The sequence below is a fragment of the Peromyscus californicus genome, unplaced genomic scaffold (genome assembly GCF_007827085.1).
Source record: "Peromyscus californicus insignis strain IS unplaced genomic scaffold, ASM782708v3 Scaffold_7__1_contigs__length_154581171, whole genome shotgun sequence".
In the NCBI taxonomy this organism is placed as follows: domain Eukaryota; kingdom Metazoa; phylum Chordata; class Mammalia; order Rodentia; family Cricetidae; genus Peromyscus; species Peromyscus californicus.
Genome location: NW_026294595.1, coordinates 130,245,025 through 130,380,003, shown reverse-complemented (window position 1 = coordinate 130,380,003; position 134,979 = coordinate 130,245,025). Strand labels below are relative to the sequence as shown.

The 134,979-nt window shown below is 45.6% G+C and overlaps 2 protein-coding genes across 3 annotated transcripts; both read left to right on the top strand.

Moving 5' to 3' along the window:
* Nucleotides 1-14,531: 14,531 nt before the first annotated feature.
* Gdf5 (growth differentiation factor 5) lies at nt 14,532-18,997 on the top strand. The gene is made up of 2 exons (XM_052723898.1): nt 14,532-15,574; nt 17,571-18,997. The coding sequence occupies exons 1-2, from the start codon at nt 14,962-14,964 to the stop codon at nt 18,443-18,445; spliced, it is 1,488 nt and encodes a 495-aa protein (XP_052579858.1). The 5' UTR covers nt 14,532-14,961; the 3' UTR covers nt 18,446-18,997.
* Nucleotides 18,998-31,035: 12,038 nt separating this feature from the next.
* LOC128100791 (ubiquinol-cytochrome-c reductase complex assembly factor 1) lies at nt 31,036-126,131 on the top strand. Of its 2 annotated transcripts, XM_052723423.1 has the most exons (10): nt 31,036-31,314; nt 40,091-40,195; nt 50,770-50,865; nt 51,924-52,031; nt 58,022-58,094; nt 66,666-66,723; nt 83,494-83,602; nt 113,740-113,817; nt 121,590-121,703; nt 124,528-126,131. In XM_052723423.1, the coding sequence occupies exons 1-10, from the start codon at nt 31,291-31,293 to the stop codon at nt 124,660-124,662; spliced, it is 900 nt and encodes a 299-aa protein (XP_052579383.1). In that variant the 5' UTR covers nt 31,036-31,290; the 3' UTR covers nt 124,663-126,131. The 2 variants fall into 2 exon arrangements, with proteins under 2 accessions (XP_052579383.1, XP_052579384.1); XM_052723424.1 differs by lacking the exons at nt 31,036-31,314; nt 40,091-40,195 and having other exon boundaries at nt 51,921-52,031.
* The last annotated feature ends 8,848 nt before the right edge of the window (nt 126,132-134,979 follow it).

Sequence of the window (134,979 nt, the reverse complement as noted above, 5' to 3'; positions counted from 1 at the left end):
CTCCACGCGGCCTCAGGCAACAAAACATCCACAAACAACTTAGTGTCCTTTGGAATACTCGGTACTCCACAAACCTTTGCACAGTATTACTTTTTGAATGCTTTACATGCCAGGAGGGCTACAGTTTGTCCAGTTCTGACTACCTCTATACGACTACTTTCCGCTGTAAAAGGGGAGTTATTTTCATAATATATTGTACATATATTATTAACGCTTTTTTTAAAGTTTTTTAAAGATTTGTTTTGTTTCTGAGTACTCGATCTGCATGTACACCTTTATACCAGAAGAGGGCATCAGATCCCATTGGAGATGGTTGTGAGCCACCTTGTGGTTGCTGGGAATTGAACTCAGGACCTCTGGAAGAGCAGCCAGTGCTCTTAACCTCTGAGCCATCTCTCCAGCCCTTAACACATTTTCTTAGCGTTGAAATTCCATTTGTCTGACTCTGGTGTCTGGTTATCTCTAGTTTTAGCAGAGACAGAGGACAAACAAACAAAACAACAACAAAGAAATGGAACTTAGATTCCATCCCTGAAGATTCCGTACACCAAGCATGAAGCCAGGAATCTCATTATTGCAAATACCCCCAGATGATTTTGCTTTGTGGATATTACATGAGACTAAGCTCCTTGAGGATACAGGGAACTTCTTGAACATCTCTGACTCTAGCACCCGGTACAAGGGCTGGTACAAAACAGATACCCAGCCAGGGCTGAGTGAACCAGTGTATAGGTTGTGTGTACACAAGAGAACCAATCAGCTGGGTCATGATGGCACATGCTTAACCTCAACACTCAAGAGGCAGAGGCAGAGGTAGGCAGATCTCTGAGTTGGAGGCCAGCCTGGTCTACAGAGTGAGTTCCAGGACAGCCAGGGCTACACAGAGAAAGCCTGTCTTAAAAAACAGAGAGAGTGGGGAGGAGAAAGAGTTAGGACACAAAGGGAATTTGGGAATGGAGCACTTTATTAAGTACCTCACAGCTTTTTATGGGATCGGAGTGATTGGATCTGAACTAAGGTCCGTGCTTGGGGAGCAAGCATTCTTATCCTCTGAGCTATCTATTTAGATCTCTTATATAAAAACCTTTTTGTTTGTTTGTTTTTTGTCTTTCTGGGTAGCCCTGGCTGTCCTGAAACTCACCCTGTAGTCCAGGCTGGCCTCAAACTCTGGGACCCACCTGCCTCTGCCTCCTGAATACTGGGATTAAAGGTGTGTGCTCACACTGCCCAGCTCAGCCTGATTTATTACATTAAATTAAAACACACACACACACACACACACACACACACACACACACACACACACACACCTCTTTTGTGTGTATATGTGTGTGAATGCACACATGTGAAGGCCAGAGACGACATTGCAGGAGTTGGTTCTCTCCTTTCAGTCTGTGGGTTCCAGAGAGCAAGCTGAGGTCACCCGGCTCTGCGGCAAATGCCTTGCTCTGCTGGTCCGCTACCTTGCAGGTCCTTTAATGGTTACTTTGGGGGGTGAGGTGGAGTAGCAAAAAAAGTGAGTGGTTCTGAAAAAGAAGCTATCTAGAGCAGGAGGAAGAAACACCTCCAGACCCTAGAGAAAGAGCTGCAAAGAATCAGTGGTGAGGACTCAGCCCAGGAAAACAATTCCACAAGCTCTGTGCAAGATTGTTCTCTGTTTCTCTGTTACTGTATTTGGAGCAAAGAAAAACAAACCAACCTAAAAGTCAGACACCCCATCTTTTCTGCCTCTAGGCCTTTTTACATATTTTGCCCTCTTCCTAAACTGCTCTCTTACCTTTCTTTTAGCTGTTGGCTTACCTGGTATTATTTGTTTATGTTTTTAGACAGGATTTTACTATGTAGCCCTGGATGTCCTGGAACTCTAGCTATAGACCAGGCTGGCCTCGAACTCACAGAGTCCACCTGCCTCTGCTGGGATTAAAGGTCATCTCAATCTCTGAAGGTTCCCTCAGCATGCTTTCTACAGTGAAACTCCAGCAACTGAGATGTGTTGTTAGGGGTTTTTGGTCTTTTGGGGGACCCACCACCCAGCTCCCAAATAAATTCACTCCCGGAGGCTTATTATTACTTGTGAATGCCCGGCCTTAGCTTGGCTTACTTTCTAGCCAGCTTTCCTTATCTTAAATTATCCCGTCTATCCATTGCCTCTGGGCTTTTCCCGTTCTCTTCTGTAAGTCTTACTCTTCCTCCGTGGCTTGCTGGTTGTGTAGCTGGGTGCCTGGCCCCTGATGTCCTCCCCTTCTCTGGCTCCTCCTCGCTCCACTTTTCTCCTTCTATATATTCTCTCTGCCTGCCAGCCCCGCCTAGCCTTTCTCCTGCCTTGCTATTGGCCGTTCAGTTCTTTATTAGTCCATCAGGTGTTTTAGACAGGCACAGTAACACAGCTTCACAGAGTTAAACAAATGCAACATAAACAAAAGTAACACACCCTAAAATAACATTCCCCAACAGAGATAGGTAAAAGTGCAAGCCTGTGCAAGCCTGAACACCCGTGTTAGATCCCAGCAGCCTCTGGTAGAAGAAGGGAACTGACTCCCAAAAGTTGCCTTCTGACCTCTGCACATACGCCAAGGCACATGTACACCTGCACATGCATGAACACACACACACACACACACACACACACACACACACACACACACACACACAAACTCTAATAAAGTAATTTTTGAAATTTGAGATTTGCTCTATGTTTCCCCATCATGATTCTGTTTCTTTTATAGTAATTCTACTTTTTATTTGCTGATTTACTATTTTCATACTTTCCCCTATGAGATTTAAGGTTCATGAAGTTATGAGAGTGAGTTATTCTGAGTGTTTCTTTTATAGTCTGACAAGTGTCTAATAAGTATCCATCAAATTGAATAAGTCAAATCGTCCTCCGGGTTAAAAAAGGGTATAAAAACCCATGAGCAGGGGCTGGGAGTGTGGCACAGTTTAGTGTATTTGCCTAGTATTCGTGAAGCCCTGGGTCTGGTAGAAGTAGGCGTGGTGGACAGGCCAGTAACCCCAGCATTTGTGAGGTGGAGACAAGAATATCAGAAGTTCAAAGTCATTCTCAGTTACATAAAGAGTTTCTAAGTCAGCCTGGACAGTATGAGACCCTGTCTCAAAAACCAAAAATTAAAACAGAAGATCTATCAGCAAACTACTTTAGGAAGTGGATGTAGGTTTTAGATTATCAAAATATACCAATAAAGGGGTCAATGAAGTAGGAGATCAATACAGTAATCGATGACCTTTGTAAAGGGGGAGCCGTTCATATCCTCGCTAATTTATCCATTTATCAGGCAGTTGTTTGTTTTCCTATCAGATAATAACACAGTGTTAGCAACCTGTTGGAAATTCAGTGAAAATGTAATGAAGTGATACCACTGGGAACTACCTGGGCCAAAGCAGAATGTGAAGTTCCTGATGTGGAAAAGCAGGTGACATTGTCCCCTAGAGATTGTCTAGGCACACTGTGGTTACCTCGGCCTTTGGGCATCTTGCAAAGTGCAAGGAACATTCGGGACATCAAATAAAATTAATCTGGACATAGAGTCACAGTAGCCAGACTAGGGAGGAGGAAGGAGAGGAGAGAGAAAGAGAGAAATGAATGAGTTAGAGGAAAACTGACACCAGGCCCCTCAGGTAAACTGCATGTCTTCCTTGACATCCTAAATTGAATCTTGGGGAATTTGCATTCTGTGCAGGTCCAATAGTGACCCTGCACTCACCCAACCTTGCTTCTTTCTTTCTTTCTTTTTCTTTCTTTCTTTTTTCTTTCTTTCTTTCTTTTTCTTTTCTTTTCTTTTTTTTTTTTTTTTGGCTTTTCAAGACAGGATTTCTCTGTGTAGCCCTGGCTGGCCTCGAACTCACAGAGATCCGCTTGCCTCTGCCTCCCAAGTGCCGGGGTTAAAGACATGCACCACCATCGGCTGGCCAAGTCTACCTTTGAATATGTATTAGCCGCTTTTGTATAAAGTTTGTTGCTATCAGGGGTCTTGCTTCACTTGCCCAGTCTTTTCTGCAATGGTGGCTGTGCAAGGCTAAGGACAAGTAGCTCAGTGGCAGTGTGGCTTAGCAGGAGGGCACTAGTTCAACCTCAGCACCACAAAGACGAAGTGAGGCATATTCATAGAAGAGCAACTGGAGTCAGCTTGTTGGAAACATCTGAGCACTTTTTACTGAGTTCTGTGGGGAATTTTTTCCTCTGGGGCTGGCTCAGCAGTTAAGAGTACTGGTCCAGAGGGAGTGGGTTCAATTCCCGGCACCCACATGACAGCTCACAACTATCTGTAAATCCAGTTCCAGGGGATCGGATACTCTCACACAGACATACATGTGACAAAACACCAGACCATGTAAAATAGAAATAAATAAATCTCTTTTTTTTGGTTTTTCGAGACAGGGTTTCTCTGTGTAGCTTTGCGCCTTTCCTGGAACTCACTTGGTAGCCCAGGCTGGCCTCGAACTCACAGAGATCCGCCTGGCTCTGCCTCCCGAGTGCTGGGATTAAAGGCGTGCGCCACCACTGCCCGGCTAGAAATAAATAAATCTTTAAAAAAGATTGTTTTCTGCCGGGCGGTGGTGGCGCATGCCTTTAATCCCAGCACTCGGGAGGCAGAGCCAGGCGGATCTCTGTGAGTTCGAGGCCAGCCTGGGCTACCAAGTGAGTTCCAGGAAAGGCACAAAGCTACACAGAGAAACCCTGTCTCGAAAAACCAAAAAAAAAAAAAAAAGATTGTTTTCAAATGTGCATGTGTGTGTGTGTGTGTGTGTGTGTATGTGTGCTGGTGTGTGAGCACAGCTTTGTACCACAGCATGGGTGTGGCAGTCAGAGGACAACCTTGGGTGTCAGTTTATTCTCTGTGCTCTGTGGCGGGGGTCTCTTGCTCACCACTACATAAGCCAGGCTAGCTGGCCTGCAAGCTTCTGGGGAGTCTCCTGTTGCCTCCCGCCCCCCTCCCCCCCCCCCCGCCCTGTCTCTGCCTCTCATTTTTCTGTAGATGCTTTTGGATTACCAGTTGTGCTGCCACATCTGGCTTTATGTAAATTCTTGTTAACCAAACTACTGTCTTATGCTTGTGTGACAAGTTTGCTGTCTACTGAGCCATCTCCCCAGCCTAGGAAATCACCTTGTGCTTAAAAAAAATTTTTGAGATCGAATCTCAGTATATAGCCCTGGCTGTCCTGGATCTCACTCTGTAGACCAGGCTGCCCTCGAACTCACAGAGATCTGCCTGGCTCTGCCTCCCGAGTGCTGGGATTAAAGGCGTGCACCACCACCGCCCGGCTAATAAAGTTCTTAAACTTCTTATCTGTTACATATCAACAGGGATTCTTGGGGTTTGGAGTTTGTTTTGCTTTGCTTTATGTTTTGTTTTACATTTATTTATTTATTGACAATTTTCAGAAGTTAGTTCTCTCCTTTTATGTGGGTCCCAGGAATTGAACTCAGGATGTCAAGCTTGACAGCAACTGCCTTTACCTGTGAGCCATCTTGCTGCTCTCTCCTGGGGTTCTTGTTTTTTTTTGTTTGTTTGTTTGTTTTGGCTTGGTATTTTTATGTTTGTTTCTCCTAAGGTTCTTTTTTTCTTTTCTTTTTAATGTATACAGTATTCTGCCTGCAGGTATGACTGCATGCCAGAGGAGAGCACCAGATCTCATTATAGATGGTTGTGAGCCACCATGTGGGTGCTGGGAATTGAACTCAGGACCTCTGGAAGAGCAGCCAGTGCTCTTAACCTCTGAGCCATTTCTCCAGCCCCTCTACTAGGGTTTTTATATGCAATGTGGAAGGTAGAATTTACCTCCTTGTTATTTGTAAATTATTTATTTGTGCACTTGTGTGCAGGAATGAAAGTGTGGGCACATTGTGGTGCTTGTTTAGAGGTCGGAACACAACTTTTCTGGAGCCCATTCTCTCATTCTTGCTGAGACAGAGTCTCTCATGTTTCTGCTGCGGTGCTGTGTTTTGTAGGCTGCTGGCTGGGAGCTTGTCAGTGATTCCCCTGTCTCCGCCTCCTGTCTTTCTGCTGGAGTGCTGGGATTACATACCCCAGCCACTGCATCCAGCTTTTTGTGGGTTCCGAGGATTGAATTTAATCCTCATCATGCTAAGTGGCATGCACTTTTATTCATGAGCCATCTCACCAGCCCGTTTGTTTTATGTGTTAGACAAAGTCTTAGTATGTAGTCCAAGCTGACCTTAAACTCATGATCCTCCTGCCTCAGCTTCCTGAGTGCTGGGATTACAGGCTTACATCACTATGCCTGATTTGGGAGATTGAATCATTAAAAGCCCAGACCATACAGTGCTCCGGCTGTGCCTATCTACAGCACTCTCTGTCTCTATCCTCATGGTTGGTTCTGGGATCCCTGCTGGAGAGCCCGTCTGTGAGTCTATAAACTGACTCGCCAGGTGCCCCGATTCCAAGAGTCTGACTGGTACCATTCTCACCTCCCCAAGGAAGTTCACAGACTGGGTTGCCAGGGCTACCAGTGGTGACACGTACCCTGACCTGTACACGGGGTACCCCTCAACTAGATGTCCTCCTCCCCACTTCCCTATCTTCTTCTCTCGCATGCCACCTAGCAATCACAGACATGGCAGCTGCCAGCTCCTGCTATGGAACCTTCTCCTTTCCTCTGAGACCTATGAGAAGGGACTCCCCCACTCTGTATAGTGCGCCTGAGCTCTCCTTAGAGCCCCTGCTATCGGTCCATGGCGTTGATAACTCCTCTATTGTGTCTTACTCCCAAAGGACAATCACCTCAGTGTTCTCCTTGGAAGGAGGATGGTAGAAATGGAAGGTAGGAATGGAATATCCAGCAAGGATTTGAGGTTTCTGAGCTCGAGAATGGCAAGAAGCTGAGTATGGTGGCCTTGCCATTAATCCCAGCAGTAAGGGTAGCATGATAACCTGTTCAAGACCAGCCAGGACTCTGAGGCCAGCCTGGGATACACAATATCCTTTCTCAAAAGACAACCGCTAGAAAGTTTCCAGGTCCCTAAACTGTTACCTCTGAGGTAAGAGCTTCGAGTGGGGGGTTGGAGGGTAGGATTTTCTGTCTTTCTTTTAGACATTGTGTCAACTATATAGACTCACCTCCAGCTTGGGATCCTCTTGTGTCACACCACTATGCCAGGACAACTTGATTTTTTTTGTTTCTTTTTTTAATGTGTGTGTGTGTGTGTGTGTGTGTGTGTGTGTGTGTGTGTGTGTGTGTGTGTGAGAGAGAGAGAGAGAGAGAGAGAGAGAGAGAGAGAGAGAGAGAGAGAGTCTATGTATATGTACTACCTCATGCAGTGCCCTTGATAGCCAGAAGAGGGCACCAGATCTCTTTGAGAAGTAGTTAAGAGAAGGTTGGAGCTGGGTGGCGGTGGCACACACCTTTAATCCCAGCACTCGGGAGGCAGAGACAGGTGTATCTTTGTGAGTTCAAGGCCAGCCTGATCTATAAAGCGAGCTCCAGGACAGTCAGAGCTGTTACACAAAGAAACCCTGTCTCAAAAAAAAAAAATAGAAAAGAAAAGAAAGAAAGAAAAAGAAAAAGCCCAAGAACCTAAAAACACCTGGTCCAGATGTTACAGGCATGCACCTCCATACCACACACCACACCTCTTTCTTTTTTTCTTCCTTCTATCCTTCTTTCCTTTATTATTTTGCTTTTGTTTTTGAGACAGATTTTCTCTGTGTAGCCCTGACTGTCATGGTACTTGATCTGTAGACCAGGCTAGCCTTGAACTCAGAGACCCACCTGCCTCTGCCTCCTGAGTGCTGGGATTAAAGGAATATATCACCATGTTCAGCCATACTTCATTTTTAAAAATACTTATTTTATTTATAAGTGTGTGTATGTGTGTGTGTGTGTGTATGTGTGTGGTGTGTCCATGTTTAAATTAACGTGCCTGAGGAGTCAACAAAAGGGTGTCAGATCCTCTGGAGCTGGAGTTATAGGTACTTGTGAGCCACTCATGTGGTTACTGGGAACTGAACTCAGGTCCTTTGGGAGAACAGTACCTATTCTTTTTTGTTCTTGTTCGTTTTGTTTTGTTTTTTTGGAGACAGAGTTTCTCTTTGTAGTTTTGGTGCCTGTCCTGGATCTCACTCTGTAGACCAGGCTGATCTCGAACTCGCAGAGATCTACCTGACTCTGTCTCCCCAGTGGTGGGATTAAAGGCGTGTGCCACCACTGCCCGGCAGTACCTATTCTTAACCACTGAGCCATTTCTCCAGCCCCCAAAAGATTTTATTATCATCATCATCATCATCGTCATCATTATCATTGTCATATAATATTACTAAACTGAGGTACAATGAGATTAAATAATTTGAGGGCTGGAGAGATGGCTCAGAGGTTAAGAGCACTGGCTGTTCTTCCAGAGGACCTGGTTCAATTCCCAGCAAGCACATGGTGGCTCACAACAATCTAGAATGAGGTCTGGTGCCCTCTTCTGGTGTGCAGACATATATGCAGGCGGAACACTGCATACATAATAAATAAATACATCCTAAACAAAAAGGGCTAAAAAAAAAATAGTTTAATTGAGATCACACAGTTGGTGAATTGAGGCGCTGGGGTTTATTTGAAGGTTGGTAGTTTCATATTTGTAATCCTATGCTTGATTCTCCAATGCACTACAAATAAAACTGAACTCACTGTTCATGGCTTACGAAGCCACACTGATAGAGTTCTGACATGTCTGCCTTGATCTCCCATGTGACTCACAGTCATCTCTACCCCCGCCCTGGCTCCCTCTGCTTTAGCAACACCAGCTTTCCTTGGTTTCTCATTTGTGTTCAGCACATTCCTACCTTGGGGCCTTGGCATTTGCTGCGCCCTCCATCTGGAGTGATCATCCCCCCCCCCCCAGACCTCAGTAGGCCTCCTGGCATCTCAGTCTCTGCTGAAACACCACCCTTCAGTGAGACACTCCTTACTCGAATAGATACTATATAAAGTGTTTCGTCTCCTACACAGCACTTGGAATTCCCTCGAATTGTGCATTTATTTGTCTCTTTCATCAGAATTTGAACACAGACTTTGGTGTCTTGGTCATTGCTATATAGCCAGTGCTCATAATTAAGCAAATAATGCATGAATACTCAAGGCCAGTCAACTGGCAAGTGGCCGAGCCGGGACACAAACTGTGCTGTTCCATCCCTGAGTCCGTCTCTCGGCTACTGTGCTGTGCTGGTCTGACTTGAGATCTCAGGAGGCTGAGAGAACATAAGGAATATGAAATGCCTTTGAAACTTCCTAAGTGCTTGAATAAAACAAGGGATTATATTATTCTGCAGTTCACCCTTTGCTTGTCTAGTAAGACTTGGGCTCACTGGCTTTATAAGGATGTTTTGTGAGGTGCCAATGAGATAATGGATGGGGAAATATTTAAAGAAGTTAAAGACTTTACATAGTGGAAGGGCCTGCAAAGATTATTTCCATGCCAGTGGCTTCCCAAGGCTCCCATCCTCTACCTTGGGTTTGACATTAATATTGCTGACAGGAATGGGGGAGGGAAGGAGCCACAGGGGACCCAGAGACTCTGTGTCCCAGTAATTAAACATGTCGGGACTGAAGCGTAGCCAGCAGCAGCATCTGGTTGCAATTACCAGAGGGGACCAAAGTGATTAGTCACCTTTATAGTAAGAGCCAGGCAGGAACTCTGGGCTCCTCCCTGGAGAGGGCCTTCCATCCAGATTCAGAGGAGTTTTTTTCCTTGCTCCTACCCAACTCCTGGGAGTCTCCTGGTCCTCAGACAATAGGCCCTGTCTGAGACTCCTCCAGGTCCTCCAAGTTCCAGACCATTGGGTGAGTCCTTGACTGAAAGTTAAATTCCCTAATGTCCACGCCACACCACCTTGTCATTTATGGTCACATTCTAGAGCAAGATTCTTGGTATAACATGTTGAAAAGGACCGTTGAGGTGCCTCAGTAGATAAAGATGCTTCTGCCAACCTGATGATCTGAGTTTGATCCTGGAGACCCATGTGGTAGAAGAAGAGAACCAGCTTCCCCCATTGTCCTCTGACCTCCTTGTGCCACTATATGCAAATAGAAATAAAATTTAAGCTAGACCTTGATCCCAGTACCCAGGAGGCAGAGGCAGGTGGATCTTTGTGAGTTGGAGGCTAGCCTGGTCTACATAGTGAGTTCCAGGACAAGCCAGAGCTACATAGTTGAGATCTGCTCTAAAAAAAAGAGAGAGAGAGAAAGAGAAAGAAAGAAAGAACAAAAAGAAAAGAAAAGAGAGAAATAAAAATTTTAAATGTAATTTTATTGGGAAAAGGATGGTTGTGGTAGTACACACCTGCAATCCCAGCATGCAGGGAGTAGAGGAAGGAGAATCAAGAGTTCAGTTTTGCCAGGTGGTGGTCAAGGCACCCACCTTTAATCCCAGCACTCCAGAGGTAGAGGCAGGCTGATCTCTGAGTTCGAAGCCAGCCTGGTCTACAAAATGAGTTCCAAGACAGCCAGGGCTACAGAGAAACCACGTCTTGAAAAAATAAAACAAAAACAATAAACAAATGGAAAAGGAGGAACTAGACTTCAAAAGTAACTTGGGGTAGTGAAACGCTTGGGGGGTGAAGGTGCTTGCCACTAAGGTTCAATCCTGAACCCCAGGAAAGGCCAAAGGAGAAAACGGACTCCACAAAGGTGTTCGCTGACTCCCCTTGTGCGTGGTAGGGCTCACTCGCCCATGCATGCACATACATAATAACAATAAATAAGTTTTTAAGCTGGGCTGGAGAGATGGCTCAGCAGCTAAGAGTACTTCCTGCTTTTGGAGAGTACTGAGTTCAGTCCTCAGCACTCACATCAGTCCCACAATTGCCTACACCTTGAGCTCCAGGGGATTCATTGACCTCTTCTGGCCTCCAAGGGCACCAAACACACATATTCACACACACATACACAGACACACACAATACAAAGAAATAATTTTAAAGAGTAGCTTAAACTGTTAATTTAGCTTAACCTGTTAATTTATCTGTAAAGCAAAGGAAGGAGGTTAAAATATTGTTCAGAGTGGGGCATGGTTGTGAAGTAAGGTTTAACAGTAATGGAAGACAAAGCCAGTGTCTGATGAAGAAAATGTCCTCAGAAGGGGTAGTTGTTATTAACATTGGTCAGAGTTTTTAAAAAGTACACTATATTCTGCATGTAGGTGTGCATGTGCTCAGAGAGGTGGGGAACTCAGCCGCTTCTGAGAGTTGGTTCTGTTTTCTCGTCTCTTTTGTGGGATCTGGGCATCAAACTCAGGTGGTCAGACTAGGTGGCAGTCACCTTTAACCCACCGACCCATCTCTCCAGCCATCTTCTCAGGTTTTTAATAATCCATTCCACTGAATACCCACAGAGCTTTTTGTGGGACAGTACTGTCCTCACACCTAATCAGAGCTGCAGAGTGGTGGGAAGGCTTTCCGAGATCACATAATGTGTAACTAGCAGAACCACCATGATTCAGATCCAGGTCTGTCTACAGAACCCTCGATCTTTATCACACCACGTATTGGATGTCTGTATCAACTCCTTCATAGCTTTGTTTATTCAGTTGACAGAGCTTCGAAAATACTTAGTCAGTAGCAAGACACCAGCTCTCCCTTTTAGGGACTCGAAGTCCAGTAGAAAAGGTAGGATATGTTAAGAATGATGGCTTTTCAGACTTAGCAAGACAAATAGCACAGGCCTTCTCTTATATTAGCATCTAGATTTATATATATGGCCTGAAAGTAGAAGAGGGACCAGTGGCTACTAGGAGGATGAAGGGACCGATGGGGAGACGTGGGAACAGGAAGCTAACGGGTCGGGGGAGGGACATGAACATCACATTACTTCCTTTCATATGCAGAAATTGTATATTTAAGTGTATAGAGATATAACAGGAGAATAGAAAGGGTACTTGGGTGGAAGAAGGAGTCTGGGTTGTGGGAGGTGATAGGAGAGTGAATATGACCACAGTGTAATAATATGCATGCATGAAAATATCATAATGAAACCCATTATTTATTCTAATTTTTAAAAAGAAATGATAAAAAAGAAAATGCTGGTGTTTCTTTAAAAGGGCCAGTTTGAGAGTCATTCATACGACACACACTGAGAATCTGCTGTGTGCTGGGCTCTGTGCCAAGCCCTGGGAATAATTGAAAGACAAATATGGTACAGTGTAGTTATAATCTAATGGGATAGACAGATATGTACATAAATTATGATAGGCATAAGGAATTCAGCTAAACTAAAACTATGAAAAAAGCGCACAGACTGGAAAGCCTGACCCGTGTTGGCGAGGGGGGCAGAGGCTGAGGCTGAGTGGATTTGAACTCAGAGCAGAAAGAAGCCCAGCAGGGGAGTGGTGGCTGTCTGGAAGCTTGGTGCTTTTCCTGGGGAGTAAGGGTTGGCTTTGTGTAGCAGTCGGCACATGGGTCAGCTCTCATTCAGGGGCAGGATTGGGACTGAGAGATCCTGGAGGCCAAGAAGTCAGTTCTAAAGGAATTAATTGTAGCAGGTAAAAGGGTGAGGAGGACAGGGACAGAGTCTGTAGGAGGAAGATGCCAGAGAGGACCTTAAAAGAAGACAAGCCAGAAGTAAAGACAAGAGGTATGGACCTGGATGACCTGCGAGGCTGTAAGGAGTCAAGCCATCCTCCAAACTCCCTGAAGAAAGCAGGTGATGCCTTGGTCCTTTGAGGTGGGCCCCTCGGAGCTATCAGTGAAGCTTGGAGTGGCTGAGTCAGTGAACCAGGAGCAACATTATGGAAAAAGAGTGCTTTCTGCTCTTGGGAAGGACAGCATTCTGCTCCCAGCACCCAAGTCAGGGTGGCTCACATCTGCCAGTCACTGCAGCTCCAGCGGACTTAATACCCTTTTCTGGTCTCCTCCAGCACTCTCTTTCTACACATACACATAAACAAATCAAATATTTAAAAAAAGAAAGAAAGAAAATGAAAAAAGACTTGCAGCCACTTAGCTTTCCAGAGCGAGGACTTTGTTTGGTGTTGTCTTGGTGAGGGCTTTGTGCGTGCTAACCATGCACTGGACTCCTGAGTTACATGCCTCGTCTCCAGCAGAGAGTTTCTAGAAACCAGCTTTAGCGTATGAATGGATCTGTAGGTCAGCTCCAAGAGTGGAGGATTAATAAGGAAGGCTAGAGTAGGTGGTACAGTTCTGTAATCCCCTCTGTAACCACGGAAGTGGAGGTAGGAGGATCAGGCCTTCGAGGACAGCCTCAGCTAACACTGCAAGTCCAACACCAGCTTTTGCTACAGGAGACTCTCTCTCAAGAAAAGGAAAGGAAGAGAATTTGGACTAGGGGTGAAGCTCTGGGGCGGATAGTTTGCCTACTATGCTCGAGGGAGGCCTGGGGTTTCATCCCCATCACCACCACATGAAGCTATTCCACGTGAAGCTCCTCCCCCTTCTCCATGACCCTGAGTAAGTTGCCTCTGGCTCTCTAACACGGTTCTCCACAGGGAGAGTGTTTAAGTACTTTAGCAAGGCACTTTACAGAAACCCCTGAAGTTAGGTGGTGGCCCATGCCTGTAATCTCAGGGTCTGGTAGGTGTAGGATCAGGAGTTCAAGGCCAGCCTTGGGTACATGGTGAGTTTGAGGCCAGCTTGGGTTACATGAGACCTTCTCTAAAAAAGAAGAAAAGGAAGGAGAGGGGCACTCTTGAGTTGAGCAGAAATTCAGTTTTCTTCACCAGCTAATGGAAAAGCAGCCCATGAGAACTTGCTCTCCCAACCTCCTGCAGGGGTCGCTGCTGCCTTAGGCTGGAGCTCCTGCCTCTGGCCTCAGCCAGTTTCTTCTAAGAAAACTGGCGGTCTTTGCCTGGATAGTGGCTGAGTACAACACCCTGAACCTGTTTTCAACCAAGGGGCTACAGGATGGCAGTACTTAGCCAATGGCATTTGGTGGGGGTGGTATAGTGGGCACTGTTTTTTTTTTTTTTTTTCTGTTTCTGGGTCACAAGTTTATTAAAATAAAAGAAACTATGGGTAAATGCTGCCATCTGTGCTGCCCCCCAACAACACACACACACACACACACACACACACACACACACACACACACACACACCAGGTCCCAGACTAGACAGAGGGATTGAAACTGCTTTATAGACAATCCCAGGACTTCACTGAAAACTTAGCTCGTATGCTTAGTGCCTGCAGATTCCCTGCAACACACTCCTCAGCATCTCCGTTCAGGGTGGTGGGCTGGGCTGCTGCACGAGGTGGAGGTGAAGACCCCTGAGTCTGCTCTGGGATGGGGAGGCCCCCTAAGCCTGAGTCCCGCTGTGGGGCTCTGAGCCAAGAGCCCCCGTGAGCCATGGCCTCCAAAGGGCAGCGGTGATTTTTTTCACATAAATATATCGCACTTAAATGAATTTAGACAGCATGACATCAGAGAGTAATTAAATTGGTTTGGGTTGGAATTCCGTTTCCAATTCCTGAGTTCAGGTTTGTAAAAGATTTTTCTGAGCACCTGCAGGTTTGTGTGTGTGTGTGTGTGTGTGTGTGTGTGTGTGTGTGTGCAAGTATTTTCACTGGAAAGGATTCAAAATTAGAGGGAAAAAAAAACTGGAGCGCACAGGCAGCATTACGCCATTCTTCCTTCTTGGAAAAATCCCTCAGCCTTATACAAGCCTCCTTCAAGCCCTCAGTCAGTTGTGCGGGAGAAAGGGGGCGGTCGGCTTTCTCCTTTCAAGAACGAGTTATTTTCAGCTGCTGACTGGAGACGGTGCACGTCTGGACACGGGAGCGTTTCCACTATGGGACTGGATACAGACACACGCCCGGCGGACTTCAAGACGCTCAGACTGAGGAGAAAGCCCTGCCTGCTGCCGCTCCTGCTGCTGCCGCCCCCGCTGCTCCTGAAGACCCACTCCTTTCATGGTTTTTCCTGCCAAGCCAGAGACACCTTCGCTGCCGCTGCCTTTCTCCGTGGTGTCAGTCAGCGGCTGGCCAGAGGATGAGACTCCCCAAACTCCTCACTTTTTTGCTTTGGCACCTGGCTTGGCTGGACCTGGAACTCATCTGCACTGTGTTGGGTGCCCCCGACTTAGGTCAGAGACCCCCAGGGGCCAGGCCAGGGTTGGCCAAAGCAGAGGCCAAGGAGAGGCCACCCCTGGCCCGGAACATCTTTAGGCCAGGGGGTCACAGCTATGGTGGGGGGACCACCAATGCCAGGGCAAAGGGAAGCTCTGGGCAGACACAGCCCAAGAAGGATGAACCCAGAAAGATGCCCCCCAGATCTGGTGGGCCTGAAACCAAGCCAGGACCCCCTCCCCAAACTAGGCAGGCTGCAGCACGGACTGTAACCCCAAAAGGACAGCTTCCTGGGGGCAAAGCATCCTCAAAAGCAGGATCTGCCCCCAGTTCCTTCCTGCTGAAGAAGACCAGGGAGCCTGGGACCCCTCGAGAGCCCAAGGAGCCGTTCCGCCCACCCCCCATCACACCCCATGAATACATGCTCTCGCTGTACAGGACGCTGTCCGATGCTGACAGAAAGGGACGCAACAGCAGCGTGAAGTTGGAGGCTGGCCTGGCCAACACCATCACCAGCTTTATTGACAAAGGGCAAGGTGAGGGGGTGGGGTGGCAGGGAGGGGCGTTTGCACAGACCCAGGAGTTCCAAAGTCCTGGAGTGTGCAGGTGGGGGACAGTGCGTGTATCCAGCCTAGGGTGGGAGTCTGGAACTTATCTCATACATACCAAGTCCAGTACTAGGGGCACCTAGGGATCACCAAGCCCAACTTCTGCAAGGTGCAGAATGGGCACCAAAGGAGCTAAGATGTGCCAGCTGGATACTAGAATCCAAGATCCACTCTTGAGTACTGGGTCATACCTTTGCGTGGGTTGCAACGCTAACATTTCTACGCCCTAGGTTTCCCTCAGAGAGCAGAGAGAAAGCAACCTTAGGTCCCTGTGGGTCTTCCACTTTACCCTCAGAGAGGGGGCAAAGGGGTAGGATCTGTGAAGACCGAAAGCGTGTCATCTTGGAGTCACAGCGGACCCAGGGTCTAACTCACACTGTAACCCTGGAAAGCTCCTTTCCCCTGGGGTATGTTTTCCTGTATGTATGCTACACGGGCATTGGACTGGGTGATGTCCAAGAGCTTCAAACATGAACGCCTCTCGTCCTCTCCTAATACACGCCGTTTTCATCAGTAACTGGGAGAATACTGGCTTGCTTCTCGGGAGGTCTGCCCACCTAGTGTTACTGGCTCAACTCTTCCTCTCGACATGCTGTGTGTTCTCAGCAAATCCCTTCCTTTCTCAGAGCCTCAGGTTCGCCACAGTGCGGAGCTAGCTGGGCAGCTGGTGAGGTGCCTTGAAGTTCACAGGCTCTGGTTCTGAGTCTTGGGACTTTGGCTGGCAGGGTGGGGGAGGGGCCAGAGAGTGGGAGAGGCTCCTCATTAGAGCTGGTCTGTAGGGGAATGACAGGGGGTGGGGGAGGTACAGAGGCAGCAGGTCTGGCAGAGGTGGGGGAGGTGGCCTGGCTGCCTGCCCAGCCAGGGAAAGCTGTGACCCCTCTAGGGCTCATAAAATAAGTCCTTGTGTCCCCCCAGCACTAAGGGAGCTTGGGGAGGGGGAGATGGAGAGTTTAAAGGCCTAATTAGTTACCTTCTAGAGCAATATTTGAATATTCCCTGATGGCATGTTGGCATTTAGGAAGGAGGGCATGCTGATTCAGAGATACCACTGAGTTTCACACACACACACACACACACACACACACACACACAAAACCTTATATTTTATACATATGGTTAATGAATCACATATATGCACACACACACACACACACACAGCATCATTTTTCAAGTATTCATAGAATCCCAACTGTACTTACATATGCCAATAGCATATATATTACCTTATACTCAACCATGAACCCAATTGCACATACACACACTCACACACACACACACACACACACACACACACACACACAAACTGGAACACTCATGTACACAAAATTGTTAGACTGGGAACTAGGGAAGTTGAGTTACAGACTTGCTTTGTTATTAATTTGCTGTATTACCTAAATCATTTACTTCCCAACTCTGTGCCTTGCCCGAAACAAGAACGCTGAGATTCTTAAGGCGGAAGAAGCTCAGAAAGGAGTATTAAAGTTCTAGGTTACGGTTCTATTTCTCTTTTCCCCTAGCTAGATGACAGGGAATGAATCCCCGAATTTACTCTGGGGTTGTTTCCTCCTCTGGAAAAGTGGGTAATTTAAATGCACATACCACCTGTCTTACATATGGGAGGTAATCATGCTGGACCATGGATAGGATGTCCATGGTTGTCCATAGAACACCAGAAGGCAGTTATAAGGCTGATGTACATATCCTCAACACGAGCCGCGGGAGCACTCAGATCCTACGAAGTGGCACACCTACCTTCATTTGGAAAAGGGATCTTGGTGGTTTGGGTGTTGACTTCCTCCATAGTGGGGAAAAGGTTAGAGAAATCTCTTTTGAGTGGGAGAGAGCTAGGTCCTCCCTGGAGGCCCAGAGGTGGCAGGCTGCAGTGGTGAGGTGACAGGAATTGACGTCTGGCTATTTTCTCCAGATGACCGAGGCCCTGTGGTCAGGAAGCAGAGGTACGTGTTTGACATCAGTGCTCTGGAGAAGGATGGGCTGTTGGGGGCTGAACTGCGGATCTTGCGGAAGAAGCCCTTGGACATGGCCAAGCCAGCCGTCCCCAGTAGCGGGCGGGTTGCCCAGCTGAAGCTGTCCAGCTGCCCCAGCGGTCGGCAGCCGGCAGCCTTGCTGGATGTGCGCTCCGTGCCAGGCCTGGATGGGTCTGGCTGGGAGGTGTTCGACATCTGGAAACTCTTCCGAAATTTTAAGAACTCAGCGCAGCTGTGCCTGGAGCTGGAGGCCTGGGAACGGGGCCGTGCTGTGGACCTCCGCGGCCTGGGCTTTGAACGCGCTGCCCGACAGGTCCACGAGAAGGCCCTGTTCCTGGTGTTTGGTCGTACTAAGAAACGGGACCTGTTCTTTAACGAGATCAAGGCCCGCTCTGGCCAGGATGACAAGACTGTGTATGAATACCTGTTCAGCCAGAGGCGGAAACGGCGGGCCCCACTGGCCAATCGCCAGGGCAAGCGACCCAGCAAGAACCTCAAGGCTCGCTGCAGTCGCAAGGCTTTGCATGTCAACTTCAAGGACATGGGCTGGGACGACTGGATCATTGCACCCCTTGAGTATGAAGCCTTCCACTGCGAAGGACTATGCGAGTTCCCCTTGCGCTCCCACTTGGAGCCCACAAACCATGCAGTCATCCAGACCCTGATGAATTCTATGGACCCTGAATCCACACCACCCACCTGTTGTGTGCCCACACGGCTGAGCCCCATTAGCATCCTCTTCATTGACTCTGCCAACAACGTGGTGTACAAACAGTACGAGGACATGGTCGTGGAATCTTGTGGCTGCAGGTAGCAGCACTGGCCCTCTGTCTTCCAGGCTGGCACATCCAGAGAGAACCCCTCCACACGCTCCTGGAATCACAGAGGGGTTGGGAAGCGGCGGCCGGAAGTATCCCGACAGCCTGCAGGAAAGGAGAGTTCAGCAGGCATACACTCTGGGTGTGATCTGGAATAATGAGTCCCCCATCTGAAGGTCCCTGCCCTTCTGCTCCTCTGACAGGCAGCGACAGGCCCAAAGAACAGACTCTTGAGTGGGACTGAGACCCAGGAGAGGAGTTCCTGAATGAGACTCAGTTCACCACCTCTCCTGCCCGGGGCTTCCTCATTTTCAGACTCTCCGCAGGAGCTGGTGCTATCCTAAGTACTTCATGGGACAGCCACAGTGCCATCCCCTCTTTGAGTCACCTTTGTGCCTGGTGACTTTCCACCCCTAGGGCAGATGAGATGCTCATTGCCTGGGCTGGTTGAGAAGGGGAAAGGACTTGGGTAGGGGGTGAAGAGTATGAGCCCATTAGACTGTTAGACTAAAATGTACATTGATGAGATAAAAAGCTGAATCTTCATGCCTAAAGTTGTGGCAGATTTCTTGTTTACTCCAGGGGACCTAGACCCCTTAAAGAATTGCTGACCCTGAGAGAGAAGGTAGGTTGCTTCAGGTATAAACTGTTTCTCAGGCTTGGACCCCACCCCCACTCCTGGGAACTGAAGCAGAAAGGCAGTCAGGGCCAGGGCTCACCTCTAACCCCATTCCCGATCCTTCCAAAGGCCTATTGGTCCCCAGCTCCTTCTGCTCCATTGGGGCCTAGCAAAGAGCTAGAGTTTTACATTCCTTAACTTAGTTCATTGTCTCCAAAATGAAGCCTTAAGAGAGGGGAGGAGGCTTGATTTCCTTTCAAATCATCTCCACTTCCTTTCCCAGCGTTTGCCCAATCTTGAGTTCCCCACTCTTCCATAATCATAGAGTTGACTGAGCCTCACTGAAGGGGCCATCTGCTTTTTTCCACTGAGGAATTTGGGCTGCCAAGGGTCTCTTCATCCCCATGGTGGCACCTCATTTCTGCCACTAACCATTGATCTGGCATGATCTGGCCTGGGACCCCATGGCTGCTGTGTGATCACAGCACCTCACTGTCCACTCAGCTCCAGAGTCAGAAGTGGAGTCCTCTCTTTACATTTCACATTGTATAAGTACATAGTTACACACGAATCACCCATCTCCCTGCTGACTTCAGACAGACAGAAAATGCCAGGCGCATCCTCACAGTGCTTCCTGATTGGAATTTGGCCCACAGTAAATGCTCACTTCGTTTTCTTCTAGAATCTTTGGGGAGGTATGGGACATGAACTTTTGGAGAAGACAGTCCTCTGGTGGGGAAATTTAGGCACCTGGATCCCAGAGTGGAGCTCAAGGCCAGATTCTACCTGGCTAAGGAGAGACACAAGAACCAGGAGAAGTCCAACTCTCTGGTTCTTACCCAGAGGGCCTCAAAATTTTCCCCACCTCTCTCCAGCTGGGTCTTTGATTCCCAGGGCTCCCAGCCAAAGCTGTCTCAAGAGTAGGGATCCCTGCCCAACAATGGGCAGGTCTTGTGTCCTTCCCCTTTGGGTTGTCAGAACCTGAAGCAAGAGCCCAGTGCAGGAGGCAACCTCCTTTTGAGCTGCCTCCTTGGTTTGGAGGCCATTACCTGTCCCAGAGGGGCCAGACTGAGTCTGGAACTGAGTTCTCTCTGGCTTGGCTTCGTTGTGTTTGGCTAGTAGTGAGGCTGGGAGCTCTGGAAGTAAACAAAAGAGCTGCCACAGCAGACAGAGGCCGGGTGTGTGAGTGGAGAAGGAGCCCAGAGGAAGGTGCTGGTGAGGCCAAGGAGACAGCTATGGATACAGAGAGAGCAGTGTAGGAACAAGCCGGCTAGAGACCCACAGGCAGAGTGACAGCACCCAGGGGTCACAGGTGGCATTGGCTGCCCCGAGGACTTATTTCCTGGGTTGGGTATCTCTTGTTTCTTGGAAAGTTCTTCTTGCCTTAGTGCCAGTGGAGGATCACCTGAGCCACAGAGCTCTTCCTGTTGAAGGGCTAGGCTTTGAGTGAATGGTCATAGCTCTGGCTAGACAGCCCTGAAGCTTTCTTTCCCACCCCAGCCTGCCCTGGAGCTCTTTTTCTCAAAGGAACAACCCAGACTTTACAGCCCCTTCATCCAACTCTAAGGATCCAATCTGACCCCCGGGAGTGGTAACAGACCTTCCACCCCAACCTTCAGATCAGGGCAATGGCCTCTTTGGAGAACTCTCCTCTCCAGCACCACGGCTGGCCACAGTCATAGGAAGCTGCATATTTACGTACTACATTCTTGCTCAAAGAGAAGAGAACATTTTGGGGCTTTGGAGATGACTCATTGGTAATGTACTTAGCACACAAGCGTGAGGACCTGAGTTTTGATCCCCAGCACCCACATAAATATCAGAGTACAGCAGTACCTGACTGTGATCCCAGTGCTGGTGAGGGAGAGCTTGGCAGATCCCTGGAGCTTGCTGGGCGGCCGGCCTAGCTGAATCTTTGAGTTCCAGGTTCAGTGAGAGAGACCCTGTCTCAAAACATAAGGTGGAGAGAGAGACAGAGGAAGACACCAGACATCAACCTGTGGCCTCTACATGAATACACACAACACACATGTACCCACAGCACATGTGTATGTTTGCATTTGGATGCTCATGTGCACACAAAGACATACCCCTCCAACACACACACACACACAAACAACCCAGGGTTTCTATTCTTTTCCATAGTTCATACTCTCCTCTCCAGAGTCCCCAGCTCTGAAGGATTTAAAGGCTGTGTAGTTTCAGACTTCAGTTTTGTCTTCTGTCAGTTATAGGCCTTGGGGGCTGCAGAAAGAGCTCAGCCGTTTAGAGTGCTTGCTGCCCTTGCAGAGGACCCGAGTTCAGTTCCCAGCACCCACGTCAGGTGGTAACAAGCACCTATGATTCCAGCTCCAGGGCATCTGAACCCCTCTTCTGGCTTCTGTGGATACCCGTACACATATGTGAATACATATATATAAGTGTGCATGCACACACATATACATATAAACAAAAATAAATCTTAAGAAAAAGTTACAGCCTTAAACAAGAAGTAGGTACTGTCATGTGGCCAGGCTGCCCTACGACTCACCATGTACCCGAGGTTAGTCCTCAGCGTTTTAGGACTGAGGTGTGTACCACTTGGTTCAGCTCAGTTCCTCATTTGAGACAGAAGGGAAGTAAATGAAGGACAGAAGGAAATAAAAAAGAACAGTGGCGGGGGAAACAACATATGAATTGCCTATTTTATAAAGCGAGCTGCGAGATTTCAAAAGACACTCAACCTAGTAGAGTGAGTGGTACAAAGAAGGCACTCAGCAGACATTAGCTATTGTCATTATTGTGCCTCAAATTGTCCTAAGAATAGGCAATGTGAGGACTATTGGTGTGTGTGTGGGGGGGCTTTTTTCCCCAGTGTGTGTGTGTGTGTGTGTGTGTGTGTGTGTGTGTGTGTGTGTGTGTGTGTGTTCCTCACAGTGTAGCACTGGCTGTCCTGGAACACTCAGTGTAGACCAGGCTGGCCTTGAGCTCACTGAGATCCACCTGCCTCTGCCTCCCTAGTACTAGGATTAAAGGTGTGTGCCACCATGTCCCGCTCCTAAGACTTCTGTTGTTTTTTACTCACAGGAGTGGCAGAGTGGTAACCACAAGTCTCCTGCAGATCTCCTCATTCTTATACCCACTCTCTGGGCCCCTGAGTCCACTGACCCCTGTCTTGGCTAGCAATGGAGTCACCTCCCTGGCTTGGCTCCCTGGCCCCAAAACCATCTCCTTAGGGACACACCATGCTGTTAGTTCCTTGGGAAAAATAGCAGAGCAGAGTTTAGGGCAGGAAACATGAGAGGCCCAGAGGGGAGGAAAGAAGGGAAGCTTTCAGCACTCCGCTCCTCATTGCTGGGCCCCGTCCACATCCTGTGTCCCAGGGTCACAACAGAAGGAGCAACTTGTCCAGGGCTGGGACACACAACCTTGGGAAGCCTTACAGCTTTCATTCTGACTCCACTGGCCCTCTTGATTTGAACACACATGTGAGGAAGCACAGAAGGGAGAAGCCAGTCACACAAGTGGGAGTTGCGGAGTTCCAGCCCTGGTTCTACCACTTTCCAGCTAAGTGGCCTCAGTTTCCTTGTCTGTAAAAAATGGGTAATATGCTGGCCAGGGGTGGCACATGCCTTTAATCCTAGCACTCGGGAGTCAGAGCCAGACAGATCTCTGTGAGTTCGAGGCCAGCCTGGTCTACAGAGCGAGATCCAGGACAGGCTCCAAAACTGCACAGAGAAACCCTGTCTCGAAAAAACAACAACAAAAAGATAATATAAAAGTTATAAATCTGGGGCTTGAGAAATGGTTCAGCTGTTAAAAGCATTTGCTGTTCTTGCAGAAGGCCTGTTTGGCTCCCAGTACCCACATAGCAGCTCACAACCATCTGTAACTCCAGTTCCAGAGGATCCAGTATACTTTTCTGGTCTCTGTAGACACCATCCATACATGTGCTGCACATACCTACACATGGGGAAACACTCATACACATGAAATAAAAATACATAAATCGAGCCGGGCGGTGGTGGCACACGCCTTTAATCCCAGCACTCGGGAGGCAGAGCCAGGCGGATCCCTGTGAGTTTGAGGCCAGCCTGGGCTACCAAGTGAGTTCCAGGAAAGGCGCAAAGCTACACAGAGAAACCCTGTCTCGAAAAACCAAAAAAAAAAAAAAAAAGTTTGAAAAATACATAAATCGTTGGGCAGTAGTGGCACATGCCTTTAATCCCAGTACTCAGGAGGCAGAGGCAAGCAGATCTCTGTGAGTTCGAGGCCAGCCTTGTCTACAGAGTGAGTTCCAGGTCAGCCAGGGCTGTTACACAGAGAAGCTCTACCTTGAACATATATATATATATGTGTGTGTGTGTGTGTGTGTATAATATATATATATATATGTCTTGTAAAATTATAAATCCTTAGATTCCATATATGAGGGCATTCATTCACTTTACCAATGAATAAATCTTTGATCTAGTCATTGATTGATTGATTAATGAATAATCACTGAAGGTCTAGTCAGGCACAGACACTGCACTGAATGTCAGGATAATGATAGTCAGAAATACTGCACATGTTTACCAAAGGCTTGCCATGTGCTAGATTCTTGTACTTAGCACTCTAGGGGAAGTTTCATACTTATAATGTTCTTAAGGTTCATGCTTAAATGGAAAAGAAAATGAAGAACCTAACGCATGTTGGGATAAGGAAGGCTGGATGAGCGTAGAAAAAATAGAACAGGAAGAAAACCCCTACCCATTTAAATCCATGAAACCAACTCCATAAGTAAGTATGGGATATGAAAAATGTGGTTTCACCAACTTCGGATTGGAAGAGTATGATGTTGTAGGTGGCTGTGAAGCCCATGGAGCTAATGGAATGTCATATGGCTGCCTGAACGCTACAACAAGTGTAGTTCAAGAGCTTTAGGACTGGGACAACAGTTCACAGTTCAGAGGTATATAGCCTTGCCTAGCATGTACAAGACTCTGGGACTGAACCCTAACCCTGCAAGAAGAAAGTAAGAAATAAAAATGGACAAAAGTGCTCATTATGTGAGTATGTCACCCTATGGCTTTGTTTTAGACATTTTTCTGACTTTTTTTGGAGACAGGGTCTCACTGTGTACCTTAGGCTGACCTGGAACTCACTATATAGATCAGGAGCTCTTCAAATTCACAGATATCTGCTTGCTTCTATGTTGTGAGATATTTTGATCACATTCTGACAATAAAGCTAGCTTTGAATCAGAGGGTGGAGCTAGCTACCAGCTGACCAAAATTAATCATAGAGGTTTCAGAGGACTGAGGACAGATAGAGAGATAGGAAGTAGTAAGGCAAGGTTTGGAGAGGATCTCAGTCTTTTGGGATGGAGGGACAGAAGAGATAGGAGGTCACTGGTTGCTTCTCCTCCACTTCTCTGATCATTCAGGTTTTTTTTTTTTTTTTTGGTTTTTCGAGACAGGGTTTCTCTGTGTAGCTTTGTGCCCTTCCTGGAACTCACTTGGTAGCCCAGGCTGGCCTCGAACTCACAGTGATCCACCTGGCTCTGCCTCCCGAGTGCTGGGATTAAAGGCGTGCGCCACCACTGCCTGGCTCATTCAGGTTTTTAACCTGATATCTGACTCCAGATTTTTTATTGATAAAGAATAATTAGATAAATGCAACATCTGGTACCCAACATGGGGCTCAAACCCATGACCCTCAGATTAAGAGTCTCATGCTCTACTTACTGAGCTACCTAACCTTTCTTTTTAATTAGACAAAAGGGGGAAATACTGTAGCATAATCCTTTTGTATACTGTGAATATGTGTTGCTCTCATTGGTTTAAATAAAGGGCTAATTGGCCAATAGCTAGGCAGGAAGAGGTTAGGTGGGAGAGCCAGACTGAGAGAATGTTGGAAAGAAGAAGGGCAGAGTAGCCAGGAGATGTGGGGGAGAAGATGAACATGCCATGCTGAAGAAGGTACACCACATGTTAGAACATAGATAAGAAATATGGATTAGCCTGGTGGTGGTGGCACACACCTTTAATCCCAGCACTCGGGAGGCAGAGCCAGGTGGATCTCTGTGGGTTTGAGGCCAGCCTGGTCTACAGAGTGAGATACAGGACAGGCACCAAAATAACACAGAGAAACCTGTCTTGAAAAACAAAAAAAAAAAAAAAAGAAAGAAAGAAATATGGATTAATTTAAGATGTAAGAGCTAGTTAGTAACAAGCCTAAGCTATCAGCCAAGCATTTATAATTAATAAGAAGTCTCCATGTAGTTACTTGAGAGCTGGCTGGCAGGACAGAGCTAAACTGGCAGAAGACAGAATATTTCATCTACACTTCTGCCTCCTCCTGAGTGCTGGGATTAAAGGTATGTACCACTATGCCTGGCTGATTTTCTAACTTCTTGATCTAAACCATTACAGGATGAACAGAGGAGGATGTGGTAGTGAGAAGTCTAGAAATAATGTCTTAAGATATTTAGCTGAAGAAACTAGAGCTATAATGCTGTGGGATGGTCTGTATGGCAAATGTGTTGCTCTGATTAGTCAAAAAATAAAACACTGATTGGCCATTGGCTAGGCAGGAAGTGTAGGCGGGACAAGGAGGAGAATAAAGCTGGGAAGTGGAAGGCTGAGTCAGAGAGACACTGCCAGCTGCCATGATGAGAAACAGCATGTGAAGATGCCGGTAAGCCACGAGTTACGTGGCAAGGTATAGATTAATGGAAATGGATTAATTTAAGCTGTAAGAACAGTTAGCAAGAAGCCTGCCACAGCCATACAGTTTGTAAGCAATATAAGTCTCTGTGTTTACTTGGTTGGGTCTGAGAGGCTGTGGGACTGGCAGGTGATAGAGATTTGTCCTGACTGTGGGCCAGGCAGGAAAACTCTAGCTACACTATAATGTAATCAGACGTTTCCCATCCTGACTGCCCAGTCCCAAATAAACATGCAGAGGCTTATATATGAATATAAATACCCGGCCAATAGCTCAGGCTTATTATTAACTAGCTCTTACATTTAAATTAACCCATTTCTATTAATCTATGTATTGCCACGTGGCTTGTGGCTTTACTTGTCCTCTAGCATCTTACTTCCCCAGTGGCTGGCTGGTATTTGTCCTGGCTCCCTTCTCCTTCCCATCATTTTCAGTGTGGCTTTCCCACCTAACTTCCTGCTCAGCTACCAGCATATCAGGTTTTCATTAACCAATGAGAGTAATACATATTCATAGTGTAGAAAAGGATTGTTCAGCATTTTCCCTTTTTTGTGTAATTAAAAGGAAAGGTTTTAGCCTTAATATAGTAAAACTATATATGACAAAAAGTTATTGAGCAAGAATTACAGTAACAATATCCAATCCATTTACATTTGGCAAAATTAGAGAAAATACTTAATTATCTATATTATCTTGGTGAGTCTAAAGTTTGGTATTTAATTTACTTTTTTTTTTCAAACATTTATTTTATTTATTATGTATACAATGTTCTGCCTGCACACCAGAAGAGGGCACCAGATCTTATTATTGATGGTTGTGAGCCACCATGTGGTTGCTGGGAATTGAACTCAGGACCTCTGGAAGAACAGCCAGTGCTCTTAACCTCTGAGCCATCTCTCCATCCCCCTAATTTACTTTCTATCATAACTAAGGAAAACTATAATTATAACTATTTAGTCTTCAACTCCATCAAAGACCCCAGAAGGATGAAATGTTACCTAATGACAGGGACATCAGGCTGCCTGGACAGTCACCCCAAGTTCCTCTGTAATGTTGGGGAATCCAGCTCTGGCCTACAGGCCTAGCATATCTGACAGACTTTCCTGTGAAGTAGGGAATTTTGAAGGACTGTTTTACTTTGTCTTGACAAAGTTTGGCAGTCACCTTTCTTGTGTACTGTTGGTCCAGTTTGGACAGTAACTGTCAGCAGTTGAGGCAAGGGCAGTTTCTTTGCCTACATGGCTAGTTTTTGCCATAAAGAAAACTCCATATGGAGTTTCTTCAGTGCCCTCATCCTCTTTGAAGTAATTGGTACTGCCAGGAGCAGATGTGTCTCACTGTCAAGAAAAGTCTAAGTTATTAAAACATTTTAAATGCTATATTCTGTAGGTCTGTGAAGTGTTTGATGATTGCCTATCTATCTGAAGCATATCTCTGTGTGACCTTGAAAACATACCTAACATGACTATAAGTTTGCTATTATAGATGACTATTATTCTGTATTTCTTAATTATATATTACCTTTTCTAAATGAGCTGTATAAGCATGATATCCTAAACAAGAGTAGAAATATACATGCAGCATAACAGAAATAACTTTAAATTTGTATCAATAAGCTAAAATCCATAGCAATGTAAAATATCCTGAGATGAATAGCTGTTTTTTGGATTAAAGTAAATTCAATAATCTATCCTTTTATCTTATTTCTATATCCCCCTTTTTCTTTTTAGAATGAGATCCCTGAATCTAATCTCCTTTGTTTAGCTTTTTTTCCTGACTATTACCAATAACAACTTGTAACCAACCCCCCTAAACAATGACAAACATTTATAACCAATATTTTGGGAATGTGGGCATAGTTTTCTAGACTACTTCCTGCTGATTGGGGGCACTGGTAATCTTTGGGGACCCTGAGTTCTGGGATTACAGAAGAGTGACAGTCATACCTGGCTCCAACATATATAAACACACACACATACATATGTTTAAATTTTCATTATTTTAAACTCTGTGAGTGTGTGTATATGTGCTTGTGCTCATGTGCATGTGTGCACATATATGCATACAGGTGCCCATGGAAACCAGAAGCATCAAATCTCCTTGGATCTGGAGTTGTAAGTGACTGAGCCACCCCATGTGGGTGTTGGGAGTAGAACTTGGTGCTTCAGAAAAGCAGTATTTACTCTTAAACACTGGGCCATCTCTCCAGCTCCAACAGTAGTTTATTATTACTACTATTATTAATTTTTTAGAGAGAATCTCACTGTATAGTCATAGCTATCCTGGAACTCTCTGTGTAGACTAGGCTGGCCTCTGCCTGCCAAATGCTGAGATTAACGGCATGTACCATCATGCCCAAAGCCCAGGAGGTTTTTTGTTGTTGTTGGTTTTTTTTTTTTTTTTTTTTTTTTTTTTTTTTTTTGGTTTTTCGAGACAGGGTTTCTCTGTGTAGCTTTGCGCCTTTCCTGGAACTCACTTGGTAGCCCAGGCTGGCCTCGAACTCACAGCGATCCGCCTGGCTCTGCCTCCCGAGTGCTGGGATTAAAGGCGTGCGCCACCACCGCCCGGCTTGTTGTTGGTTTTTTTGAGACAGGGTTTCTCTGTGTAGCTTTGGAGCCTGTCCTGGAACTTGCTCTGTAGACCAGGCTGGCCTTGAACTCACAAAGATCCACCTGCCTCTGCCTCCCCAGTGCTGGGATTAAACAGTGAGCTACCAAGTCCCAATCCCAGTCGTTTGTTTGTTTAATTATCTCCAAAGTATGGAAACAACAAAACCAAAAACAAGACAATTGTAACTACTTCAAACTAGAAAAAGACAATTATTAGAATGAAGAGACACCTATGGAATGGGGAAAAGTATTTGCAAATCATATATCTATCATGATGTTAATATCCAAAATATATAAAGACTTTACCCAGCTTAACGGCAACAAAATTATCTGATTAAAAACTAGGTAAAGGGTAGCTCATTAATAGAGTTCTTGCTCCATTCCCGCTATGTGCAATGCTCTGGGTTTGATCCCTAACACCTCAAAACTGACATCTGCTGGTGTGGTGGTGCACACCTTTAAACCCAGACCCCAAACAATGGGCAAAGGATTTTTGAGAATAGTCATTTCTCCCCAAAAGACATGTAATTGGCCATAGGCATATGGGAAAAGTGCTTCATCATTAATCATCACGGAAGTGCAAATTGAAACCACAATGAGATACCATTTCTATGAGACTAGCTATTATAACCGTGTTGATGGGGAAGTGGAGAAAAGGGAACACTTGCAATACCACAGGCAGGAATACAGGTTAGAATAGCCACTGAGGAGACAAAATGGAAGACCCCCATGCAAACTTTTTAAGTTTTTGAGACAGAGTTTCTCTGTGTAGCCTTGGCTGTCCTTGAGCTCTCTAGACTAGGCTGGCCTCAAACTCACAGAGATCCCCCTGCCTCTGCCTCCCAAGCATTGGGACTAAAAGTATGCACCACGACTCCCGGCTTGCATTATATTTTTGAATACCACTTAGAGTATTTTTCAACCTAAAAAAAGTGAATTAGTGTATATATATATAATTAACTTGTTACAGGGAGCCCACCAGAGATGAACACTCAGACACAGTTTATAGGCAATTGAAAGTATTCCAGTCAGCCGGGACTACACTCAAGTATTCTTTGCACCCTAAGTGTAGCACCAAGTGTTTGGAGCTCGGGGGTTTTGGAAGCCAGAAACCACGTCCTGGCCTCACCCTCGGAAGCTGCGGGGGCTTCACGTAAGCAAGCAATTTTACAGATGCTAAGTGGTTAGCTGGAGGGGGAGGTTTGCACAAGTGACAGTTTAACAGAAGCTAGAATAGGCTAACTAGGGCATCTTGACCTTGGGTTCCTAGAATAGAGTTGGGTAATTTTCCACGGGATTCTCCATCAAGGAGATCAAATTCTAGTTAAATCTGAAATGGCCTCAGCAAGAATACAAGATGGAATGCTGGGTGTGGTGGCACATGCCTTTAATTCCAGTGCTTAGGAGGCAGAGGCAGGGGGATCTCTGTGAGTTTGAGGCCCGTCTGGTCTACAGAGTGAGTTCCAAGATAGCCAGGGTTGTTACACAGAGAAACCCTGTCTCAAAACAAAAACAAAAACAAACAAACAAACAAAAAAACAAGATGGAGGTACCTTTGCACTGTCTTGCCCTGTCATAAGCTTAATTTAGTCATTCTATATGTAAACATTCAAAAACCAGAAACTCAATAAATACACAGAATTTTGCCAGATGTGGTGGCAGTCGGGAGGCAGAGGTAGTTGGTTCCCAGTTTCAGGCCTGCCACACCTACACAGTGAGACCTGCTCAAAAAACCAAAACAAAATCGTTGAGTCTGGGTGTAGTGCCACAGCCTGTAATCCCAGAATTTGGGAGATCAGGCAGGGAAGGATCAGAACTTCAAGCCCAGCCTCGGGTACATAGAGCCTGAGGTCAGCCTGGGCTACAAGAAATTTTGTTTAAAAGAAAAAAAAAGTATCACCCTGGAAGTGACCTTATATGTCACTTTCTCAGGCTTTATTTGGCTAAGCTGACCAAGCAGTTGTCCATATTATGGTTCTTATTAGCTATTTATTGGTGCCTTCATGTCAGTTTTTATTTTTCTCCCGAGTTGTCTGGACAAACCTGCCTGTACTTTCCCCAACCAGTTCATGAGTTCTACCAGGTTACCAGGCACCGGACGGTGTCCAGTACATATGGAATACTCAGTGGGTCTTTGTTGAGTGGGTAGAGAGGAAGTACTTCAATTGCTAATTCTTCGACTTCCTGTCAGTCCCCAAAACAGCAATATTTTCTTTTTTATACTTCTCCTGGGACAGGCAACTCCTTTCATCCTTCTTTTTCCTCATTTACTAATTATTTTTTTCAAGGCAGGGTTTCTCTGAGTAGCCTCTATGTAGACCGGGCTGGCCCCGAACTCAGAGATCTGCCTGCGTCTGCCTCAGGAGTGCTGGGATGAAAGGCGTGTGCCACCACCACCAGGCTGTAATTCTTTCCTATCAGTATTCAAAGATGCTCCCATTAACCAGCCAACCACAGGCCTCAAGTTCCTCTTTTGCCAGGCGTCAGGTCTGGCAAGTGACCACCTTCCTTCTTGGCTTTCCAGCAGCGTGCTCGTAGGTTCTCATACTCCCCGGGCTCTTTTTAAACTCTCGGGACACCCGAGGTCCTGCTCGCTTCCGCCCCGTCGTCTCCTGGGGGTGGAGTCACGAAAGGAACGGCTGTCAAGGGGTTACCGAAGGGTGAGTGGGATGTGAGAGGCCGGGGTCCCGGAGGCGGTGTGGGGGAAGAACGTGGACCCTTGTGACGCACAGCCGGGACGGACTCTCGCGCCCTGGAACCCCATCCAGATCCACAGCGGGGAAAGCGCGGGTGCGCAGTGCGACATCGACGCCTGCGCTGCCGGAGCCCGACTCCCTTTAGCAAGAGGGCAGCGTCCAGAGGGGGTGGTGAGAACCGGGATCCCGGAAGCCCACCCTTCACCCGGAAATGATCGTGGAGGAACATGGCGTTGCTGGTGCGAGTCCTTGTGAGTGCAGGAACACTTTTCTATAGACGCACGCGCGTCTCCAGGTTGGGATTGGAGAGGGCGGGGCGGGGGAGCAGGGGAGAAGTCGGGGAGCCTGTGCCACAGCTCGGTTGCGTGGCCGCCTTTCCACAGGGAAACCGGGACAGCTTCCCACTTCTCCTTACCCCTCATTTGGCCTTGGCTTCTCCGCCTTTTAGAAGATAGTGACCTCGGATCTTTATGTGATGAGGATCGCTCTCTGAGAGAAGAGCTCGGGAAGCACTGACTGGAGTCGGGGTGGAATTGGGGGGGCGTCTGCTGCACGTCTGTCACAGTGTGACCTTGAGTCAGATACTGGGGGTTCCAGGTCCATGTGAAAAATGAGGACATACCTCCTTGCAGTCCCTTTGGATTCTGAGGTTTCTTTAGTTTGTTTCAGAGACTTTAAATGAATTCTTGTATAGTTCAGTGGGATGTATAGGTTATCAGAGTAAAAGCGTTAGGCGAAACGGCCCTATGGCTTTCACTGCCCAGCACTGTATTTGGCACAACCTAACACTTGTTGAATGAATGAAGGAAAAGAAAGACTTCTAGATTATTTCTAATCTTCTTGGGGAGCCCTGCCCACGTCCCTCGTGAGATTTGGCCTTAAATCTCTTGAGAGTCACTCCTGACCTCTAGGAAGGGTTAAGAAAATGACAGTGGAGTTCCTAGTCACAAAGGCATGGGGCAGTTTGTAAATTTTAGTCAGGTATTTGCAAAACTTGGTCAAGAGCACTCTTTGATGTAGCAGACACTATTCATGCCTCTGGCTAGCTTTTGGATTGTTATTTTATGCGTTTTTAATAATTTTATATGTGAGTAACTACATTCTCTACTTACGTTCCTTGTTACCCTAGCAAAGTACAGAACTCTCAATTGCTGCTCAGGATATTTTGTTTGAGGTGTCTTCCTGTTGCCTAGAGAAGGATTCATTTGCTGAAGTAATTACAGATGCTAAGGCAGAAGTTGAATTAAAATCTGAGGATGGCTGGGTAAATGGTAACTGGTCTATTGTAAATTATGTGTGTGTGTGTGTGTGTGTGTGTGTGTGTGTGTGTGTGTGTGTGTGTGTGTGTGTTGAGGGTTAAACCCAGGGCCTCATACATGCTAGATAAGGAATTTACTGCTGAGCCCTAAATTAGTTTTTGAGACAGATAATTTGGGGGAAATAGAAAACAAAAGTTTATTGGGCTGCAGACCTGAAATGAACAGCTTGATTTGCTTTGCAGATTTGTGCCCAGCTCTCTTAAATTTCTTGTTCCTGGGTTGGGGATTTAGCTCAGTGGCAGAGCGCAAGGCCCTGGGTTCGAATCTCAGCTCCAAAAAAAAAAAAAAATTTCTTGTTCCTGAGCATAGGGATTATTACAGGTTCATTTCTTCTTATTAGTAGCATCTATAAAACCCACCTCATCTGCCCTCTGTCAGTTGTGCCTATTTCTCTATTTCCTGTTTATCTTTCTTGGCACAAAAATGCAAGGTTAGATAAAGAAAATCTCCCCAGGTCTTCTAATACACTGTAACAGAGCTTGATGAAGCTATGGTAAATCTCCTAGGGCTAATTCAAAGTGGAAATCAGTAGTAGGTGTTTATTGCTCACCTGCTTGGGAGGGGGATTTGGACTGGGCACTGCACCTTGCAAGACCTTCACAAATACACAAAGTGAACCTCTCTAGGATCTGGAAAGTCATGGGGATCTTGGTTCCACCACCTGCTGTAGGGGGGATCTTGAATAAGCATCTGACTTTTCTGAGCCTCAGATTTTCTTTCTTTCTTGTTTTTTTTAGATGGTGTGTGTGTGTGTGTGTGTGTGTGTGTGTGTGTGTGTGTGTGTGTGTGTGTGTGTGTGTGTGTATAGTTTTGGCTATCCTGGAACTTGCTCTGTAGACCAGGCTAGCCTTGAACTCAGATATCCTCCTGCCTCTGCCTCCCAAATGCTGGGATTAAAGGAGTGTGCTACCACTGCCTGGCACCTCAGACTTTCTTTTTTCTCTCTTTCTTTCTTTCTCTCTTTCTTTCTTTCTTTCTTTCTTTCTTTCTTTCTTTCTTTCTTTCTTTCTCTCTCTCTCTCTCTCTCTCTCTCTCTCTCTCTCTCTCTCTTTCTCTCTCTCTCTTTCTTTCTCTTCCTTTTTTGGTTTTTCAAGACATGGTTTCCTCTGTGTAGCTTTGGCTGTCTTGCAACTTGCCCTGTAGACCAGGTTAACCTTGAACTCAGAACTCTGATTTATTTATGTGTGTGCATGTGCACACGCCTGGGCACATATGCTACACTGAGTGTGGAGGTCAGATGACAACTTGAGGTTCTTCTCTCCAACCATGTGAGTCCTGGTGATAAAATTCAGGCCATCTGGTTGCCTTTTCCCAGTGAGCCATCTCACTGACCCCAGATAAATCAGTGACGTTGTTAGGTTTGATCAGAGAATCAACTAATAAAAACTTTGTTTCTGTGGTGATGATTTCTGCCTCTTCTCTTTGAGACAGTGTCTCAAGTATCCCAGACTGGACTTGAACTTGGGTATGAGATCCTCCTTCACCTCTCCAGTGCTGGAATTACAAGCATGCTCCATGATGTCTGATTTATGTGGTGCTGGGAGTGGAACCGGGGCTTTGTGCATGCAAGCACTCTACCAACAGGATTACATCCCTGTGTTTAATTTTTTTTTTAAATTTGTCTTTAAGACTGTGTGTGTGTGTGTGTGTGCGCGCGCGCGCGCTCGTGGAGCTGGAGTTCTGAGTGGTCATGAGCTACGTGATATGGATGCTGGAAACTGGACAGCTGATGTGCTGTTTTACATTTGCACCACCAATATTCAAAAAATTTCAGTTTCTCTGCAGCTTAGTTTTTGTTTGTTTATTTTGTTTTTGGATAATAGTCATTCTAATGGGTATGAGATAATATATACTTTTTTAAAATTTGCATTTCCCCAGTGACAAGTGGTGTTGAACTTCTATATTGGTCATTTATATATCTTTGGAGAAATGACCAAGCTGTTTGCTTGGGGTGAGGGGGTGGGAGGTCTCACTTTGTAGCTCTGGCTGACCTTGAACTTGCATTGATCCTCTTGTCTCTGCCTTTTTTTTTAAAGATAGGTTCTCTCTACATAGCCCTGGCTGTCCTGGAACTCATGTACTTTAGGTTGGCTTCAAGATTACAAGGATCTGCCTACCTCTGCCTTCCAATGCTGGGATTAAAGACCACTCTGCCTGATCTGTTTGTTTTTTTGAGACTGTCTCAAGAAGGTCAGTCTGACCTTAAATGCCTTGCTATGCTAGGCAGATGTACGCCACTCAGCTATAAGACCTACCCATGGTAAAAGGTTTTATGGTATTTTTTTTGGGGGGGGGGATAGTTTTTGTGATTATACTGGAAATAAAATTAGCACCCTAATTTTTTATTTTTATTTATTTATATTGTTTTTGGGTTTTTTTTTTTTTTTTTGGTTTTTCGAGACAGGGTTTCTCTGTGTAGCTTTGCGCCTTTCCTGGAACTCGCTTTGGAGACCAGGCTGGCCTTGAACTCACAGAGATCCTCCTGCCTCTGCCTCCCGAGTGCTGGGATTAAAGGCGTGCGCCACCACCGCCCAGCCGGTTTTTTTTTTTTTTTGAGACAGGGTTTCTCCGTGTAGTTTTTTGGTGCCTGTCCTGGATCTCTGTAGACCAGGCTAGCCTCACAGAGATCCGCCTGGTTCTGCCTCCTGAGTGCTGGCATTAAAGGCATGTGCCACCACTGCCGGACCTGCACCCTAATTTATTCCAATTTAATTTAAATTGGTACCAATTTGATTTCAGAGATATAAGAACTATGCTTCTATAAAGCTCTATTCTAGTTCCTGTGTTTTATGATTTCACTGTCATTCAGATCACAGCTTTCTATATGTATATCAACAGGCTTATAATTGTCTTTTATAATTAACTTTAAGTTAAAAAATTGAGACCTAAAGCCAGGTGGTGGTCATCAGCAGTACAGGCCTTTAGTCTTAGTGCCAGCACTTGAGAGTCAGGCAGGCAGATCTCTGAGTTTAAGGCCAGCCTGGTCTACAGAGCAAGTTCCAGGACAGCCAGGGCTACTCAGAGAAACCCTGTCTCAAAAACCCCCATGCCCCACCCCAGAAAAAAACCTCAGAGACCTAAAAATTAAAAAAAAAATCTATTTTTATTTACTTAAGTAGTTACCTTTGCCAATGTATTTTATTTCCTCATGTAGATTTGAATTACTGTCTAGCATCCTCTTTTTATTATTTTATGATTTTATGTGCATATTTTGCCTGCATGTATATATGTGCACCATGTGCATGCTTTGTACCCACTGAGCTCAGAAGAAGGTGTTGGATCCCCTGAGACCAGAATTACAGCCAGCCATGAGCTGCCATGTGGGTGTTGGGAACTGAACCCAGGTTCTCTGCAAGAGCAACAAGTGCTTTTAACCATTGAGCCAACTTGTCAGCCCATCTAGTGCCCTTTCATTTCATTCGGAAGGAATATTTTTTTTGAGGTTCTGTTTGCTGTCTACACATTCTCTCTGTTTTTGTTTATCTGGGAAGTTTTGTTTTACCTTCCATTTTACTTTTGAGTGATAGTTTTGCTGGATATAGAAATTTTACTTTTTTTTTTTTTTTTTTTTTTTTTTAAGGCATGGTCTCACGATGTAACTTAGACTAGCCTCAGACTTGCTGGTATTCTTCTTCCTCAGGCGCTTGAGTGCTGGCATTACAGGTTATGTCCTAACATGCTCGGGCTGTGACAGTCTTTCTCATTTAACATTTTGAGGATTTCTTCCCATAGTTTTTCAGCTGCTGCAGTTTCTGGGGATAAATCAGTTCAGCATTTCTGAGGGCCCTTGTGTATGATGAGTCGCAGCAGTCAACACTGTTTTTTTCTCTCTGTGTTTCCTCTTCCTCTTTTGACAGTTTGATTATGATGTATCTTTTTTATTTATCCTACTTGAAGCTAGTTGAATTTCTTAGGTTGTAGAACAAATTTGGGAGTATTTTCTGCTGTGTGTGTGTAGATTTTATTTACTTTTATTTTATGTATGTGAATGTTCACCTGAATGTGTGCCTATGGATCATATGTGTGCAGTGCCTGTGGAGGCCAGAAAAGAGTGTTGGATCCCTTAGAACTGGAATTATGGGTGGTTGTGAGCTGTCATATAGGTGCTGGGAATAAACCCAGGTCCTCGGGAAAAGCAGCCAGTGCTCTTAACTGCTGAGACATCTCTCCAGCCCCTCCCTGATGCTTTCTGTTAGTTTGTTTTTGTTTCAAGTCTTTTTCCTGTCCCTTTATTTCCTTTTCTTCTAAGCTTCCTGACAGTGTACATATTTGTTGGTTTGATGGTACCCCATTGGTGTCTTTCTGTCCCCTTGACTGGAGAATCTCAACTGAGGTGTCTTCAGGGTCCTCAGGTCTTCATGCTCATGTCTGCTGTTGAGCTACACCCCTTTTCATTTTGGTTATTGCATTTCAATTCCAGATTAAAATTTTTTAAAATGATTCTTTTAGACACCCTCCTCTAGCTCAGGGTCGTCTAAACCCACTAGGTAGACAAGAATGACCTTGAATTTGACTCTCCTGCTTCTGTGCACCACTGTGCTTAGTTTCATGTGGGTGTCCTGGGCATCAAACCCAAGGCTTTGTGCCTGATAGGCAAGGCACTGTACCAACTGAGCCACGCCCCCAGCCCTAGAGTTTCTTATTTATCTTTCTTTATTTTTTTTACTCCCATTCAGTGGTGCTGGGGATCAAACTCTTACACAAGAACTTTACTACTGAGCACCATTTGTATATGTATTTATACATGTTCAGGTGTGTGCAGATGAGTGTGCATGTGTGGAGGTCAGAAGTCGATGTCCCGTGTTTTCCTTGAGCACTTGTCACCTTGAAAACAGGGATTCTCATGCCTTTAATGCCAGTACTTGGGAGGCAGAGGCAAGCTGATCTCTGTGAGTTCAAGGCCAGCCTGGGCTACAGAGTGAGTTCCAGGAAAGATGCAAAGCTGTACAGAGAAACCCTGTCTCCAAAAAACAAAACAAAACAAACAAACAAACAAACAAAGAACAGGGATTCTCACTGAACCTGGAGCTTGCTGATTGGCTAGACTGTTGGCCAATGAGCTCTCGAAGCTCCCCCTGTTTCTTCTCCCCGGTGGTAGGATTACAGGTATGCACTGCCAGCTTTTTATGAGGGTGCTGCCGAACGGAGCTAATCCTTTACACACCAAGAGCTTTATAGACTGAGCCATCTCTCTAGCTACTAGCCCTATTTTAAAAAACAAGTTCTTTCTTTCTTTCTTTTTTTTTTTAAAGATTTTTTTTAATATGAATGAGTATTTTTCCTGCATAGATAGGTACATCACATGCATGCCTGGTGGGATGGTTCCCCTGGGCCTGGGGTTACAGACAGTTGTGAGCTGCCATGTGGGTGCTGGGAATTGAACCTGGGTCCTCTGGAAGAGCAGCCAGTGCTCTTAACTGCTGATCCATCTCTCCAGCCCAGATAGTTTCTTTATAGAAATTAATAGTCTCTATTTGGTGAGACATTGTTCTACTCGTCACTTTTTTGTTTGCTTTTTAAATTAAAAACGACCGGGTCATCTGTGTCCCAGGCTGGTCCCTCTAAAACTGAGAATGACCTTGGGTACCTATTCTTCTGCCTCCACCTCCCAGGACCAGGATTACTGGGCTGCACTGGCATGCCAGGTAGGTGCTGGGGATCGAATCCAGCCTTCATGTGTTTATGGCACCGACTGGGCTGTATTTCCAGTCTAGATTTGCATTCACTTCCACCTGTTGTCTCCCCCCACTTTTTTTTTTTTTTTTTTGGTTTTTGGTTTTTGGAGACAGGGTTTCTCTGTGTAGCCCTGGCTGTCCTGGAACTCATTCTGTAGACCAGGCTGTCCTCCAACTCACAGAAATAAAAATATTTTTAACTACTTTGTTTGAAGTGGAGTCTGTCTAGCTCAGGCTTACTTGGAACTGATGATCCCTCTGCTTCAGCCTCCCCATTAGAGAAGTCATCAAGGATGAGTGTCACCGTTGTCCAGCTGGCTTCCCTGTTTCCTTTGGAATATAAGGTTCTGTGGATGGCCTGTTAGAAATATACATAATCTGTGAACTTGTGAGACACTTCAAAAAAGTACCTGAAGATTTAAAGTTCTAATGCCTTCCCTCAGCTCACCCCTGACCCTCCTGCCATCAAGGAAATGGGGATTGAGTTCAGCTTAATAACACAAGGTACAGTTGTGGCACTGTGATCTATCCCTAATTTAGAGAGGAGATAACCAGACCTCATAGAGTTTGTTATTTTGTGTGGTTTATGACTAGAGGAGCCAAAGCTTTCTGACTCCAAGTACATGGCTCTTTCCACGATGTACTGTTTGTTATGTGTATATGTGTATGTGAGTGTAGACACATGTCAGCGTCATACATGTGTCAGGTCTTGAGAATTGGTTCTCCCCTGTCACCTTGTGGGATCTGAGGATCGAACTCTGGTCATCTGTCCACTCATTGAACCATCTTGCCGGCCCCCAATAAGCTGTTTTGTTTTATCTATCTGTCTGTCTGTCTGTCTGTCATCTCTCTCTCTGGTACTTGCTCTGTAGACCAGGCTGGTCTTGAACTCACAGAGATCCGCCTGCCTCTGTCTCCTGAGTGCTAGGATTAAAGGCATGTGCCATCAATACCTGGCTTTTTTTTTTTCTTAATTTTTAAAAAGATGACTCCAGACCTTATTACATTTATTTATTTACTTATTTATTTTCATGTTTGTGCACAGACACATGCACATGTATGCACATGTGTAGAGGTCTGAAGAATACCCGCAGGAGTTGGCTCAGCTTCCACCATATGGGTCCAGGGCAGCAAACTCAGGCGGCATGGCAGCAAGTCGTAGTGCCAGCCCCAAATACGGTTTTATTTCTTTAAGGTTTGTTTTTTCAAATATTCATGTATATGTACATGGATGAGTACAAGTGCCAGCCGAGGCCAGAAGAGGGCATCGAATCCCCTGGACCTGGAGTTACAGACTGCTGTGAGCCCCCATGTTGGTGCTGGGAATCTATCCCCAGATCTGTTTGACAATCGGTGCTCTTAACCACTGAGTTGTCTCTCCAGCACCACCCTCCCCCGCCCCAATATGCTGTTTTAATTGGTTCAAAAATCTATCAATGGTTCGGGGTAAACTGTTCTTTTTTGATCTCGTGAACGGGCATGGGTTCTGGAGGTAGCTACCTGGCTTCCAGTATTCATCCTAAAGCTGCCATCTGTTAACTCTGGGACATTGGAAGTTGTTGATACACACAAGCAGAGCAGTAACAGTACAATTAGGTTACTCTGTGGCACTCTGGCGAGTGTGAGCTTTAAGTGATTGGCTCCTTACCCAACCAGTCCTCTGTCCGTAGAGTCAAGTCTTCACATAAACTCCTAAGTTTCAAAGTGGTTGTCATGAAAGACAAAACACTCATATCTGAACCCCAGGAGGTCTAGGAGCTCTTGCCAGGAACCAGACTTGAAGGCTGAATATGTATTTCTTCTCCTCCAACCCTTTTTGAAAAAGGGTCTCACTATGTATCCCTGGCTGGCCTGGAATTCAGTATGTAGTCCAGGCTGGCCTTAAAAGATCCTCCATTTCTGCCTCCCAAATGGAGGAATTAAAGGTATTTGCCAAATATATAATTCTTACTGTTTTACAGTGTCAACAGGTACACTCTACTCTCTACATATGGACTCTGATATAGATTCCTGACAATGTTTTTCTTTTCTAGAGGAACCAGACTAGCATCTCCCAGTGGGTTCCAATATGCAGCCAACTGGTATCAGTATCTCCTACCCAAAGACAGTGGGGCAGGACTCTCTCCAGCATTTCCCAGGTAAAGTTTGTTCTTTTGGTTGGTATGAAGCCTTATTTATGTGCAAACCACATTTTGTGATGGCAAAGCCCCAGGAGAACACAGTGAGGGTCTCTGTGATGTCAGTTCAAGACGGGTTCTCTGAGTGTCCTGTCCAGGGCGTTGCTTCTAAATACCCCAGCAGTGGAACTTAGCCTGGGATACCATGTCACAGTCTGATGGTTTTTACTGTTAGGGACCTTTTCCAGATACTCATCTTAGAGTTAATGTTTCAGTTTTCTTTTTAAAATTATTTTGTGCTACTTTTCTTTGGGTGACAAAATATTTCCTTTTCTTTATGAACATAAAATCCAAGACATAATTATTTAGGGCCTTAGTTTATCATTGACCACATGGTTTATTGCGATGTCTTTAACCTTGGGTTCTTTAAAGGGTTTTAGTTTCTTATTTTTCTCTAAGTCATATAACACTTTTTGTTTGTTTGTTTGTTTGTTTGGTTTTTTTTTTTTTTTTTTGGTTTTTTGAGACAGGGTTTCTCTGTGTAGCTTTGCGCCTTTTCCTGGATCTTGCTCTGTAGACCAGGCTGGCCTCGAACTCACAAAGATCCACCTGCCTCTGCCTCCCGAGTGCTGGGATTAAAGGCGTGCGCCACCGCCGCCCGGCTGTTTGTTTTTTGAAACAGGGTTTCTCTGTGTAGCTCTGGCTGTCCTGGTCCTCACTCTGTAGACCAGACTGGCCTCAAATTCACAGGAATCCGCCTGCCTCTGCCTCCCAAGTGCTGGAATTAAAGGTGTGCACCACCACTGTCCTGCTTAGTCATATAATACTTTAGTAATAAAGGAAATGAAATCTCCCGTGACTTCAGATCTGAAAATGTCAGTATTTTCACCTCTGCTGGTCCTCTCCCCATCTTCATGGAAATGTGTACATGTTAATTTTTCCCTTAAGTACCCTGACAGGGCTGGGGTATAGCTAGCTCAGTTCCTTGTATGCATGAGGGACTGGGTTCAGTCTCCAGCACTGAAAAAAAAAGGAAATAGTTAAGTACCTTAACAAATATCAAATATATAAAATTATATATTCTGATACCTTTTCACTTACCAGAACAGACGTTATTTATGTTTAGATAGTCTTTATTTGTTACTAAAATTGTAAATTATTTCCTTTTTTGGCATTATAGGCTCTAATTTTCTTAACATTTTTCCTTCCTCTGTATAGTCTTGGCTGTCCCAGATCTAGCTCCGTAGACCAGGCTGGCCTTGAATTCAGAGCTCCTCCTGCCTCTGCCTCCCAGTACTGGGATCAAGGGGTACACCACCACACTCAGGAGATTTTTTTTTTTCTTATTTTTAATACGGAGTTTGAGCATCCTAATTGTCAAATATAAGTGTAGTCAGCTTGCTTATTTCACTTAGTTTAGGTTCTTCTGTGTTCATACTGTAGCATGTCACAGGATTTCTGCTTGTGAGGGCTGGCCTAGTGTTCTGTATGGTTCATTGGACGTTTGGATTGTGTCCATCTCTTCTTTGTCGTGAATAATGTTACAGTAGACTCTGGTGTGCAAAGATCTCTCTGAGACCCTGCTTTTGGATATATGTCCAAACTCGATTGTTTGGTTATATGCTAATTCTCTTGACAGTTCTAGACTCATAATCATTACAGTGGTATTGCCCAGTGTTGATTTCCTCTTTCTATTGGTCTTCCATTTGTTGACTGAGGATTTATTTATTGAGACAGGATCTTATTTTATAGACCAGACTAACCTTCAACTCAGAGCTCCGCCTGCCTCTGCCTCTGTAGTGCTGGGATTAGAGGCATGTGACACCACACCCAGTTTTGTAACTGCTATTTTTCTTACTATATAAGTTCATACTGCTCGAATAAATTTAATCCTCACTCTAAAGCAAAAAACAAACAAACAAACAAAACCCCCAAAACAACAAAAAAATAAACTGCCCTAACTTACCTTCCCCAAGTTGCAACCTCTCCCTTGGTTTTAGTCTCCTCATCTATGAAGTGAAAAAATTGGCCTGTGAGACCTCTGCAGTGCCTTCCAGCCCCAGAGCTGTTCTGAGTTATTTCATTCTTCAGTTCCTTTCCTCCAAGCCAAACAACTTCAGTTCATTTTAACCTTTCCACCAGGACCTTTCCATCCTCCTTTGATCAGTCTGTGGTTCTTTTTTGGACCTCCTCCAGGTTGTCCTTCTCTTTGAACAAAGTAGAAAAAAAAATCTACCTAGTTTTTATTGAGTACTGATTCCGTGCCCAGAATGGTGTTGAGCACTGGGGCGGAGAATAAAAGGAGTCTAAGTGGGCTGTGCCCTGGTGGAGCTTACAGTTTGGCTGAACTGTGAGACACACGTACCCTCAGCATTCAGTAATTGTTTGAGTCTGTCTCTGTCCCACTCCTCCTTCCCATCATGGGACCTCTTCACTTTCAAGACCCTTTAGAGGTTATTGTTTTAATTATTTACTTATTATTTGTTGACTCATATGGCCCAGGCTGGTCTTGAATTAACCATCTGGGTGAGGATGACCTTGAACTGCTCCTATGCCTGCTTCCACCTTCTCTGAGTGCTGGCATTACAGGCCCACATCACTACACCAGCTTTGTGTAGTGCTGAGGGTGGATTCCAGGGCTTCGATGCTAGCCCAGCATCCCCAGCCCTCAAGCTTTATGGAAAGGAAAAATAAGCGTGCAATTGATTTTCAAATTTCATTTATTTCATATTGTGTGTGTGAGTGCAGGGTACCTGTGCCATAGTACTCATGGGAAAGTCACAGGACAGCTCTCAGGAGTTTAGTCTTGCCGCCTTGTAGGATCTGTATTGAACTTAGCTTATCAGGCTCTGTGCAAGGTCTTCTGCCCACTGAAGCTTCCTGCCTTCCTGTTGTGTGACATCTTACACTCTTTTCTCTTCCTTCCTTCCTTCCTTCCTTCCTTCCTTCCTTCCTTCCTTCCTTCCTTTCCTTCCTTCCTTCCTTCCTTCCTTCCTTCCTTCCTTCCTTCCTTCCTTCCTTCCTTCTTTCCTTTCTGTATGTATGTATTTATTTTTGAGACAAGGTTTCGCTTTGTAGCTCTGACTGTCCTGGAACTCACCATGTAAACCAGGCTGACCTCAAATTCAGAGTTCTGCCTGTCTCTGCTTCCTGAGTGCTGGGATCAAAGGTGTGCACTCCATGCCCAGCTTCAAAATCTTAAATTCTTTTTAGCATGGGTCTAACTGCAAGAGTTTGTCATGATAGTTGTCTGGAACAGACCTATGTTTATATTATATATTATCCATTGTAGTTTGCATATCTGTAGTTAGAGTTTTCAAGCCTGGCCCACAGTCAGGACAAATCTCTCTCACCTGCCAGCCCCACAGCTGCTCAAACCCGACCAAGTAAACATAGAGACTTATATTGCTTATAAACTGTATGGCCGTGGCAGGCTTTTTGTTAACTGTTTTTATAGTTTAAATTAATTCATTTTTATTAATCTATACCTTGTTACATGACTTGTGGCTTACCGGAATCTTCACATGCTGTTTCTCATCATGGCGGCTGGCAGTGTCTCTCTGACTCAGCCTTCCACTTCCCAGCTTTATTCTCTCCTCCTTGTCCCGCCTACACTTCCTGCCTAGCCAATGGCCAATCAGTGTTTTATTTATTGACTAATCAGCAACACATTTGCCATACAGAACATCCCACAGCACTCCCCCCCCCTTTTTTTTTTCAAAAAGGAAGGTTTTAACCTTAACAAAGTAAAATTACATATAATTTGGGAATTTGGGTGTAGCTTTTTTTACTACTTTCTGTTGGAGGGGGGCTGTATCTTATGGGGACATAAAGAAAATTTTAGAATTATGGTATAGTCCATGAGGCTGTATTGTCTGAGTCAGTTGCCTTGAAACCATTTTGGATGTTGGATCATCTGGGCCATGGTGTCATCAGAGACCTTTTAGGGGGTCTTGGCTGGTCAAACTTGATGTATCTTTTTTTTTTTTGGTTTTTTGAGACAGGGTTTCTCTGTGTAGCTTTGCGCCTTTCCTGGGACTCACTTGGTAGCCCAGGCTGGCCTCGAACTCGCAGAGATCCGCCTGGCTCTGCCTCCCGAGTGCTGGGATTAAAGGCGTGCGCCACCACCGCCCGGCACCTGATGTATCTTAATCTGAAACAAATCCATAGCCTCTGGCTTTCTGTGAGAACAAAAGCAGAGTCTCCTTTCCAAAGCAACATAGCCTTATATTTAAATTTTGAAGTCAGGGTACCTTTAAAATATATATTTTGGCATAACTCAACAGCTTTTACAATCAAATGTTTTTTTGTAGTTAAAAGTCCCAAAGACAACACAATGCAGATTCTCTGTGTAATATCTATTTTTACTTGGCTTATTTTTTATATTACCTTTACTGTTTCTTTAAAGACTTTATTTTTTAAAACTATGTATTTGTTTTTATAACTCTATATATCATCTTTTTTGTTTCTTTTAAGTCTATGGATTTTTTACACACATTGCAAACTATTACATCTGAATCTGTCTTATTGTGAATCTATTGCCTTAAACTGCAGCAGCTGTGGCTGCTGGCTCCGCCCACCTTAGCTTCCCAGCATGGCGGTGGTTTACCAGGAGCTCTGGGAGCTATTGTGGGTCTATGTTTTTATTTAAGCAGCATGTAGTCCAGAAACCTCTTTTTTTGTTTTGTACCAGTAAAGGCTAAATCCACCATGCAGCTTAATGTGCCATTTGCAGAGGTCTTATTCCCGCCATACTGTAGGTCGAGTGAGCGTGCATGCCAGGAACCCGCCATAGTAAATCAAACCGGCAGCTGTCGCTCATTTGAGAGAGACAATTAGGAACTGTTTTTAGCTCCGTTTTAGAATCTTTTTTTTCAGGTTTTAGGTGGAAACTCTTGCCCCACGTTGGGCGCCATTTGTAGTTAGAGTTTTCAAGCCTGGCCCACAGTCAGGACAAATCTCTCTCACCTGCCAGCCCCACAGCTGCTCAAACCCGACCAAGTAAACACAGAGACTTATATTGCTTACAAACTGTATGGCCGTGGCAGGCTTCTTGTTAACTGTTCTTATAGTTTAAATTAATCCATTTTCATTAATCTATACCTTGTTACATGACTCGTGACTTACCGGAATCTTCACATGCTGTTTCTCATCATGGCGGCTGGCAGTGTCTCTCTGACTCAGCCTTCCACTTCCCAGGTTTATTCTCCTCCTTGTCCCGCCTACACTTCCTGCCTAGCCAATGGCCAATCAGTGTTTTATTTATTGACTAATCAGCAACACATTTGCCATACAGAACATCCCACAGCACATATCTCTTTTACATACATGATTTGGTTTTGGTTCTCAAAACATTTGTGAGGAAGCTAGAGCTTCAGCCCATGGCCCTGTGTGCGTTCTTTTTCCTGCATCAGGTTCCTCAGCTGCCCTCTCACTTCCCTGCTTTGCCCCTTTTAGGAGGGATTTTCTGGTGATTCTGGGTCATTGTTTTCTCTTTCTGATTTCGTTGTTTATTCTGCCTATTCCAAACCTAAGTAATTTTGTATATTCTTCTCGGGATATAAGATAAACGGAGGAGAAGGCACAAATCGAAAGTGTACAGCTCAGTGAATTATTAGAGAGTGAACATACCCAGCATCCAGGTCAAGAGTAGAACAAGAACTGAGGATATTCAAGTCCGCTGGTAGAGTGCCTGCCTAATGTTTATGAAACTGTGCACAGCGGCACATAAACCAGGTGTGGTGTTGCTTGCCAGTAGTCCTACACTTGGGAAGTGGAAGCAGGAGGACCAGAAGGTTATCCTCGGCTACATAGTGCATTTGAGGCTAGCCTGGGCTACATGAGACTGTGTCTCACAACAAAACACATTACCAAGATTGCAGAAGTCTCGTCGAGTAGTGGTGGCACAAATCTTTAATCCCAGCACTCAGGAGGCAAAGGTAGGCAGATCTCTGTGAGTTCGAGGACAGCCTGGTCTGCAAAGCAAGTTCTAGGACAGCTAGGACTGTTACACAGAGAAACTCTGTCTTGAAAAACAAAACAAACAAACAAACAGATTGCAGAAGTCTCTTTGATTCCCCATTAGCCACTACCCCAGCCAAGGTTAGCAGATCTTTACTTTGTATTCTGTAGATTCATTTGCCTTTTAAACATCTGTTAGGCAGTCTCTTGTGTTTGTCTGCTATCATTCAGCCTTGTTTGAGAGATTTAATAAATCTGTTCTTTGTAGTGATGGTTGACTAATTCTCACATGGTATGTACTTTTTTGATCCTGGGGCTTGAGTGCACAGTATTTTATTATATGGCTATGCCTTGATTCGTCAAGTCCTTCTGCTGATGGTTGTTTGGGTTAGGTCTCCTTGGGGCCTTACATGACACTACTACTGTGAGTGTGTGCAATGGCTTCTGTTTTGTAAGATGTAGGATTCCAAGCCTTCCTTGCTAGACATTAATCTTAACTAGATACTACCAAATACTGTTCCAAGTGGCGCTTGCACGCTGTCCTCTTCCAAGCAGTGTGTCAGCCTTCTGGATGCCCTCCATCCTTCCTGACACTGCAGTGTTTTACTTCCGCTGAGTGACATTTTCAGTGTGCTACGTGGTTCTGTTTTTTTATGTTAAATTATTTTTTTGTTTTCTTTTCTTTGTAAGACTATGAGCTCCCAGAGGACACAGATTTATTTCTATCCCAAAACCTGTATGAGGGCTGGCATATCTTGAGCATTTAATAGAGCTTGGATAAATGAAGCATGTATCTATGATGTATATGTGGTCAAAGATGGTGGGGGTGGGTAATCAAATAATTATTGTGCAAATGGAGGATTTGTTTTGTCAACAACTATTTACATGTCTTCTTTCTATCATGTATCTTTTTGACAGTGGTGATGGAAAATAAGCAACTACTTCAGTAAACATATAATTATACTTCAGTAAATATATAAATATAATGAGTACCATGGAGGAACTGAATAGGCTACTGTTAGGCAGAGAATAATGGGATGTAAAGAACCGTTTTTTGACAAGGTAGTTAGGGAAGGCCTCTTGGAGGACTGGGGTGTAGCTCAGTTGGTGCTTCTCTAGTACACACCAAGTCCTGCATTTGGTCCCCAGCACCCATGAGGTCGGGCAGTGTAGTCCAGGCCTGTTATTTCAGCACTTGGGAGGTGGAAGCTGGAAGAGTCAAGATTATCCTCAGCTACAGAGTGAGTTCAGGGAGAGGCTAGACCTCATGAGACCCTGCCTCAAAAAAAACAAAACAAAAGGAAAACCAGCAAGAAAACAAAAACCAAAAGAAGAGAGAGAAGGTCTCTTTGAAAAAGTAATATTTGAGTTATTAGGGGCAGTTTTGTTTGTTGGTGTCTCTTCAGTTTGAAAAGATGAAAAATTGAGGTGTTCAAAGACCCTTTTTGAAGGAAGCAAAGGCAGGGAGAGTGGTCTGCAAAGTAAATGCGTGTTTATAGATGAGCAGAGGAGTGGGAGGCTGGGTGTTGCCCTGGTGCTTTGCAGTTCAGTAAAGCCCAGTAGAAGGAGTCTGTGACCACTGTGGAGCTATGGGGACAGAGAAAGGTGTCTAAGCTACACCAGCAGAGGAGAAGCCCAGGACAGAGAAAGGTGTCTAAGCTACACCAGCAGAGGAGAAGCCCAGGACAGAGAAAGGTGTCTAAGCTACACCAGCAGAGGAGAAGCCCAGGACAGAGAAAGGTGTCTAAGCTAACACCAGCAGAGGAGAAGCCCAGGACAGAGAAGGGTGTCTAAGCTACACCAGCAGAGGAGAAGCCCAGCGTCCTTGCTCAGGCTGCACTCACTGCATTCTTGGAGGCGGTTGAAGTGCTTTGTGCTCTAGATGGGCCATTACACTGATGTATGTGATGTCATGGGAGGTGTTCTGTGTTTAGTCTGTATTTCACAAAGCCTGCTTGGTACTTGAGAATTAAAGCATAAGTGTCCTGGGACTGCAGAGGAGTTCTGACTAATCTTTTAATATCCTTGTTTGGAAAGAAATACAAGTAGTACTATTCCACAATGAGAAAGTATTTTTCCCTTTATTAAGATGAAACAGCAAAATCATTGTTAATTCCATTTATCCCTCCTCTTTTTAGAATAAACCAGAATTGAAGGATTACCCCTCTACTCCCCTCGCCCTCCTTTTTTGAGACTGTCCTGGGTAGAACTCACTTTGTAGACCAGGCTGGCCTCAAACTCAGAGATCCACCTGCCTCTGCCTCCTGAGTGCTGGGATTAAATTAAAGACATGTGCCTCCATGCCCAGCACCTACAACCCCCTTCTAATTAATTTAAAGCAATTAAAACATTACTGGGAATTTGGACACTGACTTCTCAAACTTACCCATAATGCATTCTTCCTTTTCCTGTGGTGCAGGAGGTCAGACCCAAGGTTTTGCCCAGGTTAGGCAAAGTGTCCTACTGCTGAGGTACATTCCTCATCTGCTACCCACAATCCAGTTTGACCAAGTAACCATTTCATTCCGTGTGTTGCTTCCTTGATTTGTCCACACACATTCATGATTTTGTTTGTAATTTTACCTATGTTTTCAAAATTTAAACATTTTTTTAAAAATTCTGTTTTTTATGTTGATCGCTAGTATAAATTGTGGTCTTTGGGTGGGTCGTGATGATCAATTTCACTGTAAAAATGTACTACTCTGGTGTGGGATGCTCACAGCGGGAGAGATTGTGTGTGGAAAAGGAGGACAATGTATCTGGAACCCTGTGCTTTCTGCTGAAACCATATTACAAATAACACTGTAGCCAGTTGTGGTGGCCTGTGTCTTTAGTCCCAGCACTTGGGAGGCAGACGGAAGCAGGCAGATTTCAGTTAGTTCAAAGCCAGGACAACCAGAGTACATAGTGAGACCCTGACTCAACAGCAGCAGAATACTGTAATCTCAGCACTTGGGAAGCAGAGGCAGGAAGAGGCTAGCCTCAGCTACATAGGGAATTTGAGGCTAGTATGGTTTGCATGAGACCCTACCTAAAAAGAAATAAATTAATTAAAAAGAAACTAAAGCAAAATATCAGTGGGATGTAATAGCACAGGCTGGATAACATTGCAAGACCCCAATTCTTAAAAAAAAAAAAAAAATCAGATTTTGAAAGTATAAGGCTCTGAGTTTAATCCTTAATTATTTGATTTTCCCAGTGCTTATACCTTAGTTTTCTGTCCCTCACTGGATATTTCTGGCTTCATTCTTGTAGTGCTTACATACAGTTTCTCTTGAGAAGTTTATTTCCAGAAGTATTATTATTATAGCAACACTAACCGACTAGAGCTGTAGGCGGACTGAGGAGGAAATTATGGAAAGCATGTAGCTAGCCCTGGCCGTGATCCTAAGTGGCTGTTGTATTACCATACTGTTGTCAAAGGCAGTGTGACCGACAGGAAGGCGCTTGTGATCTGGTGGTGACTGCGACTTCGTTTATTTATTAAGCACCTGTTTAGTGAGATGCCCTTTCCACGTTTCACCATTCAGGCCTCACTGTAACCCAAGTGTAGCAAGTTGTCGATGGCCACTGAGCTTTTAGGTGGCAGAAGCAGTTTAAAAAAAAATTACATTGTTTTATTTTTTTAATTTAATTTATGTCATTGGTATATTGTCTGCATGTATGTCTGTGTGAGGGTGTTGGATTTTTTGGAAGTGGAGTTACAGACAGTTGTGAGCTGCCATGTGGGTGCTGGGAATTGAACCCTGGTCCTGGAAGAGCAGCCAGTGCTCTCAACCGCTGGGCCGTCTCTTTAACCTCAAGGTTGTTGGTTGGTTGGTTGGTTGGTTTTCTTGTTGTCATCGTCGTCATTTTTATTTTTGTTTTTTTGAGACAGAGTTTCTTGGCATGGTCCTGGCTGTCCTGGAATTCATTCTGTAGACCAGGCTAGCCTCAAACTCATAGAGATTTACCTGCCAGCAGTAGCATGTTTTAAACTTAAAATTGATGCCCTCTCTCCCACACATCAAACATTGTCAGCGTTTTCATGGGAACTTATTGCAGTACTCTTTCCTATTATAATTTTATTTCTCTGAGTTGACTCAGATTCAGTCTATATTTCTAGGACTGAATCCTTTTGTTTCTTCAAGAATTAATGAATTCATTTTTGAGTTTTATTTTGTTTTTTGGGACTGTCTCTCACTATGCTGTGGACTGGCACTGAACTCACAGCAGTCCTCCTGCCTTAGCCTTCCAGGGAATCCAAGTGTCAGCCATCACATCCAGCTTCACTTTTTTTTTTTTTGGTTTTTCGAGACAGGGTTTCTCTGTGTAGTTTTACGCCTTTCCTGGAACTTACTCTGTAGCCCGGGCTGGCCTCGAACTCACAGAGATCCGCCTGGCTCTGCCTCCTGAGTACTGGGATTAAAAGCGTGTGCCACCACCGCCCGGCTAGCTTCACATATTTAAGAGATATTTGTTGAGCACCTGCCACATACCAGATACCACTCTGGCTGCTGACCTTGGGTCCTCTCGATGATCTTTCACCAGAAGTTGGGCAAGCAAGGTTGGGGGATCCAGCCAGAGCAGCTCCACTTGGGTTAACTTTAATAAGTAATGCTCGAGTCCCTTACATCTGTCTGTTCACCCTCCAGAGGCCACAGATGGACCAGTCTCGAATCTGGGTAGGATCCGAACACATTGTTGGGATGGACACACAGCAGAGTAGGAAATACCACACCACAAGTAAGGTGAGTATGTTCTCTGTTCTAGACTGACTGCCTGAAGTGAACGTAGAAGGTGAGGTTGGGGGGCTTGAAGGGATTTCCCCAAGTTTACAGAGGGTGGTAAGTGACAGACTAATTGACTAGGTGAAGTCTATCTTGTGAGCTTGCAGCCTGTTTCTTCTACTGTAGGCTCTTATCCAGAAATTAAAAATTGTTTTAGAGGAAAACTGTTTTATGGACTTTGTGCAAGTTTAAAACAGCCGTAAACCTTGCAAGAATTTCTTATTGGTGAATTATCTACCTTTCTTTATTGGAGGCATTGGAGCAGGTTTTCCTGGGATTTTTCCTCCTCCTTTTTTCCTTCCTCCCTCTTCTCTCCTTTCTCTCCCTCCTCCTCTTCTGTTTTTCCTTGTTGCTTCCCCGCACCCACTTCTCCCCACCCCTTACCCCTTTTCCTTCTGTTTTTTATGTGTAATGGGTGTTTTGCCTGCCTGAATGTCTGTGCACTATGTGCAAGTCTGGTACCCTCAGAGGCCAGAAGAGGGCGTCAGAACCCAGAACTAGAGTTACAGGCAGTTGTGAGCTGCAATGGGGGCGCTGGGAATTGAACCCAGGTCCCCTGGAAGAGCAGCCATTGCTGTTAGCCACCGAGCCACCCCACTCTTCTTCATGTCACCTTTACTCTAGTGCCTCTAGTCTGTTCTTTCCTAATCATGGGGTCACAGGCACATGGCTATTGAGGTGGGGATGTCTTGCTTTGTAATCTGGAGAATGTCTGTTAGATACCATTTCAGATGCATTTGCATTCCTAGCTGAGGGCTTTGAGTCTGGCTCCACGAGAGAGCACTTGCCTAGCATTCGTGAAGCCCCAGGTTTGATCTCCAGCACTGTACTAAGACAGAACAGAACAAGCAAGCAATCATACAAAGTCCCCAAAAATCATTCAAAAGAAATCAAGAGATCAGGCAGAAAAAAAGAAATCTGAGCAATAAAAATGTCCGTAGAACAAATAAATAATAAAAGCATTCTATTTAGAGAATTTCTTGTAACTAATTTTGATTTCTTTCTCTTTGGTTAAGTAGCTTCCTACTACCCGAGATTTCCCGCAGCCTGTTGAGGAGAAGGTTGGTCCCTTCACGAAGATAATAGAAGCCATGGGATTCACTGGCCCTTTGAGATACAGTAAATGGGTAAAGGCTTTTATGTTCCTTTGGTCTGTGTCCTTTTTTCTCTTACTCATAGATTAATTTTAGAGCTTCTGCTTTGAGAAATTCATACATTCTTTTGAGAATTTCTTGAGAATGCATCCCTCTACCCTCTAGTCAGATTTGATGTAGAGGTAAGACCAAAGTACTCCTTCAGCCCAATTCCTTGGAAGTGTTGTAGTTGCTGGCAGGGCCACGAGGCGCAAGTTTTCAGGCCCTTGCCTTATTGTAGGATAACAGCGTTTAGACGGGTTTAAAGGGACATTCCAATGGGTTGCATTCTTTTGTTCTTTTTTTATTTTTCAAGACAGGCTTTCTCTGTGTAGCTCTGGCTGTCCTGGAACTCTCTCTGGTAGACCAGGCTGACTTCAAACTCACAGAGATCCCCCTGCCTCCACCTTCCCCCCACCCCCGCCCCCGCCCACGTGTTAGAATTATAGGCGTGAGACCTTGCTTTCTTAGGTTAGTTCATTTTCCCAACCGTTTTCATGGCAGCAAATGCAGGTTTCTGTCTGCAAGCTTTTGTACACAAATTCTGAATAGTCAACATTTATTGCACACTTTGTTGATAAGGGTTTTCAAATGTATGGAGAGGCTACAGATGCTAAGTGACTGATGTTCTTAGAGACCCTGCAGCCTCTTCTAACTCTTCAAGGAAATAGTTATTTTTTGTTAAAGTTTTATATATGTGTGAGTAAAATTCTTGACAATTTATGAGTTGTTGATATGTTTAATTACTACTAGACCTTTACTTCCTGTTTTAAATTTTAATTATTATTATTTTTTTCTTTTGAGACATGGCGTCATACTATAGCCCAGGCTGTCCTAGAACTCATAGCAATCCTCTGCCTCAGCTTCCCAAGTGTTGGAATTATAGGTGTAAACTGTCATGCCTTGATTTTCCTCCGTATGTTCTTTTATTGTTTTGTTTTGGTTTTTCAGAGCAGCATTTCTCTGTGTATTCCTGGCTGTCTTGGAAGTAGCTCTGTAGACCAGGCTGGCCTCAAACTCAGAGATTTGCCTGCCTTTATCTCCCAAGTGCTGGGATTAAAGGTATGCACCACCACCCCTGACCCATTCATAATTTTTTTTTTTTTTTTTTTTTTTGGTTTTTCGAGACAGGGTTTCTCTGTGTAGCTTTGCGCCTTTCCTGGGACTCACTTGGTAGCCCAGGCTGGCCTCGAACTCACAGAGATCCGCCTGGCTCTGCCTCCCAAGTGCTGGGATTAAAGGCGTGCGCCACCACCGCCCGGCTCTGCCATTCATAATTTTTAAAATGACGTTTATTTGTGCTTGTGTGCATGTGTGGCCGCATGCATGCCATGGAGAACGTGTGAAGGTCACAAGACAGTTTGGGAACTCTGTCCTGTCCTTCCACAGTGTGGATCCTGGGCATTGAGTTTAGATCATCAAGCTTGGTGGCAAGCGCCTTCATTCTCTGAGCCATCTTGTTGGTCCTTCCCTCTATTTAAAAAGAAGTTGTGATTATGACATCTGTAATATAAAACTTAAAATATGTGTGTTGTTTAAAAAGGAGAAATTAAGTCAGGAGTGGAGATGCCTGCCTTCAATCCTAAATGGATCTCTTTGAGTTCTAGACAAGAATGGCCTCAAACTCAGAGAGATCTACCTCCCTCTGCCTCCCCAAGTACTGGGAATAAAGGCATGTGCTCCCCTGCCTGCCCCTCCAAAGAAGAATATGGAGAGTGAAATGGAAACAAAGAAAGAATAGAGGAGAAAAGTAACTGTTTTACTCCTGTCTTAGTAATTGGGTGCACTTGGTTGCTTCCATACACTTTGTCTAGTCTTAGGGTTTTGTTTTGTTTTTTAATGATTCCTGAGGGCAAACTGGCCACCATTTGAAGGATTATGAGACCAGTGGGAGAATTCTCACTCTTATAGCTGAGTTAGTCTCTGATTTTTCTTGATTCCCTTTGCTACCTCAATTAAATGTTTGCAGTAAAAAACTTTCATAATGTGGCAGTTTTTATAGTCTTCCTTTTAAAATCTGTCACATCAAAATATCACAGTATGACATTCTGGTGTGATTTTGGTAGGAAAACATAGTTAGAACTTCCATTTTGAAAGGCTTATAGATAAGTCCTTTTTAGCACTGTTAACTCAGAAGTCTGTGGCCAGATACTAGCATTGGCTTGCACGAGCAAAATGCTTTGTTTGTATTTTCACATGTATTTGGTTGGAGAACAAAATGTTTACTTGTCTACTGATGCTTATGACCTGCCTTTTCTCTATATTTTTCTTGAATGTTTTCATGTGTAGATTCTTATAGAATCATATTTGGACTTTATTGCTGCTGGGATCTAGCTTGGGGGTCTTTCTCATGTTAGTCAATAAACCATGTCCCTAGCCTGTATTTCAGATTTTAAATGTAGTGTTTCTTTACTTATTTCAGCATCCTGAAATAACATTTTTCTTCGTTTGTGTGATTGTTTTGTTTGAGACAGGGTCTCTCTATGTAACCTTGGCTGGCCTAAAGCTAGCTATGTAGACCAGGCTGAACTCAAATTCACAAAGATCTGTCTACCTCTGATTCTCAAGTGTTGAAAGTAATTATAGATGTGCAACACTATGCCCAGCTCTGAAATAACCTCTCCCCATTATGTTTACATAGCAGTATCATGTAAGAACTAAAGAATGGGTGAAGAAAACCATGAGTGGTGGCATAGGTCTTTAATCCTAACATTTGTGTGACAGAGACAGGCAGATCTCTCTGAGTTTGAGGCCAGCCTGGTCTACATAGACAGTTTAAGGCTAGCTAGGGGGACAGAGCAACCCCCCCCCAAAAAAAAAAAACAGAAAAAGAATAGTTGAAAGAAATAGAGATGCTTATTATAGAAAAGAGTAGACATTGTGGCCTCGTAGTATAGGGACAAGTCAGTGACAAGTGAGTGAAGATATGTTAGCTGAGGTACTCAGAGGAGCGGCTAATGAAAGCCCTCCAGTAGGACAGGTAGCTTTACAAGGTTGTTCTTTGAATTGGGGCTCCGATTGTTGAACATGAGTCAAGAATGTTGTAAAAGGAATTCCAGCCCAGAATAGGAGGTTCAGGTGACAAAAAACCAAGCCAAAACAAAACAAAAATCCTGTGCAGTTCTCACAGAACTGTTAGTAGGGTTAGTACAGCCCTCTTACTCTGTTCCCTCCTCATCTTGTGGGAGGGTACACATGTCCCAGCAGGTGGGAGAGCAGGCCTAGGTGTTCCTGTCCTAGACAGGTGGCATGGTGGGGTGTCCCAAAGTGAGAGTGAAGTAATCATGAAGTCATCCGTGGACCGGAACAGCTTGTATTGACTGAGTGGAAATTTTGTCTGCCTCCTTCCTTCACTCACATTAATGCATGGTTCTCAGAGAGCTTCTTTCCATTTGTTATTTCCAGTCCCTGAATGATATTCCTCAGGGATTTGCTTCAGAGATTTGTCCAGGAAAATGGCTCACCCAAGAATAAAGGTTTGGCTTTGCTACAAGAAAAGCGAAGAACTAGAAAATGTTCCGGATGGCCACAGTATGAGCACTGTATAAAGATGCTGGCCGGTCTGGTCAAGTAGTCATGCTTTGTAATAAACGCTTTTTCATGGTTGTATCTGGAGCCCTGGGCCTTGAAGACAAGTCTGCCTTTCCTAGGGCAGAGTGATTAGTTGCGACCTAAGAGGAGTTTATCCAGAAGATCCAGAAGGAAACTACAAGCATGGTGGGAGGCTCAGGAATTAAGTGACTAGGAATTTTAGTTAAAATTACAAATTTGTCTATAATTAACCTGGGCCATACCCTCAATCAGGGCAGGAATTTTTGTCCATTTTGTTTATCCCTCAACCATTAGATCTGTGGCAGGAACTCAATTGGGTACTCAGTACTGAGTGAGCCTAAAGTTTTTATCTCAAGTCTAGAAGGCCTTCTGGAGTCAAAAGTATCAGGATAAGGGTGTCATTAGGCCGGCGATGGTGTAGATCAATGCTTTCTGAAACCTGTCCTTTCTGTTCCCTGGTTAAACTTGTTCTTGTTTTGTTTTTTGTTTGTGTGTGTGTGTGTGTGTTTTTTTTTTTTTTTCGGTTTTTTGAGGCAGGGTTTGTGTATGTACTCCAGGCTGTCCTGGAATTTGCTCTGTAGCCCAGGCTGGCTTTGAACTCACAGAGGTCTGCCTGCTTCTGCCTCCCAAGTGCTAGGATTAAAGGCATGTACCATCGTGCTTGGCTGAATCCTAGTTCTTGACGAAATTTGACAGGCAACTCCTCCTCTCTCATCCCTTCTTCAATTTGCCAGTTTGGGGTTCAACTTTGCATTTCTTCATAAACCCCTTTGATTGTGATATGTTATATCTTAACTCTTGATGGGCTCTGTTTTTATTATGTTGGAGATAGGATATCATGTAGATGAAGCTTGAACTTCTCTGATCCATCTCAGCCTCCCAAGTGCTGGATGGCCAGGCATGAGCCAGTGTACCTGCTTGTTTAATTTTGCTTTTGTTTCAGTTATTTATTTGTATTATGTATCTACGTATTTCACCTGCCTGTATGTGTGCTTGTGTATCTGTGCCCCACTTGTGTGCCTGGTGCCTGTGGAGGCCAGAAGAGAGCTTGGATCCTCTGGAACTGGAGTTACAGGTGGTTGCGAATTGCCATGTGGGTGCTGGGAACTGAACCCGGGTCCTTTGCAAGAGCAGCCAGTGCTCTTAATTGCTGAGCCATCTCTCCATCCCCTGTTTTTAGGTTTTGTTATTTTTCTTTTTGTTTGTTTTGCTTTGGTTTTGAGACAGCATCTCACACTGTAGTCCAGAGTGGCCTGGAACCTGTTTTGTAGACTAGACTGGCCTTGAACTCTTTGAGTGCTGGGATGATCAGCATGGGCCACTGTGTTCAACTTGCTCTGTCATTTCAAGAAAGAAAAAGAATCTTATAAAAGTCTTTTGTTGATGTACTGGTTCATTTAGTTTTGAAAGTCATTGATACACCTGTTCATGTTACTGGCTTGTTCTTCAGACCAACTCAGCTCTTTAAGAGTTGATTTTTAATTTTTAGATTTGATCTTAATTAAGATCAATCTTAAGGTGTAGTGTACATACATAAAATACAATATGTTAATACAGAGCTTAGGTAAAAAACAGAACTCATTAAGATCCAAAGGAATTAAAATTTTCTTTTAAAAGATTGACTTATTTTTGTGTGTATGAACATTATTGCTTGTGTATATGTATGAAAATGTACCACATGAGTGCCTGTTGCCTATGGAGACCAGAAGAGGACGTCAGATCTCCTGGGGCTGGATTTATAGAAGATTGTGAACCTCGATGTGGGTGCTGGTCCTTTACAAGAGCAGTGAGTGCTCTTAACCACTGAATCATGTCTCCAGCCCCTGAAGATCTTTCTTTCTTTCTTTTTTTTTTTTTTAAGACAGGGTTTCTCTGTGTAGTTTTGGTGCCTGTCCTGGAACTCACGATGTATACAGGCTGGCCTCGAACTCACAGAGATCTGCCTGGCTCTGCCTCCAAAGTGCTGGGATTAAAGGTGGGTGCCACCACCGCCCGGTGACATTTCTTAATACTATATACTAAATACTTCATATTTAATACTTTGAGGCATAGTGAAGAGTATTTCGTATTTATTAGAGAATTTTGTTTATGCACACAAGTTCTGTGAGTCTGTAGAAAAGACATGCCTGTCCCCCACCTCCCAAAAATCGTAATTAGTAGAGCCTCTGAGCAAAGATTAAAGGATTTCAGGGGTTTAAAATTTTTTAAATTTTATTTATTTATTTTTAAAGGTAGAGATGGTGAACTGAACTACAGAGTCAGTTCCCAGTAAACATGGGCTGCTTGAGGTCTTATCTCTAAAACAAAACAAAATAAATTGCCTGCAGATAGGTTTGTACCCCTCCTTCTAGCTGAAGAAACATGAGTTCTGCAGTCCATACCTAATGACACTAGAGCATTGTCTTGAGTTTGGTTTTATTCTCTTTGTCTAGAAGATTAAGATCGCAGCCCTGCGCATGTACACGAGCTGTGTGGAGAAAACTGACTTTGAGGAGTTCTTTCTGAGTAAGTGACTCTCATTGTTCTGAAAGGAAATGATACGCTGTTTATTTTTGTGGCTGTGGATTTCAGGTTTTTGTTTTAAACCTTTGTTTTGTGTATGTTGTATGTGTTCATGCATGTATAGCCCAGAGGTCCACCTTGGTGGGATCCACCTTGGCGGGATCTACCTTGACGGGACCCTCCGAAACCCTGTCTCCCTCCTTTGAGACAGGGTCCTTCATGGGCCTGGAGCTCACTAGCGAGCTCCTGTGATCCCCCTGTCTCTGCCCTCCCATCACTGGGATTACAAGCACAGGCTACCATGCCCAATGTTTTTTAAGGTGGGTTCTAGGGATCAGGCTGAGGTCATCATGCTGGTGTGGCAAGCACTTCCCAGACTGAGTCACCTCCCAGCCCTTGATATTTTCTCCTGGAACCTGCTGTGCAGCCAAGGGTGACCTTAAACTCTGATCCTACCGTCTGCCTCCCAAGTGCTGGCTGGGTTTACAGGCTTGTGCCACCATGCTCTCTCTTAGTATTTTGATGTGGATTTTTGTCAGTCATTTCTCTTTTTGTTTCTAGTTTTTGATTGTTCTAGTGAATCTTGAAATAAATTTCATGATTTGTAGTCAGACTTTTCTTTGGGACACCAGCTCACTTATTAATTATGAAAGCTTGGTCATTAGCTTAGGCTTGTCCCACTAGCTCTTATAACTTAAATTAACCCATATTTTTATTAATTTATGTTCTTCCACGTGACTTTCACTTCTTTTCCATTCTGTATGTCAGTGTCGTGCCTCTATTATCTCCTCTTCCTCTCTCTGCCCGGAAGTCCCGCCTGTCTCTCTTGCCTAGCTATTGGTTGTTCAGCTGAGGACCGAACCCAGGGCCTTGTGCTTGCTAGGCAAACACTCTACCACTGAGCTAAATCCCCAACCTCGGTTGTTCAGCTTTTTATTGCACTAATCACAGCAGCACATCTTCACACAGTGTACAAATATTCTGCAACAATGATTCTTCTTCTTCTTCCTTTTTGTTTTTGTTTTTTTTTTGGAGGGCTATTGATCTCAAAGGCTTATATAATTTTATTACTTACATCCCATTGATAAATGGCTTTCCAGAAGGATTTTTACCGTAAATTATAATTATTAACATGGCTAACTAAAATAAGTGTTTGTAAGGTCACTGGAAAATGTAAGCCATCCCTGTGTCCACAGACTTCGGAAGGAAACCTGCTCTGTGCACTTACAGCAGCAGTCCTGCCCCTAAGGAGCCAGGCACCTGACCAGTTTGTATAACTGGTACTTTACTCTGGCAACAAATATCCGACTGAACACAGTTGAGTTCACAAAGAATGCTAGATGCAGTTTGGATTGCTTAATAACTATTTTGGTTGTTTAAAACTCAAATATAAGTTGTTTGGCTATTTCACTATTTCAGCAGATTAATATTAGAAACTTTAAATACTGTACTGAATTATAATTCTAATTTATTTTTTTACTTTCTATTTTCTTGTTCATCAGGAAAGACAATTTCCCTGCCCCTTTGTAAACAAGCCGTTTTTTAAATTATTAAAAAACATTTATCCCTGTAGTGTGTGTGTGTGTGTGTGTATGTATATGCATGCACATGTGCATAAGCATATATACCATGGGGCCCGTATAGAGGTCAGAGGACAACTTACGAAAGTTAGTTCTCTCTGCTATGCGGGTTCTGGTGATCATATTCAGGTTGTCAGGCTTGGCGACAAGCATCTTTACCTCCTGAGCCATCTTGCCAGTCCTAAACTGTTTCTTACTATCTAAGAAATTAGTCAAATTGAGAACATATACCTTCTTCAAATGATAAAGAAAATATTGAGTTTTTCCCTAAATCCATGTGCATTCCCCCTGACTTTTTTATTTTATTAGTTTACTTGATTTTTTAAGTATAATTTTAATTAAAAGTAACATTAAAAAACAACCCCCCCTCAAAAAAAAAAGCAAACAAACAAATGAACGGACAACCGTATCTGGAGCCGGAGAGATGGCTCAGAAGTTAAGAGCACTGAGCACTTGCTGTACTTCCAGAAGACTTCCCAGCACTCTGACGATAGCTCACAATTTGTAATTCCAATTCCAGAGGGTCTGATGCCTTCTTCTAGCCTCTGTGGGCACAGACATACATGCAGGCAAAACACCCATACATATAAAATCAGAATAAATAATCTGAAAAGCAAACAAACTCAACACATCCACCCTATGCTTTTGTCTATGTTTGCTTGCAGTTCTGGAATCTTGCACATGAGAGCCTCGCTAAGGTCTCCTCCAGAGTACCTACCGTCCTATCTTTTTTCATAGAAACATTATCTTCAAGGCTAATGAGATAGCTCAGGGAGTGAGATCCCTTGCTGTGCAAACATAAGGGCCTGAGTCTGGGATCAGCCCTTTTCCATGGGAAAAGCTGTGCATGACCCCATGTCGGGAATGGAGGAAACCCTGTGTGAGTGAGTCCTCAGTGAACGTGTGTTGTTGACATGGGCACGGCCATATTAAGGACCTCATAGCCTCAGACTGATGGGAAGATGACAAAGCCTCTTGGGATGAGGCTCAGAGGAGTGGCAGAGCTTTCTTCAGGGGTCCGAGTGTAAGTGTTGACATTGTGTAGAAAATGTCCACTGTATCTTTCTCCCCCAGAAATTCACAGCTTGATGACTGCTCCGATGCAGAGACTTCTCCTACCATGATGGGCCAGTCTTGCCCTAAACTTGCCTCCTTGTTCAGCTGTATACTGTCACCCTGTCTCTGTTCAAATCTATGTCATAAACAAGCTGAGCTTCTGGGTGTTGTGGTTTCCCTATCTAAGACCCCAGGCCAACCGAACCCAGTATTTTTCTCTGTGTCCATGTGTCTGTCTGTTTGTCTTTTCTTCATTATTTCACTACCCCCATTCAGGTCAAGTCCCTTGAGTCATGTGAGGATGCGCAGCCAGATATGCCTGCAACCTCAGCATTGTGGAGGGGAGATGACAACTAGTAGATCCTGGGGGCTTGCTGGTCAGCCGAAATGGCGAGCTCCCCTGTCTCAAAGGAATAAGGTAGAGAGCCATAGGGGAAGACACTTGACAGTCTCCTCTGGACTCTGCATGCACATGTGTGGGTGCACTCAAACACTCATGTGCATATACCATGCACAGAAGTACAGCACATAGCCGGGCGGTGGTGGCGCACGCCCTTAATCCCAGCACTTGGAGGCAGAGCCAGGCAGATCTCTGTGAGTTCAAGGCCAGTGATCTCTGTGAGATCCAGGACAGTGCACCAAAACTACACAGAGAAACCCTGTCTCGAAAAACCAAAAAAAAAAAAAAAAGTACAACACACATTCAAAAGAAAAAACAAAAGTTTATCATCAGATATTTAATCCTTGATTCATATTTATTATAATTATTTTAGATGAATGCTTGCTTGTCTTCAGTCCTCGTTATTAAAGGTTCCTCTTTTTTAAAGTTTTAGTTTACATGTATGAGTGTCTGGTATGTATGTGTGTATGTCCACCACATGCAGTCAGTGCCCTCAGAGGCCAGAAGAGGGCATTGGAAACCCTGGAACTGCAGTTCCAAGACAGACAATTGTGAGCTGCTGCCATGTGGTACTGGGAACCAAACCCACATCCTCTGCAAGAGCAGAGGTGCTTCTAACCCCCAAGCCATTTCTCTGGCCCGTGCGGAAGGTTCTTAAGTTCTGTTAGGTTTTTTTTTTTTTGTTTTTCAAGATGGAGTTCTTCTGTGTAACAGGCCTGGCTGTCCTGGAACTCACTCTGTAGACCAGGCTGGCCTTGAACTCACAGAGATCTGCCTGCTTCTGCCTCCCAAGGCCTGGGATTAAAGGCATGCGCCACCACCGGCTGGCAGGTTTTATTAATATTATAGTATCAAATAAAAGACTGTTATTACATAGATAGTTAATATTCATATTTCAATCATAGCTTACAGATTACCAACTTAAGAAAAGTTTCAGAAAGTTGTAATTACATATTAATAGCTCACATTTATTTGTTTTCGTGTTTGTCCCCTTTAGGAGTTTCACAGTCTTGTGGGATAGTAAGTACTTGTATTATTGTTTATTTTTGTTTTGTGTTTAGAAACAGTTGAGGCTTAAAGAGGCTCAGTGACTTGCCTAAGGTTGCCTAGGCAAGCCTTGCACCTGTGTTGTCTGGCTTAAACCTCAGGGATTTTCCCACTGTAACATGCTGCCTGTGAATGAATGTAACCACAAACTAGACATTGTAATGCAGCTTAATAATTGGGGTTTTGCTTTATTTTGATGATAGTTCCCTTTGTGAGATATTGTGTTAATATTGGAAAGTGGTGTTTATACACACAATGGTGTCTATCTTGGTGAGTTTTGCCTTGGCGTTGTCCTTCAGGATAAGTGGCAGTGAGTTTCCTGGTGATCACACTCTCCCTTCAGATTTTCCAAGACTTTATTAGGAATTGGCCTATTAAAACCTATGGCATTGCCTGAGCATGGTGACACTTGGGAGGCAGAGAAAGGCAGATCTCTGAGTTCAGGCCAGCCTGTTCTACATAGTGAGCTCCAGGCCAGCCAAGACTGCATAGAGAGATCCTCTTTCAAAACAAAACCCACCACAAAAAACTAGAGTCATGGTGGCACGTGCCTGTAATTCCAGTACTCACAGACAGTGGCGTGAGGATTGTCATGAACTTAAGGTAAACCTGTTCTACACACTAAGTTTCAGGCTAGTGAGGACTACATAGTGAAACGCTGTCACAAATACACAAACAAACCTATGGCTTATTTGTTCTGCTGTGGCTCCTCCTCCTCCTCCTCCTCCTCCTCCTCCCCCTCCTCCTCTTCTTCTTCTTCTTCTTCTTCTTCTTTTTTGGCGAGGTTTACATTTTAAAATCAAACCAAAGGAGTTCCAAAGTGTGGCTAGTGAACAAACAGCATTTTGGAAAGTACCATCTGGAAGCAAAAGTTTTTTTTTTTTTAGTTTGTAAAATGATGAGACTGACTTTCTTGTGGTTTGGATCCTAAGGAGTTGAGTGGGGATTTGAATAAAATGAGGAAATGTATACATTGCTTCCTATGATTATACCTTTAAAATGGCCATGCCCATTCAGATCTTTGCTATAGGGCTTGATTGTAAGGGTCCTGAGGACCGAGAGCCTTGGATAGCTGGCAAGTGTTATTCTTCCCCAGCAAAAGGAGGCTGATGGCATTTCTTGAAGACCGTATGTGAGTGAGTTGTTGGGTCACAGTATACTGTGCCTATCAGCTTCTTGGACAGCCCTCCCTAAGCTGCCAGAGTTATGGACCTGAGTCACGTCAGAGCCACAGTGTTTAAGGGCTGCGATCTAGAGCACTCGATGCATCTGAGTGGTCAGCTACTTTGGCAGCTGCTGTTTCTGGCAGGCTCTGGTGATGCCCCTCTTGTCACAGTGGACATGCCTGCTGTAGTGTGTCTCTGGTGTCTTGGAGCATAGACAGCCAGTTAGCCTGTGCTTAATTCTGCATTCTCATCTGTGACTCTTTTTGCCTCTACGAAACTGATTACCTTGGAGAGGAGGGGCACTTTAATGAAGAAATTCTGAGTCAGTAGTTGAGGTTTCATTCTATTTTGTGACAGTTTTGACTGGTGAAGCCTTTCAAAGATAATTTGAACCCTATTATTTAATTAAATTCAGTGGAAACAACAAGAGTGAATATTGAGTCATTATACCCCTCATTAAACAGTCTCACTGTATACCCCTGGTTGGCTTAGAACTCACTATGTAGAGTAGGATGCTTTCTAACTCACAGAGATCCACCTTTCTCTGCCTCCCAAGTGCTGACGCTGGGGCTAAAGGCTTGTGCCACCACACCTGGCTTTACTAAGCCTCTTACAGGTCTTTGATCTTTCCTTTATCATCACAGAAACCCTAAGGTAGGCCCCTTGTTCTGCCCACTGACTTACAGACAGCAAGAAACTGGGCCTCCGAGAAGCCCAGAAACTTCACCTTGATCCGCTTAAATTTAATTAAGTATTCTGACCTCATACTAAAATATGATAATATCACTCTCTGGTGACAGTAATGGAATTATTTAATTTTACTGAACCTGGTGTCAAGAAAGAGCCTAGCCTCAGGGAAGAATATGCTGCGTGTGTATTGGAGCAAGAGTGTGATCATGGCAGAGTGTCACAGGGTTTAACCCTGAAGTATGTAAACACATTTTGTTGAGCTAAGAATCGTAGTTTTGTGTTGCTTGTAGTCAACACTCAGTCGTTGGTTTGATGTTTTTGAGGTTTACTCTGTGGGTTTCTGTTCTGACCTCCATGGGCACAGGGAATCACTCATGTGCCAGCTCTTTTCTCATCAGCCCTGAGTTGACCCCCAGAAGGGAAAACTGTGACCCAGGGTCAGCTGCTGACCTGTTTGTCTGTCTGCTTTCCAGCCCAAGAACTGATTCCACCTCTGAGGAAACTGGACAGGCTCCTGGAGGCTGTTGGGAAGCTTTGATGTAGAGGCAGCAGTTGGGCAGACTGTCCTGTAGAAGCAGCCAGATTTCAGACTTCCAAGAAAACTTTTCTTTTTAATGTTTTGTTCTAACATCCAAAAAAAGACCCAACTTGAGATCCGGGCTTGAGAGTTTCTCGGGGCTATTCTTGTTTTAGGCGGAGAGCGGCTGGCCCACTCTCAGATGGCATGGGTCTTAATAGCTGGATGGCTGATCAGGCCAGCCTCCAGCTCCCTCCTGCTGGGCTCAGAGAGGAAGTCCACTTGACAGCTGCTGGGCACCACCCAGTAAGCTCACCCGAGTTTTTTGGTGTCCTTTTGTGACAGACCTGGATTCAAACCCCAGCCTTGCCACTGCCCTAACATGGTGGCTTGCCCATAGTTACTTTGCCTTCTTGACTCTGCTTCTTTACCTCTAAGGTAGGACTCTAGTGCTCCTCTCCCAGCTTAAGGTAAGGATTAAGAGAAATACTGTATTAAGATGATTAGCAGTGGACTGGGTGTGGAGTATGACCCTCTTTCTCAAGGAAGTGTCCACATTCTCAGCCTTAGAGAGGTACTCACGTAGCAATCCACACATTGCACAGAGAATCAAGGAAGTCTGAATTTAATCCCATGTGTCTTGTTTCTTGGTGTTGTGGTTCTGTAGTCTTGAGCAATTGTCTGGATAACAGTTTCCTCTCCTGTCAAATGGGGATATGTCAGTACCCACCTACTAGGGGTGTTGGACAGATTCGTTGACCTAATGACTGTGAAGCACTTGTTATGTCTGGCATGCTACAGGCCCAGCCACAGTGATCGAGGACTCCGCGTTAGTGCGGTTGTGCTCTTCCCTCCTAGGGTTCTACCGTGTAGTCACTCATAGTGACCCTCGTTGTTAACTGGTGCCTCACTGAATGCTGATTACCTGGGGATATTTGTTTTGTTTTGTTTTGTTTTTTGGCATATAGATTTTGTATAGCCCAGGCTAGCTTGGATTTTGCAACCCTGCCCTGCCTCACAAAATCACAGGATGTGTGTTAGAATTCAAGGCAGGCACTATCAGGCCTTACTTCTTTTTTTTTTGAGTCGTTGCTGCAAAAGACTGCTTCTACCATAAGGGCTTACTTTCCCCACTAATGTTCTCCCCTTCATCCTTTCTCCTCTTTGTCAAGCTTTTCTCCTTGTCATATAATAAGAAGGGTACATGTCTTGGGGACCCCTCAGCCCACTAGAGGGGTTTCTTAGAAATCTGAGAATGGAGAGACTTGAATGTCTGAACTGAGATCTGACTTTCAGGATCTGAAACTTAGAGGCCCTGCCCAGTGTTGTCTCTGTAGTCAGGACTGGCCTTTCAGTGGGCATAGTCCTCTCCCTGATTCAGCTCCAGCCCCTAGAGTTCCACTTCTACCCTCCTGGTTATTTGGGTAAATCATCTGGCACACTCATGGCCATACCACATTGGATTGTCTTAAAAAATTGGAAAAAAACGGGGCAGTGGTATCACGCACGCCTTTAATCCCAGCGCTTGGGAGGCAGAGGCAGGAGGATCTCTAAGTTCGAGGCCAGCCTGGTCTCCAGAGCGAGATCCAGGACAGTCAGGGCTACACACAGGGAAATCCTGCCTCGAAAAACAAAAACAAACAAAAAACAATGGAAAATAAGACCAGAGCAGAAAGGCTTAACCTTTTCAGAAGGGCTGAGATGATCACAGTAGCTGATGCTGATGGGGAGCTGGGGAGGTGTATTTGCTTAGCTCTTGAGACTTCAAGCCCAGAAAGGGAAACCAGCTTAGAACCTCATGAAGTTGGAAGGAACCATAAGAAATCATCTCTTCCACAGTCTATAAAATGAGAAATTTGAGACTCAGAGGGAAGAAGCAGTTTGCCCAAGGCCACAAGGTGCTAACAAGGCTGGAGCTGGAAGACTGGTGGTCTGGCTGCATTCAGTACTCAGCTCTCACAGTTTTACATTGTGTTTTTACTGATCTTTCTGCAATTGCATGATCAGAAATATCATCCTGCCTTACATTTTAGTTGAACAGGTTCCCACCAGTGGCTAACACAGTCAGTATGCCTGCTCTCCACCTTCACATATTTACACTTTGTTGTTATTTTCTAGGGTGTCAGATGCCTGATACATTCAACTCATGGTTTCTTATAACCCTGCTTCACGTCTGGTAAGTGAGGTCACCAAATGTGTGTGTGTCTGTGTGTGCGTTGTAAGGCATAGCTTTCCTGGGGTTTGAGTCTATGAAGTGGCGTTTGTTCAACATGAAAACCTGCTCCTTTCATTTTCATAACTGCTGCCTTAAAGCACATTTTTATTAAAGGTCAAAGCATAAACCCAAAAAGAAACTAATATTTGTAATGTATTTTTTTTTCAAAGAACACCTAACCCCATGAATAATACTATCAGTATCTCTAAGAGACTCTCTGAGGTTGGATGGAAAAGTTCTCTCCCTTGACTGTTTTAGGAAAGTTCACATTTACGTAAAAGTGGTTTGAATTGTGAGAATCCGTGGTCATTTCCTTCCCTGGTCATCAGAAACTTATAACAAATTATACCACTGACATTTGTGCCTGTGCCTCTAAGTGTGTGTGCAGGTTAGAGTCAAGCCAAGTTACATGTGAAAATATTTAACACCTTAAACAGTATATTTTTTCTTCAGCTATGAAGTAGCCTAAAAAAAAAAAATACACTTTTCATCTACTGTTACACAGCATTAAAGGTCAAAGGGGGTATAGGAGTCACCGAAGTGGGGGTGGGGGACCTGCCAGATCTTGGGAAGGTAAACTCCGGAGAACTGGGTTTACTACCTTCACCAGAGTGAGCAGTCCAAGGAACGTGGGGAATGGCTGCCTGTCAAAGGACCCTTGTTTAAGACTGTCTCTAGCTGAGCTGTGCATCACAGGCCTAGCTACTATATAAAGATGTTTTAGTTACGATCACTTCTGAAGTATTTCTTCTTCCAGACTCACATCGTCACTGAGTTTGGCTAAGGAGCCTGAAGGGGCAGTTTATTTTATGAATTTTTTTTTTTAAATCCTCTAACCCAGTAGTTTTTAGAAGGTACACTATGTCCTGGGCACTGTGCTGGGAACCAGGGCTAGTTCTCAAGAAGCCCAGTTTTAGTGAGGGAGATAGGACACATAAATGGCCTGTTATAAACCGGGGTGCTAAGTTCTGGGATCTATGTAAACGGTGCTTATAGGATTGAAGAGGACACTACAAGTGTTGAAATCTTCCTAGTTCTCTTTGAGATACATACTGTGGCTTCTTGTCGGGCAGCTGAGAAGGCACACTGTCTGCCTTTGGTGCCCATGGTGGAGGTTAAGGAGAGGGTGCAGGGAGGGAAACTGGACACACTGAGAAGAAAAATACTTTTTTAAGAGCTGAGGACTGTATGGTGGAATTACTCATTGGGAAGGTGGGAGGGTTGAGAGAAGGCTAAACTGTTCCCAGAGGAGCTCAAAGATAATATTCAGAGCCTGTATGAAAGACTCTTTATTGCCCATATAGCTAGAGGTATCAGAGTGGTAGAGGGAGTGGATGGCAAAATAAAATATATAATCCCTGTGACCACATCCCAAGGTCAATACCTGACTAATAGCAGCGGATAGAGCCTTGAAATATTTGTATTTCTTTAAACTTTCCAAAATGTCTACCCAAACTTTCTTGCTGAAGTTAACTTTTCTGAGGAGTGGGGTGTACCCCCAGCAGCTGAGTGAGGAGTGGGGTGTACCCCCAGCAGCTGAGTGAGGAGTGAGGTGTACCCCCAGCAGCTGAGTGAGGAGTGGGGTGTACCCCCAGCAGCTGAGTGAGGAGTGGGGTGTACCCCCAGCAGCTGAGTGAGGAGTGGGGTGTACCCCCAGCAGCTGAGTGAGGAGTGGGGTGTACCCCCAGCAGCTGAGTGAGGAGTGGGGTGTACCCCCAGCAGCTGAGTGAGGAGTGGGGTGTACCCCCAGCAGCTGAGTGAGGAGTGGGGTGTACCCCCAGCAGCTGAGTAGAAGAGGGGACCATCTCTTCTTTATCTTTCTCCAACCTCTTCCTTGCTCTTTTTTTGGGTGTGTGTGTGGAGGGTTTGAGACAGGGTGTCTCTGTGTAACCTTGGCTGTCTTGAAATTTGCTTTGTAGATATAGACGAGGCTGGCCTCGAACTCCCAGAGAGCAGCCTGCCTCTGCCCCTGCCCCTGCCCCTGCCCCTGCCCCTGCCTCTGCCTCTGCCTCTGCCTCTGCCTCTTGAGTGCTGGGATTAAAGGAGTGCACTATCACTGCAAGGCCTCTCTCTTCCTGGCTTTTAATTGCCATGATCTGTCTATATAGGTTTTGGTAAAACATCTCAGTAGCTTTTTTATTTGAATTAGCAAATCCTTGCCAAGGACCTGCTGTGTGTTTGGGATCATGGGGTGTTGGAGAGAAGGCTGTGGTATGGTACACACATTCAAGAAACTGCAGTGGAAATGGACTTTGAGTGCAGTTGTCTATAATAGATGATAATGAAATGTTTGTCTCAAAACCCAAAGAAGTGCATGGAAGAACAAAGGTAGAACTGAGTCTGAATTCACTGGCAGGAGTGAGGATAGTGTTGGGCAGAGGTGATGTTTGAGGGGTATCATGAAGGGTAAGTAAAACGACTACCGTAGAAAGAGAGGGTGCCTTACGTTGAAGACTGCACCTACAGAGCACGAGGTGCTTGAGGACAGCCAGTTGGCTGAGTGTTGGGGGGCAGGTTTGTGGATGAATGTAGTAAAAGGTCACCAGAAAAGTAGTTTTTTGGGGGGCGGGGAAAAGCCATGTGGTGGTGGTAGCAGAGGATGCCTTTAATTCCATCGAACTTGGGAAGTAGAGGCAGGAGGACCTCTGTGAGTTCAAGACTAACCTGGTCTACAGAGTAAGTTCCAGGACAACCTTGGCTACAAAAATAAAAACAAAAAGCAAACAAAAAAAGTAGTTTTGGGCCCAGTTGTACAGTGATCTTCCCAGAATTGGGGAACTCCCTCTCCTAAGGGGCGAAAACAGCTGGGGGAGGGATGGATCCACCCCAAGTCTGTAGAAAAGTTAGGTTCTTCCAGTTCTGTTCTCGTTAGCCTGAGGATTCAAGAGTATAAACTGAGGGGCAGGCAAACTCCATTTAGAGATGGCCGTAAGCTGAGCCACTGGAGGACCACGAATTGAAACATCTCTTGGAGTGGGAACTGTGAGACGAGGTGAGGAGGGGGCCACAAAGAAAGACCAAACAAAACCAGACAAACTCCTAGGAAATGGAAGGACCCTGATGATAGACTCTCAGAACATTTGCCTGGGCCCATACGTAATGGATCCTTATTGGTAGTCGGGTTAGGAGCAGGATGCTGAGCAGTCCTGCCTGTCCTCTGATGATCTTGTACTTCTCCTGTCTACTCTTTCTGGGTCCATAGTTTTTCAGTGGGTTGAGGTGTAAGACCGTAGACCCTTCTGTTCCTAGAAGACCTTTGTTTTCGTTGTATATTCAGTGTGCTTGTAGTGGCACTGACTATGTGTCCACTGTCTTTGCTTAACAAGGTCAGTATTGACTGTAGCTGCTGAGAAGATGCTGTTGAAGATACCCAGCATCCCTACATGGGCTTGGTAAAGCAGCCCTCCCACTTTTCCGTATCCCAGCCATCCACTGTGAGTCCTCAGGTGCCTGTACCAAAGCCAGCACTTCCTCTTGACACGCCCTTCATTTCCCCTGGTCTGCCAGTCTTCAGTTACCTAGCTCAAACTCTTGACTCCGAGCTAGCAGACATAAATGATTTGACTTTGTAACCCAGTGTGCATGTGAAGTCTTAGGTATTTATCGTTCTTACTGCTGTACAAACTCTTGTTCTTTCCTCCATATCTGAGTAAGCCATGATTTTCATCATCAGCCTTCTTTTCCCTCTGAAGGCAGTTCTGTGACCCTTTGGTATTTCTTCTCATTTTAAAATTTTAAAAATTTAATTCATAATGTTAAAAACATAAAAAGTATACATATTAATGGAGTGCTGTGTAATATTTTGGTACATATATATTATATAATTTGTGTTTGTGTCTGTCTACATGTGCTTTTGTATGCAGAGGCCAAAGGAGAGTGTGGGATGTCCTGCTTTATCACTGTTTGCCTTAATAATATTATAACTGTGGTGGTTTGAAAGAAAAAGGCCCCCAAAGGGAGTGGCACTATTATGAGATGTGACTTTGTTGGAGTAGGTATGACCTTATTGGAGGAAGTGTGTCACTGTGGGGGTGGGCTTTGGGGTCACATATATGCTCAAGCTATGCCCAGTGTCTAAGACTACTTCCTGTTGCCGCCTATCAAGATGTAGATTTCTCCAGAACCATGTCTGCCTGTATGCTGCCATACTCCCAGCCACCCTGTTTCCTGTCATGATGATAATGGACTAAACTTCTGAAACTGTAAGCTGCCACCTCAGTTAAATATTTTCCTTTATAAGAGTTGCTGTGGTCGCTGAGTGGTGGTGGCTCATGCCTTTAATCCCAACACTTGGTGGGCAGAGGCAGGGGGATCTCTGAGAGTTTGAGGCCAGCCTGGGCTACAGAGTGAGTTCCAGGACAGGCACCAAAACTATACAGAGAAACTCTGTCTCAAAAAACCAAAAAAAAAAAAAAAAAAAAAGAGTTGCCGTGGTTATGTTGTCTTTTCACAGCAATAGAAACCCTAACTAAGACAGAAGTAGGTACTGGGAATGAGGTATTGCTGTGATAGGCTGGACCATGTTTTTGTTTGGAGTAACATGGACTTTGAGAGTTTGAGTTAGGAAAGCAATGGAATGCTTTAAGTGCTACTTAATGGGCCATCCTAGAAGGAGCATGGAAGACAGTGGTGCTGATCTGATGAACTGTTGCTGGGGGCTGGCTTGAGAGGTTTCAGAGAATTTTAGTATGTGACCTAGAGATCATCCTTGTGATATTTTGGTGAAGAATGTGGCTGCTTTTTGCCCTTGTCTGAAAAGTCTGCCTGAGGCTAAAGTGAAGAGTTTTGGATTAATTCCATTGTCAGAGGAAATCTCAAAACAGCCTAGTATAGACCCTGTTGTGTGGTTACTAGTGTTAACTCTAATGAAGATTTATAATGAAAAGGAGCAAGCTGAGCAAGGAAAAGTATTTGAAGAGAAAAGGAGCACCAGAAAAATGGAATGAAGCTAAATCCCATCTTCAAGATGAGCAAATTAAGAAATGGAATAAAGGGAGTGGTGACCTCAGGGCAAGATCCCACCCAGCTGAATTTCCAACTTGTGAAAAGGAATTAAAGAAAAGCTTAGAACCAGGTGTGATGGTGCACACCCTTAATCCCAGCGCTCCAGAGGCAGAGGCTAGCAGATCTCTGAGTTTAAGGCCATTCTGGTCTACGGAGCAAGTTTCAGGACAGCCAAGCTTAGGCAGTGAAGGAAACCATGGAAAACAGAAAGCTGGTGAAGATGTAATTGAATGAGGAGCCATGTTCCAACCCCAGCAAGCAGCAGAACATGGCAGCTTCAGCCACGTGGTTCTGGAGTTAAGGACAGAAGAAAGAGGCTATGGAATGGTATGTACTCTTAAACGCCAAGTCCTGTGCACATACGTGCATGCACACACAGTAGATCTCATCCTTAGCCATACTGTGTAAGTGGATGAGAGGACTGCTACTTGGATTTCTGGATGTGGGAATGACCTGGTCACTTCTAATCTGTATAACATGCCCGCAGAAAAGGAGCCCGAAGGTAGCTTCGTGGAAACCCAGCAGGCAGTTTTAAAAACCACCTATCTAGTTCAGTCCTCTTGTCTTACACAAGGAAAGGTGGTTTTGGTGAGTTTATGACATTCATCACAGGTCACTTCACGTTCCACATCAGCAGTGGAGAATCTGAGACAAAGTCGAAGCTGACTCTGTTGACTGTTAATCCCTGAGTGTTCGAAAGGGATAGAGGTCTCTTCCCCTGAATATGAATAGCAATGGCAATCACTTATTGATGGCAGCTGTGAGGTGAGCACTGCTTTTCTTGGCATTCACTGTCTGTCCTGGTGAGCCCTGGAAATCGTAGATGGTTAAGGACAATTGTTGGCCTTCTGGGGCCCAGAGCCAGAGGATGGCCTGAGCAGTGAGGAAACTTGGAAAGTTTCAAGTTCCAAAGGAAGATGGAGAAGGAACATTAGAGAAGCCAGCTAAGAAGACTTGTAGAGAAGAAAAGGAAGTAAATTGTGGGTGGGAAAGGGTTTGGGGAGCATTCTGTCCCCATCACAGTGCAGCCAGAGAACTGCCTGGCAAGCACTGGCAGCATTTGCAAAGGCCTCCTGAAAACCACCCTTGCAGTTTTCCCGTGGCTGAAGGGTGTCCAGGCTCCTGCTGGATTCCAGGAGCTTGAGACCTGCCATATATGGTGGGCCCTGGCCACGTGCACAGCTGCTTTCTCCTGCCCCCAGCCAGAGTCTCGGTTCACACACCCACAAGTATAGGTTACTGCTTTTTTGTTTTTGTTCAAACCAAAGGTTCATTAAGCTGCCTTTTATCAGCACACGTGACCTTCAGTGCCCTGGTACTTGCCAGCCATGACTTTGATCTTTATAATGGATCTTAGTTATATGGTATATGCCTAGTGGTAGTTCACGTCAGGTGAGCTGGTTTCAGGTAGCATTTTTGCCCCACTTGTCTCTTGCCACAGACAAATCTGGTGGCTCCTATGTTCTCTGTAGAAGGCTTAGGCTTCACAGGGAGGAAGTTTAGGAAACTAGGTGGAGATAGCCCCAGGAAAGGGTCAGTGTGCCAGCTCACCAATAAATAAGCCATTCATTAGCAATCGAAGTGGCATGAGCATGGCTGTGTTGGCCTGGCTTTCATGGCCTCAGCTGATGGTAAAGTAAGGCAAACAAGTTCTATGAAAGTTCCACTTGAGATTCCTTTAGAGCAGTCAATGTGACAGACCCGATCACATGCCCACTGATACTGAATTCAGAATCAGATCCCCTCAAAAGCAGCTTACGTGATCCAACAAGGGCAAATCCTAAACACGTCTGAGTGAGACAGGCTGTTCAGTGCTGCCCAAATGTGGCAAGAAGTCAGCGTTAGGAATCACAAGAATCCTGCCCTCTAGATTGATGCTGAGAAGAGCTGTGGCCTTGTTTTGTGGCCTGAGGAGAGGAGAGGCTCTTGTTGCTTTTGACTGTGCAGACAAGGATGTGGCCCTAGCAGGAAGAGGCTGCTGGTGCTGGGCCGTCACTGAATTGAAGGAATAATGTGAGAGACACTGGCTTGGGGAAAGCTCTAGCTGTGTTTCAGGTCCTCTTTCTTACCGTGCGACCTTAAGTTCCTTAAACGCCCTGGTTTTCTGTGAAACACAGAGAGCTGTACTAGATAGGTAATTGTGTAAATATGAGAAGATGATGGGTTCAAGTCTTCTATTGTCTTTAGTCCTTTATCCGAGACTCCTGCTCAGTGAGCTTTTCCTCCTTGGCTGTCTCTGGGCTGGCCTTTTACAGAGATTGGGGAGCTCTCCTTTTTCTCTTTACTTTGCTAGCTGCGTTATTTGCCTTCCTTATATGTAAAAGAGAGCAGGATTATTTATGAGCCCCTGGAATCACTGAGAGACAGGATAGTGCTGAGGCTTAAAACCTCGATAATAAATTGTGGGTTTAAGAGCATCAGCAGAGTGGTAGGAGTCTGCAGCATCACAGTAGAGCCGTGGGGCTCACACTGTCTTCACAGGAGGTGCGCATAGGGATTTGTGAAGCAAGGGATTGATTAATTAATACAGGACTTTTTATCATTACCTTTTCCAAATGTGTACTTTGCATTCATAAGGGTAAGCTTTCCTTCCCCAAAGAGCCCTTTTCAGCATTTAACATAAAATCTGGATGTGGTGGTACAGGGCTGTAATCTAGCACTTTGGAAGTAGAAGCAGGAGGATCAAGTTTTAAGAGTAGCTTGAGCTGTGAAAAACTCTGTCTAAAAAGCTGGGCGGTTGTGGCTCACCCCTTTAATTCCAGCACTTGGGAGGCAGAAGCAGGTGGATCTCTGTGACTTCAAGGATAGCCTGGTCTACAGAGTGAATTCCAGAAAAGACGGCTACACAGAGAAACCCTATCTCAAAAAACCAAACCAAACCAACCAACCTACCTATTAACCAACCAATAAAAACCCTGTCTTAAAAAATAAATAAATAAAAATTAACATGAGCCTGAGCATTTAGTATGAGGAATACATTCACAGTGTCAAATTAAGTATTGGAGTTGAGCTGTTCGGTTCTTTTGTGTAAACTTAGTATTCTGGAAGTTGACTAGCTCATAATGACTCATACAGTCCGGGTGTGGCCCATTAGCTTTGTTTAACAGTAGGCCCTAGAACCCATCTAGTCTTTAGATGAGCCATTCTGAATTTGTTTCGTTAATTTTGCTTTTACCTTCCAACTTGTATTTTTGTCTTTGAATCTCACTTGGTAGTTTTATTCTCTTCTGTTTCACATGAATTGGTTTCTTTGGAGTCGGGGTAGGGGTTCATCTCCCTTTTTGCTTTTTGAGGCAGGGTTTTCCCTGTGTTACCTAGGCTACCCTCAAATTTAGGGTGTTATTGTATTTTTGCCTCAGTCTCTCTAGTGCTGGAGTTACAGACTTGCAACATCATACCTGGGTATGTGTGTATCTTTAGTAGAATTGAGTTTCTTCCTTTCCAAGAGTGGCTTTTGTTCTCATAGAAAGGCTTGCATCAGTTTAGGCGTCTTTCCCTTCCAATGTGTTTTCTCCATCTTGGATTTTATATTTTTTTATTTTTAATTAGGTATAGAGAGTGTGTTTGTGTGTGTGTATGTGGGGGGGGGGGGAGGTGCACATGTGTACACATGCCCAGAAGCCAGAGATATCATATCCCCTGGAACTGGAGTTAGAAGAGGCTGTGAGCCACTTGACATGGGTGTTGGGAACTTAATCTTGGTCCTCTGGAAGAGCAGACTAAATAAAGACCATGCTCTTAACCACTGAGCCATCTGTCCTGTCCTCCAATATGCTTTTTCTTTTAAAAAGAAATTTTTAAAGATTTATTTTATGTATATGAATCCATTGCCTGTGTTCATGAATATATGTGTACAATCACATGTGTACCTGGGGCCCTCAGGGGTAAAAAGAGGGCAGGCATCAGATCCCCTAGAACTAACTGGAGTTATATGTGATCTGTGGGTGCTGAGAATCGAACTCTGGTCCGCTGTGAGAGCAGCCAGGGCTATTAGCCACTGAGCCATCTCACCAGTCCCCCAATATGCTTTTTCTAATGTGATGCTAGTTTTAAAACTTAAAGTATGCCCTGTGAGGATTAAAGGGAAAACTGAGTCCGTAGATTATGGAGGGCTTGTTCTGGTCTGTGAGAAAGGCAAACAAACCTGCCTTAGTGTAGTTCTAGATGCAGGTCTCAGTGTTGACACTAGGTCTGTAACTTTGGGTGGATTACTGCTCTAGATGTGGGGCTTTTTTCTTTCTTAAAAATCATTTAAATCTGCCCCCCCCCCCCCCAATAGGGCTTCTCTGTGTAGCCCTGGCTGTCCTGGAGCTTGCTTTGTAGACCAGGCTGGCCTTGAACTCATGGAGATCTGCATGCCTCTGCCTCCCAATTAAAGGTCTATGCCACCATTGCCCAGCTAAAAATTATTCTTATTTTAAGTATGTGCATGTTTTGCCTACATATATGTCTGTGTACCATGTGCATGCCTGGGACCCCTGGAAGTCAGAAGAGGACATCTGATCCCATGGAACTGGAGTTACAGATGGTTCCGAGTTACCCTGTGGGTTCTGGGAATTGAACCCTGGTCCTCTGGAGAACAAGTACTTTTAACTGCTCCAGCCCCAGGCCAAGATGTGAGTACTTTCAACAGTGGGATCAAGACAGTAGGAATATCAGAGATGCAGAGGCTAAGACAGGAGGAATCTTGTCCTGCCCCCCCCCCCCCACGTGCTTTGTTTTTTTGCTTTTGTTTTTGTTTTTGGTGTGTGTGTGTATGTATGTGTTAAAGTCTCACACTTCTGCCAGGCTGATCTGGAACTTGATATGTGCTTCAGGAGGTCCTCCTCAGTCTCTGAGTGCTGGGATTGAAGGTGTAAGCTACTGTGTCCGGTATGGTAATTTGAGGGCTATCTATATAGCAAAACTATGAAAGCAGGAAAGAAATGCACTTACAGCACTTAGCCAGGGGCTTGGGATGCAGTAATATCAGCTGTTCATTTTAGCATTTGCTCTCTCTTGCTATTTAATTTTTTTCTTTCCTAGTCATCTTTAGAATATTAAAAATTGCCAGACAAGCTGTATTCTGCCTAGAGCAGATGCCACTCTCACTGTTTGGGATTTGTGTGTGTGTGTGTGTGTGTGTGTGTGTGTGTGTGTGTGTGTGCGCACATGTCACGGCACCTGTCACCTCCTGTATGGAGGTCAGAGGACAACCGTGGGTGTTGGTCTTCACCTTTCGTTTTGTTTAAGATGGAGTCTCCCGATGTTGTGCTGCACAGGCTAGGCTAGAGGGCCAGTGAGTTTCTGGGGATTCTCCTCTTCACTTCTCAATGTCAGAATAGTGTGTGTAGATGCTACCATGGTGAAGAAAGGAAAAGCTGCCACTTTGTATTGAAAGGAAGACTAGACACTGGTACTGTGTGTGTAGATTATATAGAAGGACTCCTGAGGACTAGTTGCTGTAGCTGCTGTTGGGAGGAGACTGCTTGGGAAGGGGTAGAAAGGAATCTTCCTTTTCATTCCTTGTATTATCTGTTCAAAGCAGTTTCTAAGCAGAGGAGAAGCAGAATTGAATGTGATGAGTTGCAAGGTAGGGTGTTCTAGGAGCTGGCCTTGAGCTGCCCATTGGACATCCCAGACAGCTGCCTGTCTTACCGTGTGGGCATGGCCTTCAGCTCTGCTTCTTCTTCTTCTTCTTCTTCTTCTTCTTCTTCTTCTTCTTCTTCTTCTTCTTATTATTATTATTATTATTATTATTATTATTATTATTATTATTATTAAGAGAGTAAGTACAAACGTTCTTTACAGTGGGACTTTGCTTCTTAACTTCTTACAGAGTTTGATTCATGAATTTGGGGCAAATTGATGAGCTTCTAGTCAGCGTGGTGGCTGGAGGACCCTGTGGGTCAGAATCTTAGTTTTTCCTGACAACACAGGAGCCTTCAGTACATACGCTGAGAGGAAAAATGGATTCTTGGCCTTCTAAGGAGATATTTGCTGTTGAACTTTATAGCGTGAAGTGTTTTGCATCGGCCACATATGAACTAATTTGATGCAGTATTTTAGGAATAATTTGAACTTTCTCTTCTTTTGTTGATAGCTTTCAATACTAAACTATTTCCTAAACTATTGGGAGCACCAAAGTTAGATCGCAGTTCATAACAAATATCGCTGTTTATACATTTCTCTTAAAAGGCAGGGCAATCTTGTGTTTCCAGACAATGACCTTGGTTCCCCAAAAGAAAGACTTCCTCCACTTTGTCACTTTCCAGCCTTGGTGATGTTGATATTAATTGTGGGCTAAGGCTGGGAGGAAGAGCTAACTTCTCGGTGACTCATCTGCTCTGAGTGCCAACATGGAATCTCATTACATCTTTTCTCCCAGTGACTTGCCATTGGCTGCTTAGTCCAGAAAGGTTCAGACTTTTCTCAGCATGACATTTCAAAGCCACTCAGGATTTCTCTGGCTTCACTTTCCTGCTTCTTACACTCTACCCTGTCACAGAGTTAGGTCTTCATTGTTCCTTCAACATGTGCTGACTTCTTCCATGGGCCCGCCTTTGCAATGGTGTTCTGGCGTTTGGAAAGCCGTTCGCCTTTTGTGCTGTCTGCTTCAGCCCATCCTCCCAAGCCCAGATATGTTTCCTTCCCATCCAACTTCCTCAGATCCCATCCCTCCCAGATAATCTTTCAAACTCCATTGCAGATTTTTCTTGGGATACTGCCTTCTTTTGTTTTGCATATATTTATTTATTTTGTGTATGTACACACGTGTGCATATGTGCCATGGTGTGCATGTGTAGTTTAGAGGCCAACTCTTGGGAGTCGATTCTCTCCTCCTACCATGTGGGTTCGAGGGAGTCAGCCTTGGCAGCAAGTGCCCTTACCCACTGAGCCATCTAACCAGCCCCTTTCTGTTGTTTGTATGTGCCTTGTTCTGTGTCTCCTAGGAGACACACGGCTTGAGAGCTGGACTCCTGGCTTTGCCGTCGCTGTGATACCTAGTCATTCCACCTTAGACCTACATGCAGGAGGAGCTCAGTTTCCGTTCACGGGCTAACTCGTCAGTCAGCTTGAGAGGACCTTCATTGTATATTACCTTGGTAGCACAGATGACATTGAGCTGACCATTATCTTATAATGGCTATAGAACAAGCTGTGCTGTGAACCCCCAAACCTTTCACCTCATGTTGATATAGTTAGAAAGTTTATGGTCTGAAAAAATCCATGCCTTTTAAACCCCAGAGGGCAGGTGTAGTAACAGACTACAGAATTTTCAAATAAATGAAGAATTCCATTACCTCACTATTGCTGTTGATGAATTGGCCTCCTATGACACTTAAGCATCAGAACACATTGAGTCTTTTCAGGTGAGAGGCTGACAAGAACAATTTGATTAACTTTTTAAAAAGCCTTATAAAGAAAATGCTGTTGAACTTCCCTCAGTGCATTTCTCCTTTGAAATATGCTCTCTATTGTATACTGTAGTCCAGTCTTTCTCACAGCCTGGTCATTATTGTCTCAAGGTCTTACATTGGGTACTAACTGGAGTCAGAGGCTAATGAATGAAAATACCAACAGATCCACTGAGATCAGCAGTGAACCTTTGGTCAGAAAAAGCTGTGTGCTCAGGCTTAGGGATGCTCAGTGGTTAAGGGAGGTACGACCTTCACAAAGGACCTGAATTTGATTTCCAGCACTCAACTTGGGCTGCTCACAACTGCCTATAAATAATAATAAAAAAGGTTTCGTGTTCACCAAACATTTATTCTCCTTATGTGAACTAGCTAGTTTTCTACCTTTTGAAGTTGTCTGTTCAATTACTTAAATCTTTAGGTACTTAGCTACTGGACAGGCCATCAGAATTGGGTGGCAAGTGCCTTTACCTCTTGCCAGCCTGCTCGCTCATCTTTTTTCTCTTTCTCGTCTTCTTAATTTTAATTTTATTTTTAATTGGCCCATCATTGTATATATTTATAGATTATACAATATTTCAACACATATATACATTGTATTATAATCAAACCAGGTCATTAACATACCCATCATCTCATATTATTTCTGTGGAGTGAGGATTTTTAAAATCTTCTCTTCTAGCCATTTTCAAATATATTACATTATTGTTGCTGTAGTCACACTACTGTGCAATAGATCAGAACTTACTCTTTAATATGGCTGTAACCTCATTTCTTCAGATACAATGTTCAAAGTTAGAATCGGTAGATGCTGCTATTCCAAGCAGATTTAGAGTCTTGCCTTACACACTTGAGGATATATTTTAGTTGCATCTGAAAGCACACTAATTTGGGGTCAGCATCATTACTCTCTTGACTTGCATTGAGCATGTTCTATTTCCTTCATCTTTAAAGGCTTTTTTACATTGGTAGGTGTGGTTCAAACATTGTGGACCTTTGGGCCTTTTTTCCCCTGTTGAGATTCTTGTAAGGTGCAGCCCATTGAGACAGACTTGTGGAGATATTTTTGGTTCATGGTTGGGTCATGTAGCATATTTGTTCTCTTGCCCAGCTTGTCATCTGCCCATTTGATAAGTATGTTTTCTTCTTCCAATTTAGTCATTCACAGAGGTGTTGAGGCAAGTCAGATTGGAATCATTCCATCGTTGCTTGTAGAGGAGTGTAGTGAGACAGGGTCTTGCTCTGTAGCTCGGGCTGGCCTTGAATTTGCAATCCTCTTGTCTCTACCTCCCGTGTATTGGGATTTGCATATATGTGTCCTCATAGCCTGCTCTGAACATGAACCTGTTCACTGCTTCTCTTCTCTTTTCTTTTTCTTTTTCTTTTTCTTTTTTTTTAAGGTAGGATCTTGAGGTGTAGACCAGGCTGTCCTTGAACTTACAGAGATCCTCTACTGGGACTAAAGGCAGATACCACTACTCCTGGCTAGTTTTCTTTTTAAAGATTTATTTTTATTTATGCGTATGTGTGTGGGTACCCAAGGAGTCCAGAAGAGGGTATAAGATCCCTTGGAGCTACAGTTACAGGCCACTGTGAGCCACTCAGTGTTGGTGCTAGTAACTGAACTTGGGTTCTCTGCAATAGCAGTACATGCAGGCTACTCGGGGCAGTAAGTGAACGACGAACGGACAGACATATGTACAGTGAAGCTGGATCAGGATGGACAGACACATGTCCAGTGAAGCTGGATCCAGTGGGGTTCTCTAATGAACTGCTGTCTCCACAGCTTGCAACCTCAGTGTGTTTATTAGGTATAGCAGCAGGGGAGGGGTTAGCTAGTCTCAGTAGGAGGTCTGTATAGTTGAGGAGTCTCAGGGTGTTTATGGAGGAGGAAGTTGCAGTTGCTAGTCTTTGTGGAACACCAATACTTGTCTATGCTTTGACTCCCAAGAAAAGCTTTGTATTTCTCTTGAGCCTGGCTCACATGGGTAACAGCTTTGCCATGGGTCTGAGGTTCTGGGCATCCTTGAGATGTGGCCATTCCCGTGTCAAAATATATATATATTCTCTCAGGACTTCATTTACTCAAGACTTCATTTCATCCTACACACATACATTTAACTGCTGAGCCATCTCTCCAGCCCCCTTTTAGTGGATTTTAATGGGCAGATTTTGTATGAAGATAGAATTGGATAAGATATTCTGAAATTATAGCAGGAACTGTCTTTCAGTTGACCAGTCTGTTGCAGTCATTTAATATCTAGTTCAAAACATTAGAAATTAGTATGGTAATAAGAATAATGTTAGGAACTACTTTGAAAAGTTAGTAACCTTGATTACATTCTTTTGTATAATTAAATACAATACTTAAAAATATTTGTATTATTTTTAATTATGTATATACATGTGCGTATGAGTGTTGGTATATGAGGAGGCCAGAAGCCTCGGATACCCCTGGAACTTGAATTACAGGTAGTTGTGAGCCACCTGATGTGGGTGCTAGGAACTGAATTTGGGTCTTCTGGAAGAGTAGAATGTGCTCTTAACCATTGAGCCATTTCTCCTGCCCCTAAATATAATATTTTAAATTAATAAAAATGACATAATTCTTGCTGAGTATGGTGGTGTTTGCCTGTAGTCCTAGCACTCAGGAGGAAAAGGCAGGTGGATCTCTTGAGTTTGAGGCCAGCCTGGTCTACATAGTGAGTTCCAGGGCAACCAGAGGTACTTACTGAGACCCTGTCTCAAAACAAAACAACAACAAACAAAAACAAGCTTGATCTTTGCCTTCAATGGAATTTACATCTAGTGGGAGAACAACTTGATAATTATAAAAATATAATTATAGTATTCTCAGTGATCTGTATGCCAAACAAACATTAGCTAAGAAAAGTAGAATGCACACCACAAATGTAATTGAAAATTTTCTACATTTCTAGTTACATTTTTAAAGAAAGAAGAAATGAAAGTGACTTTGAAGAGAATGCTAGTTTTTAATGTGTGGGGTATGTGGAGGGTGGTGGTGCTGGGGTACATAAGAATGAATGTGCAGGTACATGTACCACATGGGAGACGGGAGGAAGATGTTATGTTTCTTCTGTTGCTCTGCACCTGACGCTTACTGTTTGGACTAAGCCAGCTGACCAGGGAGCTCTCGGGCGCCACCTGTCTCCAGCCCCCAACGCTACAGTTGCAGGCATGCCCAACCACACGTATCTTTTTATGTGGGTGCGTGGATTCTAATTCCATGCTTCATGTTTGTAGAGCAAGTGCTCTTACTCACTGAGCCATCTCCCAGCCCCTGAAATTAATTCAGTAATAGATTTCGTTTAAACATAGGAAATAATATTTCAATGTGACAGCAATATTTAAAATGTGATTCTTTTTCTTACTGTATCTGTGAAATCCTTGGAGTAGCCATATTTAAAGTACTAATAGCTAGCGGCTACTGTACTAGACAGGAAAATTCTTCGACCACCTTTAGAAAATTCTATAGTGGTGAACAAATATTTTCCCCAGCTGAATGGAGAATTTAGACTTGATTCTCTTCTAACAACCACATATGATTTCCTCCATTTGTGAGGGAGGCTTTTGAGATGTCCCTGTTTTCATGGTTCATGGTACTTACATTATCATGTGTGATATATAAATTTTTTTCTTTTCTTTCTTTTTTTTGTTTTTCTCTGTGTAGCTTTGGAGCCTATCCTGGAACTCGCTCTGTAAGCAGGCTGGCCTCGAACTCACAGAGATCCACCTAGCTCTGCCTCCCGAGTGCTGGGATTAAAGGTGTGCACCACCACCGCCTGGCTTTTTTAAATTTTTTTTTGAGACAGGGTTTCTCCTTGTAGCCTAAGTTGTCCTGGAACTCACTCTGTAGATCAGGCTGTCCTGGAACTCACAGAGATCCACCTGCTTCTGCCTCCCGAGTGGTGGGATTAAAGGTATGCACCATCACTGCCTAGCACAAGTTTTTTTCAACTGCACACTTCAGATGGACTTTTTTTTGGTTTTTTTTTTTTGTTGTTTTGTTTTTTGAGACAGGGTTTCTCTGTGTAGCTTTGCGCCTTTTCCTGGATCTCGCTCTGTAGACCAGGCTGGTCTTGAACTCACAAAGATCCACCTGCCTCTGCCTCCCGAGTGCTGGGATTAAAGGCGTGCTCCACCACCGCCTAGCCAGATGGACTTTTTTTTTCTTCTCACAGTGTCTGTATTATAGCTGAGTTAAAGACCAGCTGAGTTTTTGATTCAGTGTGCCGTGTTAAAATCATTCTTCTATAAATCGTGTGAAAAAAATGTAGTCACCCAGCCACTCTTTTTTGCTTTTACTTAGGATGTGTCTAGTCCGAATGAAGCAGGAAGGCCGAACTGGAAAATACATGTGCCGGATCATAGTTCATTTTATGTGGGAAGACGTGGAGCAGCGAGGCAGAGTTATGGGGGTAAGCGCTTGCCTGCAGATGCCGATCCCGGGCAACTGTGATGAAAGAAGGTCTGACCTGAGTCTGGGGTTCTTTCTGTTTTAGGGTGCCTTTGCTTTTGGATTTCTGTGAAATGTTGCCTAATGTCAAAGAGGCAGTTCAGCTATAGTCCTTTTTTTTGCCTCTTGGAAGCCTGACATACCACAGATACTTTATGGGTTTGTGCACATTATTGTGGTTTGTTGGTATGAGGACATCTTGCATACAGAAGTAGATAGGATATGGTGATAGAGAGGATGGAATGGGGAACAAATGTTAATCTAGTTTAAGGACACTGCCTTTGACATTATTCAGTGTTTGAATTAGATCCCCTTTTAAGTTCTTTGGTTGATTGGTTGATTGGTTTTGATTTTTTTGAGACATGGACTCATATATGCTGGCCATGGGCTTGCTATAAAGCTTTGAACTCCTGATTCTCCTGCCTCCACTTCCTAAGTGCGAGGATTATAGGCTTGTACCACCATACCTGACTCTCTAAGTCAGTCCTTATGGGAAGATCCTAGGATAGGGTCTGCTGTCCTAGGACCTAAAGAAAACTCTGGTCACTAGCAACCTAGAAGATTTTGGCAAAATACTCATTGAAAATAAATACTTTAGAAAATTTAGTAATTAGCCTGAGAAAGGAGAATATAGAACTTACGGTTGTGTGCGTGTGTGTGTGTGTGTGTGTGTGTGTGTGTGTGTGTGTGTGTGTGTAAAATGACTGCTAGCTATAGAAAATAAGTGGTTTTATGCGTGTGTGTATGTTTTATCATACATGATCTCATTCTTTCTGTACTTCCATGCAACTCTCTGTTTAACGCAGCATTGTTTTGGAGGTCTTTCCATGCTGCATGGGTGTTCAGTCATGCTGACCTGTATTACAGTGCCCATGTTCACAGACTCCTATGCTGTTGTCTGTTAACCTCGTGTACGTGTTCTCTGTGTAAAATTGCAACCTTTCAGACTTAATACCATGCATGTAGGTGATGGCTTACTCCTGGGATCCTGGGTTAAGGGTTTTCTTGTGTCTTTGAAGGAACTATAGTGTAGGAAGCACCGTAAACATGGGTCTGCCTTTAAGTATCTTTATGGACATTTACATGCCATTGGCATTTCTGTTCATTCTGAGAAAATGAAACATCAGCTGTAGCTGTTACTGTCACTGTCTGCCTTGAAGTCACAAGTGGGTGCTTGCACTCTTTAATGTGTATATGTGTGTTCCTGGGTGTATGTATGTGTGCTGTGTAGATGCAGGAGCCCTCTAATCCCTTCAATGATACAGTTGTGAGCCACCATGTGGGTGCTGGGAACCGAACCCAGGTCCTCTTGAAGAACAAGTGGTACTCTTAACCACTGAGCCATCTCTGGCCGCATACTGAGCTCTGTTTACAACTCTCCTCTTAGGTTTCTGTTGCATTCCTCCCACTGTCATGCCTGCTGGCTTTCTTTGCAGTCCAGAGGGAGGTCAGCAGACCGAGCGACTCATAAGCTGGATTTTCTACATCCTCAAGTGTTTACTACTCAGTTCTGGACACATGGACTCGAGTGGTGTTGGCATCTCTGCTCAACCTATTAATGATGGCCAGTAATCCCTGCCAGAGCCCGCCCGCGCGCGCGGACTGCCAGGGGTTGCGTTAGTGACTCTTTCATTAAATGAACCTGCTTTGCTTATCTCTGTTGACTGAACTCCGCTGGCAGTGGGACACTAGAACCATGTGAGCCACAGCTGTCCTGTCCTAAATAGCCTAATAATCCCGAAATTGCTGACTCCCGGACCACAGGAGTTTTTAATTCCACCCTCTCCCACTGATTTTCTCTTCCCTATGTAACAGCAGCTGACATTTGCGCCTTTGTGTGTGACCTCCCTCCTCCATCGTAAGCTATGAGAGCAGGAGACTGTTCCGTTCTATTGTTTGCTTGTGTGGTGACATCAAATGGATAAGGAGGATGAGCTGAGTGAGGGCATATGGTAAACTTCAGCCTCTGCTATATTCTGTTTGTTTGTTTGCTTATTTGTTTGTTTGAGACAGGGTCTCATTAGATAGCTCTAGCTGGCCTAGAACTTACTATGTGGACCAGGCTGGCCTCTTATTCACAGAGATCCACCTCTGCTGCCTCCCAAGTACCGGGATAAAAAGTGTGCACCATGATGCTAGTATATCCTGTTTTAAGGTAACTTAGTAGATAAATGGAACTTGATTCATTCCTTTCTGGTACAGTCCTCAGGAGTCTTTGAATTTTTTTCTCCACTCTTTTGTCTATTTGGATTGTTCTAGATACTGTGCCATCCTATAGGGCAGTATAATGTTCCTCCTTTTAGTGTACCTACAGTTCATCTGGTGACCTTGATAAAGTACAGATGTGATTCAGCATTTCTGACCAGGGCCAGGGAATATGCTTTTCCTCCCTCCCTCCCTCCCTCCCTTCTTTCCTTTCTCTCTGTCTCTTTTCCAGAGTATCCCAGGCTGGCCTTGAACTCACTGTGTAACCCAGGATGACCTTAAACTTCTGATTCTCTTGTCTCCACCTCCCGAATGCCACAATTGTAAGTGTGCACCATCACCCCCTGTTTTATGTTGTGTTGGGAGTGAACCCAGCATGCTAGACAAGCACTCTCTTGGCTGAGCCCTAGCCTCAGCCCTGAGAGATTTTTCTCTCCTCTGTCTCTCTCTTCCACAGGATCTCATGTAACCCAGACTGACCTTGAACTCACTACATAGCCAAGGATGACCTTGGGTCTCTAGTGGTCCTTTTGCTCCCACATCCCTTCAGGTGTCCACCATCGTACCCATTTTAGCATGTCCACTCTCCTAACAAAGCTTCCAGGTTATGCCTGTGTCAATAGGGGTGTGGGAGGTGACAGCCGTATTTTAAAATAGCAAGATGTTAGTGATTCCCCTAGTAGAGGCTCCTAAATTACCGTTGTGAAGAGAAATGCCCAAGCTCTGGCTTAGTTATAAGAACTGTAAATGCAAGGTGGTGTTTTAAAAACAGAAATTTAGAAGAATTGGGTAATTACTGTTCTTGCTTTTTATTGTATCTGACACCTCCCCCCTTTCTATCTTGATGGTATAAACAGGCACCTTTTCTGTAGGAAAGGCAGTTGTATATTAACTCCTTGCATTTTGTGAGTGTGTGCAGGTAGAGGGGCTTTCAGGCTTAGTGTACAGCCTGCAGCAGTGGGACATGTGACTTGAGAAAAGCAGTAGAGGGAATGGTAGAGTCTGGCCTGGTGCTGTCACAGTGGACAAGCCTTGACGTCCCTGTGCTCCAGTGCACACAGAAGCAGGTCCAGTGCTGGCTACATGGCTGCCGTGTTTCTTTTCAGCTGCGAGAAGATCCAGATTGCAAGGTGGTAATTTGCAAATCTTTCTGTGTTATTTGGCGTTCCAGGTATACTTCTGTAAGGAAAGTCACAGAAAAAAAGTACAACTTATAAAGCCAGTCAGTGTTGTGGTGGTTTTTCTCATGCCAAAGAATCCTTAGAAGCCATTACTTTGAGTGGATGGGTGTGGCCAAGCTCAAGAGCCAGAAGTGCCTTTTGAAACTGATGACGAGTCAGAAATTCTAATCAAGAATCCTTTGAAACTAGAATTCCAATCAAGAGCTCATTTGGTATTCGAGTTCTGGTCTCCTACAAGGGGAAATTTGGCTTTCCATCGGCTTCTAAGAAGCCCAGCTGTGGTGGCCCATGGCGCAGACTCATGTGTCATTGGTGAAGCCAGTACAAAAAGCAACTGCTAAATTTGAGGTTACAAAAATCACATCGATAATTTAGTGTTCTGACTTTTTAAAAGGAAAAAAAAACACCAATATTTCAATATTTGGGATTTAAACATATAAATTAGCTGTGGAAATAAAGTTCATTATATCACCTCATCTGGTCTTGTTTTATTTCATTAACTGGTTCTTAAAAACCTTTGTGAGCCGAGTTGCAGCTGAAGGGCTCGAGACCATTTTTCCTTGGGCCCTTGCCGCAGTCCTGAGTGTTGGTAGGAGTGAGAACCAGGACTTGACACAGCTGTGAAAACAGACAGCCCTTTGGCCTCAGTGCTTTCTCCTGCTGCAGGCAGATTTCAGATGTAAATTTCCCTCTGCCTCTCCTACTAATGAAGTAAGTTTCTTTTGCTGGGTTTGCACCAGGTGTGTCCAGTCTTGGGGCTAACTGGGTGCTTTACTTAAATTTTCCATTTGTGACATTTCAACCAAACTTCAAAAACAAACACGAATTAGCTCAAAGCAGTGGCTCAGCGTGCTAACGTAACCCTAGGCTGGTGAAACGGCTTCCTGTCAGCTCTGCTCCGCCAGACATCTCCACCTTATGGCTTTCACTGAGCAGGTTGAAGCTTTCCAAGCCCAGGTGGGAAGGGGTGGGGCTAGGCTATAGTTAAGGAATTACAATTCATCCTCATCAGTGGTTCCTACACTCAGGTTGCCTCAGGAAGACTTGAGCTAGATGACTTCTTGCTAGCAGTGTTCTAGAGTGAGAACGACCCTCCTGTCACTGCCTGGTCCTCTGCTCTCTGTGTCCGAGCTGCTCGATGAGATGAAAGAGGGAAGAGTGGGTAGAAAGCTCTGGTGCAAACTGGTCTCCTTGGTGAACTTTGCTGGTCAGACCCAGGGTCTTGCATTGTAGAATCCTCTCTGGTCACACTGTAGTCTGTGTCAACTGCTCCAAACTCATTTCCTGCAGTGCTTCTTGAGCCTTAAGCACGAGAAGCTTCTAGCACACATGCCTGGCATTTACCAAGCACTTAGTGAGATTCACCTTCCCTTGCCTCCAGCCAAGCCTTTGCCTTGCTGTTCCTGTTCCTGTCTGGTGTCTTTCCTTCATTCAGTGTGTGCATTAGAGTGTCCTCATAGCCCATGCCCAGTGCCTCTACCAGAATGGGACCAATCCAGTCCTCCCTTGCTGCAAGAACCATAGTAATTTATGTGGCCTTCTTTGGGCCTTTATTCCTTCTCTCTTATGTCATGGTTGTCCATGCATGTTGACTATCTTCTAGATGAATTCCAGAGGGTCAGGACCATCCGTATCCCTCTTCGTAGTCTCCAGGGTGCTTATAATTACCTGTTGGCCTAATCGTAAATATCTGAAGAAGGAAAACGGACAGTTCTGGAGGCCTGGGATAGGTATTGGGGAAGATGGGGCACAGAGATGCCCTTTTTATTCTGAGGATATTTGTCTGCGGTTTTAGTTTTGGGGAGAAAAACTGGTTTCCTTTACTGTGGTTTTTTAAAATTACATTTACTTGTGTGAGTGCCTGTGCATATGTGTACAGGTGTGCACATGCCACAGTGTGTGTGTGGAGGTCAGAGGACAACTTGCAGGCCTCAGCTCTCCCACCATCTTACCTGTCTCCTCCTGTCAATTTTTATGTTTCTATTTTCTACTGAATGGATTGATTTGTAAGCCCTAGCTTATAATAGGGCATTTTATCTTTCAAAAGTGGGATTTGGATATTAACAAGGCTTAGATTTTCTGAGAATCTCCTTCCAACCTTCCAAGTCTCCCCCATCTCCTCCCTCCCCATAAAGATTTCCAGAGACAGTCAGGGATGTAACTCAGTGGCAGAAGGCTTGCCTAGCACCCATGTGGACTGAGTGTAATCCCTAGCACTTAAAAAAAAGAAGAAAAAAAAATCTTAAACTCCTGTTTTACTGTGCTGTGCTTTGTGTCTCAAGGTCAGAATTAAAACTCAGTGTCAAAGGTTTTGAAGGAACTGTATTAAAGATAATCTTTTTGCCATAAATATGAATGATGTGAGTGTGAGCAAAGAACACTTTGGGCTGGAAGCCATGAAAATAAGAATATGTGTTTGTTCTTAGATATCAGTCCTTCCCTTGAAGGTTTTCAAATGGCCTGAGCTATTGGAGTTGGATACTCAGGTATTAGAGTAGATATTAGGAGAAAGATACATTTTTAGACTGTGAAAGTTTGTGTATGTATGTGTGTGGAGGTAGGGTGTGGGTGTGCCAGCTGTGTCCACAGAGGTCAGAAGAGAGTGTCAGATCCCCTGAAGCTGCAGTATCGGGTGGTTGTGAGCCGCCTGACAGATGCTGGGTACTGAACTCAGGTCCTTTGGAAGAGCAGGGGCATTCTTAACTGCTGAGCTATCTCTCTAGCCCCAAAGTTAAATTCTTAAGACAAAGTAGTTTTTTCATTGGGAGTTGGCTCATGAATTTGAGCTGAGCCCACAGAGGATGTACCCCTAAGGTACACTCCCTGTACCCATGAGTTCCAACCTTCAGTCCTTAAAAGCCGACAGGAGCATTGGAAGAGGTATTTTGCAGTTTGCCAGCCCCCAGTGAACACCTGCACCCAGAACACTAGTCTGATGGCTGTCACTTTTCCTTCTGAGTGACTCCCTGGGCCGCTCTCCCACCCCTCAGTGCTGGATAGCCAATCCAGTGCCTTGAGCATGCTAAATGAGTCGATCATTGATCTAGGTTCCCAGCCTTCCTTTTTGCTTTTTATTTTTAGAACAGGGTCTTGCTAATGCCCGAGTTGGCTTTGAGCTTCTTCCGTACCCAGGCAGACCTTGAACTTTGATCCTCCTGCCTCAGCCTCTGGGGGAGCTTGCACCCCCAGGCTCTGCCTAGACCCACTTCATTTTACCTGGAATCCTTAAAAGAGGATTGATAAGCCTTTCTGTATTTGAAATGAATTGCAGCATGAAACTCCCTGTGTGCTTGGTCATTTCTCTCTAGTGTGTTTTTACCTTCAGTTACAGATTGAGAGTTCCCGAGGTCTTATATTTCTAAAGCATCAGAAATGTAGTCTAAGCCAGACAGTGGTGGCGCACACCTTTAATCCCGGTACTCGAGAGGCAGAGGCAGGCAGATCTCTGAGCTGGAGGCCAGCCTGGTCTACAGAGTGGGTTTCAGGACAGTCAGGGCTGTTACACAGAGAAACCTTGTCTCCAACCCCTCCCCCACACACAAAAAAAAAAAAAGAAAAAAAGGAAGAAAGGGGAAAAAAGGAAGAAAGAAAGGGAACTCTGTATAAAATAGGCTTTCAGCAAATAGTTCTTCACCAGGTAGGTAAAAAAAATGAATTTGATCTCTTTGTTGTTTTCAATTTACTGCAATAGTCTCCCCCTTTCTGCCTGCGTCTTTTAAGTTACATTTATTTAGCTGGATGCCCCTACTCAAATAATTTATATGAGGAACAGTGACTTTATTCCATTTTTTCCAAAGCCCTTGCTGGGGACCAGTGAGAAGATGGCTCAGCAAGTGAGGGTCCTTGGTGCCAAGCCAGACGGTTTGAGTTCTAACCCCATGACCCACAAGGTGGAAGGAGAGAACCATCTCCCACATGGAGGCCATGATAGACACACGCACCCCCACACACATGGGGGCAGGTACTTGGCTGCCTCAGGGTGCTCACACTCCACAAACACCCCTCCTTAAATGCCCCTCATGCTGAATGCTCCTCACTTAGCGCTCAGTCAAGGGACCAGGTTTCCCCTCTGGTCCTTCTTATTTCTTTTGCCTGGCTTCTCTTGATATCCCCTGTTCCATAGTCATAACGTGAGTAGAGGCGACTGCATGGTGGATGTGCTAGCGACAGATATAGCCAGCCAGAGTCATTTCCCAGCTCACCTTTCAGGAACTGCCAACGCTTCTTCCAAATAAGTCTCACTCTCCCGAGTCAGGACAAACCGCTCCATGAAAACATCCTTCCTGCCTCGCATCTGACGTCACCAGCATCAGTTGAGCCTCCTAAGCTGAATTCTTAGTCAGCCTCGATTTCTGCCTCATTCCCTGCATGTCCTTGGCTTGTCGGTTCCATGCTTCGGATATCTCCAGGTCTTACTGTGGCTGATCCATTGCCTCACTTCCGACATCATTTCTGCTTATTGCAAGTCCCTTCTGAAGGAATTCTTGGCTGTTCCCATTGCAGGCAGCCAGAGGCCTTCTTCCTAAGCCCTGCATCTGATCATGTCCCTTGGATGCTACAAACCTCCGAGTGCTCTCGTCACATAGGGGACAAATTTAAACATCTTGGCAGTGTGTATAGCCTTTGTAGGTACATAAGCCAATGTATTCTTTTATCTTTCTTTCTTTGGTTTTTTTTTTTTTTTTTGTTGGTGGTTTTTATTGTTGTTTTTGCTTTTGAGACAGTCTCACTATGTAGCTCTGGCTGTCCTGGAACTCACTATGTAGACCTCAAACTTATAGAGATCCTCCTGTCTCTGTCTCCTGAGTGCTTTCTTTCTTTTTTAAATAAAACATTGAACTGTTTAGATGTTTCTAAAATATTAAAATATTTAAATGTTTTATTTGCAATTTTTAAAAATTGAAATACAATTACATCACTTCCCTCTCCTCCTCCTCCTAAGCTCCTTAGAATGTTTTGATACCTGCAGCTTATCAAATGATTTAACAAAGGGAAAAAAAAAAAAAAGGTGTTTAAACCTCAAATGATGAGTGTAGGTGCCGAGGATCCAAAAGGCTTGAATGACAAGCATTTTACTGACTGAGCATCCATCTCCTGGCCCCTGAGCAGATCTTTTAAAAAATTAGATTTTTAAATTTTTTTTTTTTTTTTTTTTTTTTTGGTTTTTCGAGACAGGGTTTCTCTGTGTAGCTTTGCGCCTTTTCCTGGAACTCACTTGGTAGCCCAGGCTGGCCTCGAACTCACAGAGATCCACCTGGCTGTGCCTCCTGAGTGCTGGGATTAAAGGCGTGAGCCACCACCGCCCGGCTACGCCACCACCGCCCGGCTACGCCACCACCGCCCGGCTGCGCCACCACCGCCCGGCTGCGCCACCACCGCCCGGCAAATTTTATTATATATATAAATTTTACCTGTATGTGCCTGGTGCTGAGGAGGCCAGAAGAGGACTTCAGATTCCTAGACCTGGAGTTGCAGATGGTTGTAAGCCTCGATGTGGGTGCTGGGAATTGAACCCAGGTCCTCTGTGAGAGCAGCCAGTGGTCTTAACCTGCTAAGCCATCTCCCTAGTGCCCCCTGTACAAATGTATAAGCTAGAACGTTCTGCGGTGTGTCCCAGTTGGTTTATGCAGGTAACTCACGTTAGGTGTCCCTAGGGTCCCTGGTGTCGTGTGTTATCATCTGTTAACAGTCATGTCTGATCATACCTGCATTTGTTCTGTGACTCTTGTCCTTACACCAGCGTCACCAAACAAAAGGTTCATTATCCTCTTACCCTGCCTCATGGCTTCTGTGGTTATACTCTGAATCTACTTTACAGGGAAAATGGGCCTCAGACTATTGAGTGGAGAGCGAGAGTCTGGGAGAGTCTTTAACTCTGATTTTTGAATCCACGAAGACTGTGTAGATTGCTGCTTAAATACCACAGATCTGGATCAGTTCCTTCCCATTTCTTGGTGAGGATATTGAGGTTCATCAATGTTCAGTGGCTTTGCCCCAGATCATCCAGCTAGCACATGGAAGCATGAGGACCATAGCTATGACATTCCTATTCCCAGTATTCCCTGATACCAGTCCCCAAATTCCACCTCCTCATCTGTCTTGTTACCAGAGACCAAGGGGTTGGGGTGTGGGTGGCTTTCCTTGAATCTGGAAATATCTGCTTCTTGGAAAGACTCAAGCCTGAAGTCCCTTTTCGTTTGGAATTTCTAATCCAGTGCGGCAGAGGTTTCGTAGGCAGAACTAATAGAGACTAGAGGGAGAAAAAGCAGGTGCAAATGATGCCAGTGATGATGTGACTCTGTCCTTCCCCAGCATTTAGAGTCCAATGTGTCTACGTCTTGTGAATTTGCCTCGGTTGATCTTACAACTATTTTGCAGAGACTCCTCCTCAGCTATGTTTTTTTAAGAGGAGCAGAACAGGGAGCTGAACACGGTTGGAGAGGCTGGGCCAGGAGACTAACAAAGGCAGTATTATGCTGCTCCTGGCAAAGCCAATAAATGAATTCAAGAGACACCTAGATGTGTTTCTAGAGGAGGGCATGACGGGGAGGGGTCTGATGGAGAAGCAGAAAGGTGGGATTAAGATAAATTAAAATGGGGCCAGCTTGCTGGATAAGGGGACCATGTCTTCCTGTTCCTACTGTGTTTCAGACTTCTTGTTCTGCATAGTTGAAAAGTTAGAAACTCGTCTGTACCGTGTACCTCGTAGTCATTCCTTCAGACCTTTCCAGTTAGGGTAAGAAGTTCGTCCCAAGACTGTTCCAGCGTGTGCAACACTGGTTTATTGCTGGGGTGCTATACACATCAGTTGTTGCCGGAATCTTAGACTTTCGCCTGAAAAGGAATCTTGAACTAACTTCCCGAAGAGTCTCAGAGTTTCGTTACTATACCTGAAGCCTCAACATCACTTGGGAATTTTTTTAAGAATCAGCTGAATGAGGAACTCTGGGAGTAGGTCCTATGGTATGTGAACGAGACTGTCCCCTGTGGACTCAGACGTTTGAAAACTTGGTCCCTGGTTGGTGGCACTGTTTGGATAGGTTTAGATGTAGCCTTGCTGGAGGCAGTATGTAGCTATGGGCAGTTCTGAGGCTTCAAAGCCACCTGCCATTCCAGCTTTGCTCCCTCTGTGTCCTCTTCGTAGTTCAGGATGTTCAGGTTGTGAGCCCTCCGCTTGTCACTCCAGCCGCCATGCCTGCTGCCTGCAGCCTGCTGCCTCTGCCCCATCGTCATGGACTTTCACCCTCTGGAACCATAAGCCCAAATGCTTCCATAATGGCCACTGTTTTATCACAGTAATAAAGTAGCTAATACAGGGCCCAACAGGGTTTTTTAATTTTAAAACAAGCCCTTCTGTTTCAGAACCACTATCCCTAGTCTGACCCTGTCTTTTACCTAACGGAGAGCCAGAGAGATGAGTCTAAATCAGAAACCGACTGGGGAGCCCAGGCTGTCTGTCGTCAGTTCTTAGAGCTCTTCTTGCTCAGGGGTGTAAGGTATGGACGTACACTGCTACACCCCGTGATGGTTGAGAACGTGTGAGATGGTGACAGCCACATCCACTGAGTGCTGTCTCTTCACCAGGCACTTTATGAGAACTGCTTGGCTTTTACCCTCTTAAAACTGTCTATCTGCAGGAGAGCACTCCACCCTCGTGCTACAATTGAGGGAACCAAAGACCGGAGAGAACCTTCTATTGGTTTCCGGTAGCGGCTAGAGCATTCATTACCACAAACTTGGTGGCCTGCAACAACAAATTTATTCTCTCATATTCCTAGACTCTAGGACCTAGAAGGAAAAAAAATCTATTTCTCTGGACTGAGATCAGAATGTCGCTAGACCTATGCTCCTTTCTGGTGGTTCTGGGGAGAATCTGTTTTCTTCCCCTTCTCGACTCTGATGGCTGCCAACATCCCTTGACTTGTGGCTGCATCTCCGGTCTCTGCCTCTGGTCTCCTCTCCTCTCTGGTTCAAATCTCTCTCAGCTTCTGTCTTGTAAGGATGTGTGGAATAGCCCCCCCCCCCCCCAGATATTTCAACTGAGTTCCACATCTTAAAAGTCTTAAAAACAGATTTATCCATTTTTTTTCTGTGTAAAGTAACATTCACAGGGTTCCAGAAGTGAGGTCGCAGGGATCTTCTGGAAGACTGTTATTCATTTAGGTAACTTAACCGATCTGCATGGAAACCCCAAAACTTACCATACTTACTCTCCAAGGTCTCACTCAGCCTCCTACGTGCCATGGTTATAAGCATGAGCTCCCCCACCCCAGCTTGGCCCTGCCCTGGTCACTGCTCTGCGTGGCCTGACAAGGCCATGATGAAAGCTACAGCTCTCGGATTGGCATCAAGATGACCACTGTCATCTACTTCTTCCTCTGACTTCCGGAACTCATGTCACACGGCACTGAAGCAGCTGGTCCTTACCTACCTTAGTTCACTGCTCCTGGCTCCTCCCACTAGATGGTTAGCTCCTCACAGGAGGAATTCCGTTGTTTCATTAAACAAAAAATTGATGCATAATCCTTCCAGCCTTCAACATTCTGAATGTGGTTTTTTGGCTGCTGAGATGGCTCGGCCCCTAAGCCTGATGACCTGAGGTTTGATCCCAGGGGCGTGAGTGGGAGAGGAAGAGAACTGATTCCCATAAGTCACCTTCTGACCTCTGCGAGCTACGTATAACTGTGGCACATGCTCGCCTGCTCACAAGCACAATGAGTAAGTAGTGGTTTTACGTAACTTCACAGTGTTACGTACCTGCACCACTGTCTCATTCCAGAACATTCCCATCACCTCAGAAAGAAACCCTGTGCTCATAACATCACTCCTCTCTCCGTTCCCCACCCCTCTTCCCTCTCTTCGGTTTCCCCATTCTGAGCTTTTCGCCTCAGCAGACTCTCAGCAGAATGTAATGTAATTTGCAGCCTTTGACGTCTGGCTCTCTTCACTGAGTGTCTTTTCAAGGTCCATTTGTGTTGTAGCATGCTTTGCTTTTTTTCTTAGTGGACATTTGGGCTAAGGTTTTGTCTGAACATGTTTCTATTTTCTTGGGATTCACTGGGTCCAGTGGTAACCATCTGATAGCTTTAGGAGAGACCCAATATTGTTATATCAAGTGATCCTAATTCCTAGCCTGATATCCATAGTTTGTTTTATATATATATATATATATATATATATATATATATATATATATATATATATATATATTTTGGTTTTTAGAGGCAGGGTTTCTCTGTGTAGCTTTGCGCCTTTCCTGGATCTTGCTCTGTAGACCATGCTGGCCTCGAACTCACAAAGATCCGCCTGGCTCTGCCTCCCGAGTGCTGGGATTAAAGGCGTGTGCCACCACTGCCAGGCTATCTTTTAGTTTTAATTATGTGTCTATGTGTATGTGCATTTGAGTGCAGTGCCAAAAGAGGCCAGAAGCGGGTGTCAGAGCCTCCTGGTTGTGAGCGGCTAGACGTGGGTGCTGGGAATCAAACTTGGGTCCTCTTCAAGAGCAATACACACACTTAGTCTTTGAGCCCTCACTGCAGCCCCTATTTGTTTATAATGAAATTGCATTCTCACAATGTGCAGTTGAGCATGTATATTACCATTTCAGGCTAATGAAGGGTGGTGTGGGTGTGGTGTAAGGGAAGGAGTTCTAGCCAGCCTGCAGCTTGACTAAGTCACGTCCCCTCGAGACCCTGAGAGGTGAGTTATAATCTCTACCTTCTTTTCCAGACTCAGCCTTCCACATCTGGGAAGACTAGAAAGCTTGCCTCATGCTATGTTCAAGAGCTCATGTTCTGCTTTTTGGTTTTTTAAATTGCAGTTCATCAAGTACAAAATTTTACCTATCCATTTTATTGGGGCCTGCTAGCTTCCGGATACTATGTTAAGCACCAGAGCTACAAGGATGACTAAGACTTCCTAGTCTAGCAGAAGACAAGCATAAATGTAATTATAATACTGAGAAATTACAATGTTTAAATTGCTGAGAATGCGAGAAGCGAAGCGCTCAGGTTAGATGGCATTTGGGATGGCTTTCTGGATAATTGAATGTTACAGAGTGACGTGAGAGGGCAGTGTTTAACTTCATTTACTGGCCTTATTCCTTTTTCTGTGGTGGTGAAAGCAGGTTCTCTTTATCTGCCTCTATTTTGATCCTTCTGTGTGTCTGATATTTACAGATACCTTGACCTGAGGGTCTACTATATCTTGTCCTGAGTACTGGCCACACACAAACCCTCTTCCTTGTTTTGGGTTTTGTTGTTTGTCTTGAGAAAAGGTCTCTTTCTGTAGCCCTGGCTGACCTACCAGGCTGGCCTCAAACTTAGAGCAGTCTGCCACCTCTGCTCCCCAGTACTGGGATTAAAGATGTGCACCACCACATCTGGCCTCTGCTTTATTTTTAGAGCACTTCAGACTCAGTTTCTGAGTAAGGAGATTTACTGAATATTTGAGGAGTCCTGGTTAGATCTTAATTTTCTTCGTAGTATTAGCTTGGTTTGGGCATCCTCAAATTCTCTATTGTGTCTCTAAGTGTTTTAGTTACATTCAAAATGTCAGCAATGTGACATTGTACAATCTGATCACCACAGCCCAAATTAAATGTTTAACAACTGATTAGAAATATATATTAGAAATATATATGGTGAAATGGTTCAGTGGGTAAAGACACTTGCCACCAGACTTAAGGACCTGAGTTCTAGTCCACCCCCGGAACCCACATGGTGGAAGGAGAGAACCGACTCCTGCCAACTTGTCCTCTGACCTCCGCACATGCATACACACTCTCAAAACAAAACAACACAAAACAAAACAGCTTTTTTTTTTCACTTTGGAAAAGAAATATATATGGAAAGCTTTGTTTTCAGCTGCCCCTTCCCAGCCCCCAGCCTTCAGGAGGGTCATTGTACAGCTCTTTCCATGGTTGCTGTTCTCTTCGCTTTTACTGGAGGGCAAAACTAGGGCAGAGAAATAATTTTTATTCACTTCTGAAAGGTTACAGTAATAAAGAAACTCTTGTTAACATCAGAGAACGTCGCAGCCAAGAGTTTTCACAGTCTGGCATTGTTTATTTTACATGTAATTTGGAACCTTCTGCACTCTTAAAATATTGGCACAAAAATGTTTTAACTCTTGCAGTGCTTCACTGGAGGCAACAGCTGTGTGGTGTCAGAGGGGCAGCAGGGCTCTGGAGGGCCCTTCACCCTCTTCCTGCGGCGAGAAATGGTGTTCGTGTGTGTGTGTGTGTGTGTGTGTGTGTGTGTGTGTGTGTGTGTGTGTGTGTAAATATGCATGCGCATTTGCATTTACTCGAGGGTACAGCACCTCAGCACTTTCTCTGTCCTGATGAGTTTACAGGTTTCCCTCATTAACCAGAGAACGGTGGGATAATCCCACTTGCCTTTTGCTGTGACTCCCAGAAGTATAAAGCTTCCCTTCCTTAGATGCTCCATAGGACCAGCCACTGGTCCTCTCTCTTGCACACTGCATTCTTTGCCCCATTGGCTTCTGTTTGGGTTAGATGGGTACTGTGGGGGAGCCAGAGTGTTGGCCGGGCAGTTTGCAGTCACTGTCGTCCCACTTGTCCGACAGATGAGCTTGGATAGCCTTGAGTCCACCCATGATTTACAGCTGAGGTGAACCCAGGAGGAAGAGCAAAGCATGTGCCTGTGGCCACGAGAGTCACAGGCCAGATCTGACCGTTTCAGAGCCTCTGCCCTTTTCGCCATCATATATACTTTTTAAGTTAAGCTGAACCTCTTTTGGAAGTGGGTACAACATAAATAATAATAATAGAGCAAATGAATGAATCATAGAGTATGTTGATGGCTACGTGAACTGATCCCAAGATTACATAACAACCAGTCCGAGCTGGTTCCACCAAAGGTTTTTGTTCCTATTTTGTTAGGTTGAGATTAAGATTTTAAAACCTTCCTCCATCTGTCTCCCTCTTATTAGGACTCAGGCAGTCCTCATGACTGGCCATGGTTTTCAGCAGTCCTTCTGGCTTGGGACTGTGGCCTGCTGCTCTCTTTCCTCCAAGTCTGGCATTTTCTTTCTTCCAGAATAGAGCTTTGGCATAGTGGACCTTACAGCTGTTGGGCGCTGTCGCCACGCTGTGCCCTTCTTCAGGGATCGCCACAAAGGGCCCTTCCCCAGCGGGACTCTGGCTCTGAGCAAAGGCCACAGGGCTGGTTGACAGTGGACCACCTTGGTTGAAGACCTTGGTGCTATTACATTTCCAGTGCCCACAGAAGAACAAGAAGAGCTCAGGACTTCTCAACTCTTCTTTGCCCAGAGAGTGCTCTATTGTTCCTTTTTGAAAGACACAGGAGCTGTCCCCGTGATGGAAAGTCCCTACTAATGTATGCAACTCTGGGCCTGGGCAACAGGCCTCTCTCAAATGCAGCGCAGCTCCCTGTGTGTGCCTGCTGTCTGTCTCTGTCGTAGGCATTCGGTGCTGAAAAGCCCAGAGGCCAGTTTCCAGTTTTCCAACAGTCACCTTGCAGCTCCAGAACTTCCATAGCCAAGTAGATCTGGGTTCTAATCATGCCTCTGCCCAGGTGGCCACTTCTTGCCTTCATTCCTTCTTCTGTTAGTCACACATTGTTGGGTGACTTAAACAGTAGAACTTAGTACAGTGCTCAGTGCTTGAAACATATTAGGCACTGGTAAATGGGAGCTCTGCATATGGGCCTTTTCAATAGCGTCTCACATAAACATCAGGGCACTATGTGTGCATCTGCCGGGCACTGCTGGACTCTGGGGTTCTGGAGGATAGAGATCCTGTTTTTCATCTTTGTGGGGAATGGAGGTGGTATTGGAAGTCTGGATCGGGCACAAGCAGACTCACCCCCTTAGTGCAGCCTAGGCACAGCATGGTGGGCACGAATGCTTTAGTTTCTTCATCTGTACTGAGGGAAATAGTAACCCCTTATTTTGGAGTCTTTGAGGGCAATTTAATATGAAATGTGTGGTGTTTGGAGCCCTTTGAAAGGGAGGGTCCTAGGGAAATTAATGGTGTTATTGCTGTTCTTGGGAAAGCCCTTTGTGGTTCTTGGTGAATCAATCATTTGGAGTGAGTTTTCTAACACCTACCCGGCTGGTCACTGTGGCTTTTTTTTTTTTTTTTTTTTTTTTAAGTAACTGTCTGCTGTAAGGCTTTTTTGCTCATGACTTATAAAGATATATAGTTTTGGTGTTGGACTTTTGACTTCTGCCTGCTCCCAGGAGAGACATTTCTATCAGAATAATAAAAGGTGTAAACTATCTGTCATTCCTTTTCTAGGCCATGGCCTTGTGAGTGGCTGAGGTAGGGGATAAAAGATGACCCCCCCCCAGTAGTCAGTACCTTTCTGTATGCCCCCACTCCCCTTTTTCAACCCAGTCCCGTGCCCTTTGCTAAGATTCTTTGGGTTTCAGATAAGCCATTGTCTTTGGCATCCTGGGTAGATATGCACAGCTTTCTCTTTTAGAAACTGGAGCTGTTTATTGTCTGTGGTGCTTTAGTCCCAAAGCGACTCGCTTGCCAAAGGAAGCCTCTAGAGAAAGGAGAGCTGGCCTTGCCCTGTCTCATCCAGCTTGGTACATGTAGGGGCCTGTGGTGCTTGTGGAGGCCTTGGCTTCCTACACTCCTTCCCGCTCTGTTCCAGAAGGCCTACACCACCATGAAGAGTTCACCCGGGCTGGGAAGATGGTCCAGTCACTGAAGTGCATGCCACACAGGTGTGAGGACCCCGGTTTAAATTCCTGCAGCTACGTAAAAAGCCGGGGACGTCGGGAAGTCTCCGATCCTAACACTAGGAAGGAAGAGAAAGGGTCCCTGAGGTTTGCTGGCCAGCCAGTGTCGCCAAGCCAGTAAGCCCTGTCTTAAAAACACAAAGCCAAACAAAAAAGGTGGAGAGCAATTAGGGAAGGCGCCTGCCATTGCCCTCTGTAGTAGTCGGTGCTCACTCTTGTCGCTCCCCTCCTAGCCTGCGTCATTGTTGACTTGTGTGGCCTTTCTCCCACACAGCTGGGCACGGTGACAGATGCCTATAACCCATCACTTTCGAGATGGAGGCAAGAGGATCCGTAATTCAAGTCATTCTCCACTGCTGTTGAATTCCAGAACAGCCTGTGCTATATGAGACCCTATCTCAAAAAGACCAAAAGAAAAAAGAAGAAAAGAGTTTCATTCATTATTGAAGGAGCACCTTTGTTCATTCCTTACCACATGCTAACCCATAAATACTGTTAGCTAAGAGTGTTTCAGGGAAAAGCGACCTTACAGGGCTTACAGGCTGTTGAATGCTAGGAAGGTAAATGGCTCTCTTCCCGGGTTCAGTTCCAAACTAAATAGATAAACAAGAGAGAGAGCACTCACCTGCCGTTCGGTTTTGCTTTTGCGGCAAACTTCCTGGAGAAGCTGCCCTAGTGTGTAGATAGGAGTGTGATAGAAGGGAGGATGGGCCGTGTGAAGGGTGGGATGAGAATGCAAACCGTCCCTCCAGGTGAGCGCATAGGTTAAGTTTGAACCTTCCCTTCTGAGGCATATCTCAGAGTGCTGGAGAGTGGTATGTGTGGCACAAGCCAGACTTCATGTGTTCGCATGCTGCCCCTAGCCATGTGGCCAAGGTGCATAATCTCTGTGCTTCAGTTTCCCACCTATAAAAAGAGATGACAGTGGTTCCCAGCCCCTGGTGCTAAACCATAGCATTGTGAGAGCCAAGTGAAGTATCTGTCACATAGGAGGCCCTTGAAGCAGCACTGGGAAATAGATGGTATTTCATTATTTATTGCTAAACATTTTCCCCTCACATGTTAATATGAGAACTATTGTGATATGAGAAAAGGCAGCTAGGCATAGTATTGATGAAAAACTGAGGCCTGCAGTGACTTTTGTTTCCAGGCTGACAAGGTGGGGAAATGGGCTGCTGAGACTTTGCTTAGATAGCAGGCGGTTTCTTAGTTGTCTTAAATAAAGACCACCAAAGAGATTTCCTTACGAGACATGCATTCTTTCCAAGGTATTCTCTTTCCTTTGGATAAAATGCCATTTAAAGAACATTTTGCTTATTAAAAAGCAATAAAAAAAAGGAGCTGGAGAGATAGCTCAGAGGTTAAGAGCATTGGCTGCTCTTGTAGAGGACCTGGGTTCGATTCCCAGCACCCATACAGTGGCTCACTGTAACTCCTGTCCGGGGGATCTGAGGCCTTCTTCTGACCTCCACAGGAACCAGGCACACACATGGCCAGTAGACATACATGCAGGCAAAACATTCCTACAGTAAAAACAAAGAGATAATTTTTTAAAAATACAACAGCAATACTCATTAGAGACTGCCACTCGCAGAGGTCACAAGACCAGGCACTAGCTCCATTTTCAGGATATCCAAAGCTTGTTCCTTAATCACTTTGGGTGGGAGTGATCTTATTGCACACTTAGTCCCGTTCAGCCTTCTCCAGGGTACTTCTGTAAGCCATCAGCTGGATGGCAGGTCTCTCTAAGCCTTAAAGGAACATTGTGCCAAAATAGAAGAGGCTCAGGCAAGAGCATCACCTGAGCCTAGAGTTCTGGAATAGCACAGCAAGACCTTGTCACGCACAAGCAAGTTGGGCTCTGAGAAGTGGACAAGTCACTTGAGCTGTCTGAGTCTTTGTTTCCTTCTTTCTGCATTGGGGAACGACCTCTTTCTCAGATTACCATTGGGTTGGTCACTTGGAAAATTTGAACTCTGAACGGTAAGCAGTAAGGACACAGTGGTAAAAGAGGAACATCCTGTGGCCACTGGAAATGTCTGCTTTACTGTTTAGTCTGTAGACTTTAGTCTGGGCCCAGGTGGAGTCACCAGTTAAATTGTGTAACTGTTCACTGGGGACATCCCCACTTCACTACCTGAAGAGAAAGGCAGGGCTGTTGGATGATGTAGCTAGGATCCTCTTAGTATGACAGGGAGCTGGATGGTGGCGCCTCTAAACAAGCATTGCTGTGCCGAGTCATGGATCTGTTGGAGGACTGCTGAGCAGGACAGGGGACAAGAACTGGGCCAGTGATCTCAGCAGAGTCCTCAGGTCCCCTACGTTGTTTTGGCCCCACCATCCATTACCTTGGCTTTCTTAGTCAGGAGTTCACTGAATTGTTGATTGTCTGTTTTTACCTATTGGATCACATTTGTGTATTTGAAGTGGCTAATTGCAATAGGGAGCAGGCATCTTATACTTTTCCACTGTACCGTGCCTGTCCATGTTTAATCATTAAGAAAACAAAGCTGTGCCTATAGCTTTCTGTGCTCATAACTGTAGTCGTGAGGTCCAGGGTACAATTAGGAGTCTGTGAATGTCTCTAGAAACCCACGTGTGTCAGCATCTTCTCACTGACGGTTATCAGGTCTCGTGGCCACAGGCTGAAGATAGAGGACCAGAGGAATGGCGTCTGTGGACCTGCAGTGGACAAATGGCTGAGTAGGAAGCTCAGGCCCCTCAGGCTCTCCTGTGCTGTACCCCTACTCCCCTGGAGACGCCTGCTGGGCTCCAGCTAAATATACATCTTGCTCACATTACATCTTATCCAAGTAAGATTTTCCATTACCACAGCATAGAAGACATTAAGGGCACAGTGATTGCTAGAACCCTGCAAGGCTAGTTGTCTACACTTGCTGCTGCCAGGGTTGGAAAGGCACCAGTGTGTGACTGTGTTTGGTCATTGCCTTTCATCTTTCTCCGCTCTTTGCTTTTCTTCAGGAGGTCTGGTTACGTGCAGGTTCTGGCCTCACCCTTTCTCCTTCATTGATCAATAACCTGATCCCGTTGATCCTGCACCACACAGCATAGACCCTCCCCCTTCGAGGCAGAGTCACGTGCAGCAGAGGCTGACTTCGAATTTTGGATACTCCTATCTCTGCCTCCCAAGTGCTCAGATTATAGGCATGTGCCATTACACCCAGCTTTCCAGTTTTCTTCCCTGCATCCCTTTGTCTTCCTGTTTCAGCTGCCATCGACTGAGTTCCTTATCACTCTCACCTGGACTATTGCACAACCTTCTCTGTGATTTCTGTCTTTGGTCCTCTGCCCAACTCTATCATCCTTACTGCTAGAAAAGAAAAGTGATTATGTAGCTTCCTATCTTCGTGTGGCATTCGGGGCCGTTTACAGACAATACAGAATGTTCACCTTTCTGCTTCTGCCCACTCTGAGGTTTGGCTTTCACACACACACACACACACACACACACACACACACACACACACACACACACGCACGCACGCATCCTGGCACATACGAAAGTCAGATGACAGCTTGTGAGAGTCGGTTCTCTCCTACTATGTAGGTCTCAGGTTGAACACAGGTCATCGGAATCGATGGCAAGTGCTTTGACCCTCTGAGCCATCCTGTCAACCCCCCAGTATAGTTGTTTTGTTACAAACTTTGCTCTGAAGCTGGACGTGGTACCACATGCCTTTAAAACCCCAGCCCTCACTGGGCGGTGGTGGCACATAACTTTAATCCCATCACTAGGAGGCAGAGGCAGGTGGATCTCTGCGAGTTGGAGACCAGCCTGGTCTACAGAGTGAGTTCCAGGATAGCTAGGGCTACACAGAAAAATTCTGTCTCAAAACAAACAAACAACAATACAAAGCCCAGCCCTCAAAAGGCAGCTAGGAGGACCACTGAGTCTGAGGCCAACCTGGTCTACTTTGCTCTGAAAAGACTGTACTAGTTTTACTCTCTAGCTTTGCACATACCACCCTTTCTGTCTGAACAGACCCGTGCACACTCTGAAATGCAGCATGATGAATGACACATCTTCTCCAATGCCCCCCACACCATTGCCATATTTTACACGCTCCATGCTTGCATGCCTGTAGATATACTTGCTGGGTCATACTACAATATTCAATCTTTAGAGAAACTATCAACTTCTCCACAGTGGTTGCACCAATTCGCATTCTCTTGTGAGGGTCTCCCCTTACTTTCTTCTCTTTGTATTTTGAATTCTAGCCATCCTTATAGGAGCGAATGGGATTATCTGTTGCTTGTACTTCAGGACGTTGTTTTGCTTGTTGGTTCTACCCTGATTCCTAGAGAATAGTGATCCCCAGTAAACTGTTTTCAGTTTCCAAATTTCGTATTTCACAGCAGAACACCAGAGCCTGCCCAAGACGTTTCTGCACTGGTGCTTGCTGGCAGGGCGTGAGCCCTCTCTCAGACCTGGAGGGACGGACGGACACTGCTTAGGAAGCCTTGCGCGGTTTCGAGGCTCTCTCTGTTGAAGGGCAGGTGGAGGAGAAAGGCTGATAACACACTTGCAGCATTCCAGGCTGACAGTTGTGAGGGTCCTTCTCCACAGCCAGAAGCTCTGCTCTGACCTCGGGTGTCTCTAGGAGCTCCTGCTGCAGCTCCAGCAAGTGCTAGTGATGGAGGAGATGCCCTTTAGTCTTGCTCAGAGAAGATGCTGTTTGAGAGGGGTATGGGATTTCACAGGCCGCATGAGGACAGAAGCCAGGTCTCCTCATCTGGAATGGAGTTGTGTTCGCAAAACCCTGAGAACAGCAGCAGCTATACTCTTGTTCTCAGGGAGCTTTCTTGAAATGTGGAAAGGTGCATGGAAACCACTGCTTCAGGTCACGTTTAGGACAAAACACTGGCTGGTTCAGCTGCCTTGTGCCGGGTAGCACATCTGTGCCTTCAAAGGGCACACCATCTAATACAGTGTGTTGGACTTGGCCTACAAACAGATGCTTGAGTAGCACAGTGAGTGCTCCTGGTGGAAACATAAGACCCACGAGAAGGAAAAGCAGCAAGCAGGCGTGGAAGAATTGAAAAGCTTCCCAGAAACAAGAGGGACGCCTCCTCTATAAAATGAGGACAGGAACACTGTCTTTGGGATTATTCTGATGATAAAGAGATAACACATTGAAAGTTTTTAATATAGGTTCTGGTTCTTCATAAGCATTCAGCAAATGCTCTCTTACCTGGCTTTTTGTTTGGTTTGTTTTTTGTTTTTTGAGACAGGGTTTCTCTGTGTAGCCTTGGCTGTTCTGGTACTCAATATATAAACCAGGTGGGCCTCGAACTCAAAGAGATCCACCTGCCTCTGCCTCCCAAGTGCTGGGATTAAAGGCATGCACCATCACCGCCCGGCCCAGTCACCTGGTTTTTTTTTTTTTTTTTTTTTTTTTTTGGTTTTTCGAGACAGGGTTTCTCTGTGTAGCTTTGCACCTTTCCTGGAACTCACTTGGTAGTCCAGGCTGGCCTCGAACTCACAGAGATCCGCCTGGCTCTGCCTCCCGAGTGCTGGGATTAAAGGCGTGCGCCACCACCGCCCAGCGTCACCTGGTTTTAATGAGCTGATGAATGATGGTACATAGATTGATTGTGAGTAACAGAGTGTGTAGCATGAGTCTTAAAAGTTCTTATTAATAAAATCAAACCCAGGGCTAGTTGTTGGGGTGAAATGCTGGATGGTCAGAGAGACAGAACAAGCCACAGCTATCTCACCTTGCCAATTCCTCAGCTGGTCCTGTTTCCTCAGACTGGAAGCTTCTGTGTCCTCATCCCAATGGCTCTTAGCTGAACTGCTGCTCGAAATCCTGAACGCTTAACCAGCCAAATGCTTAACCAGGCAAATAACTCCTAACCAGTCAAATGCTTAACCAGGCAAATGCCTCTAGTTTCTGGTCCTCATGCCTTATAAACCTTTCTGCTTTCTACCACCACTCCCTGGGATTAAAGGCGTGAGTCACCATGCCTGGCTGTTTCCAGTGCGGCCTTGAACTCACAGAGATCCAGAGGGATTTCTACCTCTGGAATGCTAGGATTAAAGGCGTGTGCTAACATTTTCTAGCCTAAGTATCTTGTGGCTTGTCTGTTCTCTGACCCCAGATAAGTTTATTAAGGTACACAATATTTTGGGGAACACAATACCACCACAAGAGTGCCAACCTTGGCTCATTTAAGCAGATTCTCTGGAAGGTAACTGAGGCTTCCATCGTGGAAAGGGGAGTTCTAACAAGCCACAGTAGGAAAAGACTCTGTGTAGCCAAGGGACCTTAGTGACAGGAGCTTATGCAACTTTAGGGTCACCGAGCTGTAGCAGAGTTTTATTTTTGTTCTTAGAAGCAAGAATTTGATAAATCAGCTTGGGCTATGTTCCCGTCTCTGAAGAGGCCAGGGTTCTAGGTTCAGCAGTGTTTCAACTTACTTTGAAAGCAAAGTAGATCCTTGACCTAGGGAAACATAGGGCAGGAGACAATACCATCTCAAATAGGACCAGAATAAATAAGTCTTGGTCCTTGGAGTCCTTGTTTGATGGTGGCAGCATCCCTGCCAATCTGTGAAATAACTTCTGCATGGTTCTGTCGGTCATATAAGTGAGTGTCCCTGACGGTAGTCAGTTTTAACTTTTGTAACTGTATCTGTCCTTCACTGATATGTCTTTGGTTTTTCCATAAAATTAATTCTTAAGTATGATAAAGCTAAAAAAACAAAACAAAACAAACCATTAAAAGTGTAACCTTGTAATAAAACTTTTTTCTTTTATAATAATTATTATTTTAATATTTCATGTGTTTGGGTATTTTGCCTGTGTGTGTATCTGTGTGCTCATGGTGCCTACGGAGTACAAAAGAAAGCGTTGCATCCCCTGAGATTGGCGTTAACAGTTATGAGCTGGGAATCAAACCCAGGTCCTCCAAAAGAACCGCCTGTGCTCTTACCGCTGAGCCATCTCTCTGGCCTCTATTAATACATTTTTACCTTTGTATATAGTTTTTCTTATATGTGTGTGTGTGTGTGTGTGTGTGTGTGTGTGTGTGTGTGTGTGTGTCTAATTATGGTTATCTTGTCACATTTCTGGGCTTGGGAGTGTATTAGTTGCTTTCATTTTTGCTGTGATAATACCTAACAAAAGCAACTTAGTAAAGAAGGTGAGGAAGGCGTGCACCGGAGCCAGATGACCAGTCTGGGCATCTGCAGTCAGGAAAAAGACGGGGAGTGTGATGCTCAGCCTGCTGTCTCCTTTTCAGTCGGTCCTGGACACACACACATTCAGGACATACACACTCATTCAAGACACACACACACACACACACACACACACACACACACACACACACACACACACACACACTCTCTCTCTCTCTCTCTCACTCAAGAAAGGTCTTCTCTCCTTAGTTCAACTTACCCAGAAGCCACTAGGTGATTATAAATCCAGGCGAGTGACAGTGAAGATTAGCCATCAAATGTGAGTTTGTTTTTTTCATTTTTGTGGTTCTGGGTATCGCACCCAGGGCCCTACCGAGCTACAGCCCCGGCCTGTGTTTTATTTGGAAACAAACAATAAAGTTGCTCAGGCTGGCCTTGAACTCACTCTGTAGCACAGACTTACAGGCCTGCACCACCAGCCTCATCCACATTTCTGGCTTCCTATTTTATGACCAGAGATTTGCCTTGACTCTGGTTTCTGCTTTCTCAAACCTCTCTCTCCATTACTTGTTTATCTTGGCAAAAGACTCTGCCTTGACCTTGTCAAATCTTATCTTGTTCTTGTGACAGCTGCTTCACTAATTTTGAGTTGTTTCCATTTTACCCATTTCCAAAGCACAGAAACGAACAACTTTCGCTTTACGTCTGTGCTGTTCTTCATGTAATAGCATCAGTTAGGTTGCATGAGCCACTAGTGGACAGAGTTCTAACTCAAAGGCACAAAGAAGACCTAAACATGACATTATCAAACCAAATGGAATATGTGGACCTACTCTCCCATCAATCATTATCAACACAGATTTAAATGGAAGCCTTCACAGTCACTTCCTTTGAACTCTGTATTACAGTGCCGTTATTAAAACGGAGACTTCCAGGCAGATGACACCTCTGTTTGGATTATGCATGAAACTTGTAAAACGAGATACAATCCGAAGCTTGTGAGGTGCGCGCACACGTGTGTGTGTTTGTGTGTGTGTGCGCGCGCGTGCGTGCGTGTGTGTGTGTGCGCGCGCGTGCGCGCCTCTGACCATAAGAATATTTGATTTTCTTAAGACTTACTGTATCTCATCAGTTGCTTTTCAAGGTGATCATAGCAGTTGTATCTGAATGCCTGGTCAACTGGAAAAGTAATAGTAATTTCCAAGGACAGCCAACTGTTTAGATTTGCTTGTTTGATTTTGAGGCAGAACTCAGGCTGGCCTTAAACTCCGTTTGTAGACTAAAGCTGACCTTGAACTTGTAATATGTCTGCCTCCCAAGTACTGGGATTACTGATTTGCTTTTTTTTTTTTTTTTTGGTTTTTCGAGACAGGGTTTCTCTGTGTAGCTTTGTGCCTTTCCTGGAACTCACTCTGTAGACCAGGCTGCCCTTGAACTCACAGAGATCCGCCTGGCTCTGCCTCCCGAGTGCTGGGATTAAAGGCGTGCGCCACCACCGCCCGGCCTGATTTGCTTTTTAACAACCCTAAGGAAAGGCCTGCTATGTGACCATTCAGAAATTAAGGCTGCTGGTTTTGCCATTCTCACTGTCAACCATGTACTTTGCTTTTCCTACATCATCAAACTAGTTAGGTTTTAAATGTAGAGATCTGAATGAGCAAAACCAGAATTTAAAAAATGGAGATAAAATGGACCCTCTCAGAGTTCATTAGGAAGGATTAATTGAGCTAATATGCATAAAGTTGTTAGCACGCTTAGCACGTGATAATAGCTAATTATGTGTCCTGTTCCTGGCTTTGAATCATTCATGGTACCTGTAGATTGGGGAGAACTCTTTTGGAGGTTAGATCTTTGACAATGAGGAAGAATCAGCATCCCTTCCATCAGTAAAGACAAGAAGGATTCTTGTTAGTGTGGCTAAGAACAAGAGAGTACCACACAGCCGTGGAAGTGGCAGGCTGACTCACAAAGCCTAAAATGAACTTGGGGAGACAAAAGGGAGCGAGGCCAGAAAAACAACCCAGGAACCCCCTGAAGCCCCTTCCAGTGCTCGCAGAGGCCAAACCATGGTCTCCTTCGGTCTCCGCTCCACAGTCCGCTCCTGTGAAGCATGAACGTCTTTAAGGGCCTCAGCGGTGAGAAGAGGACTGGGCAGTGAGTTGGCCTCAGATGAACTGGCATCCCTTTAGAGCTCACACCCTCCCGGGACTACTCCATTAATTAAACGTGTGCCTCGGGAGAGGCCTTCTTGTCGTGCTCCCTCTTGGCTGTCTCATTCATTAATCGGCTGATTAGTAACCCTGCACACTTGCACCCCCTGGTTTTTGCATTCCCCTTTTAATATACTGTGCCATTCCCCCGGGACGTAAACTCCAGGACCCGTCCCTGGCCTGTTCATGTTTGTTTTCTTTGCCCCTTGTGCCTGCCTCTGCTATAACATTTGTAGTATGTGTTAAGTAATCCTTAAGGTAACATTTTTATTATGTCATAAAAAGTGCATGGCAAATATATTATAACTCATGGACTTTGTTTAAAAATGAACGGATAATTTATTGAGTGTGTTACATGAGCCTTGCTCCCTCCCCCACTGCAGCAGAGACCTGCTGCTCATTTAGCCCAGCCTCCTATTGAGCGCTCCCACCCTGTGACATGCTGCGAACGCAGAGCCATGGTTGGCTAGAAGTGACATCATAGTTTATGTACTCAATAAAAATTTAATTAAGTCATTACAGGAATTGCAGTCATCATTTAACCCTCTGATTTCTTCTGTTTAGTTTATTATTAAACATTCAGTAATAGCAGTCATCGAATCCTGATGGCTTATAAAATATCTGCATGAATTTTAATAGCTTAAATAAATGGGAAAATATGAGTAACTGATATAAAGGGAGCCTTTCCCATGTGGTGGCTCAGTATATATGGGTTTTTATAAAAAGCAAAGCATTATGGACAGGATAAGATCTTAATGAGCAAACAGTCCAACACCATCTTCTGCTGGGGAAATCTGCGTATTCATAAGCAACATGCTCCATATAGGATGATCTAGCATTGGGGAGATGCGGACCCTGCACCCCAGCAGACAGATGCTTAAGTGAGCGAGTAGAGTAGAATGGGGGTTCAGCAGAGGGGTTCAGCTCCAGCATCAGGGGCCCAGCGGGGTGAGTCTAGTAGCTCAGGAAGTTGCTGTCACTTCCTTCATCTGCTGCCTGCGGATCCCGTGTTGCAGCGATCAAACTTGCACTGTCTTCCAGAAAGGGACCTCCTTATGATCTAATCTAGCCTGGGTGGTGATATCAGAAAGGCATTCCTAGCTGTGGCAGCTTGCCTTCTCTCTGTAGAAGTGATGGGGAGCTCACAGGGGGGCACTGGAGTAGACCCTGGCTGACACTGAGCTCCGTTCCTGACTCCGCTCTCCCCTGGCAATCAGCAGCCAGTCATCTTCTCCAAGAGAAGATGTGTCTGTCCCTGTTTGGGCCTCTCTGGAAAGCAAGAACCAAGCTTTGCAGAATACTATTTGGGGGCTCCACTCTAATCCTGTGCTGATGGTAACTTGGTGTGTGACCTTGCATCTGTCCCTTTCCATGTCTGAGCCTCGTTTCACCATTCATTCCCTTGGGGTCACTGGGCCAGGTGATCCCTGAAGGCCCTTCCAGCTTCAACGCTAGTTGGCATGATGCAGTATGTACGCTAACTCTGCCAACCGAGCAGGTTTGGTAAATGTTTTCCTAGGAGTGGTGCCTGGCCTTGTGTTGGATGCCCCTGGCGCTTTTTTGGCTCTGGTCATCTTGCACGTTTAGGAGAACAACTGGTACACAAGTAAGGAGGAACCCAAGTGTATTGAGTGGGCTGCTTGACCCCTCATCCTCCAGTGACAGAAGGAACTCTTAGCTCTGGCCTATTGTGACTCCTTCACCACGGCACATTAGATGAAGCAGTAGAGAGAAATACAGTAGTGTCTTGTTCTGGGATCACAGAAACACAGAAGGTGCTTTTTCAGCAAAAACAAAATAATGTGTGGCATTGGATAGAGCACGCTCTGAGTGGCCCTTGCTTTTGTTTGTTTGTTTGGGGTGCTGAACCCAGGGCCTCGCACACTAGGAAAGTCCTCAGCCCTGGATGGTGACCTTGCAAGGATTCATTATCAGCATGCCTGTCTTAGCCCCTGTCCTGGGCCAGGTGTTTGAGTGCCAAAATGATTCAGTGCTGCTTCCTGTGACCCAGCTTGAGTAGCTCGCAGACTGATGAGTCTCACTAGGTGAGAAAGACAGGTATACAAGCAGCTCCAACCGTACTGTGTACCTAGGGGGAGAAATACACCCAGAACTCAGAGAGCACAAAGGAGCAGTGGCTAACGTGGCCTGGCTTGAAGGTGGGTCGGAAAGGTCATGGCTTACACTCCCAGACACCACCGATCTCAGATTTTCCAGCCCGAACTCCACAATTCTCTCTTCACTGTTGAGCATTGTCCACGACGGTAAAGCACTGGAGCTGCTTTTAGTTTTCGTTTTGTGTAAACAGACCAGGTCTTACTCACAGTCGCTTGTGTTTGCAGAGTTCGCTGCCATTTACCAAGACTTCCAGGGTATGTTGTTAACTTAATGAATGAATGCAAACGGACTTCTGTGCTCTTGAAAACAGCTCTTGTGTGCAGGGCAAGACAAAACAGCCTCAGAGAGCTTGGCTTGCTCAAGACCACATCCAAAATATATACCAGAGTTAGGACTTGAATCCTGGTTTTCTGAGTCTAAACCCAAATCCTTCTGCTTTTTCTGACCTCCAGAGACGGTTGTGAACCCCAGGATAAAGGTCGCTCAGTTTTTGATTTATTATATGTTATGATTTGAATGCAAACTGTCCCCCTGCAGGCTCATGTGTCTGGACACTTAGTTTCTAAGTGATGGACCTGCTAGGAAGGTTGTGGAACCTTTAGGAGGTGGCGGCTACCTGGAGGGAAGTGTATTTCAGGGGACAGGCTTTGAGGAGTAGTAGGGCCTCACCTCTGGCCCAAGCTTTCTGCTTTCTGATCCACCAAGATGTGAACTAGTAGCCTCACTCCCCCACCATTAGCCTGCAGCCACATCTTCATTGCTCAGTGGACTGTGTCCTCTCAGAACCATGAGCCAAAATAAGTCCTTCCTGGCTTAGGTAACTTCGTTCAGGTATTTTACACACACACACAGTAAGATAATAATGATAATTTAAATTCTGTTTACTTATTTGTGTGTGGGCATGTGGAGGTCAGAGAACAACTTGGCGGTGTCGCTTTTCTCCTTCCGTCATGTGGATCCTGGGGATCGAACTCCAGTTGTCAGGCTTGGCAGCAAGCACCTTTGCCTGCCCAGCCATCTCAGTGGTCCTTTTGTTGTTTGTGAAACATGGTCTCATATAGCCCAGGCTGCATGACCTTGTTATGGCCTTGAACTTCTGATACACACATACATGCATGCAGGCACGCATGCACGCATACCCCGTGCTGGGGATTCCAGGAGTGGGCTGCCACACCTGTGAGTAGTTTTTCAATGCCTTTTTTCCTATGCTAGGCTGTGTGCTGCTGTAATCACTGTTTCTGATGCTTTGTGTTGATCAGCACTAACACAAAACTAACATGCAGTGGAGGGTCCAGTCATTAAAATGAATGTAGTTTTGAATCAAAATCTGAAGGAAGCAGCAGTTTCATTGTGGAAATCCTCACAGCCAGGGGCTTGGAAATGCACTGGCAGTTTAAACTGAGTTCCTTTCTCTTTGTTTTAACAGCCTGTGACAGCTAAGAGACGCCATGCTTTTCCTTACTTTCATACTTTTGTTTTTGTAGGTTAATTCCTATATCCTAAAGAAGAACATGGCCCTCATGACAAACAATTTCTATGCGGCAATCTTGGGATATGATGAGGTAAGATCATTTGCCAAGCCTTAATTCACGGTGGTCTCCCCCAACAAAGGTCCACCTTCCTCCCTTCCACTCCTCCTCCTTGCTTTTTAAAGAATTTCTTTTTATTTATGTGTATGTGTCTGTGTGAGTGTCTACCACATGTGTATGAAGGTGCATGTTAGTGCCTGTGGAGGCCAGGAAAGGGCATCCGTCCCCTAGAGCTGGAGTTCAAGGCTTTTAAGTTGTGAACCACACAATGTGAGTACTGGGAATCAAAGTGGTTAACAACCACACCCAGTCCCAGCCAAGGCTCCCCCTACATATGTGTGTGCATGTGTGTGTGTGTGTGAGTGTGTGCGCGTGTGTACCTGCAGAAGCCAGAAGGGGGTGCTGGATCCCCTGGAGCTGAAGTTTCAAGCAGTTGTGATTCATTGACTTGTATGCTCAGAACCTTGTTTATGACCTCTGTAAGAGCAGCAGGTGCTTATAGCCGCTGAGCTATCTCTCCAGCCTTTGAGGAGACTATGTGAAGGAAGCTTTGAAGACCATATTCTCTACTTGCCATTTTTGCTTAGTATTTATTTCTTCACCTTCATCTAGTGCTGGGGAAAGAGAGCATTATATAATGTGGTCAAACATTTAACAAGTTAGCATTGAGTGCTCACTGAGTGCTGGATGGGGGTACAGAGGTGAATCAGACACTGCCACAGTCCCGGCTCTTCCCAGAGAATGGAAGACACTCATACGTAAATGACATGATCTGTGGACAAAATGTATACTGTTTTATTTTTCATTTTGAAGCAGCACATATTCATTTATGTGTATGAACTTTTTGCCTACATGTATGTATGACCCATGAGTGTCTGGTGCCTGGAGGTCATTCAGATTTCAGTGAATCCTCTGGAACCGGAGTTAGGATGGTTGTGAGCCATCATGTGGAAGCTGGGGATTGAATCCAGTTCCTCTGCAAGAGCAACAAATGTTAAACCATCTCTTAAGCCCCCAAGTGCTGGATTAATGGCATGCACCACACTACACCTAGCTGCATATTACTCGTTTTTAAAGTTCACAAAACTGTACGAACCTGCTTGAAATACAACAAAGGCCTCATTTTTCTCCAGCCCCAGAGGAGAAGTCACTATAGTCCACTGGATCTCCTTCCGGGTGTCACCTGTGCGTAGACAGCAGCTCCTCGCCTTTGTGCAAAGGAGTTGCACCTACATGCTTTTCTGCAGAGTGCTTTATGCACAGAGCTGTGCATGTTGAGCAGTCACAGTCTCAAACGGAAAGTCTGCCCGTTGAATGCCAGCTCTCCATCCCTCCTCCTCCTCCCAGTCCCTGGCAAGCACTTTTTTCTTTCTGTCTCTATGAATTGACTGGGAACTCGTGTGAGGAGAATCTTACAGTTACTGGCTTATTTCACCTAGAAGCATGTCTCCAGGTTCATCCATGTTGTATCTGTGTCAATCCCCAGCCCTCCAACTTTATTATGGAAATTTCAAGCGTGTAGAAAAGTTAAAAAGATGGTGTAATGAACACCTGTATACATACTCACAGCATTCATCATACCTCATTTTTTTCTTGATAAATGATGTGCTTTTAAACTCATTTTGTGATTAACTCCCGACTGTGCAAGCACCACCTCCTGGGAGAGGGTCCCTAACCTTCCCCGGGCTTAGCTCATTCCATCTGCCCTGGGTGCTTACAGCACTGACCGTCTGTCACCTGGCTGGGTGTGGATTTCTTCTGGGAAGTGACAATGCCCAGTTGTTTCTGATGCTTGGCATGCAGTGAGGAGGGGAAGAAATGTACAGAGTAGGGCTGGGGTACAGCTCAGTTTTTAAATCACCTACCCAGAGTTCACAAGGCCCTGGGTTTGATTCTCTGAAGTGAATGAAACTGGGCATGGTAGCACATGCCTGTAGCCTGTAATCTCCGCTGGCATGTTCTGCCATCAGTGTATTCATGTTAGGGGTTGAACCCGGGGCTCTATGCATCTTAGGCAAGCACTCTGCCCACTGAGCTAGTTTCTAGACCATTAGATGCTTTTCTAAAATTCTCCTTTTTCATTGTTTGAGAATTTCATGCATGCATATCGTGTTTTGTTTAAATCCACCTCCCTATGTACTCACCCATAAGTGGATACTAGATATAAAGCAAAGAACAATCGGACTGCAACCCACAGAACCAGGGAGGCTACATAGCAGGGGGGATCCTAGGATGACTGTGGCTTATAATAAGTTTTGGTTTTACTCAATTACTGGGCAAGCCTCAATGAAACATTTCACTATTAGGATAAGGATTTGTACTGTATCAAGCTGATAATAGAAAAAATAAAATTAAATAAAAAAAATCCACCTCTGTTTCTCTCTCCTACAATTCCCCCATCCCCACTTTTCCCTTCAGACTTCATCTGCCCTGTGTTTTCTTGTCTCTTGCTCCCCTGAGTTTGCTTGTTGCTATCTGTACGTGCATGGGTTTAGGACCATCTACTGGAGCCCCTCATGTTGTACACCCGGGAGACACTTTAAATCTCATCCCCGAGGCCCTTTGAAGGCTTTGATCCAGCAGGAGCCAGCTGGTGCTTCAGCAAGCACCCAGGCGACATGAACAGGGAAGCTTGGAAAATATGCTAACTGCCTGGGATAGTGTCTAGAAATGTCAATGGCAGGAACCTATCACCCAAAGGTTCTGGCTTAACTGGTGTGGGTGGACAGCCATAGCTGTAAAAGTTCCCAAGGAGCTGGAGAGACGGCTCAGCAGTTAAGAGCATTGACTGCTCTTCCAGAGTACCTGGGTTCAATTCCTATCACCCACATGGCAGCTCACAACTACAGTTCCAGGGGATCCAACACCCTCTCACAGACAAAACACCAATGCACACGAAACACTATTAAATAAAAAATAAACAACAGCAACAAAAAGTTTCCAGATGGTTTAGATGTGTGAGTCCAGAACAGCTTGTCTTAAATTTTGAAGTGCAAGTGAACCATGTACAAAATGGGGTACAATGCTTGTTAGAGTCAGCAGCTGTGGGTTGGAACCCAAGGAAGTTCACTTCAAAGAAGCTGCAAGCCATGCGGAGCAGCCATTCTTCAGAACACTCTAATCACAAGGTTCTAGACTGCCCCAGACTAGCTGCATGCCATATTTTGATTTCATTAAATAAAACAAACTCTTCACGTCCTCATCCTGTTGGTCCCGGTGGTGCTCAATAACCACGTGCCAGAGGCCACTGTGGTAGACGGTGAGGAAAGTTCTGTGGACGGCGCCGTTGTGCTGTGAGCCCTTCCCACATGCCTCGTGCTTCCTGTCTCTCCACTCTGTTCAGTCCAGGTGCTTCACAGTATCACTGTGTGAACTGTTGTGCTGTTCTGTGTCCGCGCCATCTTTCTCTCTCATTGCCTGCCCTCTGAGGGAGGTCTTTGGCCTCGCTGCCCTGCAGATGATGTTGAGACTGATTAGCACTCTACTGGCCGTTGAGTGTTGAAGTCAGTAGCTCAGAAGGAGTCAGCTTGTTACCTTGAAGGACACTCTGTGTTTAATGCATTTTTCTCTCTTGGTTAGAAAGTCCTGCAGTGCTCCCCATTTCTTTAAAGATTGACTTACGTATGTAAGTCTTAACCACTGAACCGTCTCTGCAGCCTCATCTTTTTATTTATTTGTTTGTCTGTCTGTCTGTCTATCTAATGAAGCCCTGGCTGTCTTGGAGCTGGCTATACAGTCCAGCCTGGCTTCGAACTCACAGAAATCCTCTTGCCTCCACTTAGAGTGCTGGGGATCAAAGGCCAGCTGATCCTGCCAGAAGGTTTTTTGTTTGTTTTGTTTTTGTTTTTGTTTTTTGAGACAGGGCTTCCCTGTGTAGCCCTGGCTGTTCTGAAACTCACTCTGCAAACTAGGCTGGCCTGGAACTCGGAGCTCCGCCTGCCTCTGCCTCCCGAGTGCTGGGATTAAAGGTGAGCCCCACCACTGCCTGACTTGATCCTCCCTGTTCTTAAAGGCCACTTTTTTTTGCACACTTCTTTCCTAACCTCTCTAGATCTCTTGTGTTTTTAGTCTGCATTTCACTATCTATCTATCCATTTAACAGTGGTTTTTAGCATGCTTATCACGTGTGATAGATGAGGAATATGTTGGTGAATCAAAGAAACATGGTTCAGTCTCTTTCCCATTGACGTTACTGAGACAGGTGGCACATGAGTAACTCCTAAGTAAGCAGAAAAATGCTTAATTACTAATAGAGGGTGCTGATAGAGATCCACAGTGGAAGATACAGTGTGGACGGGAGGGGCTCTCCAGGACTCGTTCGGAAGTAAAGACTGAGGAATAAGGAGGCAAAGGCAGCCGTGGATTGTGGTCTCACCAGGGAACTTAGCATTTGTTCACTGCCCACGATTTTGCTCTGTGCTACCTTGTCCCTTCTGGATTGCAAGACCCTGAGAGCTGAGCGCAGTCGGTTTGATTCTCTATTCTTAGGGCTGTGCTAAGCACGTAGTGGTAGTTGCCACTCCAGGATGGTACCACAAGTTCCTCTCTGTTACTCTAGACCTAGACACCCTAATTTCCTAAAGAATGCCTTCTTCTGTGCCACGAGGTAAACAGTGGGCACCCCACTAGATTGTGGGAAATTGGCCCTGCACCCTAGTGCTTCTTGACATTCCAATTTGCACACTTGAATAGTCAGTCTCCCATTTGTTACAGCCGTCTGATGGGAAGAAGGCTGCAGCTGCGTTTGGTGTCGGGGTCTGCTGTTTTCAGCACACTGCTACTGTATGCCAGAGCTGTGTGGTGGCACCATCCCCTGACCTCAGCAATGGAGGCAGGTTCCTCTCTCAACGCCAATTACCTCGATAACCTCTGAGGGAACCTCGGTACTTATCATCCAAGTGGGGGTAATAATACCTGTGCTGTGTGGTGCAGGTAGTCATTAGACACTAGCTGGCAAAGAGCCCTGCTAATCTGGAACCGGTTCTTAGCACGGCTAACAGCTCCCAAGTCCCCTTTGCCTTCTAACTGCTCAGGCCCCTGTGTATGGATTTGCCCAGTCCCAGCCAGCCATCTCCCCCAGCTCCAGGGGTCCCTGATTGCAGCAAGCTCTGATTCCCTGCTTCTCTTTTTCTGGGCTCTGCTCATGCTCCAAGCCCCTGTGACCCTCCCACCCACTCCTTCCCATATCATGTAAGTGGATCTCTGCCAACAGCATCCCGCCTGTGCCCAGGGCACTTCACACACAGGCGGGCTGTTGTGTTAGCACATAGCTTGCGGGAGGATGATGTGCCTGAGCTTGTCCTTGGCTGTCGTTGCCATCTGCTAGAAGAAGCGGATTTCCCCGGCTCAGCCATCACACCGGGAGTCTTCAGCTGTGGAACTATGGGGGGTATTTAGCAGAAGGCATCTCAAGCAGGTGGAATGCTTTTCCACCTATCTGTTAACTCCCTGCATGTAGGTTGAACCTTTTTGTTGGCCGACCTGGAGTCAGCCTTATGTGCCCCAGGCCCAGGAGGCTAGACCACTGTATAACTCGGACTAAGTATCCCTACGTTTTTGTAATCCTTACTAGGTAGAGAGCCTTTCATGGACATTGTCTCTCAGTTCTTACAACTCTGTGGGATAGGAATTAGTCAGGCTCAGCTAACGAATGAGAAACTGAGGCTCCAAAGGAGCTCAGGGCTTTTCAAAGGCCACACTACCCTAAAGTGACAGAGCTGGCATTGAACTTCGGTGGACCGGCTCTCAGATCCCACTGCTGTCTCGAGTGTACTAGCTTCCAGCTAAAGCACGCTTTTGTTTATTGTACCCAACACATTTCACTTTTTAAAATGGCTTTGTAGCCTGACACAGTGGCACATGCTAGTACTTGGGAAGTCAGGAGTTCAAGGTCTCCCTTGGCTACATTTAAAGCAGCCTTGGGTACATGAGACTGTTGAAAAAATCAAAAAGCTGTGCTGGAGAGAACTCACTCAGTTAAGACAGTTACCACCAAGCCCTATGGGCCAGGCTGGATCCCAGGGACCCACATGGTGAACAGAGAGAACCAGACCTTGCAGGCTTTCCTGTGACCTTCACATGCACTTTGTGGCATGTGCACACCCATACCCACATGCATGCAAAATCAATACACATAATTATTTTTAAAAGCCTTTACTTTTTTTGTGTGGTGGTACTAGGAATTGAATCCAGGGCTTTGAAGACACTAAGCAAGTACTCTACCACTGAGCCACACCCCCAGGCCACATTACCTCATCCTTGTAACTCGAGGATGCTGTAGGTAGAGCAAGTATTTTCTTTCACCTCTGCTCAGGTCCTGGGGTGATAGGCATGCACCACCCCACCCATTTCAGAGCAGATGTTTTCATCCCTTTGAGCCTCCAGGAAGCCCTACGACTCGGGTTTAGCCATAACCATTGAACCTGACTGTGGCAGACCGAACTCAGACTGAGTCCAGCCTTCTGAGTCCAAGGCAACACTTCAGTTCCATGTCCTACTTTGGCACAAAGGCAGAAGCACTTCTCAGGGCCTTTCCCTTCAATTTCCTTCATCCTCCCTGCCCTAGAGGTCTGAGCTAGAAAATGGCTGTAATTGGCCTCTGTAATATCTGGGCTTCCAAACAGAGTTCCCCGTGCCAGGAGAGGCAATATCAGGCACACAGACAGGCTCTGAGCATTGCCCTGTGCAGCCCCGTGTGGCCCATGGCATGCCTACTGAACAGCCTGTTCCTGGCCTCGGTGTCTGGGCCAGCCATGGTCAGACGGGTGACAGTGAAGGTATAGTATCTACTTCCCTTTCCCAAAGAGCCAGCTACTTTGCAGATGTGTCACCTGGGAGCAAGCAAGTGTGAGCAGTCCCCACCCTTCCCCATGCCCAGGCAAACCAGACTTGCAATGCTGCCAGCCTGCACCTTGTGAACAGCAGCAGGAGTGTGGCTACTGCACTACCCTTGCTGGGCCTTGCAGACATTCATTGCCTAGGCCAGGCACAGTGGGTGGAGGTGAATGGACCACACCTGGAAGGGTCCAGCAGATGTCAGAGCCAGCTCCGCATTACCTTAGCCAGTCCAATGTCCTTCTGTATAAAAAGAAGGGTTGAGGGACTGGAGAGGTGGCTTGGTGGTTAAGAGAACTGGCTGCTCTTCCAGAGGACCTGGGTTTAATCCCTAGCACCCACACGATGGCTCACAATCATCTGTAACTCCGGTTCCAGGAGATCTGACACCCTCTTCTGACCTCCGCAGGTAGCAGGCACTCACATGGTATACATGCAGGCCAAACTCTCATATACACAAAATAAAGCCGGGCAGTGGTGGCACACACCTTTAGTCCCAGTACTTGGGAAGCAGAGGCAGGTGGATCTCTGTGAGTTCGAGGCCAGCCTGGGCTACAGAGCAAGATCCAGGAAAGGCGCCAAAGCTACACAGAGAAACCCTGTCTCGAACCGCCGCGCCCCCCCCCCCCCCCCCCCCCCCCCCCCCCCCGCAAAAAAAAATTTACTTTTAAACAAAGAAGAAGCACTCAGGAGGCAGAGGCAGCTTTGTGAGTTCTAGCCTGGTCTCCAGAGTTTCAGACCAGCCTGATCTACAGAACAAGTTTCAGGCCAGCCAGAGCTATACAGTAAAACCCTGTCTCATCAACGCCCCTCTCCAAAAAACAAAAAACAAAACAGGCATTCCAGATGTTCTCAAGCTCAAGCTCCCCCATTACCCTCTCACTCCTGAATCCATTCTTTGGTCTCCTTTGTTCAAATATCCCAGCTTTAGTGTCATGGCTCTGCAAGACATGTCCTGTTCTGTGTTCTAGGGGATCCTTTCAGATGATCGTGGACTGGCTGCCGCCCTCTGGAGAACCTTCTTCAACCAGAAATGTGAAGACCCTCGGCAGCTTGAGTTGCTAGTGGAGTATGTGAGGAAACAGGTTAGTGCACTCTCCCTGTTCACACCTGGTGGCAGTTGGTCCTGAGTACATGGTGCTAGCATCTTGGTAGGTCAGGAGAGACCGACTGACCAGGAGCTTGTTTAAGGGATTCTGACCCAACCACATCAGCAGTAAGCACTGATGAGGACCCAGCATCATCGTCCTTCCTTCCTTCCTTCCTTCCTTCCTTCCTTCCTTCCCTCCATCACTCCCTTCCTTCCTCCCTTCCTTTCTCTTTCTTTCTTCCTTTCAGACAAGGTCACATGTAGAACAGACTGGCCTTGGATTCCTGATCCTTCTGCCTTCATCTGTGAGCCACCAGGCCTAGCTTAAGATTGAGCATCTTAGGCCAGGTATTGTGGTGCATGCCTTTAATCCCAGCACTTGGGAAGCAGAGGCAGAGGCAGACAGGTTTCTGTTAGTTCAAGGCCAGCCTGGTCTACATAGAGAGGGTTCCAGGTCAGCCAGGGCTACATAGAGAGACCCCGTCTCAAACAAACAAACAAAACAAAACAACAACAAAGAATGAGGATCCCAGGGGTGGGGAGAGAGAGGAAAGGAGCCTTCTGCTTCAGAAAGCCATGGTATTCATTTGCTGTTTCATGACCTGCTGGCGCCAGGTGCTGTGTTAAGTACTACGCCCTCAGTCCTGGAAGATGTGGCACCCACTGTGCCCATTTTGTGCTCATGTGGACTCCTTGCCTTTTAGCAGGCAGACTTCAGGCAGCACCTGGCAGACACACCTAGTTCCCCCACTGGCTGCTCTTCGAGATCAGGCAGGGTCCCCACGTCAGGTCCTTACTCTCTGGCTTTTCAGGGCTCCTGAAAAAAAAAAAAAAAAGCTTCCAGGAGGAGCTCCTTGGGAGGACTGCTTGAGCACAGGGCAGAATTCACTCCTGATGGCCCGCCCTAGATCCTTCATGGATAGGAAACTCATGCCTTCTGCATGACCATTCATTCACTCAGCCTGAAGCGGGACGCAGAGGCTTTTCTGGGGTCTCCCAGTGGTTCACCCTGCACGCCTGGCCTCAGAACCCGAGCAGGGTGAATCATTTAACCACTAGAAGCCACAGCTGCTGCGGCCAGCTCACCAGCCTGAGCTGTCTGTGAGTCACACCTTTGCTTCACGGACGTGGCCTCTGGGACTGAAGGGACATCATGCCACAGTAATGCTTGAGTCCACCTCCATGGCCCTGCTGGCCTCCCACAAGCAGGAAAGGGCCGGCCAGATCCCAGCTCTAGAGCAGACAGGGCGAATCGGACCAGCTAGTTGCCTGATGGAGAGCGACATGCTGAGGCTGTTGGCAGCCAGAGTGTAGGGAACCCCAGAAGCCAACACTGCCATGTGACAACATGAGCCAGGGAGAAGGCACTGGGCTAGAGAGCCTCACCCTTAGACAGGAGTTGAAGTTGGCAAAGTAAACACTTTTTTTAGAGACCCACCCAAGTTTTTCCATCTGTCCTGGTGGGTTTGTGCCAGAGGCTATGACAAGGCATAGTTAGGACCTCTCTGCAGGGGCCCAAAAAGAAGAGTTTGCCGTAAGTAATGCTCCTGTGGGAAGTCTCCTGGCCCCATTAGAAGTGGGCAGTGATGAAAAAGCAAGGAGCTTTGGTTGGGGACCCAGTCCTGTCCTGCCGTAGAGCTCCTGCTGGGTCAGGCCTGGGCTAAGAGCAGAGTTCAAGGACTCAGTCCTGCCCTCAGGGAGCCAGACAAGCTTACAGGCAGCCTTGGGGTCTGTCGGCCAGGGGAAGCCAGGAAAGGCATGTTCTGACCCAGGAAGCTGGGCCTTGAGCAGACTCTGGTACTACACAGTAACTTGGTTACCATTTGGTAACCATCTTCAGTTAACAACCAGGAGGTAGGCAAAATGGTGGTGTTCAGGAAGAGCTAGGAAGAGGCGTGGACTGCGCTTCAGTGAACTGCGTGCCCGGGAAAGCTGGCCAGAGGCTGGGGCTAAGTCCGAGAGGCAGTTTGAAAATGAAACAGGAGCGGTGAGCTCTTGGAAGAGGTGACAACCCACGGCTAAGATGAGGCCTCGGTCTCCCTTCCCTCCCCATAAGGGGGCCTGCCCTGAGGGGTGGGGCAAAGTGGGCCCCCGACACTACTAAAGGATAGGGTCAAAGATGCTAGAAGGACAGTTGGGGGCCGTATTCTGCATGCACTGTGCTGCTTACTCTCCTCTGTGCCCTGGAAGATACACGTTTCCAGCTGCTCTGGACAAGGGGACAGAAGTTCCCAAAGTGACCCCCTTGTACAATGCCACCAGAGTAGGGCAGAGAGCAGACAGGGCGACTTCTGGAGATCGTCTGATCTGACTTCTTGGTCTGCAAGAACTTTGTAATGAGGGTGTAGCAGAGATTAAAAATCCCTCATAGGGAATGTGTAGAGTGGGGAGATATGACAGGGAATTCACTAAAACATTGTCAGTGTGGTTCTCATCCTTCCTAAAGCTGCCACCCTTTAGTACAGTTTTTCGTGTTGTGGTGACCCCCAACCATAAAATTATTTTGTTGCTACTTCATAACTGTAATTTTGCTACTGTTATAAATTGTAATGTAAACATTTGATATGCAAGATATCTGACATGTGACCCCTGTGAAAGGGTTGTTCACCCCCCCCAAGGGTCACGACCCACAGGTTGAGAAACACTGGCCTCAGTAATTGTTTCTCCAGATCCCCTTAATGCAATAATCCTGGAGCTGGACAGTCAGATTACAACCACCACCACCCCTTCCCCTTCCCTTCTCATTCCTCTCCACGGGGAAGCTGTTTTTGTCACCCTCACATACGCCTGTATCCTCTGGTCCCCTGCTCTGTTTCTAGATGCAATACCTGGACTCCATGAACGGGGAGGATCTGCTTCTGACAGGGGAAGTGAGATGGCGCCCTCTGGTGGAAAAGAATCCACAGAGCATCTTGAAGGCCCACACTCCTACTTACAATGATGAGGGCCTTTAAGAGACTGACTCCTCTGGACAGTCCTAGCTGGCTGGCTCGGAGGAACCTCCACGGAAGAAGTGCCTGTGTGTCCCAGGACCCTGAAGAAGGTGGCCTAAACTGACTTTTGAACAGCACCTGTTGAATCCTCGGCTCATTTGTGTTGAGTTTCTTCTTCTGAGCCCAGGAGTCTGATCCAGTGGGGGTCCTACTGGGGGGTCCTCTCACGCCTCTGACACGTTCCCTCCCTCAAGAGAAGCCCAAAGCACACTTCCCAAGTCCTTCCAGCAACACACGTGACTGAGAGCTTTTCTAGAAGGCTGAGGAAGGGATGGATAGGTTAGAAAGGGGGCCGCTCACCCAGGTCCCCCATGCCTAGGAGCAGTTTCTAATGCTAAGTTAAGACGGGTAACTATATACTATCCCCCAGCTGTGAGCCGTGGGGTTGAAGTAGCCATTAAAAAAAAGAGACTTATTTCTGCCATGGTTCTTTGTTCCGGGGTCTTTTAGAAACATAAAGCCAGGCAGTGGTGCACGCTTTTAATCCCGGCACTCGGGGCAGAGGTGGGCAGATCTCTGTGAGTTTGAGGCCAGCCTGGTCTACAGAATGAGTTCCAGGACAGCCAGGGCTACACACAGAAACCCTGTCTCCAAAAAATGAAAAACGAAACAAGAAAACAAAAAGAAACGTAGGTGAGGCAGTGGATGCTCCAAGCTTAAGAACTAATTTCAGCCGCTCTCTGCTGCTCCTGTCTCCAGTTCACAGAGAGGAGGCAAAGCGCCGTCTGCCAGGCACGTTCTCTGGGACCCAGGAGGTCTCTGAGGGCCAAGGGGCTTGTCACATCCTAAGTCATTTAGAAAGAGGTTTTGAGAACAAAAATCCCTTTGTCATTCACAGTGAACTGGGAAGGAATACTCTTGTCTTTCCTCTCACGGTCTTTACATGAGACAGCGAGGCAACGAGACATTCTTCCTGGCCTGTTGGTACCATCCCAAGCCCCAGCCGAAGCCCAGTTTCTAACCCCTCCCCAGCTTCTAAAGCATGTGCTGTAAGGGGCACCTGGTCTGAGGCACTTAAGGGGCCTGTTTTCTCTGAGAGTTTGGGTCATCTCTTGGAAGGTTTTCTGAAATTGAGGAAAGGGGGTGGGAACCATCCTGCCCCTTCCTCCCCCATCCAGCTTCCTTCATTGAATTTGCTATAAAATGAGTCATATAAAGAAACTCTATACTGTGAGGTATACGCCACTTCTGTGAAAACATTACAAATCAAGCCGCCTTCTCTTGGTTTATTTAAGATGCTTTTGTTGCAAGCGGGGCTCTGGAGTGAAGCGTCCTCTGTGAGTGTGAGATAATAACACCTTGTAACTCATTACATCTGGGCACTATTTACATAAACCAGAGGCGAGCCAGGCAGGAATTTGCTGATTAATTTATTTTTAATGGAGTGAAGTATGCCATGCACCAAAATAAACTTTACTGTGTGTACCTAACTGCTCCTGGAATGGATGGAAAAATTAATGGAACAGATTTTGGCTCCTAACTCTGCACATTAATTCATATATAAAAGTTATTTGAGCGTTAACCCATTTGCTGCCCAGGGCAGCTCCCTTGCCACAGATCCCAGCCCACAGCACCAGTTAGCTACTGGGCTTGCTTTAGGAACCTCGACTTTGCCAGCAATTTTAAAGGTCATTAGGGCCCATCCTGGTACCTTTGTCCACTTTTCTTAGGTTCTGTGTTCGTGCAAACCCTAGTGAAATCCAGCAGCAGAAATGGCCCTTGCTTACAGAGATTGTATCCATAGAATTCAGTGTTAGGATCCAGCAACTCTTAACATGGAGTTGTGTTGTGATTCCCGGGGTCCTTATCCATGACTGTATGCACCAGTTGCCACACCACACCCTCTCATCTTCAAGATAAAACTCAGGTACTCTATAGGCCACAGCTCTTCTGTTGACTCCCACTTCCATCCCAAGCTGATTTACCAGGTCTCTGTCTTTTCTTCCCTGAGCACACTTGGAGTCTTCCCCGAGTCACTTGGATCGCTCTGAAGGGACCACTGTGTTTTCTTTACCTGGACCTCATTCCTCCTGGTGCTGACTAAAGAGATCTTAACCTTCCTGAGTGTCACCTCCCCTTCTCTCGCCCCCAGCCCCCCGCAGGCTTTCCAGGATGCACCTTACCATGTCCTCTGTGCACTTAGCACCCCTCTAAAAACAGAGGTGACGTTTTTGTTCACACCCCCTCCGGTATTGCAGTGTTGACTGCAGCCACACGGTGGCCGCCATGTTGGGAGGTCACTTACTGTGCACTGTCTGGCAACATCTGTGTGCACCTGGCAAATAAGTAAGAGTGAATGAGCTAAGACACTCACTGTGCAAGCCCAACTAGAAGAGCCCTACTGGGGTAAGTTAGATAAAACAAGTGGAAGGCATTGTTTCCTATCCCCGGAAGACTGCTCTTTGGGAATTATTTTTGTCACCTTTTGATATACTTCTACTTCCAGAAAGGGGTAGAACAAGTTAAGAGACACAGTTATTAAAAAAATAAAATAAAATAAAAAAGCTGAGCATGGCTGGGGCGTGATTGCCTTGAGGCCAGCCTGAGCTACAGTGTGAAACCCTATCTCAATAAAAGGCCATCAAGACAGTTCAGTGAGTAAAGGTGACTTGCAACGGACCCCAATGACCTGACTTAGATTGCTGGGATCCCTCATGGTAGGGGAGAACTGAGTCCTATAAGTAGTCTTCTGACTTCTACTCTCCATGGCATAGGTGACCCCCGAGACACACACACACACACACACACACACACACACACACACACACACGCACGCACGCACGCACTCGCACACACACACACAAAGTAAAAATAAATAAATAAAAGGAAACCATGAAGCAAAGCAAAGTTTGAAATATAAAATGCAAGTATAGAAAGGAAAGAGGGCCGGGCAGTGGTGGCGCACGCCTTTAATCCCAGCACTCGGGAGGCAGAGCCAGGTGGATCTCTGTGAGTTCAAGGCCAGCCTGGGCTACCAAGTGAGTTCCAGGAAAAGGCGCAAAGCTACACAGAGAAACCCTGTCTCGAAAAACCAAAAAAAAAAAAAAAAAGAAAGAAAGGAAAGAGGGAAAATAATTATACTAGAAATCCTACCCAAAATAAAATAAAAATTCACAACTTTCATGGGCTAGAAAGATAGCCCAGTGGTTAAGATCACTGTCTTCTCTTCCAGAGGACCTGGGTTCAAGTCCCAGTGCCCACATGGCAGCTCACAACTGTCTGTAACTCTAGGAGATCTGATACCCTTGTACAGACCTAAAATTTTGGATGGATGGATGGATGGATGGATGGATGGATGGATGGATGGATGGATGGATGGATAGATAGATAGATAGATAGATAGATAGATAGATAGATAGATAGATAGAAAGAAATCTTACACAGAAGCCCCCAAGACAATACGGGCTATTGCTGTTGCTCTTGGTTGTCCATTAGCACTAAATGGAAGGCCCTATTGCCAAAGACACCACATGCAGTTGCAGGACACAGACAAATAAAGTTAGAGCTGAGCTGGAAGTGTCCTCCCTGCTGGCTAGCTTTCACGGTATGGAAGATGCCAGCAGACTTGTGGGAGAGAAGTCAGTGTTCTTACCCAAATGTGAACCCCGTGAGCTACAGTGCTAGGCAAGATGTGCTCACTTGTGCAGTTGTGGCGTGTTACGAGGGTAATCAACTGCTTTCTGATTGGATTTGAGACCCACTCCATAAGAGTGAATCCATATCTGGTTCCATAAACCTGGTCAAAAGCCCATGGCTGAGGGGGTCATAGGCCTTAGGGTGAGACTGCGAGCTGTTTTGCTAAATGCACATGCTGTCAAACGCCCTCTGAATACTTAGTTTATACCCATTGATTAGTACTGCCCTCTGCTTTGGTCAGAGAGGCCACTGTTTGCAGTGAGCAGTGGTTGATGCAGAGGCTCTTAACTGGTCAAAATGTAGAGTAAGTAACTGTTGAGTGCTTAGTCTTAAATGGAACACCTAAGGGCTAGAGAGATGCCTCAGTGGTTAAGAGCACTGGAGGCTCTTCCAGAAGACCTGGGTTTGATTCCCAGCACTCACTTGGCAGCTCACAACCATCAGTAATCCAGTTCCAGGGGATCCAATGCCTCCCTGGCCTTTACAGACACCAGGCATGTATGTAGTATACAGATATATATGTAGGCAAAACACTCATGTACATAACATTTAAAAATTGAATGGAACGTTTGTGTCAGGACTCAGGGAATATCGTGGAAGAGGGGGCAGAAGAGCTGGAGGATGGAGAGGAGCACTGTGAAATGCTGTCTTCAAGACATGGCCCAGCCATTGCACTCTGGACTCGGCATCCGTGGCTAACTGAACAAGACGGGGCCCAGAAGCATCCCATCATGGACGGAGGAGGAGCTTGTCAGGTCCAAACCCTTCCTGAGAAGCTATGATTTGGGGGAAGAAAAGTATTTCTTCAATGGGTAGCTACTGGGAAGTTGCCCCTGCACCAGTAAATAACCCCACACCCAGGCTCATGCAAGCAACCCTAATTAAACTCACTGAGTCTCGAAACGAAAGTCGTGAAAGAGAGAGGGGGGCATTTGTTAGAAAGAAGGAGGTTCGGCACATGTAGGAAGGGGTGAGAGGGAGTAATGGGTGAAAACGACCAAAATACACTCCATGCGTGTATGAAATCATGTTTTAAAAAGAAGTCCTACTGTTGGACGGTTTGGGAGGTTGAGGCAGGAGGATAACAAGCTGGGGGCCAGCCAGCCTTAGTCACATCACAAGACCATGCCATTCCCACCAAAAAAGAAAAGAAAAAAAAAAAAAGGCCTGGACCGCTTGCCACCAACACTCACGTGGTTTTGTTTGTTTGTTTGTTTTTTAACTTATAAAAGTTGTAAGTGCATTCTCGCCAGCCCTGTGTGATAGGCATCATCCTCAGCATTTTTACTGACCATAGGGAAGGGGCTTATGGCTCAGGAGGCCCAGAGAGTTACTCAAATTGGCTCATACCATGGGGCTGCAGGACCCAGCCCTCTCCCTAGACCACACTGCCTCCCTCAGGTCTGCAGAAATCTGCGGTTGGGTATAAAACTTAGCCGGGAGCTTCCCCACAGCCAAAGGTGGGAAAGAGACTGCCTCAAGATTGTGTTGCCCCTGTGTCGCAGGAAAGCGTCTGTTAGTGCGTCAGAAGACAGCGTTTTCCCTGGAGGTTTTTAAATGAGAAACAGCAATGAAATTAAAATAAAAAATTAAAACAACTGGTATTTAATTTCTGCTCTGTGACAAACACATCTGAAACTTCTTTTCACCTATTACTTCATTTAAATCTCATCGACAGCCCTGAGAGGTGCCAGTTCATGCTACAGCTGAGGCTGGAAGCTTGACAAGGCCCACCGACAGACTCACGGGGCTGACACTCCAGCCATCTGCTTTAGTTCTAGAGAGAGTTGTAGATGAAGCAGCGTGTGTGCTGTAGTTAGAAGAAGAACCAGGCGTGGAGGTGCACATCCCCACACTCAAAAGGCAGAGAGGCGGATGCATCTTTGGAGTTTGGCTAGCCTGGTCTACATAGACAATTCCAGGTCAGCCAGAGCTATATAGAGAAACTCTGTCTCAAACAAAAGTCACATGCAGACACACGGAATGGGCTAGGGGGATGCCGCATCAGCTAAGAGTCCTTACTGCTCTTTCAGAGAACCCAAGTTTAGCTCGTAGCATCTACATTGGGCAGCTAAGTCCAGCTCCAGGGAACTTGATGCCGTCTTCTGGCCTATGAGAACACTTACACACACACACACACACACACACACACACACACACACACACACACACACACACTATTTAAAGAGTTAAAGCATTTGAGCCTCCTGAGCTTGTGTGTGCGTATACACAACTGGAAAATACACGGGGATGGGGTGAGGGCAGTGAGAACAGAAACGATGGGCAGCAGGACGTGAAGGACTGCCCGGGTGAAGGCATAGGACAGGAAACTCCTGAGACTCAAGCGGACCTGTGGCCTCGGCTGCTAAGGGAAAGGAGGGTTGCAGAGAAGGAGGGATGCCTGGGGGAGAGTCTGAATAATGCATCATTTGACAGGCAGCAGTGAGCTACCTGATTTAAGGATTGCAGCTTGACAGGAGCAGAGCGGCAGGACAGGACCAGGATGCCTTAGCCTGCCAAGAAGGGAATCCACCCATCTAGGCTCTGGTCCTGGGAATGGCAGAGAGAATGCAAAGGGACATTCCAGAGAATACTCACCGGTACCTGATGCTGGAACTACTCAATGTACCAAGAAGTAGAAAAGTCATAGCCATTAGGAAGCCACTCTGCTGTTGTCTGGCAATGGACAAGCTGGGAAAGCATTCTCTTGGATGAGTTGTATCCACATGATAATTACAGCATTCTGAATGAGGTGTGGCAGGAATGGCCACCCCATCATGCAGTAGGGAAATTGTCCACTGAAAAGAAAGCACTCACTGTGCAAGGTGACCCAGTAGCAGACTGGACGGTGACATGCCTTCTGCACCCTACCTAATTGCTCTTTGTGCACTTTGGGGTATCTGTCTGGGGATCCAGGATGGTGGGAAATAGACTCAGGCAGTAGAGATGCTCTGACGAAGGCAGGACTAGACCTTAAGATGATTGGGACTGCCAGATGTGGTGACACACGCCTTTAATCCCAGCACTCGGGAGGCAGAGGCAGGTGGATCTTTGAGTTCAAGGCCAGCCTGGTCTAAGAGTGAGTTCTAGGACAGCCAGGGCTACACAGCGAAACACTGTCTCAAAAAACCAACACAAGCAAAAAAGTGGATGAGGATGCTGAGTCTGTCTTGGGAATGGAGAGGACATGTAATCATGAAAGTTCCCACAGGTAGGTAGGGTGGGGACCAGGGCAGGGAGGTGGCAGCCCTCAGAAGAGGTGGTAGGAACAGCAAGAATGGGCACAGGAGGCAGGGTCTGAAGGGGAAGCTGAGGGGGTGGGGAGAGCTTCTAGAAGGGCTTCCCATGTGGCCTGCTGCAGCATAGGAGCCAGAGAGTCAGCTGGGGAGGTTCAGGGCTTTCCGAATACTCGAGGAACATGACTGACCGTTGAGAGACCGCAGATTGCAGGAGATGACGGCAGTGCATGGGAACATCGTTTGAGTCTCTGGAGCTGTGAGCTGAGAAGAAATCCTACTTAGCTGAATAGTAAGGATTTTCCTTGAGTGTTTGGGACTCCTGTTGTCATTCATTCCTCTCAAAAATTGAAGTCTGGCTTCAAGAACAAGACCTGGCCCTGTAGAGGTGGAAAGAACCCTTTCTTTTTTTAAAAAAAAAAAAAAAAAAAAGTTGTTTTTATGTGTATATGAGTTCTGGGCAGATTCTGGGTGTTAGGCTCACCAGCAATGGCTCAGTGAGGGCCCCCAGGACAGGTGTGAATAAGAGAATCATGGGTAGGAGTCTTTTGCCTGTGTGTATATCTGTGTACCACATGTGTGCCTAATGCCTGAAGAAGCCAGAAGAGGGTGTTGGAGCTCCCGGAACTGGAGTTACAGATGGTTGTGAGCCACCATGAAGGTGCTACAACACATCTGAGTCTCCTGAAAGAGCCGCCATCTCTTTAGACCGTCTCCATTCCCCCTTTTTTCAGTAAGGTTTCACTGTGTAGCCCAGGATGGCTTGGGATGTGCTGTGTGGACCAGGCTGGCCTCAAACTCAGAGATCTGCCTGCTTCGGCCTCCCGAGTGCTGAGATTAATTATGTGCACCACCACATCTGGCTTGAACCCTTTCTTGAGACCAAAGATTGCAAGGACAGAAGGGAGAAAAGGGATTCCTGAGAAGAGAAGCCCGGGAGAAGAAGGAGGAGGCTGGCTGTTAGTGATGGCCTGGGAACCTACAGTTTGTTCACCATTTGGATGAAGTCATCAGGAAGGAAGTTCACGGATGTACTGGGAGGAAATGGTACAGCTGCAAATGGTTTAGCTCTTCCCCTGGGAGTAGCACTCGTTGCTCCTGCCTCCCCGTCCCTGCCCACCGCCAGCCTCTCCAGCCCCACTTGCCCACCATGCCTTGCCTACACCATCCACAGCATTTGGTCTTAGAGAGGGGTAGATCAGACCTCAGACCCATAGCCATGATTCTTCCTAGTCACACCTGCCCTTGTACTAACCACCCAGCAGAGGCTTTCCGGGGACTGCCCTGAGTCATTGTTGGTGAGCCTAGGACCCAGAATTTGTCCAGATCAAAAGCCCCTTTCCAGAGTGTGGAGGGGAAAATTAGGAGAGATGCCCCAGAGAGCTTGCATTCTCTAGAGCTCCAGAATGGATCATGGATGCTAAGCCCCAAGCCCCTGGTTTATAACTTAGTTTAATCCATGGTTTATAATTATTTATGAGTCTATCTTCCTTACCCAACTGTGAGCTTTTCCAGGGCAGGCACAAGCTCTTACTCATCTTTGGGAACCCCCCACCCAGTAGCAGCTGAAAGTAGACACTAAATCCATGTTGGGGAGACTGGCCCGAGGGAAAAAGAAAGGGGTGGGCAGGGAGAGGTGACTGTGTCTGTAACAGGGGCCTGAAAGGCTCAGTAGATAATGTTTTTTCCTCCACTCAAGTTCAGAATGGACTGAGAAGTGAGACACCACACACATGAACATAAAAATGGTGACTTTATTAGTGTTGCAGATAAAGCTGCTCAGAGAGCATCCAACAGACTGGCTAATATTCCCACAGAACTGAGCGTCCTGCTCTTCCATGACAGAATGGACCTGGTCCTTGCAGAAGCAGGATTCCTTTGTGAGCTTATACTGAGTAGGTATAGCGAGAACATGCTAACTTTCTCTAAGGTGGGGCGGGAGTGGGGTGGGGGAGAAGGAGGAAGATAATGAAAATGGATCAGAAAAAAAACCCAAGTCCAGCTCCTCTCCAAGCCGTCATCACGAAGACCCATTCCTCTTGCTTGGGGAGGAGATGCTGTGAGGGTGCTGAGGAAGGATGGCCCTCTCTGATGTCTCCTCCAACAGAGTGGAGTGGGAATTCCGTCCCTTCCTCTTGAGGAAACACGAGTGAGGACAGGTCTACTGTTGTATGGGATTAGACGGATGGATGCGGGCAGAGGTTGGTAGGGGTATGTGGGTGAGTAAGATGAATCCTTAACATGTCACAGTCACTTTTCAGAAAAATACTAAAATGTCCAGCATGCTGGGGAGGTATGTGAATACTTGTATGTGTACACACACACACACACACACACACACACACACACACACACACACACACACACGTGTGCAGAGGAAGGGATGATTTTGCCTCCTATGATAGGCCAGATCCTTGAGGCACTGGTGGGCCACCAGTCATACTCCGATGGCATGACTGGCAGCCATCTTGGCCCTCGGCCAATCTTGGGTCTGCAAGAGACCGACTGGAAGAAAACCTTGAGGCCCCTGCTGTTCATCTCTCTTCACACCTACATCTGCCTCCTGCCCTCCCACAGCCTGAGACGCTCAGGTACAGAGAGGTTATGACCACTCTGGCAGGCAGTTACCACGAATTTACTCCTTACAACCTCCCGATGAAAGATGTGCCACTGGCCTCATTTTACAGATTAGTCGCCTGTGACTCAGAAGGTGACTTCACCCATTGGGAGGCAGAGCCATTGTTCCAGCCAGGGGATCTGACTCAGTTCGGTGGCACAAGTAGGGCCCCTCGAAGGCTAGCCCTGAGTCTCAGCCCCTGGGGATTTCAGGAGGGGACAGCAGGAAGGTCAGTGACCTTCTGGAGACCCATGTGGCACTCAGTGAATGAGTCACACTTAGCTGGGCTGCTTCGGCCGCTCTTGCACACGGGTGACTTCCTAAGATCCTCTTGTATGTTCCCAACCTCCCCTGCAAGGCCCCCAGGGGTCTTTGTGGGGTGGCTCTGGGGACTTTCCTGCAGTCCCTTGCCAAGCTCCTTCCAGGGCATCCTGGCCTCCTTCCTCCAGCCTGGAATGCCCTGCTTGCCATTCTGCATTGGCTGGGTGTATATTTATATATTTGTTTGTTTGTTTGTTTTTGAGATAGAGTCTCACTATGTAGCCCTGGCTGGCTTGTAACTTGCTTGGAAGTCGTTATGTAAACCAGGCTGACCTTGAACTCATAGAGATCCGCCTGCCTCTGCTTCTGCCTCCCAAGTACTGGGACTAAAAGTGTGCGCCACCGCCGGGCGGTGGTGGCGCACGCCTTTAATCCCAGCACTCGGGAGGCAGAGCCAGGCGGATCTCTGTGAGTTCGAGGCCAGCCTGGGCTACCAAGTGAGTTCCAGGAGAGGCGCAAAGCTACACA

Coding starts and splice junctions, on each gene's coding strand:
- Gdf5 (XM_052723898.1), top strand. CDS start 14,962: ATGAGACTCCCCAAACTCCTCACTTTTTTGCTTTGGCACCTGGCTTGG. Junction 15,575..17,570: donor CTTTATTGACAAAGGGCAAG/GTGAGGGGGTGG, acceptor TATTTTCTCCAG/ATGACCGAGGCCCTGTGGTC.
- LOC128100791 (XM_052723423.1), top strand. CDS start 31,291: ATGGCGTTGCTGGTGCGAGTCCTT. Junction 83,603..113,739: donor AGCGAGGCAGAGTTATGGGG/GTAAGCGCTTGC, acceptor TTGTTTTTGTAG/GTTAATTCCTATATCCTAAA. Junction 113,818..121,589: donor CAATCTTGGGATATGATGAG/GTAAGATCATTT, acceptor TCTGTGTTCTAG/GGGATCCTTTCAGATGATCG.